Below are 121,896 nucleotides of genomic sequence, written 5' to 3' on the forward strand. Positions count from 1 at the left end.
CCATGCCCTGTGTTCTGTCATGTCCCTGTCACCCTTATCCTGGCCCTGTCACCCTTATCCTGGCCCTTTCACCCTTATTATGACCCTTTCACCCTTATCCTGGCCCTGTTACCCCTATCCTGGCCCTGTCACCCTTATCCTGGCCCTGTTACCCCTATCCTGGCCCTGTTACCCCTATCCTGGCCCTGTCACCCCTGTGCTTGTGTAATACCCCGGTATAACAAGTGTGTAAACTATGTGGAAGAAGTCAGGGATACCTTGATGGACTATTCCTCCTTCAGCAGCAGCTCTTCTCTATTCCTGGCAGAGAGGCAAGGTCGACCTGATATCTTCTCACGATCTGCTCCAAAATGAGGTAACGGCGCTCAGGGACAAACTCTCGGATATTGAGGACAGAGCAAGACGTAACAACATTAAGCTACGTGGTGTGCCGGAAGCTGTCGCTAATAGCGCCTTAAAAGACTTTGCAGTTGACCTCTTCAGCAAACTCCTTCCTTCGTTCCGCTCAGTGGACTTTCTACTTGACCGTATCCATAGGCTTCCTAAAGCCAGGAACGCTCCTGACGGTGTCCTCCGCGATGTCCTCATGAGGCTACACTATTTCCACGTGAAGGAGGCAATCTTGAAAGCTGCTAGACCCTCGGATACTGCATCGGAGGCTTTGGGCTCACTTCAGATTTTCGGAGACCTGTCCCCTGCTACTTTGGCGAAACGGCGCTCTCTTTACCCCATCACATCAGTGCTACGTAAAGAGAACATTCTGTACAGATGAACATTCTGTACAGATGGGGATATCCCACCAAGTTACTTATTTCTCGAGAAGGTTCTATTGTTGTCATAACGAATGTCGAGGAGGGTAAAAAGATCCTAGCATCATGGAACTCTGCAAGTTCTTCTACACACACCTCTCCCGAGCGGGGCCTTCAGCGGGACTGGGCCTCTTCAGTTGCAGAACTATAAGTATTGTTTGATTTACTACACTTGCATAGATTCCATGTTTTCTGATCAGTTTGTAATGTCATATTTCCTACGCTGCACCAGTTCCTTGGCAATTGTTCGATGAGGGTGTTTATGTGATAGCTGGGTGTTATTAGCATGTTTTTCAGTGACGCCTTCTCTCTGCCGCTTTGCTGTTTGCTGCCTGTCTCTGCTGCCCCGACTGCCTCCCGCATTTCTCTGTCGGCTGGGAACTCTACCCGAGCTTCCTTAGGTCCCAGAGGCTGTTGGGGGACCGGAGATGGAGGGCCGAGGAACTACATTTTGTATAATCTTGGTTCGGGTGCGGGCAGATTGACCACTACCCCCCATAGTTTAACTCTGAGTCGCCATGGTTAGGCGTCCACATGTGCCCCCGAGAGGGGTTATTGTTCTGTTTCTTCTTTCTGTTAACCTTCATTTCTATTGTCCTTTCTTTCCCTTTCCCTTTCTATTTGTTCGGAAACGTTACATACACTTTTCACTGGCCAGTTGGTTGTCGATAGCTATGCAATCCCCGACAGTTTTACAATATGGTTAACATTGTTTCTATAAATGCAAAGGGTCTTAATTCCCCACACAAGAGGAGATTAGCACTTAATTATTTCCATAAATTTAAAGCTCAAATCATAGCTGTCCAAGAGACTCACTTTATTAAATCAGCCCCCCCAAGGTTTACTAACAGGAGATTTCCCCATTGCTATCTAGCCAACGGGCCAGCAAAGAAGGCGGGGGTGGCAATCTTGATATCTCAGCACTGCGCTTTTTCCCTCACTTCGCAATACTGCGACCCTGAGGGGAGAATTATAATTTTGGTTGGCACTCTTGAAAATAAGGAGGTGACATTAGTTTCTTGCTACGCTCCCAACAACAAGCAACTAGCTTTTTGCAGGAAACTTTGCGCTAAGGTGCAACAATTGGCTAAAGGCGCTTTACTCCTAATGGGGGACTTTAACCTGACTCTGGACCCCTTAGTTGATAACTCTAGCAAGCGGCCCTCGCTCTCCAGTCAGCTCCATAGGAATGCAAAGGGCTTTAGCCAGCTACTGGCGGAATATGATCTCCTAGACCTCTGTCGCGTTAAACATCCAATGGACAGAGATTACACATTTTTCTCCCCGGTGAACGAATCCTATTCTAGAATAGATTTAGCATTAGCAGACAAGTGGACTCTACAGTCCATCCGTAAAATCTCCATTCTTCCCATGTCCTGGTCGGATCACTCCCCACTATACATCGAATGGGACATAAATAGTAGAAGGGTTGCCCCGGCCCCCTGGCGCTTAGGTAAACTCAGTCTTCTTCAGCCGGAGACCACGCAGGCGATCCAAACCACCTTGGATCACTATCTCTCTGAGAACTCTCCCCAAGAGACATCTATTTTCACATTCTGGTGTGCCCTCAAAGCAGTAACACGGGGGACGGCGATTCAAACTGCGGCTAAGCTTAAAAGGGCATATCGTAAGAAATTTGAACAAGCTGAGCTCACAGTCGCTTCCCTGGAGAGCGCCCACAAGGCGCATCCACACGATAAAGCCCTCCTCAAGTCATTGGAAGAAGCAAGGGAGGCGGTTAATGTTTTCTATCTAGCGGAGGTCCAACGCAACCTACATAGACTGAACCAAAAATGTTATGTTTATGGCAACAGAGCTGGTAGATTACTGGCGAGGAAGCTGAGGGGGAAGAGGGCGAAAGAAAAAATCCATATTGTCCATTCAGATAGGGGTAAGAGAGTCTACGATCCCGACAAAATTGCTAATGTCTTTGCATCCTATTACTCTAAATTATACAACCTAAGGGGGGATTCTTCTACTTTCCAACCTACAGACATAGATGTTCAGAATTTTCTGAGTAACTTTCCTCTCCCCTCGCTGTCGTTGGAGTCATGTAGCTCACTCAGTGCCCCTTGGACTTTAGACGAAGTTGAAAAGGCTATTGACTCCCTTCCAGCAGATAAGGCCCCGGGACCTGATGGTTACCCCTCTGGTTTCTATAAATCCTTTAAGGAGAACTTGGTCTCGGTCCTCTTGACAGTGTTTAATGAAGCCTCAGAGTCTGGCCACTTCCCCAAAGAGATGCTGGAAGCTCAAATCATCACCATTCCCAAACCGGGAAAAAGCCCTACCTCAGTCCAAAATTTTAGACCATTTTCTTTATTAAACACGGATCTAAAAATCTATGCCAAATTAATTGCTAACCGTATCAGTCCCCTTCTCCCATCCCTTATCAACCCTGATCAAGTGGGCTTCGTTTTAAACAGACAAGCCCCGGATAATACGCGTAGGGTGATTAATGTTATTGAGCACTCTGCCTGTAGTGGAGAACCCCTCCTGGTTTTGTCTCTGGACGCCGAAAAGGCGTTCGATAGATTGAACTGGGACTTTATGAGATTAACGCTAGACAAATTTGGCTTCTCGGGAAGGATCTTAGACTCTATTCTGGCTCTCTACTCCACACCCAGTGCGCGGGTCTTTGTTAACGGATGCCTTTCTTCGCCCTTCAATATTTCTAATGGCACGCGGCAGGGTTGTCCGCTATCCCCTCTTATTTTTGCATTGGCGATAGAACCCTTGGCTACCTGCATTAGATCCTGGGACTCGATTAGAGGGGACATTTCCCACAAAATTAGCTTGTTTGCGCACGATAGTCTGACCCCGAAGCTTCCTTGCCAGCTCTTCATGATGTCCTACAAAGTTATTTGGATGTTTCCTTTTATAAATTGAATACAAATAAGACTGAAGCCCTCCCACTCAATATAACTCCGACCGTGGTCTCTAGGTTGAAGGACTCGTACAAATATGCCTGGAAGTCCTATTCTTTGAGATATCTAGGAATTAATTTAACCAGAGAAGATAATTTCATTGAGTGCAATTACGCCCCGTTATTAAAAGCGTTTACGGAGCTGACTGGGGAGTGGATGCTACAGGAGGTGTCTTGGTTGGGTAGGATTGCTGCTGCCAAAATGGTCCTATTGCCGAAATTAATGTACCTGTTTCGCGCCATACCTAGGCCCCTTCCCAGACTCTTTTATAATAAATTTAACCAAGTACTGATCAGATATGTGTGGGGAGGCTCTAGACCAAAAATTGCAAACAAAACTCTAATTTTGCCCAAATTATCTAGAGGGGTAGCTTTTCCAGATATAGAAAAATACCATGCTGCATGCCTGATGAGTCAGTCTAGTGACTGGTTCGACACCACGAATCCAAAACCTTGGGTTATCCTGGAAGCTTCACGCTTAGACGCTGTTTCTCTTCCTGACCTGTTTTGGTTACCACTGTCTGCTGCTCGGAGTAGGGCCGGATCCTGCAAGTCTATTAAAACGACCCCAGATTCATGGCATAAACTAGTGCTCTCTTCGGAAGAGATTAATTTACCTGCCCCCTGCCTGTCGTTATCTGCTCTTATGTCATCGATTCCTAATGTCTCCCTAGAGGAGTGGATTCGTAGGGGGCTCTCCACTGTGGGCGATTTATTTATAGGCGACGTCTTGATGTCCTTTTCTCAACTGCAAGAGAGATTTGGGATTCGGACTCAAGATTTTTTCAAATACCTGCAGGTGAGAAGTTGGTTACACTCATTTACTCCCTCACATCTCCACAAACCTTCTCTTCCGGCTTATATTATAAGCCGATTGGAATCGTCCTCACATTAAAAATTTCAATTGACTAATGGCCCACAGACAAAATTAAAAGCTCAGACTTTATGGGAAAGAGATTTGAATAGGTCCTTGGTTGATGCAGATTGGGACAGTATCTTTAGATCTTGTTTTAAAGTCTCCAAATGTGTTAACCACTCTGAAATGTTCTACAAGCTTATACAGAGGGCCTACTTCACCCCTGCAAAACAACACAGGATCTGGCCTTCACAATCTAAATTATGTTGGAGAAAATGCGGCTCTACAGGGGATATCTATCACATCTTCTGGGCATGCCCTCATATACAACCACTTTGGAGAGAAGTTTTATACATGGCTAGCATAGTGTTAGGGCTCAACATCCCCATGGACCCAGCTCTGGCGCTATTCCATTTATACGTTGACCACCTCTCCGTAGGTGATCGCTACGTCTTGGGACATATCTTGATAGCCACTAAAGCCGCTATAGCACAATTGTGGAAGTCTGAGAATATTCCTACCCTAGCGTTTATTCAAAATAAAATCCACAAACATTTCATTTTCGAAACAGCAGAGGCTAAATACTCTTCCTCGGCTAACTCTATCCACCTGAAATAGGTAGGATGGTCCGACTATAGGAGTAGAGAGGGTAGACTGACAGTTTATAGCTCTCCAATTGATGTGTCTGTGCTTCACCCATCCTAGATTGACCTCTACAAGAAGGTTATACTAGCAGGTATTTTCTAAGTTTAATATATTTTAGTCCTTGTTTTTTCTCAATGCTTTCTCCTCCACGTGTATTTGAAAGCCTAATGTAGCCAATTGTATATTCATCCGACTGTGAACTGTTTATAATCTGTATATGGTAACCATTCTGGACTTCCCCTGTGTTTCCCCTACCTCTCTTTTTTCTGTTCCCCATTTTTGTGTGTAAACCCTTTAATAAAAATGTAATGTTTAAAAAAACAAAAACGGTAGTGTCCTGGTCATCAGTCATTCCAGTGACCAGGCAGTCACAGTGGTATACGCTGCTGTTATATGTCCACTGCTGACGTATAATAATAATAATAATAACAATAATAATAATAATAACAACAACCACAAGTCCCTTACAGTGTTGTTGTGTTGTGCTACATCAGACCAGTGGTAGTGTCCTGGCCATCAGCCATTCCTGTGCCGCATATTGTGTTATATGACTCCAGAAAAATAATGGAGAACAAAAATTTTGAGGATAAAATAGGGAAAGATCAAGAACCACTTCCTCCTAGTGCTGAAGCTGCTGCCACTAGCCATGACATATACGATGAAATGCCATTAATTTAACACCGTCTGCCAAGGCCGATGCCCAATGTGATAGTAATCCAAAAAGCCAAAGTTCAGTAAAAAGACCCCAAAAAAGAAATTTAAATGATCTGAGGAGAAACGTAAACTTGCTAATATGCCATTTACGACTCGGAGTGGCAAGGAACGGCTGAGGCCCTGGCCTATGTTCATGACTAGAGGTTCAGCTTCACATGACGATGGAAGCCCTCATAACTGAGGCCTTGACACTTATGTTGGTGTTAGACGTGCGTCCGGTATCCGCCATTAGTGCAGTGGGATTTAGACAATTGATGGAGGTATTGTATCCCCGGTACCAAATCCCATCTAGATTCTACTTCGCAAGGCAAGCGATAGCGAGATTTTGACATTTAATTCCAGTGATTTGGACGTATAATTACAGTGATCTTGCCAATTAATTCCAGTGATTTGGACGTATAATTACAGTGATTTGAACGTATAATTCCAGACGGAACTGTTTGTGTTGCTTGGCTTAGTCATACAGCTACCTCATTGCACTTCTTCGACATCTGTTTGGGGCCCAGCTGTTTGGGGCCTAGTTTTTGAAAAGTGCCATCCTGTGTGACACTGCCGTATGAGTCCAGGGGTACTGCTGTATAAATCCACCAATTGCAGATTTTTTTTTAAGTGAATGGAGTGTGCTGGAGATGCTGTCAGTGGACCGAACAATTGTGTCCCACTCTCGACATTCAGCCTTTGCGTGACACTACTAGATGGGCCAGGTGGTTGTGTCGCTTTGCTTAGTCATACAGCAACCTCAGTGCACCTTTTTATCTTTGCATCATGTGCTGTTTGGGGCCTTTTTTTATATCTGCCCTCCTGTCTGCCACTGCAGGGCCACGCCTAGATGGGCCAGGTGTTTGTGCCGCACACTTGTGTCGCTTAGCTTAGTCATCCAGCAACCTCGGTGCAACCTTTTGGCCTAAAAACAATATTGTGAGGTGTGAGGTGTTCAGAATAGACTAGAAATGAGTAGTAATGAATGCTATTGAGGTTAATAAAACCGTAGGAGCAAAATTACCCCAAATTCTGTGATTTTAGCTGTTTTTATGTTTTTTTCCAAAAATCATCCAGATCCAAAACTAAGCAAAACCAAAACATGAGAGTGGAATTAGAACCAAAACCAAAACACAAAACACGAGAGTGGAAGTAGAACCAAAACCAAAACATGAAAAGTGCCAGCCGCACACTTCTCTACTTGGTACACATATGACTTACAATCTTTAAAAGAATACTGTGGGGGGTAAGACACCCCTAGCACCCCTAGGGGTGGGGGTGGGAAGAGGGTGACATGTAAAAATCCATAGTTTTCAGGGTCACTGAGATGAATAGTGACACTCCTGATGCAGTTTAAGTCCAAGTTCAGCCCCCATCAGCCTGGGGTTGGGGGGTGAAAAATAAAATGTCCAAAATGACCGACATTCATGTCAAATCCATCGTTTTCGGGTCCCTAAGTAGATCGCATGTTGAATGTTCCTTAGACTGTCCGTTAACATATAGGCTATGGCTCTTCACGCCAATTCTTTAAGGGGTTGGGTAGTGAACTTGAAATTGAAGAAGGGCGCAATGAAAATAGCGTTAAGATTTCCATGCGCCCAATCTATATATATATATAAAAGCGGAAGCCCTAACTCACTCACTCACTCACTCACTCACTCACTCACTCACTCACTCACTCACTCCCCCATCCACTCACTCACTGACTCAGCACTAATTCTCTTACTTCCCGATATGTTAGGAAGATGAATATTCTGCAGGTGGGAAATAGGAAAACTACGTCATGAGAATTTTAATAAACCTCCCCTATGACGTCATTACCGATGCGTGGCTTGCGTTCAACATTTGGATTGCACCTCCAGTGTGTAGAATGTAATAAACTAGAAATATTGGCCCTCATTCCGAGTTGATCGCTCGCAATGCGAATGTAGCAGAGTTACACACGCTAAGCCTACGCCTACTGGGAGTGTATCTTAGCTTCTTAAAAGTGCGACCGATGTATTCGCAATATTGCGATCACAAACCTCGTAGCAGTTTTAGAGTAGCTTCAGACTTACTCTGCCTGTGCGATCAGTTCAGTGCTTGTCGTTCCTGGTTGACGTCACAAACACACCCAGCGTTCGCCCAGGCACTCCCACCGTTTCTCCGGCCACTCCTGCGTTTTTTCCGGAAACGGTAGCGTTTTCAGTCACACGCCCCTAAAACGCCGTGTTTCCGCCCAGTAACACCCATTTCCTGTCAATCACAATGCGATCGCCGGAGCGAAGAAAAAGCCGTGAGTAAAAATACTATCTTCATAGCCAAATTACTTGGCGCAGTCGCAGTGCGAACATTGCGCATGCGCACTAAGCGGAATTTCACTGCGATGCGATGAAAAACACCGAGCGAACAACTCGGAATGAGGGCCCTTGTCCTGTAACTTTTTACTGTATCTTCTACAGGTTCTCCTCAGGTAACACCATGAACCTTGGATTAAGATGTACTTACATGAAGACATCTCAAATTTACATCTCTATACAGTTACCAACCCGTGCAAATCAGAGACTGCGGTGCGAAGAACGGGTAAAACAGCTAGTTTTTATATAAAAGATTGTGTAACAAAACTGGTTCAGCAGTGCACAGCCACAGCGGACTCCCTGAGATTATTTTTGGACCTTATAGCTTGATTAAACATTGGTTTAATAACTGCTATGAAAATTATGCAAGACTTATAGTTATAAACTTCATGTGTGAAGACGAGGAAGGAGGTCATGCAATGAAACTGCAGCCGGCTGTAGGTACAGTCACATTGCATATTACATAACATTGTGTAGGGCAGAGGATCTCAAATGTGGTCCTCAAAGCACCTGATGTTGGGTGCATACCCGTTTTTGGTGTAGATGGCATGTTTGTCCAAACTTGGCGGTGACTCTTTCTGGTACAGCTGCCTAGGTGTCTCACACATACGTATTCTTACTGCTTCTGTTGCTATTGGCTATGTTTATTTTTGTGTTGTGGACAGTCTAATATTCTGATTGGCTTCAGGTTGGTCTAGTCTAGGCCTGGACATCCTGTGGCTGTGCAGTTGTTGTGAAACTACAAATCCCAGCATACCCTCCTACTGTTCAGAAGGTAAAGTCGCACTCCTGTTACGAGCCGCCGGCTCATTTACCCGGGCGCTCCAGTCATTGCTAAGCAATCGGAACGCCGGAGAACTTCCGCCTGGTGGCCTCCTGCTTTTGCTAGGCTGCTGGAGACGCCGGGCACACAATGTGGCGGGTGGATGTGCATCGCACCGGCTTCATGTAATTAGCCATTAACTGGGGGCAGAGTGTGGAGCATTCTGATTGGCTCCTGGTCACTTTATATTTCAGTCAGCCCTGCCAAGTCTCGCCGGTTATAGTTCTCAGTAGCAGCGGGAGCCCTTGTCACTCTGCTTGTAACTCTGAGTCTGCCTATATAACCTGCTCCTGGATATCCTTAGCTCCTGTCCTACCAAGAAGACCTTCAAACAGCATAACTCCTCCTCCTTTTTCGATCACAAAAGCAGAACCCATAGCAACCTAGACCAAGACATTCTGGAGCTTGGCCCAGATAGATAACGCCATCTTGCCTGTAGACTACAGTCTGTCAAAGACTCTAAGATCCCTCTCCGGCACTCTCCACACCTCCCGAAAGAGAAGTGAAGGGATCACATCGGGGGAACACCTCACTTCTAACACACTGCAGGGAGAGGAGAAGAGGAGAGTGTTAAAATTGATGGAATAAATTCCAACTACAGTTTATGACCAAGTACCAGGAACTGCCTTCTGCTTTATTGACCTCCAAAGAGAAAGAACTATTATCCTATGGTGATTACTTTGCCTTTTATTGAAGTGTCGTTCACCTTGGTACTAACTGTAGAGAGCGCTTTTGTATTTTATGCAATCATTTCTCCGTGTTGGCTTGCCTTTTGAGTGTTTTTGTGGATGTACTCTTTTCTTCTTTGCGTTCTGATCTATTAATTCTATTGCTGCAGTATACAGAGCCCAGTCAATTGTCCCAGTAATCCCAGACATTATGGCGGCAAGGTTACCGCACAGGTGACAGTAAAAGTGGAGCTCACCGGTTCCTGCATCTGATCTGTGATTTGATCTGATTTTATATTTGTGAGAAGATTATTATGTGGGAGGTCAAGGGCTGATCTTAAGCCGTCTCTAACTGCCAACCGATTGCTCGTAATCATACGCCATAACATATGACATCACTATTCGTGTAAGTGGTGACGCCGCCGGCAGTAAGTCTTGTCACCTTTTCACCATGAAGTCTCCACCATGCAGGAATTGGGAATCCTACATAACAAGTTTCTCAAAAGACGCACGTTTGCAGAAACCGGTGGAGAATATCGTTCTGTAAGACTTTTATCGCTAATGCAGGCGATATCTAATCGGTTTGATTACTGCAATAAGCGGCAATAAAAATAATCTGACTTGCAGGAGATCAACGTTAATTACAGGAACGTTCTCATACGCCTGTCAGCGACGCCTTGAAAAGACATTAAATTCTCACTTCCCAATGGCATGGAAATCTCAGGAATTCTTGTTGGGTGTTTCGAGGCTCAGTAACTCATTTCATAGGAACTGTCAAGTTTATAGGTTTGTTATTTTAGGTCTAGGATTTGTAATATGAGTTTCAGGAGCCTCCTCTGCGCCTATAAAACTTTCCCAACCATAACGTTAGTCACAGAGTCTCCGGTGAAAGTCGTGTAAATTGCAGAGATTAGTGGAGGCCAATGTGGCTGCTAGCTGGGTGAGTATTTCTACGTGTTGCAAAAAGGATCCTTTTGTGGAAAGTTGCAATTCACTCATAGGGGGACATTCCGAGTTGATCGCTAGCTGAAAATGTTTGCTGTGCGGTGATGATGCAAAAAAATTTCACTTCTGCGTATGCGGCGCAAGGCACACGCACAACTTACTTCACAACGGCCGATGTAGTTTCACACAGGGTCTAGCAAAGCTTTTCCGTTGCACTGCTGACCGCAGAGTGATTGACAGGAAGTGGGCGTTTCTGGGTGTCAACTGCCCGTTTTCAGGGAGTAACATACATAGTAACATAGTAACATAGTATCTAAGGTTGAAAAAAGACAATTGTCCATTGAGTTCAACCTATTTGCGGTCTCCTATGCACGATTATTTTGTATAAAATTTTGACTGAAGTTGATGACTGCCGCTACGTTTTACCCCTCTTTTTTATAATAACCATAGAGCGTGACTATGCCCCGTAACCCTGGATATCATTATCCATTAGGAATTTATCTAACCCATTCTTAAAGGTGTTGACAGATTCCGCCATTACAACTCCCTCGGGCAGGGAATTCCAAACATGTATCGTCCTTACCGTAAAAAAGCCTTTACGTCGTATTGTGCGGAATCTCCTCTCCTCTAACCTGAGCGAGTGTCCACGAGTTCTCTGCGTTGATCTAACCAAAAACAGGTCCTGCGCAAGATCTGTGTATTGTCCTTTTATATATCCCAGGGACGTGCAGTCAGGGAAGGCAGGGTAGGCAGTGCCTCCCCTGTCATTAATGATTAACATAATAGAAAGAAGATACTTATGACACATATTTTGTGTTATAAGTATCATCTTTGTATTATAGTAATAATTTTAGTACTCTAAATTGGTTTGGGAGGCACCAATAGCAGTGCCTCCCATTGCCAATTAGAACGGGATTAAGTGGGGGGCGGGCCCAAGCACTTGGGCTGGAAAAGCCCATTAAAAACTGTGGAGTAAGCGGCACTTCTATAAGTGCCTCGTTGACAGGGACATCAAGCCCATGTAGACGAGGCAGCTGTGATTGGACAGCGGATCCAGTGCTGGATCCGCTGTCCAATCACCCCTATATGCGGCGGGCAGAAGTGGCGGGACCCGGCAGTGCCTGGAGGGCGGAATCGGCGGGACCCGGCGGAGGCTGGCGGGTGGAAGTGGCAGAACCCGACGGTGACTGGTCCTGACGGCAGTGATGTGCGTGCAGCGGCGCGGAGGACAGCGCACTCCCCTCTCCCTCCCAGCCAGCAGCAGGTGAGACAGGGGCCGGTGGGCTGGGTATTACACTGATTATATATATATATATATATATATATATACAAATCCTCCAAACAGCCGGCACTCCCCTTGCTTACATGTCATCCGCTCCGGTGCTCTCCCTAGGAACGAATTCCAATTGTAGATAGGAGAATGGGCGGCACTCAGGAGACTGTTCAATCAACTTTCTTTATTGAAAAGACATCCTACAATTGTTTCGGGCGTCCGCCCGTCGTCAGGGATGTACAACATAGAACTAACCAACATTATATACCCTCACAGAGACTTCCCACATATATCATTAAAAATAACTCACCCCACCTGCGTTTCAACCCTCCGATCTGCACACCACGCTGACCGCTGCTCTCACACACTGTGCAGCGGCTTCCGTGCGGCGGGTGACGTCATCGGAAGGCGCCCGCAAGCAGGGACGAGCACACAAAACATGTTACCAAGGCAACCAAGAAACCAAACAAAAAACGACTTCATGCATGCGAGGCATCTCATCTATGATAAAGACAAAGCATAGAATTTACGATGCAACCAAATCGCATGAGCAAACATTAGCAATACAGATAAACAAATAAAACAAACAAAAATACAAAAATTAGAAAAAATACATAGATAATATATATTATATTATAAAATAAAAAACATATACACACAACGTGAGACACTACAGATAAACTGGGATCCACCCCTTCATAAAACACATACTGGCATCACTATATGTCCAGAACTTTCCCCTAGTAATTTTATTATAGCTATTTGCTTATATTTATTTATATGTATTACCATTAAAAGCAAACAGCATATGCCGAACACCCACTATTAATTAGACATTGATTTATGACGTTCTGAAAACGCCAGGCTGGACCTACAAAAAACTATGTAGTCCATGCTGTTCATTCAGCCCTTTCGGGGACAATGTGTCCAACCTAAAAATCCACTGACTTTCTAGCTGGAGCAATCTTCTACCTCTATTACCACCACGAATAGATGGTGGCACATGGTCTATTATCTTGCTTCTAATGCTAGCAATACTGTGTGATCGTTGGGCACAGTGGCGAGCCATGGGTTGGTCACTAGAACCTGACTCCAGAGCAGCTCTAATTGCAGATCTATGGTTTGCCATCCTTTCTTTAAATTGACATTCCGTCTTACCCTAGGGAGGTTTCCCTTAAAGGTAAAACTATTGTAGATGGTGACCAGCAAAGGATTCCTTGGGTCAATAGGTACACAGAGGCCAGTCAAAAAACTAATAAAGAAATCAAAAAAATCTGGCCTATTGTAAATACTGATAAGGATCTCCCAAGACTTCATAATGCTCGGATTATGCCAGCATACTCCAGGGGAAAAAATCTTAAAGATCTTTTAGTTAAGGTTGATGTAACGGAATTGACGAAAGTAAAATCTGTTCCGCACTTTCTATCACGCAAACCTGGATGCTTCAGGTGCATAGGATGTGTTACCTGTCGCTCTATGCTGGTGGGGGATTTTATTTGCCATCCGAGATCAGGTAAAAAATATTCTATTAATTTTCCACTCACATGTACCTCACGGTACGTTGTGTATGTTCTGTCTTGCCCATGTGGTCTTTTCTATGTGGGTAAGACGGAATGTCAATTTAAAGAAAGGATGGCAAACCATAGATCTGCAATTAGAGCTGCTCTGGAGTCAGGTTCTAGTGACCAACCCATGGCTCGCCACTGTGCCCAACGATCACACAGTATTGCTAGCATTAGAAGCAAGATAATAGACCATGTGCCACCATCTATTCGTGGTGGTAATAGAGGTAGAAGATTGCTCCAGCTAGAAAGTCAGTGGATTTTTAGGTTGGACACATTGTCCCCGAAAGGGCTGAATGAACAGCATGGACTACATAGTTTTTTGTAGGTCCAGCCTGGCGTTTTCAGAACGTCATAAATCAATGTCTAATTAATAGTGGGTGTTCGGCATATGCTGTTTGCTTTTAATGGTAATACATATAAATAAATATAAGCAAATAGCTATAATAAAATTACTAGGGGAAAGTTCTGGACATATAGTGATGCCAGTATGTGTTTTATGAAGGGGTGGATCCCAGTTTATCTGTAGTGTCTCACGTTGTGTGTATATGTTTTTTATTTTATAATATAATATATATTATCTATGTATTTTTTCTAATTTTTGTATTTTTGTTTGTTTTATTTGTTTATCTGTATTGCTAATGTTTGCTCATGCGATTTGGTTGCATCGTAAATTCTATGCTTTGTCTTTATCATAGATGAGATGCCTCGCATGCATGAAGTCGTTTTTTGTTTGGTTTCTTGGTTGCCTTGGTAACATGTTTTGTGTGCTCGTCCCTGCTTGCGGGCGCCTTCCGATGACGTCACCCGCCGCACGGAAGCCGCTGCACAGTGTGTGAGAGCAGCGGTCAGCGTGGGGTGCAGATCGGAGGGTTGAAACGCAGGTGGGGTGAGTTATTTTTAATGATATATGTGGGAAGTCTCTGTGAGGGTATATAATGTTGGTTAGTTCTATGTTGTACATCCCTGACGACGGGCGGACGCCCGAAACAATTGTAGGATGTCTTTTCAATAAAGAAAGTTGATTGAACAGTCTCCTGAGTGCCGCCCATTCTCCTATTTATATATATATACATATATATAAATATATATATATATATTCAGTGCCTCCCCAGCCTATAACCTCACCGCACGTCACTGATATATCCATACTCTTAATTAGTTTGGTCGCCCGACTCTGAACCTTTTCTAGCTCCAGGATATCCTTTTTGTAATATGGTGCCCAAAATTGAACACAGTATTCAAGATGCGGTCTCACAAGTGATTTATATAACGGGAGTATAATACTCCCGTCCCTTGCATCAATTCCCCATTTTATGCATGCTAATATCTTATCAGCCTTCTTTGCTGCAGTCCTACTTTGGGTCAGTGGCGTAACTAGAAATTTTTCTCCCCCAAGCCAATAAATCCTTCGGCGCTCCCTCCTCCCCCCCCCCCCCCCCCCCATACCCCTCGTAATTGGCACTAGCAAAGGTAGAAAAATGCGCGCGCCGGCAAAAAGGGTGTGTGGCTTTGTCGAAATGGGCGTGGCATTGCGTGGAGGGTGTGGCATTGCAGGAAAAGACTACCTTATACCCCAGTTTTGCAACCTGCACGCCCAGACGTTGGCCACCACAGGAAAGAAAAATAATCCTGATTCATGCCCCTTACATTATTTGTCATTTTTCCTCCTTCTAGTAATGCCCAGTATACATTATGCCACATACTGCAATGGCCCTTAGACATTATGCCACACACAATAATGCACATGACACAATATGCACACACCATAATGCCTGTGACACATTATGCCACACACCGTAATGCCTGTGACACATTATGACAGGAATCGCAATGCCCGTTATACATTATGCTACACACTGCAATGCCCCTGATACATTATAGCACATACAATGTCTGTGACACAGTATGACACACACCACAATGACCCTGAGACATTATACCACATACCACAATGCCCGTGATATAGTATACAATACACCGTAATGCCTGATACATTATGACACACACCGTAATGTCCGTGATACATTATGCCACACATCGTAATGCCCATTACACATTAAGTTCTACAGTAAGGCTTCCAATTACTTTTAAATTACCTGCTCGTTGCCAGGGGTTTCATGCTCTTGGTTCCATGCACGGTGCCAGGGGTTTTCATGCTCAGGGTGTCATGCTCGTTGCCAGGGGTTTCATGCACTGGGTGTCATGCTCGTTGCTAGGGGGTAGTGCTTGTTGCTAGGACCATGCTCCCAGTGCCACATATGCCCCCAGTGCCAGATATTCCCCTACAGTGCCAGGTATATGCCCCTAGTGCCAGATATTCCCCCACAGTGCCAGGTACATGCCCCCAGTGCCACATATACCCCCCCCCAGTGCCACATATGCCCCCTCAGTGCCTGCTCCCCCCAGTGCCAAATATTCCCCCACAGTGCCAGGTATATGCCCCCAGTGCCAGATATTCCCCCACAGTGCCAGGTATATGCCTCCAGTGCCAGATCTTCCCCCCACAGTGCCAGGTATATGCCCCCAGTGCCAGATTTGCCCCCCACAGTGCCAGGTATATGCCCCCAGTGCCAGATCTGCCCCCCACAGTGCCAGCTATATGCCCCCAGTGCCAGATCTGCCCCCACAGTGCCAGGTATATGCCTCCAGTGCCAGATCTTCCCCCCACAGTGTCAGGTATATGCCCCCAGTGCCAGACCCCCCCCCCCCCCACAGTGCCAGGTATATGCCCCCAGTGCCAGATCTTTCCCCCCCCCAGAGTGCCAGGTATATGCTCCCAGTGCCAGATCTGCCCCCACAGTGCCAGGTATATGCCCCAAGTGCCAGATCTTCCCCCCACAGTGCCAGGTATATGCCCCCAGTGCCAGATCTGCCCCCACAGTGCCAGGTATATGCCTCCAGTGCCGGATCTTCCCCCCACAGTGCCAGGTATATGCCCCCAGTGCCAGATCTCCCCCCCCCACAGTGCCAGGTATATGCCCCCAGTGCCAGATCCCCCCCCCCCCCCGCAAAGTGCCAGGTATATGCCCCCAGTGCCAGATCTTCCCCCAACAGTGCCAGGTATATGCCCCCAGTGCCAGATATTCCCCCACAGTGCCAGGTATATGCCTCCAGTGCCAGATCTTCCCCCCACAGTGCCAGGCATATGCCCCCAGTGCCAGATCTTTCCCCCCCCCACAGTGCCAGGTATATGCCCCCAGTGCCAGATCTCCCCCCCCCCCAGTGCCAGGTATCCAGTGCCAGGTATATGCCCCCAGTGCCAGATCTTCCCCCAACAGTGCCAGGTATATGCCCCCCAGTGCCAGATCTGCCCCCCACAGTGCCAGGTATATGCCCCAAGTGCCTGCTCCCCCCCCCATGTGTTGGAGGGACACGGAGCGCATCGTGCATCTCTCCTGTGTCCCTCCTGGCTCTCCCCCGGCTGGTCTAATAAAGGAAGTGCCGGTTCGTGAGCCAATCAGAGCTCACGAACGGCACTTCCTTAGACCGGCTGGGGGAGAGCCAGGAGGGACACAGGAGAGACGCGCGATGCGCTCCGTGTCCCTCCAACACAGCAGGGAGGGAGAGGAGACCGCAGATTGACATGCGGACGCTCGTCCGCATGTCAATCTGTTCTAAGTCAGTGGCGCGCCCGCAGTCCCTCGCCGCCAAGCCACCGCGAGGACTGCGGGGGCAGTAGTTACGCCACTGCTTTGGGTACTACTGCTTAGCTTGCTATCTATGAGGACACCTAAGTCCTTTTCCAATACAGAATCCCCTAATTTTACCCCATTTAGTAGGTAGGTGTAATTTTTGTTCTTGTTACCACAGTGCATTACCTTACACTTGTCTGTATTGAAGCGCATTCTCCATTTCGCTGCCCAAGCTTCTAATTTAACTAAGTCGTTCTGAAGAGACTCGGCATCCTCCTCTGTATTTATAGCCTTACACAATTTGGTATCATCTGCAAAAATTGACACCATGCTCTCTAGACCTTCTGTTAGGTCGTTAATGAAAATATTGAACAATAGTGGCCCTAATACTGAGCCTTGCGGCACACCACTTAGCACTTCAGTCCAAGTTGAAAAAGATCCATTAACCACAACGCGCTGCTTCCTAAAAATCTAACCAGTTTTTGACCAAAGTGCATATTGTGCTTCCTAGCCCTGATTCTTGTAGCTTGTAGATAAGTCTCATGTGTGGTACAGTATCGAACGCTTTGGCAAAGTCTAAAAAGATTACATCCACGTCTTGACCCTGATCTAGGTTTGCGCTTACTGTTTCATAAAAGCCAAGTAAGTTGGTTTGACAGGATATGTCCTTCATAAACCCATGTTGATTCCTTTTAATGACCTTACTGACTTCAAGGAACTTCTGAATACTATCTCTTAGAATACCTTCCAATACTTTCCCCACTATAGATGTAAGACTAACTAGTCTATAATTACCTGGTTCAGCTTTACTTCCCTTTTTGAATATAGGCACTACTTCTGCTATACGCTAGTCTTTCGGAACCATACCTGATATTATTGAATCCTTAAAGATCAAAAATAGCGGTTTTGCAAGTTCAGAGTGAAGCTCCATTAGAACCCTTGGGTGGATACCATCGGGACCTGGTGACTTATTAATCTTTAAATGTTTTAATTGGTCTCAGACTACTTCCTCGCTTAAATAAGTACCTATCAGTGGGATATTCTCATTATTGAGATTATGTGTTAGTCCCTGAATTGGGTCCTCTCTAGTAAATACTGTTGAAAAAAACTAATTTAGTGTGTCCGCTATGTCATTATCATTTTTGCTTAAGACTCGAGTGCTCGAAAAAACGCAGGTGTGCCAGGAAAAACGCAAGCATGGCTGGGGTGAACGCAGAGCGTGTTTGTGACGTCAAATCCGGAACTGAATGGTCAGAAGTGATCACAAGCACTGAGTAGGTCTGGAGCTACTCAGAAACTGCACAGTATTTTTTTGTAGCCGCTCTGCGATGCATTCGTTCGTACTTCTGCTAAGCTAAGATACACTTGCAGAGGGCGGCGGCTTAGCATTTGCACGGCTGCTAAAAACTGTTAGCGAGCGATCAACTCGGAATGACCCCGCATAATGCGTGACACGACGTCTCGAGGTAACATCGCACCTTACATCTATCCTGTGCCGTCTAGGCCCATCAGCCGACGTGGCATTTGCTAGAAGTGCTTGACGGCTAGTCCAGCCCAGCTTCCAGCAGTCCCAATTCAGGCAGAACAATCTCAATCTGTCCCTCTGACCCTTTAATGCTGTGCTTACCAGCGGGGTGTAAGTGCAGCATGTGAAATTTTCAGCCAGCATGGTGGTATGGCATTGATGGTATACAGTGGTGTAAGTTCATCCCAGTTGCCCGGAGGCAAGAAAACAATTGGTGCCCCCTCTATATTTAGATAAATATATGTATCTGTCTGTAGTGTTCTGAATTTTTTTTTATATACTATATACATATATATATATATATATATATATATATACATTTCATTGTCTTTTATTTTAAATCACTTAATTCTTAACAGTCACACCTAGGATTAGAACCCGTGGCCTGTTACACTGATAGCAGACAACTTACTTATAGCTATATTTGCTCCTGTACAGGGAGCATGAGAATTCAAACTATTTGAAGTTACGTGTAATTGTCAGAGAAGTAACTTCAAATAGTTAGAATTCTCGTACTTCCTATACAGGAGCAAATAGCTCCATCAGTAAGATGTCTGCTTCCAGTGTAATAGGTCATAGTTTCTAAACCTGGGTGTGACACTTGTAAAATGTGTATCTACAGTATAATAAGAAGGATGTGAATTCTAAGGTGCAGGGAGTAGTGAGGAAGTCGGACAAGAAAATATAGCGGCAGCTCTTAATTCAGTGGTGTCACAGATTGGGAGGAGAGGTGCCCCCCTTCAGAGCAGGAGCCCGGCGGCAGATGACTCCGTTGCCTCCCAGTTTTTTGGCAATATTTAAATTTCATACATTCTGATCAATTAAAGAGGGTTCCACTTTCAGATGACTTTCATTTAATGGCTTGTACACGCCGTAATGACACATTGCAATAAACGCATTGCTTTATGCTTCAGGCTCCCCTCTGTGTGTTTTAGCCATGTGTTTATAGCATCTGGCAAATCATTTTACTGGTATTGTACTGGGATATGACGCAGATTTGGGTCAGATGCAGCAGCCGCGAAGAGCAGCCCTGGAACCTTCTAGAACAAAATGATTTGTTCCCCTGGTATTATACTGTATGCAGCAAACAGGTCAATATTTAGGATGACAAACAGTATGTTGCTATGCAATTTAACGCAGGTGAGTCAGCGCATTTACCTGTCTGACTGCACTTTGTTTTTAAAAAGGCTTAATAGAACGTGAATGGGTTTCTGTTTTGTTGCAGATATTTTAGAATCAGATGTCAATAGGAAAATATATTTAATTATAGCCCTGGTAGGGATTACTGGTTTTATTCAGCAAATTTGCAAGACTACAAGATGCCAGTAGAGGGCGCTCAATCCTGACCCAGAGTTTACAGTGGTTGTTCATCTGCTATTATATTATTATTATTATTATTATTATTATACAGCGAAAGTCCTGTCTTTGGGGGAACATTTTTATTTTCTCAGGAGGATGGGATGCGCCCTGTCTATCGAGGAGTTACTGCCAAAAGTGTTTATACTGTTACTGCCATCTGATAACAGAGAAAAAAATTTACGATAAAGAATAACATTTTGTTATTTGAACAGCGCCTTTCTTTTTTAATCATAAAAGTTAAATATTAATCCGTTTTTGTACATATTTTACATTCTCTTAGTGGAACTGACAGTCTCAAGCCATCTAGCCAGGCGCTGCATGCTCCCTTCCCCTGAGACTGGCCCAGCGAGGGGGTAACTTAACCTAATGGTAAATATGCAACGATTTTCAAATTGATAAATAGGCCCAACAGTGATCCCGATACACCGCTGTAAATAGATGTGGTCGTGTACCTGTAACTAGCCTCCCAGCAACCGTGCAAGGGCATGTTTCTGATTAGCACGCAACACTGATATTTATGTAGCTGAGCGATCGTTGGAACACTGCGCATGTGGCACGATCGCACGCCTAGTGGTGTAGTAAGTCCATACATGTAATATTGCTGCTAGCGGGGCCTATTTATGTAATGTGGAGGCTGATGGAGGCTTTTAGTGAAGCAGCAGCTGTTGGTGGGGCAGTTTAATAATGTAATAATAAGATTTTACTTACCGATAAATCTATTTCTCGTAGTCCGTAGTGGATGCTGGGGACTCCGTCAGGACCATGGGGAATAGCGGCTCCGCAGGAGACAGGGCACAAAAGCAAGCTTTTAGGATCACATGGTGTGTACTGGCTCCTCCCCCTATGACCCTCCTCCAAGCCTCAGTTAGGTACTGTGCCCGGACGAGCGTACACAATAAGGAAGGATCTTGAATCCCGGGTAAGACTCATACCAGCCACACCAATCACACCGTACAACTTGTGATCTGAACCCAGTTAACAGTATGATAACAATGAAGTAGCCTCTAAAAAAGATGGCTCACAACAATAATAACCCGATTTTTGTAACAATAACTATGTACAAGTAATGCAGACAATCCGCACTTGGGATGGGCGCCCAGCATCCACTACGGACTACGAGAAATAGATTTATCGGTAAGTAAAATCTTATTTTCTCTAACGTCCTAGTGGATGCTGGGGACTCCGTCAGGACCATGGGGATTATACCAAAGCTCCCAAACGGGCGGGAGAGTGCGGATGACTCTGCAGCACCGAATGAGAGAACTCCAGGTCCTCCTCAGCCAGGGTATCAAATTTGTAGAATTTTACAAACGTGTTCCCCCCTGACCACGTAGCTGCTCGGCAAAATTTTAAAGCCGAGACCCCCTCGGGCATCCGCCCAAGATGAGCCCACCTTCCTTGTGGAATGGGCATTTACAGATTTTGGCTGTGGCAGGCCTGCCACAGAATGTGCAAGCTGAATTGTACTACAAATCCAACGAGCAATAGTCTGCTTAGAAGCAGGAGCACCCAGCTTTTTGGGTGCATACAATATAAACAGCAAGTCAGACTTTCTGACTCCAGCCGTCCTGGAAATATATATATATATATATATCTATATATTTTTAGGGCCCCGACAACGTCTAGCAACTTGGAGTCCTCCAAGTCCCTAGTAGCCGCAGGCACCACAATATGTTGTTTCAGGTGAAACGCTGACACCACCTTAGGAAGAAACTGGGGACGAGTCCGCAGTTCTGCCCTGTCCGAATGGAAAAACAAATATGGGCTTTTTTTAAGACAAAGCCCCCAATTCTGACAATCGCCTGGCCGAGGCCAGGGCCACAACATGGTCACTTTCCATGTGAGATATTTCAAATCCACAGATTTGAGCGGTTCAAACCAATATGATTTGAGGAATCCCAACACTACGTTGAGATCCCACGGTGCCACTGGAGGCACACAAGGGGCTGTATATGCAATACTCCCTTGACAAACGTCTGGACTTCAGAAATTGAAGCCAATTTTTTCTGGAAGAAAATCTACAGGGCCGAAACTTGAACCTTAATGGACCCCAATTTGAGGCTCATAGACACTCCTGTTTTCAGGAAGTGCAGAAATCGACCTAGTTGAAATTTTTTTTCGTGGGGCCTTCCTGGCCTCACCCACGCAACATATTTTCACCACATGTGGTGATAACGTTGTGCGGTCACCTCCTTCCTGGCTTTGACCAGGGTAGGTATGACCTCTTCCGGAATGCCTTTTCCCTTAGGATCCGGCGTTCAACCGCCATGCCGTCAAACGCAGTCGCGGTAATTCTTGGAACAGACAAGGTCCCTGCTGGAGCAGGTCCTTTCTTAGAAGCAGATGCCACGGTTCCTCTTGGAACAGACATGGTTCTTGCTGAAAGCAAATCCCATCTTAGCTCCCGAGGCCATTAGTCCTCTGTGAGCATCTCTTGAAGTTCCGGGTACCAAGTCCCTCTTGGCCAATCCGGAGCCACGAGTATAGTTCTTACTCCTCTACGTCTTATAATTCTCAATACCTTGGTTATGAGAAGCAGAGGAGGGAACACATACACCGACTGTTACACCCACGGTGTTACCAGGACGTCCACAGCTATCGCCTGAAGGTCTCGTGACCTGGCGCAATACCTGTCCCGTTTTTTGTTCGGGCGGGACGCCATCATGTCCACCTTTGGTCTTTCCCAACGGTTCACAATCATGCGGAAAACTTCCCGATGAAGTTCCCACTCTCCCGGGTGGAGGTCGTGCCTGCTGAGGAAGTCTGCTTCCCAGTCGTCCACTCCCGGAATGAACACTGCTGACAGTGCTATCACATGATTTTCCGCCTAGCGAAAAATCCTTGCAGTTTTGACCACTGCCCTCCTGCTTCTTGTGCCGCCCTTTCTGTTTACGTGGGCGACTGCCGTGATGTTATCCCACTGGATCAATACCGGCTGACCTTGAAGCAGAGGCCTTGCTAAGCTTAGAGCATTATAAATTTGCTCTTAGCTCCAGTATATTTATGTGGAGAGAATTCTCCAGACTTGATCACACTCCCTGGAAATTTTTTTTTCCCTGTGTGACTGCTCCCCAGCCTCTCAGGCTGGCCTCCGTGGTTACCAGCATCCAATCCTGAATGCCGAATCTGCGGCCCTCTAGAAGATGAGCACTCTGTAATCACCACAGGAGAGACACCCTTGTCCTTGGATATAGGGTTATCCGCTGATGCATCTGAAGATGCGATCCGGACCATTTGTCCAGCAGATCCCACTGAAGAGTTCTTGCGTGAAATCTGCCGAATGGAAGCGCTTCGTAATAAGCCACCATTTTTACCAGGACTCTTGTGCAATGATGCACTGACACTTTTCCTGGTTTTAGGAGGATCCCGATTAGCTCGGATAACTCCCTGGCTTTCTCCTCTGGGAGAAACACCTTTTCCTGGACTGTGTCCAGAATCATCCCTAGGACCAGCAGACGTGTCGTCGGAACAACTGCGGTTTTGGAATATTTAGAATCCACCCGTGCTGTCGTAGAACTACTTGAGATAGTGCTACTCCGACCTCCAACTGTTCTCTGGACCTTGTTCTTATCAGGAGGTCGTCCATTTTCTTTGAAGACGAATCCTCATTTCGGTCATTACCTTGGTAAGGACCCGGGGTGCCTTGGACAATCCAACGGCATCGTCTGAAACTGATAGTGACAGTTCTGTACCACGAACCTGAGGTACCCTTGGTGAGAAAAGCAAATTTGGGGACATGGAGGTAAGCATCCCTGATGTCCCGGGACACCATATAGTCCCCTTGTTCCCGGTTCGCTATCACTGCTCTGAGTGACTCCATCTGGATTTGAACCCTTGTAAGTGTTCAAATTTTTCAGATTTAGAATCGGTCTCACCTAGCCTTCTGGCTTCAGTACCACCATATAGTGTGGAACAATACCCCTTTCCTTGTTGTAGGAGGGGTAATTTTATTATCACCTGCTGGGAATACAGCTTGTGAATTGTTTTCAATACTGCCTCCCTGTCGGAGGGAGACATTGGTACAGCAGACTACAGGAACCTGCGAGGGGGGAAACGCCTCGACATTCCAATCTGTACCCCTTTGATACTACTTGTAGGATCCAGGGGTCCTGTACGGTCCCAGCGTCATGCTGAGAACTTAGTAGAAGCGGTGGAGGGCTTCTGTTCCTGGGAATGGGCTGCCTGCTGCAGTCTTCTTCCCTTTCCTCTATCCCTGGGCAGATATGACTCTTATAGGGACGAAAAGACTGAGGCTGAAAAGACGGTGTCTTTTTCTGCAGAGATGTGACTTAGGGTAAAAAACGGTGGATTTTCCAGCAGTTGCCGTGGCCACCAGGTCCCATGGACCGACCCCAAATAACTCCTCCCCTTTATACGGCAATACATCTTTGTGCCGTTTGGAATCTGCATCACCTGACCACTGTCGTGTCCATAAACATCTTCTTGCAGATATGGACATCACATTTACTCTTGATGCCAGAGTGCAAATATCCCTCTGCGCATCTCGCATATATAGAAATGCATCCTTTTAAATGCTCTATAGTCAATAAAATACTGTCCCTGTCAAGGGTATCAATATTTTTAGTCAGGGAATCCGACCAAGCCACCTCAGCTCTGCACATCCAGGCTGAGGCGATCGCTGGTCACAGTATAACACCAGCATGTGTGTGTATACTTTTTAGGATATTTTTCAGCCTCCTATCAGCTGGCTCCTTAAGTACGGCCCTATCTGTAGATGGTACCGCCACTTGTTCTGATAAGCGTGAGCGCCTTATCCACCCTGAGGGGTGTTTCCCAACGCGCCTTAACTTCTGGCGGGAAAGGGTATACCGCCAATAATTTTCTATCGGGGGAAACCCACGCATCATCACACACTTCATTTAATTTATCTGATTCAGGATAAACTACAGGTAGTTTTTTCACCTCACACATAATACCCTTTTTTGTGGTACTTGGAGTATCAGAAATATGTAACACCTCCTTCATTGCCCTTAACGTGTGGCCCTAAAGGAAAATACGTTTGTTTCTTCACCGTCGACACTGAAATCAGTGTCCGTGCCTGGGTCTGTGTCGACCGACTGAGGTAAATGGGCATTTTACAGCCCCTGACGGTGTTTGAGACGCCTGGACAGATACTAATTTGTTCGCCGGCCCTCTCATGTCGTCAACCGGCTTGCAGCGTGTTGACACTATCACGTAATTCCATAAATAAGCCATCCATTCCGGTGTCGACTCCCTAGAGAGTGACATCACCATTACAGGCAATTTGCTCCGCCTCCTCACCAACATTTTCCTCATACATGTCGACACACACGTACCGACATACAGCACACACATAGGGAATGCTCTGATAGAGGACAGGACCCACTAGCCCTTTGGGGAGACAGAGGGAGAGTTTGCCAGCACACACCAAAACGCTATAATTATCCAGGGACAACCTTTATATAAGTGTTCCTCCCTTATAGCATTTTAATATATGTACATATCGCCAAATCAGTGCCCCCCCTCTCTGTTTTAACCCTGTTTCTGTAGTGCAGTGCAGGGGAGAGCATGGGAGCCTTCCCAAGTTCCCACCAGCATTTCTGTGAGGGAAAATGGCGCTGTGTGCTGAGGAGAATAGGCCCCGCCCCCTTTTCGGCGGGCTTCTTCTCCGGAGTTTGTGATATCTGGCAGGGGTTAAATACATCCATATAGCCTCAAGGGCTATATGTGATGTATTTTTCGCCATACAGGTATTATACATTGCTGCCCAGGGCGCCCCCCCCGCGCCCTGCACCCTCCGTGACCGCTGTGAGAAGTGTGCTGACAACAATGGCGCACAGCTGCAGTGCTGTGCGCTACCTGATGAAGACTGAAAGTCTTCTGCCGCCTGGTTCCGGACCTCTTCAATCTTCAGCATCTGCAAGGGGGGTCGGCGGCGCGGCTCCGGGACGAACCCCAGGGCGAGCCCTGTGTTCCGACTCCCTCTGGAGCTATGTCCAGTAGCCTAAGAATCCAATCCATCCTGCACGCAGGTGAGTTGAAAATCTCTCCCCTAAGTCCCTCGATGTAGTGAGCCTGTTGCCAGCAGGACTCACTGAAAATAAAGAACCTAAAAACTTTTTCTAAGTAACTCTTTAAGAGAGCCACCTAGATTGCACCCTGCTCGGACGGGCACAAAAACCTAACTGAGGCTTGGAGGAGGGTCATAGGGGGAGGAGCCAGTACACACCATGTGATCCTAAAAGCTTGCTTTTGTGCCCTGTCTCCTGCGGAGCCGCTATTCCCCATGGTCCTGACGGAGTCCCCAGCATCCACTAGGACGTTAGAGAAATGGGGTTTGCCAAACCACCGTGGCTGGTTTTGGATTTGGATTTTTCCCCAAAAAATTTTACAAAAAAACAACTAAAATCACATAATTTGGCCCTTTTTTTTTGTTCCCGGAGTATTATTAACCTTAATAACATTAATTTCAAGTCATTTCTATTCAATTTTGACCACCTCACAGCTCACAATATTGTTTTCACCAATATTGGCCAAAGGTTGCAGCGAGCTGGCTGGTCACTAAGTGACAGAGCAGCGGCACAAACACACGGCAGTTTATAGCTATGAAATATTGCCACACACTGCGTGAATCACAGGGCTTATAGATGCACGTGAATAAAGCGCACTAGAGTGAAGTGCACCAGCCAGTCCAAACAATAGATACATATTATTATATTTTTAAAACTTGCAGCTCGGTTCAAACTGCATAGTCACAGCACAGCTAGTTGTGAGACCGGAGTCTCAGTACAGCCACTACAGCAGAGTACAGCGCAGCTTTCAGCAGCGTGAAGTGTGCCCCCTAGACACAGTCACAGCACAGCCACTTGTGAGACCGGAGTCTCAGTACAGCCACTACAGCAGAGTACAGTGCAGCTTTCAGCAGTGTGAAGTGTGCCCCCTATACACAGTCACAGCACAGCCACTTGTGAGACCGGAGTCTCAGTACAGCCACTACAGCAGAGTACAATGCAGCTTTCAGCAGCGTGAATTGTGCTCCCTATACACAGTCACAGCACAGCCATTTGTGAGACCGGAGTCTCAGTACAGCCACTACAGCAGAGTACAGTGCAGCTTTCAGCAGCGTGAAGTGTGCCCCCTATACACAGTCACAGCACAGCCACTTGTGAGACCAGAGTCTCAGTACAGCCACTACAGCAGACTACAGTGCAGCTTTCAGCAGCGTGAAGTGTGCCCCCTATACACAGTCACAGCACAGCCACTTGTGAGACCAGAGTCTAAGTACAGCCACTACAGCAGAGTACAGCGCAGCTTTCAGCAGCGTGAAGTGTGCCCCCTATACACAGTCACAGCACAGCCATTTGTGAGACCGGAGTCTCAGTACAGCCACTACAGCAGAGTACAGTGCAGCTTTCAGCAGCGTGAAGTGTGCCCCCTATACACAGTCACAGCACAGCCACTTGTGAGACCGGAGTCTAAGTACAGCCACTACAGCAGAGTACAGCGCAGCTTTCAGCAGCGTGAAGTGTGCCCCCTATACACAGTCACAGCACAGCCACTTGTGAGACCAGAGTCTCAGTACAGCCACTACAGCAGAGTACAGCGCAGCTTTCAGCAGCGTGAAGTGTGCCCCCTATACACAGTCACAGCACAGCCACTTGTGAGACCAGAGTCTCAGTACAGCCACTACAGCAGAGTACAGTGCAGCTTATAGCAGCGTGAAGTGTGCCCCCTATACACAGTCACAGCACAGCCACTTGTGAGACCGGAGTCTCAGTACAGCCACTACAGCAGAGTACAGTGCAGCTTTCAGCAGCGTGAAGTGTGCCCTCTATACACAGTCACAGCACAGCCACTTGTGAGACCGGAGTCTCAGTACAGCCACTACAGCAGAGTACAGTGCAGCTTTCAGCAGCGTGAAGTGTGCCCCCTATACACAGTCACAGCACAGCCACTTGTGAGACCGGAGTCTAAGTACAGCCACTACAGCAGAGTACAGCGCAGCTTTCAGCAGCGTGAAGTGTGCCCCCTATACACAGTCACAGCACAGCCACTTGTGAGACCGGAGTCTAAGTACAGCCACTACAGCAGAGTACAGCGCAGCTTTCAGCAGCGTGAAGTGTGCCCCCTATACACAGTCACAGCACAGCCACTTGTGAGACCGGAGTCTCAGTACAGCCACTACAGCAGAGTACAGTGCAGCTTTCAGCAGCGTGAAGTGTGCCCTCTATACACAGTCACAGCACAGCCACTTGTGAGACCGGAGTCTCAGTACAGCCACTACAGCAGAGTACAGTGCAGCTTTCAGCAGCGTGAAGTGTGCCCCCTATACACAGTCACAGCACAGCCACTTGTGAGACCGGAGTCTAAGTACAGCCACTACAGCAGAGTACAGCGCAGCTTTCAGCAGCGTGAAGTGTGCCCCCTATACACAGTCACAGCACAGCCACTTGTGAGACCGGAGTCTAAGTACAGCCACTACAGCAGAGTACAGCGCAGCTTTCAGCAGCGTGAAGTGTGCCCCCTATACACAGTCACAGCACAGCCACTTGTGAGACCGGAGTCTCAGTACAGCCACTACAGCAGAGTACAGCGCAGCTTTCAGCAGCGTGAAGTGTGCCCCCTATACACAGTCACAGCACAGCCACTTGTGAGACCGGAGTCTAAGTACAGCCACTACAGCAGAGTACAGCGCAGCTTTCAGCAGCGTGAAGTGTGCCTCCTATACACAGTCACAGCACAGCCACTTGTGAGACCAGAGTCTCAGTACAGCCACTACAGCAGAGTACAGCGCAGCTTTCAGCAGCGTGAAGTGTGCCCCCTATACACAGTCACAGCACAGCCACTTGTGAGACCGGAGTCTCAGTACAGCCACTACAGCAGAGTACAGCGCAGCTTTCAGCAGCGTGAAGTGTGCCCCCTATACACAGTCACAGCACAGCCACTTGTGAGACCGGAGTCTCAGTACAGCCACTACAGCAGAGTACAGTGCAGCTTTCAGCAGCGTGAAGTGTGCCCCCTATACACAGTCACAGCACAGCCACTTGTGAGACCGGAGTCTAAGTACAGCCACTACAGCAGAGTACAGCGCAGCTTTCAGCAGCGTGAAGTGTGCCCCCTATACACAGTCACAGCACAGCCACTTGTGAGACCGGAGTCTAAGTACAGCCACTACAGCAGAGTACAGCGCAGCTTTCAGCAGCGTGAAGTGTGCCCCCTATACACAGTCACAGCACAGCCACTTGTGAGACCGGAGTCTCAGTACAGCCACTACAGCAGAGTACAGTGCAGCTTTCAGCAGCGTGAAGTGTGCCCCCTATACACAGTCACAGCACAGCCACTTGTGAGACCGGAGTCTCAGTACAGCCACTACAGCAGAGTACAGCGCAGCTTTCAGCAGCGTGAAGTGTGCCCCCTATACACAGTCACAGCACAGCCACTTGTGAGACCGGAGTCTCAGTACAGCCACTACAGCACAGTACAGTGCAGCTTTTAGCAGCGTGAAGTGTGCCCCTATACACAGTCACAGCACAGCCACTTGTGAGACCGGAGTCTCAGTACAGCCACTACAGCAGAGTACAGTGCAGCTTTCAGCAGCGTGAAGTGTGCCCTCTATACACAGTCACAGCACAGCCACTTGTGAGACCGGAGTCTCAGTACAGCCACTACAGCAGAGTACAGTGCAGCTTTCAGCAGCGTGAAGTGTGCCCCCTATACACAGTCACAGCACAGCCACTTGTGAGACCGGAGTCTAAGTACAGCCACTACAGCAGAGTACAGCGCAGCTTTGAGCAGCGTGAAGTGTGCCCCCTATACACAGTCACAGCACAGCCACTTGTGAGACCGGAGTCTCAGTACAGCCACTACAGCAGAGTACAGCGCAGCTTTCAGTAGCGTGAAGTGTGCCCCCTATACACAGTCACAGCACAGCCACTTGTGAGACCGGAGTCTCAGTACAGCCACTACAGCAGAGTACAGTGCAGCTTTCAGCAGCGTGAAATGTGCGCCTATACACAGTCACAGCACAGCCACTTGTGAGACCGGAGTCTCAGTACAGCCACTACAGCAGAGTACAGTGCAGCTTTCAGCAGCGTGAAGTGTGCCCTCTATACACAGTCACAGCACAGCCACTTGTGAGACCGGAGTCTAAGTACAGCCACTACAGCAGAGTACAGTGCAGCTTTCAGCAGCGTGAAGTGTGCCCCCTATACACAGTCACAGCACAGCCACTTGTGAGACCGGAGTCTAAGTACAGCCACTACAGCAGAGTACAGCGCAGCTTTGAGCAGCGTGAAGTGTGCCCCCTATACACAGTCACAGCACAGCCACTTGTGAGACCGGAGTCTCAGTAGAGCCACTACAGCAGAGTACAGCACAGCTTTCAGCAGCGTGAAGTGTGCCCCCTATACACAGTCACAGCACAGCCACTTGTGAGACCGGAGTCTAAGTACAGCCACTACAGCAGAGTACAGCGCAGCTTTGAGCAGCGTGAAGTGTGCCCCCTATACACAGTCACAGCACAGCCACTTGTGAGACCAGAGTCTCAGTACAGCCACTACAGCAGAGTACAGCGCAGCTTTCAGCAGCGTGAAGTGTGCCCCCTATACACAGTCACAGCACAGCCACTTGTGAGACCGGAGTCTCAGTACAGCCACTACAGCAGAGTACAGTGCAGCTTTCAGCAGCGTGAAGTGTGCCCCCTATACACAGTCACAGCACAGCCACTTGTGAGACCGGAGTCTAAGTACAGCCACTACAGCAGAGTACAGCGCAGCGTTAAGTGTGCCCCCTATACACAGTCACAGCACAGCCACTTGTGAGACCGGAGTCTCAGTACAGCCACTACAGCAGAGTACAGTGCAGCTTTCAGCAGCGTGAAGTGTGCCCCCTATACACAGTCACAGCACAGCCACTTGTGAGACCGGAGTCTAAGTACAGCCACTACAGCAGAGTACAGCGCAGCTTTGAGCAGCGTTAAGTGTGCCCCCTATACACAGTCACAGCACAGCCACTTGTGAGACCGGAGTCTCAGTACAGCCACTACAGCAGAGTACAGCGCAGCTTTCAGTAGCGTGAAGTGTGCCCCCTATACACAGGCACAGCACAGCCACTTGTGAGACCGGAGTCTCAGTACAGCCACTACGGCAGAGTACAGTGCAGCTTTCAGCAGCGTGGTGTGCCCCCTATACACAGTCACAGCACAGCCACTTGTGAGACCAGAGTCTCAGTACAGCCACTACAGCAGAGTACAGCGCAGCTTTCAGTAGCGTGAAGTGTGCCCCCTATACACAGGCACAGCACAGCCACTTGTGAGACCAGAGTCTCAGTACAGCCACTACAGCAGAGTACAGCGCAGCTTTCAGTAGCATGCAATAGTTGGAAATGGCGCCGAGTCCTGCGAGCTGCGCCTTATATAGAGTCCAAGTCCCATGAGAATCTGACGACGGGAGGATAACAAAACTATGTAGAGTGCCTCTTCCTCAGAAATGGGTTGTAACCGTACCTCAGACAAGAGCTGTACATAATGTGGTATGAGGAAATGGCACAATCATGGGCGCTATACACTTAAAACATATGGCCTACTATTCCAGATACCTTGATGTGTATATCTTCACTGTAATTTATGTGAGTCATGGTACGTTATCAATTGTGAAAGTCTTCGGTGAAGGGTTTATCACCACATAAAAGAAACCTTTATAAGCACGGGGCCACACCCTTTATTGTGAGTGGGGTATGCTTTGTCCTCTAGTACATTGATAAATCTGCCGTAGTGTTATTTATTCACAAAGGCAAAATTACACATTTTTTTAAAATATTTTTTCACATGATATATGGACACTTGAAATGAGTTAAAAGAGCAACGTTAGAAGCACACAGTAAATGTAGATTGACATCAAAGGAGCCAGTGGCGGAACTACCGCCAGTGCAAGCGGTGCCTTGTCAAGGGGTCCAAAGCCAGCGGCATGTAATGAGTCAAACTGACTCATTACATGCCGCTGTGTGCTGCCGAGGAGAGGAGCGCAGCGGCCACGGGGGGAAGGAGGAGGAGGGAGCCGCAGCAGCGCTTTGTAATTGGTTGAGGCGCTGCTGCAGCTGTCTCTCTCCTTCACCATAGGCTGTCCTCCGCCACAGTGAATGTTGGGATCTGCCAGAAGCTGCTGCACCGAGGAGCCTGACTGCCAGCGGAGACAGTAAGTATAATCTATTCTTTCTTTCTTTCTTTCTTTCTTTCTTTCTTTCTTTCTTTCTTTCTTTCTTTCTTTCTTTCTTTCTTTCTTTCTTTCTTTCTTTCTTTCTTTCTTTTTCTTTCTTTCTTTCTTTCTTTCTTTCTTTCCTGTCTGCCTTAATGTGTAAAAAGGGGGACGCTGTCTGCCGCAATGTGTAAAAAGGGGGAATCTGCCTGCCGTAATGTGTAAAAAGGGGGATACTGTCTGCCGCAATGTGTAAAAAGGGGGATACCGTCTGCCGTAATGTGTAAAAAGGGGACGCTGTCTGCCGTAATGTGTAAAATGGGGACGCTGTCTGCCGTAATGTGTAAAAAGAGGACTCTGTCCGCCGTAAGGTGTAAAAGGGTCTCTACCAGGTGTAGTGGTGCTACTGTGCGGCGTAATTTGAATGATGGAGACTACTGTGCACCGTTATATGAATTGGTATTATTTTATGGCCACACCCTTTCCCCACAAAGCTACGCCCCTATATTTTTGGCGCGTGCCTTCGGCGCGCACTGCCCTTGTTTTCCATAGAGGGGGGGGGGGGCGCCGATGCCGTTTCTTGCACACAGTGCTAAAATGTCTAGTTACGGCACTGTTGCTAGGTATCCATTTCTCTGGCCCTGAGCAGGTCCCCCTCACCAGATCCTCTCCAGGGGGGAGGGGATGGACTTGGATGGGATGACGGGGGGGCAAAGCATTTTGTCGCACCTGGGACCACCGCTCGCTAGTTCCGCCACTAAAAGGAACGTATTTATTTATGCTTTTCACATATATATTTTGTATTTATTCACTTATAATACATATATTTTAAGTGTCTAGCGCCCATGATTGGCCTTTTCCTCATACCACATTTTGTACAGCCGGGAGGATGACGTTCGACCTCGTCGTGAGATCTGAGACTGACGGGAACACCTGAGCCGCGGCTCGGGTGGATTCGGATCCCCGCTGTTCGGAGCGGCGCGGATTCCAAGGAAGTCGGACCGCTTGTTGTCCTGCATTAGTCGGCTATATAAACATCGATTGTAGCTCCTTTTCATTGCGACCGTTTTCTTCCATTATATGTCAACATAGGGATCGCTAATCCCTCATGGTTTCCTTCCAGGCGGTTTTCACAAAAGGGAAGCAGACTGATCATGTGACCCACCCCCTAATTCCTCAACACAGTCCCAGTCTATTAAAGGAAAACACTTCTTGAAACTGATATTCTGGCTATTGAGTTATTGTGTGTTATTTATAGAAAGAGGAAGGATATTATATCCCGTGAGAATGGAAATCTAGTTGCCACATCACTATGCTAAAGCGGCCAATGAATATGGAACGTGGTGGGTGGGATGATTAAATAACATGCTATAGAGTGATGCAACCCATAACGACCAATCAGATATCAGCTTTCATCAGTACACTGTAGGCGGAGCAATGATTGGTCAGTACAGTTTACAGCATATACCGTATGCAGTACTTGCAGCATTTTAGGAAACGGGAGCCATTTTGAATTAAAGCGAGCTTATCTAGCAAGGACGGCGCAGATTCAGTAGCATTGGGTTTACGTACATCACTGAATCGGGCCCTCTGTAACTAAATGTTTCTCTAGAACCCGGCATCCTTGCAGCGCCTCGTCAGATGCTATGTTACAGTGTGTTTTATTGTCACTTTATTTGCCTATAAATAACATCGCTGGAATTTTTGTGAGGGATTCATGAGGAAAATCGTGTAGCGATATTTGTCAGTTTGTAACCACAAGGCGGATTAAAGAATGATATAGTGATGGGCCCTGACCCCCGCTTCCTCTCACTGCCCTCTAATATCAACTTTCTACGTCCAGCGGGCGGTGCTGCAGTTTGGTGAGTCACCAGATTCCTGCGCAGGATGTTTACAAAGCATTAACCAATAAGTGTGCAACCGCAGAGTATTCCGATGACCAACAGGCAGCATTTTCTCTCTACGAATGCCGAGCCACCGAGAAAAGGCCCCTTTTTATACATGACATTTAATTACTTGACTGCTGACGATTCGCTCACCCCTGTGCTGATTCCCCTTTTTAACGTTTGTGCTAGACACATTAAAATCAATATCATCGTCTTTTTTTTTTCTTTTACGCAGCACGTTACACCTTGTTTTGTGTACAGGAGGCTCTGCGTTATCTATATTATATTATTATATTATTTTTTTGCTCCATCTAAAATAATAATAAAGTGTAACCAAAATGGCCTTTTAAAATAATTAATATAATGATCTAAAAGCAAAAACAATTTTTTAAAGATTGTTGCAAATCAGCACTTGAAAATATCCCATTAGGTCAGGGATGGGGAACCTTCGGCTCTCCAGCTGCTGTTGAACTACACATCCCAGCATGCCCTGTTAGCATGACTGAATAGCAAAAATGTAGTAAGGCATGCTGGTATGTGTAGTTCAACAACAGCTGGAGGGCCGAAGGTTCCCCATCCCTGCATTAGGTGCACGGCAGTGGTGTCACAAGCCTGGTGCGAGGGGTGCGGCACCCACCCGAGTCTCACCCTCGGAAGGGGTAACACCAAAGCACCCGCTCTTCTGCAGTGACAGGAACTGGGTGTGGCAGTGTGACGTACTCCTACAGCACTCACCTCCTGTCACAGATGAAGATGCGTCACTGCACGCTGCCCAGTCTACGGGGGCAACCAGCAGATCCAGGGAGTGACAGAACAGAGATCCCCATGAGACCACCCCCTTTTATTAGGCCACTCCCCCTTTTCCGGCAGCCTTGCCTCTGGCACGGGGGAGTACTGACGAGTGTGCACCGGGTGTCACCACGTCCGGTGATGCTTCTGGTGCAAGGTTTTGCACGCAAAAAAAAAACTTGCAGACCTCATGCACAATTTTTGGAAGCACACATACCCGCAGTATCCAATTTAAAAAAAAATTGGTTGCTGGGTACTTACTGTGTGTTCCGACCATTCCTGTGGTCTCCCCTCTCAGCTTCCCTCCATTGTTCCACTGCGAAGGAGATTGCCGGGAAGGGAGGTGGCTGCTGGGAGATGTGGTTCTCCCTGCTGCTGCTGCCACCGGACATACACACACGGGGGGGTCACACACACCGGGGGTAATGCTTACACACACCGGCAGGGGGTCACAGGGAACTCACTCACACACACACACACACACACACACAATACTCACACTAGAGATGAGCGGGTTGGATTCCAAGGAACATGGACCGCTCCGCACATCGGGGGTCAAGTGGCTGTGCTGTATAGTGACTATGTATGGGGGCACGCTGCTGTGTGCTGCGCTGTTCTCTGCTGTATTGGCTGTGCTGTATAGTGACTGTATAGGGGGCACGCTGCTGTATGCTGTACTGTACTCTGCTGTATTGTCTGTGCTGTATAGTGACTATGTATGGGGGCACGCTGCTGTGTGCTGCGCTGTTCTCTGCTGTATTGGCTGTGCTGTATAGTGACTGTATAGGGGGCACGCTGCTGTATGCTGTGCTGTACTCTGCTGTATTGGCTGTGCTGTATAGTGACTATGTATGGGGGCACGCTGCTGTGTGCTGCGCTGTTCTCTGCTGTATTGGCTGTGCTGTATAGTGACTGTATAGGGGGCACGCTGCTGTATGCTGTGCTGTACTCTGCTGTATTGGCTGTGCTGTATAGTGACTGTATAGGGGGCACGCTGCTGTGCTGTACTCTGCTGTATTGGCTGTGCTGTATAGTGACTGTATAGGGGGCACGCTGCTGTATGCTGTGCTGTACTCTGCTGTATTGGCTGTGCTGTATAGTGACTATGTATGGGGGCACGCTGCTGTGTGCTGCGCTGTTCTCTGCTGTATTGGCTGTGCTGTATAGTGACTATGTATGGGGGCACGCTGCTGTGTGCTGCGCTGTTCTCTGCTGTATTGGCTGTGCTGTATAGTGACTGTATAGGGGGCACGCTGGTGTGTGCTGCGCTGTTCTCTGCTGTATGGACTGTGCTGTATAGTGACTGTATAGGGGGCACGCTGCTGTGTGCTGCACTGTTCTCTGCTGTATGGACTGTGCTGTATAGTGACTGTATAGGGGGCACGCTGCTGTGTGCTGCACTGTTCTCTGCTGTATTGGCTGTGCTGTATAGTGACTGTATAGGGGGCACGCTGCTGTATGCTGTGCTGTACTCTGCTGTATTGGCTGTGCTGTATAGTGACTGTATAGGGGGCACGCTGCTGTATGCTGTGCTGTACTCTGCTGTATTGGCTGTGCTGTATAGTGACTGTATAGGGGGCACACTGCTGTATTGGCTGTGCTGTATAGTGACTGTATAGGGGGCACACTGCACGCTGCTGTATGCTGCGCTGTACTCTGCTGTATTGGCTGTGCTGTGTCCAGACTCACTAGTGGCTGTGCTCTGTATAGTGACTGTATAGGGGGCACACTGATGTATGCTGCGCTGTACTTTGCTGTAAACTGTACTAATTTGTGTGCTTTACCCCAGTACGCATTGTTCATGTGCATCTATAAGCCCTGTGACTCCATGCTATTTGAACCGAGCTGCAAGTTTAAAAAAAAAAAAAACAGAAAAACAAAATATTTATTTCTAGCGTTTGTACGGTTTGGTGCACATTACCCTAGTGCGCCGTTTTCCCCTTGTGCAGTCTCCTTCTGGGCCCCCTTCTCCCTAGCAGGCAGCGATGTTGACTCCTGGCACTAGCGCTGTCGCAGAGTCTATTGCGCATGCGCAGGTCTCTGGGAAAATGGCGCGGCAGCCATGTTCCCAGTGATTTTTCTACTGCTCATTCACAAAACACCGGGAAAATGGCCGCCGCGCCATGTTCCCAGTGATTCTTGCAGCATTGCTGTTGCTGACACGGGACTCCGGAGGGTAAATATTGAAAAAAATTGGGAGCAGGGTGTGCGGTGTGGGCCCCTCTGGACCTCAGGGGCCCTTGTGCACCACACACACTGCACCCATAATAAATATGGCAGGGTATACAACATTGTAAACATATATTGTCTGAACAAACTGAAGTGGCTGCAGAGAGTCAATGGGGGGGATTTATCAAAGCCTGGAGAGAAAAAAAGAGTAGTGGGATAAAGAATCAACCAATCAACTCCTGTCATTTTTCAAACACAGCCTGTAATGATGTCAGTAAGAAACCGATTGGTTAGTACTTTATCTCTCCCCAAGCTTTGATACATCTCCCGCAAAGTATAATTTAGCACTCCTTATCTGTCTTGTCTTTAGAGTAAAACCTCTCATCGGGGTATATTTACTAAGATGGGAGTTCTATTTAAGGTGGGATGTTTCCCACAGCAACCGATCAGATTCCAGGTATTATATTCTAGAAGGTGCTAGATAAGTGAGAAGTAGAATCTGATTGATTGGTTGCTATGGGCAACATCCCATCTTAAAATAGAACTCCAATCTTAGTAAATTTACCCCATTATGTTTAGAATTAGGATGTGCAGTCTAGGCCCCTCCCCCAGAAAGGAATTGACATTAGAACTGCGCGTAATTTCATGCGTTGAGATGTAAGGGCGTCATCCAGCCATTAATTCATGCTGACACTGCCTGAAAAGATAAACATTGCATTTATTGCTGTGAATTATGTAAATCTTTAGCTGCCCGCACGCTGCGTTCCTTGTTGATACACGTTGAGAAGCTATAAACACCCACAGCACTACAGACAGGTGTGGGCATGTTACCTAGATGACTGGCAGAGCGCGGGCTGGGCGCAAGGGCTTACATTGCAGAAGCTACCAAATCCACGTTGTTAAATTACAGTGCCGATCTACGTTTTACGTTCCATCGATACGTCTGCCGCCATAATCCGGCTCTGCCCACATACTGAATTACTGGAAGACACAGGGCACTCCGCAGGGTAATCAGCTCCCTGCTGGTAACGTTTAGCTACTGACCTTGTCTTTGGTATCCCGTGCAAATGAGACGCAGGAGACAGATTCAGGAGGTTTAGAAGAGGTTTAAAAAGAACCGCGGAACCTCTCACTGCCGCTTTGAACAGATGATCATTAAACCAACGTTAATTGCAAAACAATGTAGATGTCATTTTCTAAAGTGCGAACAGTCTGCTGCGCAGTGGAAAACCGAGCTGGAATTGCGCACAAGTGCCTGGCTTTACGCAGAGGTGCGTGAGGCTACAGAGAGAGGCGGCGATGTTTGGAATTATGGCCCTCATTCCGAGTTGATCGCTCGCAAGGCGAATGTAGCAGAGTTACACACGCTAAGCCTACGCCTACTGGGAGTGTATCTTAGCTTCTTAAAAGTGCGACCGATGTATTCGCAATATTGCGATCACAAACCTCGTAGCAGTTTTAGAGTAGCTTCAGACTTACTCTGCCTGTGCGATCAGTTCTGTGCTTGTCGTTCCTGGTTGACGTCACAAACACACCCAGCGTTCGCCCAGACACTCCCACCGTTTCTCCAGCCACTCCTGCGTTTTTTCCGGAAACGGTAGCGTTTTCATCCACACGCCCCTAAAACGCCGTGTTTCCGCCCAGTAACACCCATTTCCTGTCAATCACACTACGATCGCCGGAGCGAAGAAAAAGCCGTGAGTAAAAAAACTTTCTTCATAGTAAAGTTACTTGGCGCAGTCGAAGTGCGAACTTTGCGCATGCGTACTAAGCGGATTTTCACTGCGATGCGATGAAAAACACTGAGCGAACAACTCGGAATGAGGGCCAATGTCTAATAAAAGTCCCCTCAGCGTGGTGTCAAAATGGCGTAGGTGCAGGGCCGGTTCTAGACCTTGTGGCGCCCAGGGTGAAAGTTTCCTGTGCCCCCCCCCCCTCTCCCTGCACGGTAAAATAGAGTTGGTGCGCACCGAAGGTGCGTGGTCAAAAATAGGGGCGTTGCTTATTCATAGGGAAGGGGCATGACCAAAGTTATCCCCCTGTAGCTGTGCCCCCAGTAGTTGTACCCCAGCAGCAGTGCCCCCAGTAGTTGTGCCCCCAGTAACTGTGCCCCCTGTAGTTGTGCCCCCTGTAGATTTGCCCTCAGTAGATTTGCCCCCAGTAGCTGTACCCCAGCAGCAGTGCCCCCTGTAGTTGTGCCCCTAGTAGTTGTGCCCCCAGTAGTTGTGCCCCCAGTAGCTGTGCCCCCTGTTGTTGTGCCCATAGTAGTTGTGCCCCCAGTAGCTGTGCCCCCTGTTGTTGTGCCCATAGTAGTTGTGCCCCTTGTAGCTGTGCCCCTTGTAGCTGTGCCCCCAGTAGCTGTGCCCCCTGTTGTTGTGCCCATAGTAGTTGTGCCCCTTGTAGCTGTACCCCCTGTAGCTGTGCCCCCAGTAGCTGTACCCCCTGTAGTAGTGCCCCAGTAGCTGTGCCCCCAGTATGTGCCCCCAGTAGCTGTGCCCCCAGTAGATTTGCCCCCAGTAGCTGTACCCCCTGTAGTAGTGCCCCAGTAGCTGTGCCCCCAGTATGTGCCCCCAGTAGCTGTGCCTCCAGTTGATTTGCCCCCAGTAGCTGTAGCCCCTGTAGTAGTGCCCCAGTAGCTGTGCCCCCTGTAGTTGTGCCCCCAGTAGTTGTGCCCCCAGTAGCTGTGCCCCCTGTAGCTGTGCCCCCAGTAGTTGTGCCCCCAGTAGCTGTGCCCCCTGTAGTTGTGCCCCCTGTAGCTGTGCCCCCTGTAGATTTGCTCTCAGTAGCTTTGCCCCCAGTAGCTGTACCCCCTGTAGTAGTGCCCCAGTAGCTGTGCCTCCAGTTATTTGCCCCCAGTAGCTGTTCCCCCTGTAGCAGTGCTCCCTGTAGAAGTGCCCCCAGTATGTGCCCCCTGTAGTTGTGCCCCTAGTAGTTGTACCCCCTGTAGCTGTGCCCCCAGTAGATGTGCCCCCTGTAGTAGTGCCCCCAGTAACCGTGCCCCCAGTTGATTTGCCCCCAGTAGCTGTTCCCCACATAGCAGTGCCCCCTGTAGTAGCGCCGCTTGCAAACAAGAGAAAAAAATAATAATACTGACCATCCCCGCTCCTGCTTCCGGACCGCCGCTGCTGCTGTCTTTGGCCGCTGCCGGCTCCTCTCTATGGGAGAGACATCATGACGACTCTCCCATAGCAGCGCCGCACTGACACTAGAGGTCAATACTGATCTCTAGTGTCTGTCCCTGGAGCTGGCTGCAGCGGACGCCCACACAGCCCACGGTGCCTGCTGCAGCTGGGGAGACGGGGGAATAGGAGTAGCGGCTCTTGCCACGGCAGCGGCGGGGACCTCGCGGTAGCGGCGCCCCGGGCATAAAATCCTGCTTGCCCGTGGCAAGAGCCACTACTGCGTAGGTGCCTGCGTTTGCAGAGCATTGCACAATGAGTTGTCATTTTGCGGAGCGAGAGTACTGAAACAAGATAAAGGGGAGGAGAAGGGTAACGTTTTAGCAGTGTTCCTCGCTGGGCAGAGGGGCGAACGGTCATGTCCCCTCTGTAAAAAAAAGTTGAATCATGCATACGTTCAGAGCTGGAAATCTTCGGGTGTCGTCCTATATTTCTAATGGGACTTGTTTTGTGGGGATGGTATCAGGATCCGGCACTTGGGACACTGGCACTCATAATACCGACAGTGGCATGTACTGTGTAAGCATGCCACCTGCAGTGTACATGGGGGTAATTCAGAGTTGATTGCAGCAGAAAATGTGTTAGCAGTTGGGCAAAACTACAGTATGTGCAGTGCAGGTGGGGCAGATGTAACATGTGCAGAGAGCGTTAGATTAGGGTGGGGTGTATTCAAACTGAAATCTAAATTGCAGTGTAAAAATAAAGCAGCCAGTATTTACCCTGCACAGAAACAAAATAACCCACCCAAATCTAACTCTCTCTCTGCACGTTACATCTGCCCCACCTGCAGTGCACATGGGCCCTCATTCCGAGTCGTTTGCTCTGTAAATTTCATCGCATCGCAGTGATTTTCCGCTTAGTGCGCATGCGCAATGTTCGCACTGCGACTGCGCCAAGTAATTTTGCAATGAAGGTAGTATTTTTACTCACGGCTTTTTCTTCGCTCCGGCGATCGTAGTGTGATTGACAGGAAATGAGTGTTTCTGGGCGGAAACAGGCCGTTTTATGGGCGTGTGGGAAAAAACGCTACAGTTTCCGGGAAAAACGCGGGAGTGGCTGGAGAAACGGAGGAGTGTCTGGGCGAACGCTGGGTGTGTTTGTGACGTCAAACCAGGAACGACAAGCACTGAACTGATCGCAGATGCCGAGTAAGTCTGAAGCTACTCAGAAACTGCTACGAGGTGTGTAATCGCAATATTGCGAATACGTCGTTCGCAATTTTATGATGCTAAGATTCACTCCCAGTAGGCGGCGGCTTAGCATGAGCAACTCTGCTAAAATCGCCTTGCGAGCGAACAACTCGGAATGACCTCCATGGTTTTGCCCATTAGCTAACAAATTTGCTGCTGCGATCAGATCTGAGTTAGGCTCTCTGACACAGCCCTTTAAAAAAGATTTTAAACCGGAGGAGGAGGAATTTTCAGTTCTCTTTCATGTACAGCCGTGACGGATGGAGGTAACCCAAATCTGGACTGTTTGTTGGCTGGATAAAATATGTTTATACAAAGGTTTTATAAAGCAGAATGAGCAATTACCCCTGCGCAGACAGCTGTTTATGTAACGCAAGGCGCGGCAGGGAGGTCCGGGAACCTAGCTGCAAAATACTCAGCTACGAGGCCCTCCTGTACTTTAAAATGTCTATCATAGACTGTTCTTCATTCATGCGCATACACCAACATCCATAAAGAAATAACTGACACCGACACCAGGATATGTTTGCCAATAAAATTGTCAGCTTTATTAACCAAATGGTATGGTGGCAAGGAGGGACGGCCTATTTAAAATGTCCCTATTTATTCTACCCTTTTAACTGTGGCTGATAACAACACAAGAGGAGGCAAGGGCCCAACTTCAGCCCGGCCTCCATCGCATAACAAATGGGGGGTATTAAGGGCCCAATTTCAGCCCAGCCCCCATACATCCCAAGGGGAGGCTCTTAAGGGGCCCAATTTCAGCCCAGCCCCCCACTCATCCAAAGGGGCCACCATGGGCCATTTGCCACCCCTTGTGTTCTTTCTCCTTATCGGGAATACCGTGGCCAACTCTCCACTCAAGGTATTCCCCAACTTCCACCCAAAGGTGCTCAGGTGTGTACAAACTCCACCGGAGACCGAAGCCCACCTGGTCCGATGGAACTCCGGCCCCGTAATGTATCAAACTCCACCACCTTCACATCTCCTGAGCACCTATAAAACTCTTTAAATTACAGCCACAATTTAAGGCCGTCCCAACCCGCCAAGCCGACACCAATAATAAACTCCTCAAGGGCGGGTGGGTGGGTCAATTTTCACTGAGGAAAAAGGAGGGAGAACCTAATCAGTCCACTCCTTATAAGGCCTAAGCCCCTCCCATCACCAGACTCCTCAGTCACCTCATAGGCCCATCGTTACCATGGATACTATCTCTTCTCTAGCTGCTTCATTCAGCCTGCTATTCAGAATTTTATGTCACTACAGCCATATAAAATGTCCTCCGTTCTCTTAAAATGTCTATCATAGACTGTTCTTCATTCATGCGCATACACCAACATCCATAAAGAAATAACTGACACCGACACCAGGATATGTTTGCCAATAAAATTGTCAGCTTTATTAACCAAATGGTATGGTGGCAAGGAGGGACGGCCTATTTAAAATGTCCCTATTTATTCTACCCTTTTAACTGTGGCTGATAACAACACAAGAGGAGGCAAGGGCCCCACTTCAGCCCGGCCTCCATCGCATAACAAATGGGGGGTATTAAGGGCCCAATTTCAGCCCAGCCCCCATACATCCCAAGGGGAGGCTCTTAAGGGGCCCAATTTCAGCCCAGCCCCCCACTCATCACAAGGGGCCACCATGGGCCATTTGCCACCCCTTGTGTTCTTTCTCCTTATCGGGAATACCGTGGCCAACTCTCCACTCAAGGTATTCCCCAACTTCCACCCAAAGGTGCTCAGGTGTGTACAAACTCCACCGGAGACCGAAGCCCACCTGGTCCGATGGAACTCCGGCCCCGTAATGTATCAAACTCCACCACCTTCACATCTCCTGAGCACCTATAAAACTCTTTAAATTACAGCCACAATTTAAGGCCGTCCCAACCCGCCACAGTTTCAACGAAACCCCGCCACCATACCTCTACCTTACAAACTAACCTTAACCACTCATAAAACCCTTCAAACTATCAATAAAACTCCTGAGAAAAAATTGCTAACCACAAATCACCCATAAAAATGTCAATATACCCCTCAAATTCAGATGGACACCATCGGCCATATAAAGATGAGGAGCAGAAACTGAAATTGAGGGATGTGGGACCACAAACCCCCAATTTTCGCTAACAGCTCTGCCAACCACAGAATTGATCCGGCGCCGGATCAACTCAATGGCAGCGGGTCTGTCTGCACCCGTCCACACTAAACGAGGGATTATCTCCGACCAACCTACACTCAAAAAGCACAACCTGTTCTGTAGACTAACTACATCCCTAACTATGGTTTTCCTAAGATCTAAACCAGACCTCCTGGTCAGATCATTTCCAGCAACATGGAACACCACCCTCAGGGGGTATCCCGACCTCTCCACTTGCTGCCAAAAAAGCGGGATGACTTGTTCCCACCGAAGTCCCCTCACTCCAATCCATCTGACCAGATTAGCTTCTGGGGACTGAAGGCACTCAACACCAGACCTTTCACCATAATAAATGTATGAGTGCCCCAAGATCCAAATCGGACACTCGTCCAAACGCAAATCTGAAAAATACAAAAGCATTCACAGAACTTTATGAACAACAAAAACCCCTAACACCAAAATCTTGCAACAACATTACCCCGAAAAAACATCCCTTTAAAATCTTGCTAAAATGGTTTCTTATTTCTTTATTAAATATTTTAATTTGGCCTCTAATGTGAGAATTTTTGAAGAGAATTACTCTTCTTTAACAAAGGGAGTTAAATAAGGGGGGGGAATCAGACTTGACGAGAGGCGAAAAACACACCTGACAGGCGGGTGTGAACCCCTAGGCTTAAGGCACCTGACAGGATAAAAAATTCCTCAAGACCCCCAAATATGGCGAGTGGCTGAAACCTCAAGTCTGATTTTTTTTTTTTTTTTTATTTAAAAACAGGTCAAAACCTGATATATTTCCGAAATACATCAGACTTCCACCTTCCCAAGGCTCTAATTTGCCCGCTCGAACAGCCTTCCGCAGCTGCTGCTGTCGCCGCATCTATCCGAAACGAATGGGTACCATATCTCGATACCGGCAAACCCATCGTGCAAATACAACGTTCCATCACCCATCTAAATTGAAATTGAGTCACCGGCGTACCATCCAAATGCTGCAACCATGGACCTGGCATATCAGACCTTGTTTTCACATAACTCCTTGCCAAGGACACAGGACAAATCTCTTTGTCATCCACACATCTCAAAACGACCCAACATCCTTTGCCCAATTGGTCCGTTTTGGAACGTTGTACTTTGCACCATAAGCCTCCCTCTTCCAATGACACGTGTTCACGAAGCATAGGTGACATTGCTGATTTCGAAGCCGCCACCAGTTCACTGACTCTAAAGGCCCCAAAAAAGGCCATCACGAAACACAATGTAAATAAAAGTGCTTCATAATAAGATGCACAGACATCCTGCAACACGACCGCCATGCGCCGCAATATTGAAATGGTTATTGGTCTACGTGCATCTTGAGCAGGGGGCATAACTCGAGCCCAACCCTTCAGAATCTTTGCTAGAAAGAAAGATTTAGTAAAATCATGCCGGCCATCAAGTCTCAAGAAATAAGAAAGAGCAGACAGTAAACGTGTTACGCACCCTCTTGATCTGCCTGCCCTAAAACATTCCCACACATAATCCAATAACATTGCGTAATCGGACTTACCTTGCTCCTGATGCAGACGCACATATCTTTCCCACTCTCCCATGGCATTTCTGTACCCTCGAAGAGTGGAGGGAGCCAGGGCTCGCAGAGCTAAGCCCTCCAATCCGGACGTATAACCTGCCAGGCATAAGACGGGCAAGGGTCACCAGATACATTCGCATCCGGAGCTAGCACCCTAAACCTGCGCCACTCGAAACGCGATAGCGCATCTGCCACGCCGTTTTCGATGCCCGGAACATGTTTAGCGCGAAAACTTATATTTGATTGGAGGCAGCGCAATACTATCTGACCCAGCAATCGCAGTGCTGGAAGGCCGGAGGCTCTCTGACTGTTGACCGACTGAACCACCCCCAAGTTATCGCACCAAAAAACTACTGACAAGTTGGCTAACAACTCATGCCATAACTCCAGAGCCACCATTATAGGAAATCATTCTAATAATAACAAGTTACTAGTGAGACCCTCTTCCACCCAAGATTTTGGCCATGGGGAAGAACACCACCTACCCTCCAAAAATGCTCCAAACCCCGTGGAACCTGCTGCATCTGTGAATAATTGCAACTCAACATTGGAAATAGGTATGGACTGCCAGATGAGAACACCATTAAAGGTGGCCAGGAACTCTTCCCAGATGTGTAGATCCCTGCGAATTTCATTAGATAATCTTATGAAATGTCTGGGTTTTTTAACACCCGCTGTGGCTCTCTCCAACTTCCTGCTAAAAACTTTACCCATGGGTATAACTCGACAAGCAAAATTGAGAGACCCCAATAATGATTGGGCCTGTTTGAGCGTCAACTTGCCGTTTGCCAAAACCACCATTATCTCTCCCCTTAATTTTTCTATTTTTTCCCTGGGTAAACGACAGCATCCTTCTATGGTATCAATCTCTATTCCCAAGAATGTCAACACCGCTGTGGGACCTACCGTCTTCTCCTCAGCCACTGGAACCCCAAATTCTTTCAATAATGTCAACGCATTTGATAAAATATTCCCACAACTGTCGGATCCAGCTGGACCCATGAACAAAAAATCATCTAAGTAATGAACAATTCCAAACTGACCTGTACTTTTTGAAATGCACCAATGCAGAAAATTGCTGAATTTTTCAAAATATGAACAAGATATGGAGCAACCCATTGGAAGACACCTATCCACATAAAAACCGTCATCAAGACGGAAACCTAAATAACGAAAAAATTCCGGATCAATGGGCAACAGCCGAAAGGCCGACTCTATATCAATTTTACTCATAAGAGCCCCTCTACCGAATGATCTCACCTTGACTAAAGCGTCCTCAAAGGACTGATACACTACCATGGACAAACTTTCAGGAATCGCATCATTCACTGAAGACCCTTTTGGAAATGATAAATGCTGAATTAACCTGAATTTTCCTGGAGTCTTTTTTGGAACAACCCCAACTGGGGACAAAATTAAATCAGGCAATGGAGGGCAACTAAAAGGACCTACCATCCTACCCAAAGCAACTTCCTTATCAACTTTTTCCTTTAACATAACTGGGAACTCCTGAGCCGAACGTAAATTGCAAACCCGACCACATTTAACTTGGCCTTTAATAGGCAACGGAAAACCTTTTGAGAAACCTAACCTTATAAACTCAGCATCGTCTTTATTTGGATAGTGATCCAACCAAAGCAAAATTTTGTTCAACTTAACTGGAGTAGGTGCCCTACTTAGACACCTTCGCAGCTGGGATTCGTTGCTGCTGTTTTTGCCAACTACCTCTCCCACTGGCTGTTTGCTGGCAGTTTTTAATGGGATGGGTTCCTTCACAGCGGATACAAACATGCCGAAAACGACACTTGAACCCCAGGGTACATTGACTATTATTGAAGGCATAGCATTTGCCTGCCCGATTCTTACCCACCAACCATCTATTACTGGAGTTACCTCGTTTATCCCCCAGACCCTCTATACCACTCTTAAGCGGCTGGGTAAGATCTACAAAGATCTCCACATCTTTTTTACCAAAATCCATAATATCTTTCCCATTTTGTTTTCTACGAAACTCCTCGTCATAGGCCCTCCAAGCTGTTCCGCGCCCGGATCTAGCCAACTCATGTAGCAAATACATATATTTAATAATGTTCATGTGCTCCTGAGGCCTGGATTCCAAATAACAGGCTGCAAAAATCAACATGCCCTTCTGCCAGTTAGAGTAAGACTTATAAGCCTCCTCACCCATACCTGATTTCTTTTTAGCGGCTTCTAATGCTTTTCTGCCTTTGCTAGTTAAAGCAAATATATTAACAAATTTCCCTTGTCTAATACGCTCCCTAATTCTAGGTCGTACACCTCTCAACACTGCAGTATTAGCGCATTGCAAAGAATCCTCAGGACCCTCCTCCGAGGACATGCTGGAGCTACTATGTCTGCGCCTTCTTTTATGTTTTGCACTGCAACCCCTGCATCTGCTATCACATGATCCTGTGGACTCAGAGGAAGAAGTAGATGAGTCCCTGTGATCTCTGCGCCTATGCTTACGCTTTTTTGACGCTTTTTTACTACATACTTTATCAGTAACTGCGCCCCTGTTATCTGTCTCCACCACTGTATCATTCTGGCGCGCTGCCGTATGCACAACCGACTCACCGTGAGGACCCCTCTCGTCCAGGGAAGACTCCACCACAGCCGCTGATTCCCCAGAATCATCCTGCACATTAGGGACTGCCAAGGACTCCTCTGTAGAAATGCAAGGAGAAACATCTACCAAAAACTCATTAACCCTCCTGTTACCCCTCTTACTTCCACCCGATCTATCCTGTAAAACAGCCGCCCCTGATTCACTAAAACAATCCCTCTGCAAAACAGCAGTATTCTCCTCCCTCAAAAAATTCCTTCCAATGTTACTGGCATTCAGCACCGGGACCAGTGCTGATATAACCGAGGTGCATATAGACGCTACCTCAGACGAGTTGAAACCCGCGCCATTACTTCCAAAACGTACCGCATCAGCATAAGACCTCCCCGGTACTGTGCCCCTCATAACACTTATCTCCGGTGCTCCTTTTTTACCCCTAATATTACACGTGGCGGGCCTACCTTGCTGTCTTCCAGCATTTCTAATACCCGATGTGCTCTCGCCCTGGCCCGCTACAACCGTGTCACCGCTATTATATAACGTACTAACCGGACCCGTTGAGATATCATTGTTAGGTGCCCCCTCTCCTTGCACCAATTCTTGTAACCGTGTACCTCTCCCATTGCGCTCACCTCTAGTAAGAACCGAACTGCGTCGTCCACCTCTGGCAGCCACGGCCCCCCGCGGGCCCACGGGGCGACCGCGGCGTACCTCAGGCACATGCACTCCTGAGGTAACTCCCCGAGATGTCACCATTCTCCTCAACCTCCCGTTCGGCGACTCCGCCATAGCCCCAACACTTCGCGACATGTTGTTCACTGAAACTGGTTCTTTAGAACAATTTCTGGAATAATTATTCACCACAGCAGCTCGAGTCACAGACGCGCTACTGACCCGGCCTCTGCGTGACGCCGCTTCACCCGCCAAAAGCCTCTCAGGCGGTCGAGCCCGACCCCTGGTGGCGGCGTTACCAACATTGTTCCTAGACTGAGTACTTGTCTGTAAAGACCGCTGTCGCCCCCTCCCTGTCACTAATACAGCAGCATCCCTTTCCCCGCTGTCAATAAAACGAACAGGGGGACGCACAGCACGACTGGGCCTAGGCATGTTAAGAGATAGCAAAGAATAGATAAGAGAAAGTCCAAGAATAAAAGGAGGATGAAAAGCTTAAAGATTAGTAAAGATAGAAAGGAAATGAGAAGAAAAACACCACAAAATCACAAATGATACACAATTCAGTATAACACAAATGCAGAGCACTTCACTGTTCAATTTTCACTGAGGAAAAAGGAGGGAGAACCTAATCAGTCCTCTCCTTATAAGGCCTAAGCCCCTCCCATCACCAGACTCCTCAGTCACCTCATAGGCCCATCGTTACCATGGATACTATCTCTTCTCTAGCTGCTTCATTCAGCCTGCTATTCAGAATTTTATGTCACTACAGCCATATAAAATGTCCTCCGTTCTCTTTATATTATTTATAATAAAACTCTTCCGAAATTCCTACATAGCGTAAAGAGACAATAAAAGCGTACAGTATAATAAAGCAATATGTAACGAACTGCGTAACCTTTCTAATCAGCATGAACTATAGGAAGACCTGGCGAATGCTTCCCCCCCCCCCCCCCCCCCCCCCCCCACTCCTAAATATTCAGCCCAGATTCCAGAGCTCAGGAGAAATAATCGTCTTCTCACTCCTTATAGAAAACTGCCATGAACGTTTGTATATTAATTGTATACAGGATGGGCCTGAATCAGAGTTGTAAGCAATCTCGATGATGAATGGACTGCATGTGCAGAACAGGTCCGTCGTCGTCGCATGCAGTGCCTATAAACCACATCCTGATTGTAAGGCTGCGGTTGTTTGGGAGTGGGGAGGGGATAGCGCTGGTCAGTGTTCCTGAACCAGGTATGTGTCCCCCCCCCCATTTTCTGGGAGTGCTAAGGCCAGGGTCTCTGTCTTCAAACACAGATTTTCCGGCCCCGGTAGAGGAGTTCTTTTGCCCATTCTCAGTAAGCTTATAGGCCCTACACACTGGCCGATATACTGAAAGATATGAACGATCTCGTTCATAAATGAACGAGAACTCGTTCATATCTTTCAGTGTGGAGACTCCAGCCATGAACGATGCGCGTCCCCGCGCTCGTTCATCGCTGGTCTCCCGTCGGCTGTGCATGCAGGCCAATATGGACGATCTCGTCCATATTAGCCTGCACTTCAATGCAGCCGGGTGACGGGGGGAGTGAAGAAACTTCACTCCCCCCGTCACTGCCCCCTCGCCGCCGGGTCGCTCGTCGGCCGTATCCGCCGTCGGGCAGCTCGGCGGCGGGTCGGCCAGTGAGTAGGGCCCCTTAGACTTACTAGATGGGCTATGACTGTGAGGATCAGCAGAAGGCATTAATATATTTTGTATCGCTGCAGTGTTCAAAGGGCCTAATTCAGAGTTGATCACAGCAGCAAATTTATTAGCAATTGGGCAAAACCATATGCACTGCAGGTGGGGCAGATGTAACATGTGAAGAGAAAGTTAGATTTGGGTGGGGTGTGTTCAAACTGAAATCCTAATTACAGTGTAAAAATAAAGCAGACAGTATTTACCCTGCACAGAAACAAAATAACCCACCCAAATCTACCTCTCTTTGCAAATGTTATATCTGCCTCCCCTGCAGTGCACATGGGGGGTCATTCCGAGTTCATCGCACATAGCAACTTTTTGCAGTCCGTGCGATCAACTAGACGCCGCCTGTGGGGGAGTGTATTTCTGCATAGCAGGGCTGCGAACGCTTGTGCAGCCATGCTATGCAAAAAAAGTTTAGTGTAAAAGAATACCAGGGTAAGAGTTACTTACCCTGTGCGATCGATCCAGCTTTGCAGGTTCCTGGAATTGATGTCAGACATCCGCCCCCCAAACGCCTGGACACGCCTGCATTGGACTAACCACTCCCCAAAAATGGTGAGTTGCTGCCCGGTTCCGCCTTCCTACTGACAATCTTCTTGCTTTCTTTGTTCGCGGCGTCGCTGCACGGCGGCATCCGGCACCAGCCAACAACGCACCTGCGCAATGCGGCCGCCGCGCATGCGCAGTTCCGACCCGATCTCACGGCTGCGGCAAAGTGCAGCGTGCAATCGGGTTGGAATGACCCCCATGGTTTTGCCAAACTGCTAACAAATTTGCTGCTGTGATCAACTCTGAATTACCACCAAAGACCCAACAGCGATGCAAATAACATCTACCTCTGCATAAGGCCCAATGTAACTTTTTTTTTATTGCCATTTCATGCAGCCCTGAATCAGGGCATTTGTGTTCTATTCCCATTTCATTAGAAGACTGCTTTGCATTTATATGTCTGTATGTTTATTTATTTAGAACCTGCCACTTTTTGTCATATTAAATTCCATTTAATGTTCTGTCTTTGTGTTATTTATGTATGTTGTCAAATTCATCACGTCTGTTAGATTTGAATATCTATGAATTGTTTTACTCCACGATTAAGTATTAATTAATGATACCTTATTGCATAATTCATGTTTGTATGCAATTGTACTTGCATTTGCAATTGTTTTAGGCTTCGGAACTGCTAATCTTCGCAAGTGAAGCTGTGACCCACAAAAGATGATAGACACCGACCGCAGCCATCGCAAGTTTATTCACAACTGTGTACACATTCTCAAACTGTATGCAAGAACGAGGAATTTAGGGACTAATTCAGACCTGATCGCAAAAGCAAAAACTTTCTCTAATGGGCAAAACCATGGAGGTCATTCCGAGTTGTTTGCTCGCAAGGCGATTTTAGCAGAGTTGCTCACGCTAAGCCGCCGCCTACTGGGAGTGAATCTTAGCCTCTTAAAATTGCGAACGATGTATTCGCAATATTGCGATTACAAACTTCTTAGCAGTTTCTGAGTAGCTTCAGACTTACTCGGCATCTGCGATCAGTTCAGAGCTTGTCGTTCCTGGTTTGACGTCACAAACACACCCAGCGTTCGCCCAGACACTCCCCCGTTTCTCCAGCCACTCCTGCGTTTTTTCCGGAAACGGTTGCGTTTTTTCCCACACGCCCATAAAACGGCCTGTTTCCGCCCAGTAACACCCATTTCCTGTCAATCACACTACGATCGCCTGAGCGATGAAAAAGCCGTGAGTAAAAATCCTAACTTCATAGCAAATTTACTTGGCGCAGTCGCAGTGCGGACATTGCGCATGCGCACTAAGCGGAAAATCGCTGCGATGCGATGAAATTTACCGAGCGAACAATTCGGAATGAGGGCCTATGTGCACTGCAGGTGTGGCGGATGTAACATGTGCAGAGAGAATTAGATGTGGGTGGGTTATATTGTTTCTGTGCAGGGTAAATACTGGCTGCTTTATTTTTACGCTGCAATTTAGATGTCAGTTTGAACACACCCCACCCACATCTAACTCTCTCTGCACATGTTACATCTGCCCCACCTGCAGTGCAGCATGGTTTTTCCCATTAGAGAAAAAAGACCATAGTTTCTAGGGTTGCCCTATGAACATGCAGACTGACGTTGTGACATAAGGCAGGAGGGATCTCTCTGCAGTTGGCCCTGATACAACATCTGGAATTTTCTAATCTTCTCTCCCACATGTTTCAGCTTTTTATGCAATCTGCAGAAAACCTGCCCTGTGCACTAGTGTGGCGACGGGGTGAGCGGGTTTGTGGATCTCAGTAAAACTGCAACCACTTTCACAGCTCAGCGGGTTCACCATCTGGTCAGGTCCCTCAGGAGATCAGCTTCCATGTTAGCTGGAGCTTCCTGCTCTATTATGCCATAAAGCAAACACCTCCATGTAACTAATAAAATGTGGGTTTGGGAGCTGAGAGCGAGGAGGGCCGGATTCTGAGCTGCCGGCTTGTGACGAGTATCCAACCTGTATCCAGAGCTGCACGCAACTCTGCGACCGCAAACACCCTAAGCCCTCCATTCGCTGGAGCACCCATCCTCCCTGTTATCGCCCCTTTCACCTGCAAGAGATACGCGGATACAGGCGTCCGCTCGCCATTCCCGCCACTCAGAAGACAATGTAACTGGCTAAATGCCCATTTGGTTTTTGAAGAAAAAAAAACGACCAAGATGGCGTCCAGCACAGAATGGCTCAGAGACTCGCAGTACCCTGGGAAATACTTTCCCAAATCATGGCATTGTATAGCGGTGGCGTGGCCACGATCATGGGATTCACTGCACCTGGACCTCCCCCTCCAGGCCTCCAGCAGGATGCACTGCAGCCATCAAGGCCAGCGGCACGCAATATGAAGCAGCCGCAGCTGCCTTTACCTCTTAACCTTAAGTAAGTCCGCTGTCGGCCTGTACTGAGAGTGAGCAGGGGCGTTTCTAGAGAGGATGAGGCCTGTGTGCAGGCTCCGTCTGGGCTCCTCCTCTCTAGCCGGCAGTGCTTAGCTCTGGGCACTAGGGTCCATAGGGGCATGCACAAAACACCGGGAAAATGGTGCTGTGCTGTTCTAGTGATTTCTGCAGTGCTGCTGCTGCACCGCAAGAGGGTAAGTAAGTATTCAAAATAATGGGGGCAATTTCTGTGATGTGGCCCCCCCTGCACCCCGGGGGCCCATGTGCACTGCACACACTGCACCCATTATAAATACGCCAGTGGTTCTGAGGGGTGCTGTGCTGGGTGATGGGTGCTGGGAGAGGGTGCTGTGCTGGGTGTGGGGTGCTGATAGATGCTGTGCTGTGACTTGTGCTGGGAGAGGGTGCAGTACTGGAAGAAGGGTGCTGGGTGTGGGGTGCTGTGCAAGGGTTGATGGGTGCTGTGCTGTGTGAGGGTTAGTGGGTGCTGTGCTAGGAGAGGGTGCTGTGCTTGGAGAGGGGTGCTGTGATGTGGTGGGAGAGGGTGCTGTGCTGGAAGAGGGGTGCTGGGTGTGGGGTGCTGTGATCTGTGCTGAGAGAGGGTGCAGTGCTGGAAGAGGGGTGTTGGGTGCTGTGCTGTGCGAGGGTTGATGGGTGCTGTGCTGGGAGAGGGGTGCTGGGTGTGGGGTGCTGTGCTGGGTGAGGGTTAGTGGGTGCTGTGCTGTGAGAGGGTGCTGTGCTGGGTGAGGGTTGATGGGTGCTCTGCTGAGAGGGGTGCTGGGTGTGGGGTGCTATGCTGGGTGAGGGTTAGTGGGTGCTGTGCTGTGAGAGGGTGCTGTGCTGGGTGAGGGTTGATGGGTGCTCTGCTGAGAGGGGTGCTGGGTGTGGGGTGCTGTGCTGGGTGAGGGTTAGTGGGTGCTGTGCTGTGAGAGGGTGCTGTGCTAGGTGAGGGTTGATGGGTGCTCTGCTGAGAGGGGTGCTGGGTGTGGAGTGCTGTGCTGGGTCAGGTGAAGGGTGATGGCTGCGTCACAAAGATTTTCCCACGCTACCATACTTCTCCTTACTTTTACCCTCAAGCATTAACCACGCAGCACGTGTAATTCCTGGACTGTATGTGCAGATATACCTGGCCGAACCGGTAACCTGATTCATATTCCGTGTCTACAAATGCAAAGTGCAAATAAAAATGACTGTACAAGTAAATCGTCTAGCTGTTTTATTAGGTTATTCTGAACGGATCTGTCATAAAAAGATAAAGCCTGAGTTCATATAAGTTCCAACAAACAAACGCGGGATGGGGAATGCAGATCTGGGAACACAATGGGTCTGTTGTGTCTGATATCTGTATTTTATGTGCAGAACCACGATGATATTTCTGCAGTAATTCCGACTTACGCCCGCAGGAAGCAGAATGTTGCAATCGAGTCAACCTGGATTGTTTGTTTTAGGTCGGATCTGTTTAATTATGATAATGAGACGCACAGACTCTCCCTTTATACAGTATATTCCCTCAGCCCACCAGCTGCAGGCACAGGAAGGGGGGACCTCTGCAGCTGCTGCTTTTAGGAAACCTTTGAAATGTTTTATTGTTTATTTTGCATTATCGGCAGGGGGTGCGATTCTGTATTTACCACTCTTATTTGAATGCAATCCTTGTCCACCGTCTCTACGTTCCAGTAGCAGTCCCGTGTTTTATACATTTAGCTCTGGAAATGTCCTGATTTTTCAATACTTATTACAGTCGGACCATCCAATAGGTAACCTAGGCATCTGCCTGCGGCCCAGTGGCCACTGAGGGGCTTACTGTAGATTGCCTTATCATGTTTTTAGGTTTGTTTGCAGGCGGAAACCTGTGAATGGGGCAGCACATTGCCTAGGGCCACATGGAGCCTTGATTCACCTCTGGTACTGATCACCTGCTGATGGCAGGGTTATGGTGATGCAGCATGACACAGTAGAGGGCGAGGCTATGAGTTGTGTCACCGAGGCCTCCACCACTTACCAAGGAGAAACACATTAGTGGAGAGTGAGTTAGTCTCCCGGTAGATCGAAGGACTTCCCAAAGCTCTGAAGTAAAACCGGCTATGAGAATAGGCCTTATAAGCGACTACCAAGGGTGCCATTAATCCAGGGGGTCACCCATCAGGCACAGCAGCCCACCTTCACGTTGCCCAGCACACACTGACAGGAGAAGACGCCAGAAGACGTAACCTGACTGTAGTGATGCGGCTGGAAGAGGTCAGATCTACTGGTGACTCCAACGTGCACCTCTCCAACATGTCAGCGACGGTGAGGCGGACAGAGGAGCCGCCATCGGAATCGGTCAGGGCCAGCTCTTCTCAGGAGCATAGGTAAGTGTGCCTTGAGGTGCAGGTGAGGATACTGAAGTGATAGTTATGTCTTTTTGTCTTGCCAGGTGGCTTATCTGCACATAGGTATACAATATGCATACACCCCAGCTGTCTCAGGACGCAATGTCCCATGGGTGGGGGCAGATCGAGGGACACTCTGTCTCGCCCAGTGCGCTGAGAGAAGCTGGGGACTGCACAGAAGCTGGCGGAAGTGCTGGGCAAGCCTCCAGCAAGACAATTACAGGGGCATGACGTGGCACAAAACGTCTTCCAAAAGAGGGGATGTCCCGCCTCTCAATCTGATAATTTTGAGGGAGTATGCTTATGCGTCGCCTCAGGGCTTGTCAGTACCCCGAAATGGGTTAAATAAATCACCTAGGCAAGTGGTGAGTAAAAGACTTATTATATAACACCACACAGCACAAAGTAATAGCAGAAACGATCGCTGCAAATGACGCACACTCCCGTCCATCAGCACCACCTGTGCAGCTGTTTTCGACGCACACTGGTGTTTCTAAGTTAGACGAGTATCTTTTCGCTGCGCCATTTTTCCGGTGTGGTAACATGTTTCTCTAGTGCAGTACATTGTGGTGTGCCGGCTACTGGAATTCATTTGGTTGGACCAACGCCGACCTACGCCCTGTGCCGGCCACGCCCCCTGAGCGCATCACGCCGTGATGTCAAGAACTGTAACATACGTGTGTACAACTTTTTCCATTTTTGTTCAGGAAACAGGTAATGGGGTACACACACACACACACACACACACACACACATATTTCATTTAAACTCAGAGAATGTTTGTTCCAAAATATTGCAATAACTTGTTAAGCCAGCCAATGCAACACATATATAGAGAGAGAGAGAAATGGCAATAGGGGCGGCACTGAGAGACTTGCAAGGTACGGTGAACAAAACGTGCCTTTTAATTCACTTTCAACACTGTGTAACTGTCTCCATGGACACTGTTTCCCCAGCTCCAGTGCGCCAGCCAGACGGACCAGAGCCACGTCATTTCCTGTGGGCAGAGTGACGTCAGGACCGGGAACTGGGCAGCGTGGCTGGAGGCGGCGGTGCTGACCTCTTTTCACTTAAGGTATTTATACACTGTATTTTGCACTGTTTGGTTATCCTGACGAAGGGGCTGCGTCCCCGAAACGTTGAAAGTGAATTAAAAGGCACGTTTTGTTCACCGTACCTTGCAAGTCTCTCAGTGCTGCCCCTATTGCCATAGGTATACATTGGATCCAGGTCCACGAGGAGAGGGCACGGGAGCAGATTTCCGATATGCTGGGGAGCGTGAGGAGTGCCGGGTCACACCGCATTGTATATATATATATATATATACCCCTGGACCCCCTCCCCCATCCGCATCTCCCTGCACCCGCCACTTCCCCAACCACAGCACCTACTAGGTGATTCATTCATCAGGCCCTGCGTGCGCTGTTCACGCCGTTGCAAGGGGCTACGACCCCTTAACCATTGCACGTCCTTTGTCCGTGCAATATTTAACCATTCACACAATTATGATTGGACGTAATACTCCATATAACAGAAATATTGCACGCCACAAGGGCGTGCAAGGGTTAGACCCTTACGACGGTGTGAAGAGCGCCCGTAGGGTGCGATGAATCACCTAGTATATATATATATATATATTCAGGAAATCCCCTGAAACTTCTACCCACACAAGTAAGTATCCGCCGCTTTTTCAGTCCCTGAGTTTCTCAGCCTCTGGAGGGCTTTGCATTCCTAAGGAGGCTGGGACTGACTGAGTACTCTCCCAGCCCAGCTGCTGCAGGAGTTCAGTGCGAGCCAGTGCAGGGGGAGGTGGATTTGGTTTGTTCTCTTGGTGTCAGTCTCCGGTGCGCAGCCCGTCACTGGCCCACCGCTGTCCCAGACATGGATTCCCGGGTTCTACACCCGCACCAGGCCATTTGGAACCTGTGAGATACCTTCCAGGTATGTACACTGTGACGCCTGAGTAGTGTATGGTAACACGGGAACACAGTACGACTTCCCTCAGGAGATAATGAGATCACAGTCTGCACTATACGTTTGGGCACGTCTTGTATTGTTGCTTCTAGCTGTATAGTTCCAGGTTATTTCTATAGCATACTCCAAGTATAGAACTCTATGGTATCATGTATAGAACTCTATGGTATCATGTATAGAACTCTATGGTATCATGGATGTAGTTTTGCAATTTTTGAGTTCCGCCTTTTGCTTTGCCGTTGCATCTGATGCTGTTTTGCTGCGTAATTGTATATCTATATTTTATTTATTGTCTATGAATGTAAATGGGATGATGACGCCATTCACTGTACTGTGTTGTGTGTTTGACATAAGGCTGGCAACACAAATTCTGCAAGCAAAAAGCGCAACGACTTGCGACCCGACGCGGAATTTGGTGAAAAGTCTGCGGAAATGTTGCTACATTGTAATGTTGCTAAGTGTTAGTCTGCATAGCAACCAATCTCTAGACTCCATATTTCCCTGTGTTACATAAGGGGCAAACACATTAGCTAGGACTTTAGGGGGGCATGTACTAAGCAGCGATAAAAGTGGTGAAGTGAGCCAGTGGAGAAGTTGCCTGCGGCAACCAATCAGCATTGACGTAACATTTATAACACTATAAAAGTATACAGAGCAGCTGATTGGTTGCCATGGGCAACTTCTCCATTGGCTCACTTCTCCACTTTTATCACTGCTGTCCCTGCAAGCTATGCTGGGTACACACGATAGATAGATAGATAGATAGATAGATAGATAGATAGATAGATAGATAGATAGATAGATAGATAGATAGATAGATAGATAGAGATTTATATAGATATATCGTCCGTCGGCTGTAAGAGCGATATATCGCTAAGTACATCAGCTCCCGATATGTATCTTTAAGTAGATCAGCTCCCGTCTGTGACAGCGTTATTCACAGACATATCTCGTCATCCTTGCAGAATGGCATATATACTGTAAATTAGTACATCTATCTGTGTGTATGGGCGACTGACCAGCCGACACGTTAGGCTGGCCGCAGGAACCCCTGACAGTGACATCACAACTAGGCAGGAAGGGCCTAATTCAGAGCTGATTGCTCCGCTGCGATTTTGCAGAGGTTTGCGATCGGATAGTCGCCGCCCAGACAGAGTGAAAATCCGCCCCGTGCAAGTCTGCGTACGCCGTGTGAAAAGTTTTGCAAACGCCGGTCAGCTGCAAATCTGTCTGCAACTCACTCACCATCTAATGATTTTCCAGTCTGTGCGCAGCCCAGGACTTACTCCTACAATGTGATACACACAGGCTGATCAGGGGCGGAGCTGACATCACACACCCTGAAAACGCTTGGGAACGCCTGCGTTTTTCCTGACACTCCCAGAAAACGGGCAGTTACCACCCACAAACGCCCGCTTCCTGTCACTCAGTCTGCGTTCGCCTAGCGATAAAAAAAAACACAGGAATTTTTTGCAGTTTGGCCTCGCGCTTTTTAAATTACCATCCGTGCACATTCGCAGCTGACCGATAATCATCCGCCTTGCGATTTCGCACAACAAATAAATATGGATTAAACAAATAAATCTGGATAAAGCTGGATTTTACATAATTTTTTGCAATATAATATTGTAAATATAAATACATAAACCATCCAGAAGAAGCCCAAACAATAGATATTTAACACACAGGGCTGAATTCATGTTTGTACGCAATCACCGAAATTCATGCAACTGAGCGACTTCGGCAGACTGCGCACGTGCCACGGCGCCCTGATCACGCACCAAAGTGCCTTTGTAATTGCGCTCGCACTGAGATTTGTAACGCTGAGGGATTGACAGGAAGGGAGAGGTAACTAGGAGTGGCGGCAAAAAAACGCCGGGCATGTCTGGCCGTAATCGGGGCGTGTATCTGCCGTCATGTAAGCAGAGAAACATGGCACCAGCGTCACTACTGCCGCGGTCAGTCTGCGAGGCTGTAGACTCACTCAGGCAGTTCATGTTCCCTGTTGTTGCTCTGGTGCTGTGTATGTGTATGCAGTACCTGAGGACTTTGCGATGGCTCCGCACAGTTCCTGACCCCATTTAATTACTTAAAGTGCATCTATCTCGTGCAGAAATGGAGGCCTTGTTTTTGTTAATTAAACAGAGGCCGGTGCCTCACGCCTCAGCAATTTCACTAGCTCCCTGTGATTTGATAAGCTGCATTCTCATGACTGTTAGACCCGCCCACAACATGGCTGCCTTCATGACAACAGGCAGGCTTTTACCTACACTTACTGCCTGCAGTCACCATTACAGGTATAGGATGTCTCGGGGCTGTTAGCTTTGGAGTGTAGTGGCAGAGAGTCAGTCACACACAAAGCAATTCATGGTCTATGTCATACTTGCCTACCCTCCCGGAATGGCCGGGAGGCTCCCGAAAAACGAGTGACCCTCCCGGCCCCCCGGAAGAGCAGGCAAGTCTCCCGATATCCGCGGGTCACCCCCTGCCCGCCGCCCACTTAACGAGTAAAGTGGGCGGTCCGGGCAGGCGATGACGCGATTCTTGTTGAATCGCGTCATCGTAACCACACCCCCTGCTGTATAATGCCAGTAATCGCGGCATTACACAACGGGGGGCGTGACTTAAATGGTGTGGTCCAGAAGCCACGCCCCATTCCGCCTCTGGCCCGCCTCTGTTCCGCCTCTGGCCCGCCCCCCCCCCTGTCACGTCACCTCACTGCCCGCCCCCCTGCTGAGCCGACGGGCTGCTTTCTCCCGGAGAGAGCAGCCCAGAAGTCGGTAACTATGGTCTATGTACAATACGACCCAGATGACCTCTGCATTCAGGCAATATGGCCGCTGCACTTCACTATAGAGAGATAAAGTGGGCGGAGATAAACTACCAACCAACCAGCTCCTAACTGTCATTTTTCAAACACGGCCTGTAACATGGCAGTTAGGAGCTCTCGCCGCCCATCTCAGGGATGTTGATGGCTATGTACTAACATATGCACTCAATATCCCAATGCGGTGACGGAGGCTCCCCCGCGATACTTGTGAGGTGGTGTGCGGGGGGGGGGGGGGGTCTCCGTCACCTCCATGGGCTCTTCACCTGCTCCCCTGCTGCAAAGTCCCATGCTTTAGTACCTAGGGGGTCATTCCGAGCTGATCGTAGCTGTGCTAAATTTAGCACAGCTACGATCAGGCACTCAGACATGCGGGGGGACGCCCATCACACGGGGCTAGTCCGCCCCGCATGTCAGTGCCGTCCCCCCTTCCCCACAGAAATGCGAAAGCATCGCACAGCGGTGATGCTTTTGCATTTCAGGAGTTACTCCCAGCCTGCGGCTGGCCGGGAGAACCTCCTCGCTGCCCCGGGTTGCAGTGGCTCCGTGTGACTTTGCGCAGCCGCCGCGGCCCGTCCCCCCCCCAACGGTCCGGCAACGCCTGCGTTGGCCAGACTGCACCCCCTAAACGACGGCTTAACGCCGCCGCCCGTCCCACCTCCCACCCAGCGGCTGCCTCTGCGGAGCGACGCATGTGCAGTCCCGACCTGAACGCTGCGCTGCGACAAACCACAGCGAGCGATCGGTCGGAATGACCCCCTTAGACCCCTATATCTGTGTGAGAAGGTTAATAATCCATGATTGGCACAATGCATTTCACTTTATACTGGTGTACAGTATCATTGAACGTATAGGTGTACTGGCCATTTATTTCATTGTGCAGTTCTCCTGCAACATATATCCCTGATTAATATGAATACTGAGAGAATTTGAGGCAGTGAGATAGAAAAAGTCTAATCCAGTTGAATCATCAGGCGACTGTCAGTGGCCACAAATGCATTTCCCGCCCTGTCTGACCCTCGTCTGCTCACTACATGACCTTTCATATAATGGGCCGCACTTTACAGAATATGGCTCAGTGTCTGACTAGCGTTAGTCTGTGGTGGTGCTATGGGGGAGGGGGGGGCTGCGTGCCATTGGGTTGATTCACCCATCAATTGGGGTTTCTTTTAATTTGTTAACTCCTTTCTGCCCTGCACCTTTTCCCACTTCTGCTTAATTGATTGAGCAACTTGACTGTTGTATAGAGTTGTTGGAGAAGGGAATTGTGGGTAGAAATGGCCATCGACGGTCAACATCCATCTATACTTTGCCACAAGTGGTCTTTGGGTTTACCATCGATGGCAAAGACTGATGGTTCCCCACCATCGACGTCTGAAAGGCAAAGGCAGGGTATTTTTTCATTCATGGCAAAGTGGACCCCGGCCGTGCTGCTAAGCCCCCCTGCGCCCCTCAGTGACTGGCCCGCCATTCCACACAGCAGGGATGTTCACCGATGGGTCTCTGCATCCATGGTTCTCCAAATGATGGTTTAATGTCATCGATGTTACCTGCTGATTGTATTATCGATGGTTAAACCGCCAATGACCATCCCTAGTTGTGGTAGGTCTGTATCTGTCCCTGGTGATATGTTGGTGGGTTTCACTCTCAGGGGTAAATGTAATAGCCTGCAAGATGCGGCGTCGTGAGTTTCCGGCGAGCCTGGGCCATGTTTTAAAGGGGCAATCATTTAAAAGACAAAACCAGCGATTGCCCCTTTAAAACATTGGCCAGACTAGCAGAAGCTAGTGGTTGGTGTCTTACAGGGGTGCCGAGAGGAGGGGGGGGGGCACCTTCCATGTTTTGCTGACCCTGGTGAAAGGTTGCGCTTTTTCATAAAGGTCACGTGCTGACCGAAACATTGATATCGTTCCGAAAAGTCTATGTAAGGATACATCCCTGGGGTCTATAATGAATTCCTGGTGAGGGCCCCTTTAATATCTGGGGTAAAGCGAGAAAAATCTTCGGTCCGCAATAGACCTCCCCCCATGTCTGTAGCTGGAATGTATCGGATATTAGACAGCCGGAGGGTGACAGGAAGAGTAGCTGGAAAATAGCAGAAATGAGAAGTCCGCTGATCACTATACAAAACAGATGACATCATAGGCAAATCAGTCATTACTATACGGGGTGAGGCAAAAACACCTCACAGATTTTGAAGGTTAACAAAAAAGGCCTGGAGAACGCCATTCCAAATGTTAGTACATAATGTAATAGTGCATGGAACACCATTTGTTTTCAATTGGTTTTGAATCATTTCTTGGAGTACAGCAGCCTTTAGGTCAGTGATGGTAAACCTCCTAATGCTAATGTGTGGACCTCCATTCTAACAGTAAAACATTCTATACCCTTAATACTAAGAAATAATGACACGGAGACTTGAATTTGGCAGAAAATTATTAGCTAGTATTTATTGTACCCTAACCACTAGAAAAACCTGTAAAGGAAATATTAAATTAGCATGTAATATCAACCGAAATATGGGTGCAGAAAAAAGAACGGCTACAACCCAGACAACATTAAAACTCAAACAATCCTAATCTACCACAAAAACCATACATAGGTAATAGGTGCCCAACTCAGACCTCCACGCTGACTACCCACCCCCATGGGTGATGACGCTGCCCCCTGTTGGGTGATCTAGCGGCCTTCAAAGTCAATGGAGGTGAGTGCACCTAAACCACACCAATACTGTAAAAACTGTGACTAACAAGTCAAACTAGAACCTGCCGTTCTTTTCCGCCAACAGCGAAAGACTCTTCCACAGAGTCTTCGCACCGCCACCATACCCTCAACCTAACTCTTGTAACATCTGAAACAGATCCTCCAGGAAAAATATCATCCCTTCCTTGGACAAATGCACACCATCAGGCCGAAAAAGGTGACTTTCACGGAACCGAATCCTAGGGTGGCGAACCACTTTTCCTCCGTGGGCCAATACCCACTTCGCCACCGCTGCGTTCACCTTTTGACTCAATAGGGCGACCGTCCGCCACTCCTCGCCAATGCAACCTTGGCACCATCATGGAGAACACCAAAACACAGCTAGGCCAAGCTGCGGCAACACTGGACAGATCTTCCATCATGGACCATCTCAGCTCTAAAGACGTCCTCTTCTCCAGATCGTTGCCACCCAAGTGGACAACCAGAACCCTAGGGACTCCATGCTCCCTGACTTGACTGACCAATCTACTCTTCAAATCTCGCCACATCATTCCACGCCAACCAAGCCAATGAACACCATGAGCCCGGAGGAAAAACTGCGCCCCTTCCAAGGACAAGAACCTGGCTGCCATGTAAACATAAGAGTGGCCAACTACCCATACTGACAATCCGTCTTCCACCCAACCTAAAGTGAAGGAAAGGAATAAAAATTAGGTTAGTAAATATCCTAACATGAGCGTATTTCATGAATTAACCATGAAGGATCTGCCAAAAGAAAAAGCTTTTCATTTCTTATTGAGTCACGGCCTAGCAGCTCTAAACAAGCTTCAAGCCAATCGAAGCATAACATAAAGGCACAAAGGGAAAGATCAAAATAAAAGAAAGCAAAATAAAAAGGGGTGAGGTGGGGGGGGATGGGGGGGGGGTTAAATGGGAAAACATATAAGAACTCAGCTGGAGGTGAAAGCATAAAACCTGCTGAGGGACTTTGTATTGGAACTAATCAGCCGAATTGTGTAAATTGAGATTCAGTCCGTCAGGTCAGGCAAAAAATTGCAAAAGAACTCCAGACCCCCGCTGCCAGCAGCGGCGAGTAGCTAATCCCTGAGTAGGATGAACAGGGGAGACAGACACAAACTGCACAATGACGTACTTAACCATCCAACAGTAACTTATTAACGTTTGTTAAAACAGAAAAACTCATGAAACCGGACGAATATAACGTTTGTAACTGGAAGACTTCCAGCGCCCCACCGCCTGAATCTCCGCAACGGAAAAACCCGCCGATGCAGCCGACGTCGCAGCCCCAATTCGGAAAGAATGCGTACCGAAAGCAGCGGGTGAAAGGCCCAAGCCGGCCAGACAGCGACTTAGCATCCAACGAAATTGATATTTCGTCAATGGTAAACCGTCATAGTGCAGCAGCCATGACCCCCTCACATCGGGCCGAACTGCTGTATATTTCAATGCCAATCTCACCGGGCACCAAAGTGACCCATCGTCCTCTACCTACTTGGTCCGTCTTAGAGCGACGCAGTCTGCACAGCAAAGACCTCTCACCCACCACCACGTCATCTTGAAGCATGCGCGAATCTGCCCATTTAGATGGCGCTACCAGCTCCAAAACCCGAAAGGCTCCGTGATAAGTCATGGAGAACGCCAACTGGAACAACAGCGACTCAAAAAGTGACGATGCGACACTGACTACAGCACCAATGACAGCTAGTAGCAAGGCCGTATCGATAGGGCACTGCCTATCTGGCGGCGTTGGTGCCCCACGCGCCCACCCTTTCATCGCCTTCACAAGAAGCCCGCTCTTTGTCATGTCAGGAAAACCCTTCATTTTATTAAAAAATGAAATCCCTGCTAGGTACCGGGACACCACCGCTCTGGACCTACCCATGACAAAAAGCTGCCAAATAAAAGAAAGTATCATCCGATGCCCGCTCTTACCTTCCTGACCCAGTCCTCGGACAAACTCTTCCCACTCGCTCCAAGCTTGACCGTGAGCCTTAGGCGTGTTCGGAGCTACTGATCGCATCGCTAGGCCCTCCAGTCCGTTCCGATCACCTGCCAGACATAAACGGGACATTGAAACCCCCGCTCATCGGCCTCAGGTGCCAACAGCCGAAATCTTTCCCACTGCCCGCGAGACAACGCGTCGGCAATTCCGTTCTCAATTCCCGGAACATGCTGCGCGTGGAACCATACATTCCGATGCAAGCATGTCAGCAAAAATTGCGCAAGCACCCTCAAAACCACCAGCGACTTTGCCTGTCAACCTTGGCCTGAGGAAGGCGACATGAGCCTGCCACCGTGTCAATTTCAATACCCAGAAACGACAAACAGGAGACTGGCCCCTCCGTCTTATCCTCAGAAACAGGAACGCCAAAGTGATAAAACAGGGCTCGGATGCTGAACAACAAATCGCTGCAGCGCGGTGAATTCGCCGGTCCCACTTACAGGAAATCAACAAGGCAATGCGCTACCCCGTGACCTCCCATTGAAGACTCCACGCACCAATGCAAAAACGTGCGAAACCTTTCGAAGATGAACAGGAAACGGAACACCCCTTCGGCAAACATTTGTGAAAGAAATATTCCGTTCCGATCCGAAAACCCATAAAACGGAATGAGTCCGGATGTAAAGGGAGCAACCTAAATGCGGATTCAACATCAATCCTAGCCATCAGAGCTCCTGGGCCATAAGTCCGAACAATCCCCAGTGCCTCGTCAAACGACTGGTACACCACCGAACATTGTTCCGGCGGTATTGCGTCATTGACCGACGACCCTGACGGGTAAGAGAGAAGCTGAATGAGCCTAAAGGCGTCCGGAGTCTTCTTGGGGACCACCCCCACTGGAGAAATAACCAAATCATCCAATGGTGGAAGGGGAAATGGGCCATCCATTCTACCCAATCGCACGTCTTTCCCCACCATGTCGCGCAAAACTGACGGGAAAGTGCGAGCGGATTGCAGATTCTTGAAAGCCGCAACCCTAACCTCGCCCGCAACCGGCAGGCGGAAACCAACCTTGAAACCAAAATTTAGCGACCTGCCTATTTGGATACCAGCCAAGCCACTTGGACCTGGCATCCAACTTAATTGGCGTTGGAGCCCTGCGGAGCGTTCCCACTCCCGGATGGTTTACCATAGCCTTGTTTCCCTCCTCTTGCGCCCTGCCTATTCCCCTTAAAACAGTTGGAGGCCGGGTGAATGCCACTGCATTGCAAGCATGAGTGTCGAAAACGACACTGCCTGCCGAAGGAACAAGTCGCATTATGAAATGCGAAACATTTACCCTTCGCTGGCGCCTGCCCACCCCCGCGATTATCAGCTCTTCCTTTCCTGCCCGACCCTGCCTCTGCGCTATTCCCCTGGGCGGATGGCCCAGCACTCTGGCCATCCGCCCCCCGGGTTCCGGGGCTCCTTCGCAGCTTGCGAAGTTCGCGTGACCTGAAGCCACACCTCCACGTCCTTGCACTCGAAATCGATTATCTGCAAGCAATCTTGCTTCTCTCAAAATTTTTTCTCATACGTGCGCCATTCTAACCCTGCTGACGCTCGCTGCATGTCGTGAATCAGGTGCAAATACCGGATGACGTTCATGTGCTCATCTGGCCTTTCCTCCAAATAACACGCCGCAAAGAAGCAGAATCCAGCCAGCCAGTTGTCAAATGACCGGAACGAACTCGCCTCTATTGATTTTTCTCCTGCAGCTATCCCGCACCCCCGCAAAACTGCCGTATAGTCGCAGTGAACTACACCCAGCAAATTACGGCGCTTCTTGGCCCTTCGAGCACTCTCACTAAGCTGCTTGCGTCTCTTCCGCTTCTCCCTCTGCCCTGCCGCCTTTTTTGCGTACTTGGCAGCCCTCTTTGCTCTGGTCGTGCTGCTAACCGCGGACACATGCGACGATAAAGATGAAGAAGAGGAGGAACTAACTGAACTGGTGCGCGCGGAGGAACCTGATGACGAATCCTCCATCTCACCTGATGTTGACTACCGCTCAGACTCAGACGCCACCGCTGTGTGAATCACGAAATCCTCGTCACCGTCATCCTCCATCTCGCCAAGCCCTCCTGGAAGAGAAAACAAGGCACGGGACCCGGAACCCCCCCCCCCCCCCCCCCGCCGGGACCGGCTGTCTAATCCGAGGTGCTCCCGCCTGTTCATCACGCAAGTGCTTCGCCCCCATTGGGGTGGCGAGTTGCCCAACTGCGCCGCGGCCTCCTCCAACTCGCGGCAAGTGCATGCTATCCGCCACACCGCCGCTTCCGACGGCGCTGAAGAAGCCCCCGAAACCCGCCGCGCGCCCGCATGTCTGACCGAACCCGGGGAGGCAGCTGCCACCAGTGGGGCCGACGCCACTGACGTCAGCGCTGACGCCAGGTCCTGCTGGCGAGACTTCCGGGACATCCAGTGCCCCACTCCGTCTCCTGCCCTGGCCTCTATAGGGGGCCGAGGAGGGCCCTGCTTCTGGGTGGACAGGTTGCCTGGGTGACCAGCCGGTCCCACCTCTGACCTCCTGTCCTGCCCTCTGCCCTGCACCTCTTTTGCCCCTTCTGTCCTCCAATGCCTGGCCAGCTATGCCAGCCCTGCCCTGCGCTATTCTGCCTGTTCCCAGCCGGGAGGCCCCAGGTTCTTGAAATCTGGAGCTCCCACCAGCCCTAGGGAAGGTAGCCCTATCTGCCAAATCATTTTCACGCTGGCTCTGGGCAGTTGGTGATTACAGGCACTGTGCTAGTTCCTGGCTCTGGGCAATGGGTGATTACAGGCTCTGTGCTAGTTCCTGGCTCTGGGCAGTGGGTGATTACAGGCTCTGTGCTAGTTCCTGGCTCTGGGCAGTGGGTGATTACAGGCACTGTGCTAGTTCCTGGCTCTGAGCAGTTGGTGATTACAGGCTCTGTGCTAGTTCCTGGCTCTGGGCAGTGGGTGATTACAGGCACTGTGCTAGTTCCTGGCTCTGGGCAGTTGGTAGATACAGGCACTGTGCTAGTTCCTGGCTCTGAGCAGTTGGTGATTACAGGCACTGTGCTAGTTCCTGGCTCTGGGCAGTGGGTGATTACAGGCACTGTGCTAGTTCCTGGCTCTGGGCAGTGGGTGATTACAGGCTCTGTGCTAGTTCCTGGCTCTGGGCCGTGGATGATTACAGGCATTGTGCTAGTTCCTGGCTCTGGGCAGTGGGTGATTACAGGCACTGTCCTAGTTCCTGGCTCTGGACAGTTGGTGATTACAGGCACTGTGCTAGTTCCTGGCTCTGAGCATTTGGTGATTACAGGCACTGTGCTAGTTCCTGGCTCTGGGCAGTGGGTGATTACAGGCTCTGTGCTAGTTCCTGGCTCTGGACAGTTGGTGATTACAGGCACTGTGCTAGTTCCTGGCTCTGAGCATTTGGTGATTACATGCACTGTGCTAGTTCCTGGCTCTGGGCAGTGGGTGATTACAGGCACTATGCTGCTTCCTGGCTCTGGGCAGTGGGTGATTACAGGCTCTGTGCTAGTTCCTGGCTCTGGGCAGTGGGTGATTACAGGCCTGTGCTAGATCCTGGCTCTGGGCAGTGGATGATTACAGGCTCTGCGCTAGTTCCTGGCTCTGGGCAGTTGGTGATTACAGGTGCTGTGCTAGTTCCTGGCTCTGAGCATTTGGTGATTACAGGCACTGCGCTAGTTCCTGGCTCTGGACAGTTGGTGATTACAGGCACTGTGCTAGTTCCTGGCTCTGAGCATTTGGTGATTACAGACACTGTGCTAGTTCCTGGCTCTGAGCAGTTGGTGATTACAGGCACTGTGCTAGTTCCTGGCTCTGAGCAGTTGGTGATTACAGGCACTGTGCTAGTTACTGGCTCTGGACAGTTACTGATTACAGGCGCTGTGCTAGTCCCTGGCTCTGGGCAGTGGGTGATTACAAGCACTGTGCTAGTTCCTGACTCTGGGCAGTGGGTGATTACATGCTCTGTGCTAGTTCCTGTCTCTGGCAATTGGTGATTACAGGCACTGTGCTAGTTCCTGGCTCTGGGCAGTGGGTGATTACAGGCACTATGCTGCTTCTGGCTCTGGGCAGTTGGTAGATACAGGCACTGTGCTAGTTCCTGGCTCTGGGCAGTAGGTGATTACAGGCACTGTGCTAGTTCCTGGCTCTGGGCAGTGGGTGATTACAGGCACTGTGCTAGTTCCTGGCTCTGGACAGTTGGTAATTACAGGCACTGTGCTAGTTCCTGGCTCTGGGCAGTTGGTGATTACAGGCACTGTGCTAGTTCCTGACTCTGGGCAGTGGGTGATTACAGGCATGGTGCTAGTTCCTGGCTCTGGGCAGTTGGTAGATACAGGCACTGTGCTAGTTCCTGGCTCTGGGCAGTGGGTGATTACAGGCTCTGTGCTAGTTCCTGGCTCTGGGCAGTGGGTGATTACAGGCACTGTGCTAGTTCCTGGCTCTGGGCAATGGGTGATTACAGGCATGGTGCTAGTTCCTGGCTCTGAGCAGTTGGTGATTACAGGCACTGTGCTAGTTCCTGGCTCTGGGTAGTGGGTGATTACAGGCACTGTGCTAGTTCCTGGCTCTGGGCTGTGGGTGATTACAGGCTCTGTGCTAGTTCCTGGCTCTGGGCAGTGGGTGATTACAGGCACTGTGCTAGTTCCTGGCTCTGGGCAGTGGGTGATTACAGGCTCTGTGCTAGTTCCTGGCTCTGGGCAGTGGGTGATTACAGGCTCTGTGCTAGTTCCTGGCTCTGGGCAGTGGGTGATTACAGGCACTGTGCTAGTTCCTGGCTCTGGGCAGTAGGTGATTACAGGCACTGCGCTAGTTCCTGGCTCTGGACAGTTGGTGATTACAGGCACTGTGCTAGTTCCTGGCTCTGAGCATTTGGTGATTACATGCACTGTGCTAGTTCCTGGCTCTGGGCAGTGGGTGATTACAGGCACTATGCTGCTTCCTGGCTCTGTGCAGTGGGTGATTACAGGCACTGTGCTAGTTCCTGGCTCTGGGCAGTGGGTGATTACAGGCCTGTGCTTGATCCTGGCTCTGGGCAGTGGATGATTACAGGCTCTGCGCTAGTTCCTGGCTCTGGCCAGTTGGTGATTACAGGTGCTGTGCTAGTTCCTGGCTCTGAGCATTTGGTGATTACAGGCACTGCGCTAGGTCCTGGCTCTGGACAGTTGGTGATTACAGGCACTGTGCTAGTTCCTGGCTCTGAGCATTTGGTGATTACAGACACTGTGCTAGTTCCTGGCTCTGAGCAGTTGGTGATTACAGGCACTGTGCTAGTTACTGGCTCTGGACAGTTACTGATTACAGGCGCTGTGCTAGTCCCTGGCTCTGGGCAGTGGGTGATTACAGGCACTGTGCTAGTTCCTGACTCTGGGCAGTGGGTGATTACAGGCTCTGTGCTAGTTCCTGTCTCTGGCAATTGGTGATTACAGGCACTGTGCTAGTTCCTGGCTCTGGGCAGTAGGTGATTACAGGCACTGCGCTAGTTCCTGGCTCTGGGCAGTTGGTGATTACAGGCACTGTGCTAGTTCCTGGCTCTGAGCAGTTGGTGATTACAGGCACTATGCTGCTTCCTGGCTCTGGACAGTTGGTAATTACAGGCACTGTGCTAGTTTGTGGCTCTGAGCAGTTGGTGATTACAGGCACTGTGCTAGTTCCTGGCTCTGGGCAGTTGGTGATTACAGGCACTGTTCTAGTTCCTGGCTCTGGGCAGTGGGTGATTACAGGCACTGTGCTAGTTCCTGGCTCTGGGCAGTGGGTGATTACAGTCACTGTGCTAGTTCCTGGCTCTGGACAGTTGGTAATTACAGGCACTGTGCTAGTTCCTGGCTCTGGGCAGTTGGTGATTACAGGCACTGTGCTAGTTCCTGACTCTGGGCAGTGGGTGATTACAGGCATGGTGCTAGTTCCTGGCTCAGGGCAGTTGGTGATTACAGGCACTGTGCTAGTTCCTGGCTCTGAGCAGTTGGTGATTACAGGCACTGTGCTAGTTCCTGACTCTGGGCAGTTGGTGATTACAGGCTCTGTGCTAGTTCCTGTCTCTGGGCAATTGGTGATTACAGGCTCTGTGCTAGTTCCTGTCTCTGGGCAATTGGTGATTACAGGCACTGTGCTAGTTCCTGGCTCTGGGCAGTGGGTGATTACAGGCACGGTGCTAGTTCCTGGCTCTGGGCAGTTGGTAGATACAGGCACTGTGCTAGTTCCTGGCTCTGGGCAGTTGGTAGATACAGGCACTGTGCTAGTTCCTGACTCTGAGCAGTTGGTGATTACATGCACTGTGCTAGTTCCTGGCTCTGGGCAGTTGGTAGATACAGGCACTGTGCTAGTTCCTGACTCTGGGCAGTGGGTGATTACAGGCACTGTGCTAGATCCTGGCTCTGGGCAGTGGGTGATTACAGGCACTGTGCTAGTTCCTGGCTCTGGGCAGTGGGTGATTACAGGCACTGTGCTAGTTCCTGGCTCTGGGCAGTGGGTGATTACAGGCTCTGTGCTAGTTCCTGTCTCTGGGCAATTGGTGATTACATGCACTGTGCTAGTTCCTGGCTCTGGGCAGTTGGTAGATACAGGCACTGTGCTAGTTCCTGACTCTGGGCAGTTGGTGATTACAGGCTCTGTGCTAGTTCCTGTCTCTGGGCAATTGGTGATTACAGGCACTGTGCTAGTTCCTGGCTCTGGGCAGTTGGTGATTACAGGCACTATGCTGCTTCCTGGCTCTGGGCAGTGGGTAATTACAGGCACTGTGCTAGTTCCTGGCTCTGGACAGTTGGTGATTACAGGCACTGTGCTAGTTCCTGGCTCTGAGCAGTTGGTGATTACAGGCACTGTGCTAGTTCCTGGCTCTGGACAGTTGGTAATTACAGGCACTGTGCTAGTTCCTGGCTCTGAGCAGTTGGTGATTACAGGCACTGTGCTAGTTCCTGGCTCTGGGCAGTTGGTGATTACAGGCACTGTGCTAGTTCCTGGCTCTGTGCAGTGGGTGATTACAGGCGCTGTGCTAGTTCCTGGCTCTGGGCAGTGGGTGATTATAGGCACTGTGCTGGTTCCTGGCTCTGGGCAGTTGGTGATTATAGGCACTGTGCTAGTTCCTGACTCTGGGCAGTGGGTGATTACAGGCTCTGTGCTAGTTCCTGTCTCTGGCAATTGGTGATTACAGGCACTGTGCTAGTTCCTGGCTCTGGGCAGTGGGTGATTACAGGCACTGTGCCAGTTCCTGGCTCTGGGCAGTTGGTAGATACAGGCACTGTGCTACTTCCTGGCTCTGGGCAGTTGGTAGATACAGGCACTGTGCTACTTCCTGGCTCTGGGCAGTTGGTAGATACAGGCACTGTGCTATTTCCTGGCTCTGGGCAGTTGGTAGATACAGGCACTGTGCTACTTCCTGGCTCTGGGCAGTTGGTAGATACAGGAACTGTGCTACTTCCTGGCTCTGGGCAGTTGGTAGATACAGGCACTGTGCTACTTCCTGGCTCTGGGCAGTTGGTAGATACAGGCACTGTGCTACTTCCTGGCTCTGGGCAGTTGGTAGATACAGGCACTATGCTACTTCCTGGCTCTGGGCAGTTGGTAGATACAGGCACTGTGCTACTTCCTGGCTCTGGGCAGTTGGTAGATACAGGCACTGTGCTACTTCCTGGCTCTGGGCAGTTGGTAGATACAGGCACTGTGCTACTTCCTGGCTCTGGGCAGTTGGTAGATACAGGCACTATGCTAGTTCTTCACTAAAGGTAATTGGTGATACTTTGATACTTGTGCTATTCCTGGCTATTGTGAAGTAGTGATTTGTTTGAGAATTACAGCACTTCTCCAAATCTGTATAGAAGATGATCTAGAATTGTTTCCTCTGCAAATGAGACTTCCTCTATACAGTATAATGAAGGGAAATTAAGTCTCTCTGGACCAGATCTGGTAATAAAGAGCAGTTCATTTTACTTAGTTACACAGTAAGTGCATTTTCTTGAGGATTTTTTAGGGGTAAAATGTGTAACACAATGACAGCTAGAGAGCATTCTAGTGACCCCCGTACAATACACAGAGAACATTCTAGTGATTCATTGTCCATACAGAAAGTATTCTAGTGACCCCTGTACAATACAGAAAGCATTCTAGTGACCCCTGTACGATACAGAAAGTATTCTAGTGACCCCTGTACGATACAGTAAGCATGTACAATACAGAACGCATTCTAGTGACCCCTGTACAATACAGAAAGCATTCTAATGACCCCTGTACAATACAGTGAGCATTCTAGTGACCCCTGTACAATACAGTAAGCATTCTAGTGATCCCTGTACAATACAGTAAGCATTCTAGTGACCCCTGTACAATACAGAAAGCATTCTAGTGACCCCTGTACAATACAGAAAGCATTCTAGTGACCCCTGTACAATACAGAAAGCATTCTAGTGACCCCTGTACAATACAGTAAGCATTCTAGTGACCCCCGTACAATACAGTAAGCATTCTAGTGATTCATTGTCCATACAGAAAGCATTCGGGATGTAGTTATGTGAATGGCGGTCAGACGCAGCAATAGCATCCTCGCTAATACTAATAGGAGGCGTCTATCTCTTACAGACGTCCCCTGCTGCATTAGAATTGTAGAGTGGAGAAGTGAGCCAGTGGAGCCATGGCAACCAATCAGCTGCTCTGTATAATTGTATAGTATGCAAATTATAAATGTTACTTCAATGCTGATTGGTTGCCATGGGCAACTCCTCCACTGGCTCACTTCTCCACTCTTTGCACTGCTTAGTACATTCCCCCCCTTAGTGGTCTATTCATGAAGCAGTGAAAAGTGTGGAGAAGTGAGCCTGTGGAGAAGTTGCCCATGGCAACCAATCAGCTGCTACATAGAATTTTATAGAATGCACTTTATAAATGTTACCTCAACACTGATTGGTTGCCATGGGCAATTTCTCCACTGGATCACTTCTCAGCACTTCACTGCTTCATGAATAGACCCCTTATTAAACTGTTGAAAGAGATCAATTTGAAATCAGACAGATCTCTGTGTACCATTACCCAGTACAGTTGCCTACACACCCATAATATGCCCTCAGATCATAGGGCCTAATTCAGACCTGGTCGCTGGGCTGCGTTTTCTTACAGCCTGTGATCAGGTCTGAACTGCGCATGTGTATGCACCGCAATGAGCAGGTGCGTTGGTCCGCAGCGACGGGATGGTGCGAGAAAAGCGATCGCACGGGTGATCGCTTGGTGACTGACAGGAAGAGGCCGTTTGTGGGTGGCAACTGACCGTTTTTAAGGAGTGTCCGGAGAAACACAGGAGGGACCAGGCGTTTGAACGCGTTTGGCTTTTGGTTTCTGACGTCAGCTCCAGCCCCGATCATCACACTGAAGGGGTAAGTCCTGAGCTGTGCAGAGACTGCACAAACTTCTGCTGCACAGCAATTTCCCCTCTCCCGGTAGGCGGCGACTACCTGATTGCAGGGATGCAAAAAACGCACCCTAGCGATCAGGGCTGAATTAGGCCCACTAGTAAGTGCCGCCTGACCACCCAGAAACACCCATTCTACCGTAATAACCTGAGCCGCCTGAAACAAAAAAAGCAAACAGTTATGCGCAATTCTGACTCCCCGACAGGGAGTTCAGAAACGACACAGAATCATTTGTTATATTCTGGAGACCTGTTATATCAGCGCACGGGGGGAAGACTTATCAAATCTTGGACAGAGACAGAATACCAACCAATCAGCTTCCGTCGTTTTTCAGGCTGTGCTAGAAAAAAGAGAAGCTGATTGGTTGGGACTTAAGTGAAAGCCTTTACTTGCAGGGGCACACTCTGCACATGCCCAGATGCACAGTGTGGAGTGTGCAGAGGGAGCATGCAGCGGCTGTCTGCAGAAAGAAGCTGAATGTTAATTATAGAATATAAATAGAAATAAATTACCTGCACCCAAGGATCTCGGATGGTGAGCTGCTCCTGTAACCCGATCAGCTGAGCTGTGCGGTCAGTGGAGGTGTATGGCAGGATTTTCACAGCAGCTCAGCTGATCGCACAGCTCAGCTGATCTGGTTCCTACAGCAGCCCACCGATCAGAGATCCCGGTGTGCAGGTAAGTTTTATTTTATTTTGTTTCTATTATAACCATTTCTTTTTTTTCTGCATGCAGCCTGTGTCCTAGCATACACTGGTGGATTACAGACGGTTCCGGTATGAATGGTCGACCATGTTATGGTCGACAGTCATTAGGTCGACCACTATTGGTCGACATTGACATGGTCAACATGGACACATGGTCGACACATGAAAATGGTCGACACATGAAAGGTCGACATATGAAAAGGTCGACATGAGTTTTTAACTTTTTTTTTGTTGTTGTCGTTTTTTGCGTAAAGTGACTGGGAACCCCAATTAGTGCACCGCGTCCCCTCGCATGGCTCGCTTCGCTCGCCATGCTTCGGGCATGGTGCCTTCGCTCCGCTACCGCTTCGCTCGGCACACTTTACCGTTCCAATCGTAGTCCATGTGGATCGTAAAGTATGGAAAAGTTCCCCAAAAGAAAAAAAAGTTAAAAAATGCATGTCGACCTTTTCATGTGTCGACCTTTCATGTGTCGACCATTTTCATGTGTCGACCATGTGTCCATGCCGACCATGTCAATGTCGACCAATAGTGGTCGACCTAATGACTGTCGACCATAACATGGTCGACCATGTGAACGGATACCATTACAGACGCCGTCTCCAGGCTCTGCTCTGCCTGTCAGAGAAGGACTACGGGATATGGACCAAAGCCTCTTACAATGCCATCTGAAGATGGCATTATTTAAAAAATGCTTGGTCCTAAAAGATTTAACAATTGAAAAACTGTGATAAAATTATGTGAAACTACAATCATGTGAATAGGGTGTGAAAATATCCATGTTAACATTATTTTAGTAGAAAAAGATTGATTAATAAGCCCCTAGGGGAGTGAATAGTTATATTTTCATACATTCAGCACTAATGTATGATTAAACACTAATTGCAACTGTAAAAAAAACACTAAAATTGCTAAAACTGAGTTAGTTTTCTTACATAAGTTCAGAAACCTTTGCAAAGTTGTCTTAGGTTTATACCAAGTCTCTGGCCATCAAACATATACTTGTCAGTACATCCAAGAGCTAACGCATTTCACAGAGTCCTCCCAGACTCCCAAGAGGAGATATCCTAATTCTCTTTCTTGGGAAGGGGGCAGGGCCTTAACGACACCATTTGATGCATATCATGTCATAAGGGGTCCACCCCCCCCCCCCCTCCAAGAAGATACAAATCAAGTATTTGAATTACTGGTGCGGGGTCCCTTGCCCCTTCCTCAAACTTGTACCCAACTTTGTTGCTACGTCCTAATATTAACAGCTAAAGCCTGAAATACTACAATTAAAATTCTCCCCTCCATTCTCTTCATTATAACATAACCCCTTCCACACATAGGCCCAGATTTATCAAGCCTTTGAGAGTGATACATTGCATGGTGATAACCTACCAACCAATCAGCTCTTAACTGTCATTTTTCAAACTCAGGGGCAGATGTATGAAGCCTGGAGACAGCATAAGGAAGTGATAAACCAGTGATATGTGCAAGGTGATAAACGCACTAGCCAATCAGCTCCTAACTGTTAATTTACATATTGGAACTGATTGGCTGGTGCGTTTATCACCTTGCACATATCACTGGTTTATCACTTCCTTATGCCTTCTCCAGGTTAATACATCTGCCCCACAGCCTGTAACATGGCAGTTAGGAGATGATTGGTTGGTACTCTATCACCGTGCAATGTATCACTCTCCAAGACTTGATAAATCTGGACCATAATATATTCTCATTATCCAGCAATCCTGTGCTTTAATCTAATCCACCCTTAATCTATGCGGTTCCTCGTTAATGTATCTCTATGAACCTATATTTAGGAATTCCAGAAAACCTGTGACGCTGAAGGAAAACTGAGGTAAGTGTGAGATTGCTTGTACAGAACAATTAGCTAACTAGTACTACCCCTTGTTACTATAAGAACAATGGGGGTAATTCAGATCTGATCGCAGCAGCAACATTTTTAGCAGTTGGGCAAAACCATGTGCACTGCAGGGGGGGGGGGGGCAGATGTAACAAGTGCAGAGACAGTTAGATTTGGGTGGGTTATATGTGCAGGGTAAATACTGGCTGCTTTATTTTTACGCTGCAATTTAGATTTCAGTTTGAACACACTCCACCCAAATCTAACTCTCTCTGCACGTGTTACATCTGCCCCCCCCCCCCCCCCCCCCCCCCCCCCCCGCATGCACATAGGGGGTAATTCCGAGTTGATCCCAGCATCAAATTGTTAGTAGTTGGGTAAAGCCATGTGCACACTGCAGGGGAGGGGGGCAGATGTAACATGTGCAGAGAGAGTTAGATTTGGGTGGGGTGTGTTCAAACTGAAATCTAAATTGCAGTGTAAAAATAAAGCAGCCAGTATTTGTATTTACCCTGCACAGAAACAAAATAACCCACCCAAATCTAACTCTCTCTGCACATGTTATATCTGACCCCCCGGCAGTGCACATGGTTTTACCCAACTGCTAACAAATTTGATGCTGCGATCAACTCTGAATTAGGCCTAATGTGTATTTGCCCCGGGACATACACTAATGCTATCCAATAATAACCAGGATTACAGAGGAGGCACACAGGCCGTCTGCTGGCAAATGCTGGTTTGTACAAGATACAGAAATTATAAATGATTTTCTAGTATATGGAAAAGTCCATTTTAACTTTTTGTTAAGACGTAACCTCTTCACTCGCTTTAATTGTCCTCCCATAGCCCCTGTAGAGTGTAAGCTTTTGACAGCAGGGCCCTTTCTCCCTCCGAGGTCTCTACGTAATTATGCAACCTGCAGATATTCGGGAACCCCTGTGGTACCATATCAATAAATAATGTTGCAGGCAGGTTGGCTGATTCAGATTGTTTGGCGTAAACTGGAACGTAGATCAGCGGAGTGGATATGAAGAAGCCGTTAAAAGATCTGACGCTTTGCCAAAAATCTCTCAGAGTTTTTTTGTTGATAAGGCTAATCTGCTTTATATGAAGTGAGCGGTGTGGTCATAGTGCGTGTATAGACAGCTGTGGAAAATATTCTCATGCTTGTTATCTCCATGTGCCTACAGATGTACTTTCCCTGCCGCAGGGTAACTGGAAGGTGCAAGGTCTGTTCCACTATAAGTAGAGCGGGCCATAGCACCCAGCTGCAAGGTTTTCCTAATTGGGGCTGTGATAAGCGTGTGTGCCCATGCTACTTGTGGCCATGGTCATAGGCAAACGCAAGGGGGGTTTCTGGTTCCCCCCTCTCCTCTTGGCAAGTGGCGCAAATGATAACAACAATTGCAATGGTATATAATCAGATTATTAGAGCTGCCGCAACGTCATGCAGTTTAAGGTGTGTGTGTTTCTTAAGGGGCCTACACACTGGCCGACATGACTGCACGATATGAACGATCTCGTTCATTAATGAACGAGATACCGTTCATATCGTGCAGTGTGGAGGCTCCAGCGATGAACAATCCGCGGCCCCGCGCTCGTTCATCGCTGGTCCCCCGTCGGCTGTACATGCAGGCCAATATGGACAATCTCATCCATATTTGCCTGCACTTCAATGCAGCCGGGTGACGGGGGGAGTGAAGAAACTTCACTCCCCCCGTCACTGCCCCTCCGCCACCGGTCGGCCGTCGGGCAGCTCGGCGGCGGATCGGCCAGTGTGTAGGGCCTATAAGTCCTCCATCAGTGCACTGGAACAGAGAGTAGCTACCAAGAAGAAGAGACAGGAGCCTTACCATGAGGTGGGAGAATGTTTGCATAGAAAGCAATGTATTTATAGAAAGCAAAATATGTATTTATTTATTATAGTATGTTTAACCTTTTCCTGATTACTTTTCTTATTTATATTATGTAAATATGTTTACTGCAGCCTACACTATAGACCATATATTGTGTTAAATATTAATACTGTATTCCATGTTCCGACAAGTGGGAGATTGTGGATTGCATCTGGAAACCCCCCCTCTAGAAATCCTGCATTTGCCACTGATGGTAAAGTCATATCAGAGTTAGCCCTAGCCAACAAACCTGAAGGGCTAGGGTTAGGGTAGGGTTGGTGAGAGGGGTATAATAATTACCCCCGTCTGGTGTCGGGATTCTCGCTGTCACTGGCATAGTGCTCTCTCTGTATCGCGCCCTTTGTAAGCTTGTGAGTTTCAGCATCATTTTTGCTTGGAACTGATCATAGCGGTGGAAATACAAGATGGCCGGGAGAATTCGTGTTCTGCCTTAATTATACTATCTCACGTCCCGGTTTAATGAGTTCTTTGGTATATTAACCCTCCACGTTCCTATCACTTCTACCTGTCTGACAAATTGAACTGCGTAACACTGTTTCTCCTTCATGAACATGTATCTCTCAGAGCTACACGCTGAGCAGCTGGTGGCACATTAATCAATACAGGAGACTTTGTTGTGACAACATTCAGCTCCCGGACAAAGGAGATTGTTACTTGAATGTATTCATGCAAATGAGAACTGCAAATTGCTGGGATATTTGCTTGGCACGTGTGTCTCAGGTGTAGTCAGGTGCCCGTACATGTCTGTACATCCTCTACCATGACCTCCTGGTGCCCTTCTAATACCAGCCAGGGGAGCACAAATATTGGGGGTGCTCGAGCACCCGCGCAGAGCTGGGTCCAATGACACCAGCCTTGCTCTAACCCCGGGGACATCACTGAAGTACAATCACTAAGGAGCCGATTCATTAGTATCTATACGCCTATTATGGTAAGATGAACACAGGGCCGGATCTAGACCTTGCGGCGCCCCGGGCGAAAAAATAGGGGCGTGGCTTCATGGAAAAGAGGCGTGGTCAGTTATGCCCCCTGTAGCTGTGCCCACAGTAGTATTGCCCCCAGTACTGCGCCCCCTGTCGAGTTGTGCCCCCAGTACTGTGCCCCCTGTAGAGTTGTGCCCCCTAGTTGCGCTGCTTAAAAAAAAATAAAAAAAAATTAATACTTACAATCCCCGTTCCTGTTTTCTGACCGCTGCTGCCCTCCGTCTCCGGCCGCCGGCGCCGCTCCTCAGATCTATGGGAGAGACGTCATGACGTCTCTCCCATAGCACCGCATAGACACTAGAGGTCAATTATGACCTCTAGCATCTATGTGCCGCTCCCACAATGCAGTGTGGTGCTCAATGACTTCATCGTACACTGCACAGCACCGGGCATCTAAACAGCACCGGGCGGCACCAGTAGCGGATCTTGCCACGGCGGCGGCGCCCTCTGGACAGCGGCAGTGCCCTGGGCAAAAATCCTGCTTGCCCATAGCAAGATCCGCTACTGGCTGAACATCACCGCCTTGGTGCTTGGGACACCTTATTGGGTGATTGTATGACGTCGATCTGGATTGACAAGTCTCTTTAATCAGGTGTCCTGATGACCAAAAAAAGAAACCTGCAACCTCTACAGATAAACCTTGGATGGAGATAAAGTGCCAACCAATCAGCTCCTAACTGCCACGTTACAGGCTGTGTTTTGTAAAATGACAGTTAGGAGCTGATTGGTTGGCACTTTATGTTCGTCTACTTTATCTCCATCCAAGGCTTCGTAAATATACCCCAATGTCCTACACCAGTCAGGGGGGTACCTGGCATTCCAGGAAGGGCAGTGATCACAGATGTGAAACTTTATTGAATTCTGCTCATCAAAAGTAACATTAAAAAAGGTAATTCCTCTTTAAAATTTGTCATCAGTCATTTAGAACAGTGGTTCTCAAACTCGGTCCTCAGGATGCATGTTTTGCAGGTAACCCAGCAGGTGCACAGGTGTATTAATTAATCACTGACACATTTTAAAAGGTCCACAGGTGGAGTTAATTATGTCACTTGTGATTCTGTGAGGAGACCTGCAAAACATGCACTGTGTGGGGTCCTGAGGACCGAGTTTGAGAACCTGTGATTTAGAAAATTGTGACATTGCAAGTCCACGGCACAAATTTCCCTTTATTTACCTAGTGACTGCGTATTATGTTACGTTGTGCAATAGGGAAGAAAATAATAAAACTAAACTGGGTATTAATAGACAGAAAGGTCAGAGGGCCCTGCTCGCATGCTTACACTCTATAGCAGGCTTTCCCAACCACGGTCCTCAAGGCACACCAACAGTGCATGTTTTAGTGATATCCAGGCTTCAGCACAGGTGACTTAATTAGTAGCTCAGTTATTTTGATTTAACCATCTGTGCTGCAGCCTGGATATCACTAAAACCTGTACTGTTGGTGTGCCTTGAGGACCGTGGTTGGGAAAGCCTGCTCTATAGGATAATAGGAGTTTGATACATGAGGTGAAGTGCTGCGTACAGTAATATTGGACTGCATGGGTAATTAGTGCTTGGTGGCTATATGATCCAGCAATACAGCAGTGCTGGTCTGGAGTCAGGTACTTGTGTTAGTATAGAAAGAGAACACATGTAAGTTTTATGTGAGCTGTGTAGAGGGGTGGTCATTGGGTACAATAGCTTGGGCAAGGTAAGTGGGTGGTTTCTGCAATTGGACAAGGTTTTCTGAAGAAGGGAGTATTCAGGGAACGTTTGACGGTTTGGAGGCTGGGAGAAAGTCCTGCTGTGCGAGTGAGGGCATTGTGAAGAGTGGGTGCACCCCCTGGGAAAGTCTTGTGAACTGGAACGGTAATGAGCGCAGATTAGAGTGACAGATCTTGTGCCGAGCAGGGGGGGTCAAGTTGGGAGATGTTTTGATAAGATCCTTTGTCAGGCCAGGTCCTGTTGCACATATACACCAGTAATTACAAGTAACTTGCACCATGCAGGTGGGTGGGGGTGCGGCTTTCTGACCACACCTTCGTTAACCCTTATGCAAAAACTACATTTAAAGAAGATTTAGGGGTGGAGAATTTGTCATTATGGGAGGGTTGCCGTCTTCGTTGGATGCCCAACCATTTTCTCTGCACAAAGGATACTACGGGGAAATGGGAGGTACTAAAATTCCTGCTAGCTAAAAATACACTCAAATTTATTCCTATGAGCAGCAAAAAAAGGAATAAAAATCATAAACCGATGTGGCTTAACAAAAAGATTAAGGAACTTATGGGCAAGAAAAGGCGAGCATTTAAAAAATACAAATCTGACGGGGAAGCAGAGTCATTTCAGCACTATAAGGAATGTAACAAAATTTGCAAAAAGGAAATAAGAGCCGCTAAAGTAGAAACTGAAAAACTAGTAGCAAAGGAAAGCAAAGCGAATCCCAAAAAATTATTTAAATACATTAATAGCAAGAGATTAAAGAAGGAGAGTATAGGCCCTTTAAAAGACAAGTTGGGAGTCTTAAGCAAAAATGATAATGACATAGCGGACACACTAAATGAGTTTTTTTCAACAGTATTCACTAGAGAGGACCCAATTCAGGGACTGACACACAATCTCAATAATGAGAATATCCCACTGATAGGTACTTATTTAAGCGAGGAAGTAGTCTGTGACCGATTAAAACATTTAAAGATTAATAAATCACCAGGGCCCGATGGTATTCACCCATGGGATCTAATGGAGCTTCACTCTGAACTGGCAAAACCGCTATCTTTGATCTTTAAGGATTCAGTTATATCAGGTATGGTTCCCAAAGACTGGCGTATAGCGGAAGTAGTGCCTATATTCAAAAAGGGAAGTAAAGCTGAACCAGGTAATTATAGACCAGTTAGTCTTACATCTATAGTGGGGAAAGTATTGGAAGGTATTCTAAGAGATAGTATTCAGAAGTTCCTTGAAGTCAATAAGGTCATTAAAAGGAATCAACATGGGTTTATGAAGGACAGATCCTGTCAAACCAACTTACTTGGCTTTTATGAAACAGTAAGCGCAAACCTAGATCAGGGTAAAGACGTGGATGTAATCTTTTTAGACTTTGCCAAAGCGTTCGATAAAGTACCACACATGAGACTTATCTACAAGCTACAAGAATAAGGGCTAGGAAGCACAATATGCACTTGGGTCAAAAACTGGTTAGATAATAGGGAGCAGCGCGTTGTGGTTAATGGATCTTTTTCAACTTGGACTGAAGTGCTAAGTGGTGTGCCGCAAGGCTCAGTATTAGGACCGCTATTGTTCAATATTTTCATTAACGACCTAACAGAAGGTCTAGAGAGCATGGTGTCAATTTTTGCAGATGATACCAAATTGTGTAAGGCTATAAATACAGAGGAGGATGCCGAGTCTCTTCAGAACGACTTAGTTAAATTAGAAGCATGGGCAGCCAAATGGAGAATGCGCTTCAACACAGACAAGTGTAAGGTAATGCACTGTGGTAACAAGAACAAAAATTACACCTACCTACTAAATGGGGTAAAATTAGGGGATTCTGTACTGGAAAAGGACTTAGGTGTCCTCATAGATAGCAAGCTAAGCAGTAGTACCCAAAGTAGGACTGCAGCAAAGAAGGCTAATAAGATATTAGCATGCATAAAACGGGGTATTGATGCTAGGGACGAGAGTATTATACTCCCGTTATATAAATCACTAGTGAGGCCACACCTTGAATACTGTGTACAATTCTGGGCACCGTACTACAAAAAGGATATCCTCGAGCTAGAAAAGGTACAGAGGAGGGCGACCAAACTAATTAAGGGCATGGAGACGATGGAATACAAGGAAAGGCTTGAAAGACTAGGCATGTTTACATTGGAAAAGCGGAGACTAAGAGGGGATATGATCAACATCTACAAATATATAAGGGGACAATACACAGAGCTTGCGCGGGACCTGTTTTTGGTTAGATCAACACAGAGGACTCGTGGACACTCGCTCAGGTTAGAGGCGAGGAGATTCCGCACAATACGTTGTAAAGGCTTTTTCACGGTAAGGACAATACGTGTTTGGAATTCCCTGCCCGAGGGAGTTGTAATGGCGGAATCTGTCAACACCTTTAAGAATGGGTTAGATAAATTCCTAATGGATAAGGATATCCAGGGGTATGGTGCATAGTCATGCATTATAGTTACTATAAATAGGGATAAAATGCAACGGCTGACAGCAGTCAGAAATTTTAGTCAAATCATCATGCATAGGAGACCACAAATAGGTTGAACTCGATGGACAATTGTCTTTTTTCAACCTCAGATACTATGTTACCATGTAATTTAGCCAGGGGCGGATTAAGCGGTATATTCAATTGATGTTGAATTACGGCGTGGATTCGTCAGTTTTTGGATTCGACACTCTTCGACAGCCGAAACCATCCACCCGGGACCCTGAATTCGACATATTCAATTAAAAACGGATTCGACACGCCCTCTGTCGAAAACGGACCAATCGTCGAATAGTGGGCGGCCTGGATTCGACTTCCCGCCGTTTGGAATCCTATATAGGGCTTGTTTGCTGCGTGCTCAGCAGCCATTTTGTGAACCTGCAGAGCGGAGTGAGGAGCTGCAGAGTGATCAATTTGGTTTTGGAGTGAGGAGAGAGGAGTGGCTTTGGAGAAGTGTATCCTGGGTAAAACTGTGGAATCATGGGTACATTTCCCTCAGCCGAGTACAGGAAAAATATTCTTTAAAAAAAATCGAATATAAAATACTGTGGGTCATAAATAGAAAAACCAAGTAGATAATCACTTCAAATATAAATAGATATGCTATTAGAAATCAAAAAAGCACCAAAAAATAAAAGTATTTAAGATTTCTTATCAGCTAACGCCAGAAAAAGTAGGCGCAATGAAATTGACGAAATGACTGTCGAAAAACACTGATGTGGAATCGACATTCTTCAATTGAATATACTTTTGTCGAAATGCCGCATTTTTAACATTACAGACATGAAATTGTCGAATAATCAAAAGTCGAAACAGAAACTACAGTTTTTTTTGTCGACAAAGTGCCGTATTGAATTGTCGAATCCGATTCAACATGGTTGTTTGGTCGAAAAAGCCCCGTTTTTTCGACAAATTAAGTAATTAAACATCAATTGAGTATACCCCCAAGAGAGAAGGGGCCCCACGTGCAGGTCTGTGGTGGCCCTCATCTTTCTGGCACCGCCCGCAGCGCTGTAGACTTTGGCTTTGTGCGTCATTTGCATATGTCCGCACATCAGCTGAGTACAGGATCGCAGCTGTGAATGCTCACAACTCTGAACCAAGCGCACAGACCATAACGCTGCACCAGTGCCGTTTCTAGCGGCGAGCGAGCCGTGCAACCGCACGGGGCGCCCGCCGCGGCACTTTGTTACTCCTTCTCGCCTCTCCCGAGCGCTCCTGCTCGGGGGGCGGAGTTTCGCGGAATGACGCGTTGCGTTGTGACGCCACGACGCAAACGCGTCATTCCGCAGAACTCCACCCCCCCGAGCAGGAGCGCTCGGGAGAGGCGAGAAGGAGATACGCATGAAGGAGGAGGCGGCCGGCGCGAGGGACGTGAGGCGGCGGGACCGAAGAGCGGGAAGACGTAAGTATTCTCTCTCTCTCTCTCTCTCTCTCTCTCTCCCCCTTCCTTTCCCTCAACTTGAAACCTGCCTGCCGCTGCCGCACTGTGTAAAATGGGGACACCTGCCTATGGGGATACCTGCCTGCCGCACTGTGTAAAATGGGGGCACCTGCCTGCGTACTGTGTAAAATGGGGGCACCTGCCTGCATACTGTGTAAAATGGGGGCACATGCCTGCGTACTGTGTAATATGGGGGTATCTGCCTGCGTACTGTGTAATATGGGGGCATCTGCCTGCGTACTGTGTAATATGGGGGCATCTGCCTGCGTACTGTGTAATATGGGGGCATCTGCCTGCGTACTGTGTAATATGGGGGCACCTGCCTGCGTACTGTGTAATATGGGGGCATCTGCCTGCGTACTGTGTAATATGGGGGCACCTGCCTGCGTACTGTGTAATATGGGGGCACCTGCCTGCGTACTGTGTAATATGGGGGCACCTGCCTGCGTACTGTGTAATATGGGGGCATCTGCCTGCGTACTGTGTAATATGGGGGCATCTGCCTGCGTACTGTGTAATATGGGGGCATCTGCCTGCGTACTGTGTAATATGGGGGCATCTGCCTGCGTACTGTGTAATATGGGGGCACCTGCCTGCGTACTGTGTAATATGGGGGCATCTGCCTGCGTACTGTGTAATATGGGGGCACCTGCCTGCGTACTGTGTAATATGGGGGCACCTGCCTGCGTACTGTGTAATATGGGGGCACCTGCCTGCGTACTGTGTAATATGGGGGCACCTGCCTGCGTACTGTGTAATATGGGGGCATCTGCCTGCGTACTGTGTAATATGGGGGCACCTGCCTGCGTACTGTGTAATATGGGGGCATCTGCCTGCGTACTGTGTAATATGGGGGCATCTGCCTGCGTACTGTGTAAAATGGGGATATCTGCCTGCCGCGCTGTGTAAAATGGGGATACCTGCCTGCCGCACTGTGTAAACTAGGGATACCTGCCTGCCGCACTGTGTAAACTAGGGATACCTGCCTGCGTACTGTGTAATATGGGGGCACCTGCCTGCGTACTGTGTAATATGGGGGCATCTGCCTGCGTACTGTGTAAAATGGGGATATCTGCCTGCCGTGCTGTGTAAAATGGGGGCACCTGCCTGCCGCACTGTGTAATATGGGGGCACCTGCCTGCGTACTGTGTAAAATGGGGATATCTGCCTGCCGTGCTGTGTAAAATGGGGATATCTGCCTGCCGTGCTGTGTAAAATGGGGATATCTGCCTGCCGTGCTGTGTAAAATGAGGATACCTGCCTGCCGCACTGTGTAAAATGGGGATACCTGCCTGCCGCACTGTGTAAAATGGGGATACCTGCCTGCTGCACTTTGTAAAATGGGGGAACCTGCCTGCGTACTGTGTAAAATGGGGATACCTGCCTACCGTACTGTGTAAAATGGGGATACCTGCCTTCCGTACTGTGTAAAATGGGGACACCTGCCTGCCGCGCTGTGTAAAATGGGGACACCTGCCTGCCGCGTTGTGTAAAATGGGGACACCTGCCTGCCGCGCTGTGTAATATGGGGACACTTGCCTGCTGTAATGTGTAAAAAGGGGACTTTTTTATTTTTATATCAGATGAGGCCATGCCCACTTTAATGAGACCACGCCCATTTTAATCAGGCCACACACCCTTGTCCAGAGCGCGCGCACCTACGGCGCGCGCATGCTTTTTCTTTTTATGGCTATATGGGGGGGGGGCACACATTTTTTTTTAGAGCAATGGGGGGGGGGGGCGCATTTTGAAATCTCGCACTGGGAGCCAAATTGTCTAGAAACGGCCCTGCGCTGCACCCTGAGCACCCTGCACTCATTGGAAGGAGAACATTTTTTAAAATGTTTATTATTTTTCTTGCTGTTTTTTAGTCTTGGACAAACTCCCTCCAAAAAACTCTAGTATTGCTTTGCTGGGATTATCTTTCCTTCTCCAGAGAATTTATAAATACATGCATGTATACGGATCATAGGTGGTCATTCCGAGTTGTTCGCTCGCAAGCTGTTTTTAGCAGATTTACTCACGCTAAGCCGCCGCCTACTGGGAGTGAATCTTAGCATCTTAAAATTGCGAACGAAAGATTCGCAATATTGCGATAAGACATCTCTGTGCAGTTTCTGAGTAGCTCGAGACTTACTCTGCCAGTGCGATCAGTTCAGTGCTTGTCGTTCCTGGTTTGACGTCACAAACACACCCAGCGTTCGCCCAGACACTCCTCCATTTCTCCAGCCACTCCCGCGTTTTTCCCAGAAACGGTAGCGTTTTTTCCCACACGCCCCTAAAATGGCCTGTTTCCGCCCAGAAACACCCACTTCCTGTCAATCACATTACGATCAACAGAACGATGAAAAAACCGTGAGTAATATTCCTAACTGCATAGCAAATTTACTTGGCGCAGTCGCAGTGCGAACATTGCGCGTGCGTATTAAGCGGAAAATCGCTGCGATGCGAAGAAAATTACCGAGCGAACAACTCGGAATGACCACCATAGTGCGCAGACGCGAGGACAAACTGTGAAAAAATCATGCAGCTTATTATTTGCTCGCTAGGCGAACGCAGGCTGATTGACAGATAGCCGACGTTTGTGGGTGGTAACTGCCCGTTTTCTGGGAGTGTTAGGAGAGACGCAGGCGTTCCCAAGCGTTGCCAGGGCGGGTGTGTGACGTCAGCTCCGGCCCCGAACAGTCTGTGTCTATCACACTGTAGGAGTAAGTCCTGGGCTGCGCACAGACTGGAAACATCATTCAATGGTGAGTGAGTTGCGAACGGATTTGCAAAGCTTTTTGCGCGGCGTACACAGGCTTGCATGGGGCGGATTTTCACTCTGTCTGGGTACTATCTGATCGCAATCCTCTGCAAATTCACAGAGGAGCGATCAGGTCTGAATTAGGCCCCATGGGGGTCATTCCGAGTTGATCGCTCGCTAGCTAGTTTTAGCAGCCGTGCAAACGCTATGCCGCCGCCCACTGGGGAGTGTATTTTAGCTTAGCAGAAGTGTGAACGCCTGTGCAGCCGAGCTCTGCAAAAACAGTTTGTGCAGTTTCGGAGTAGCTCTGAACCTACTCGGCGCTTGCGATCACTTCAGCCTATTCATGTCCGGATTTGACGTCATACACCCGCCCAGCGAACGCCCAGCCACGTCTGGGTTTTTTCAGACACGCCTGCATTTTCCCCGGCACCCGTGCGTTTTTGCAAACCCTCCCTGAAACGGTCAGTTGACACCCAGTAACGCCCCCTTCCTGTCAATCTTCTTGCGATCGTCAGTGCGACTGAAAACTGCTACAACCTGTGCACAACCACAACGGCTTTGTACCCGTACAACACGCTTGCGCATTGCGGCCCATACGCATGCGCAGAAATGCAGTTTTTTCACCTGATCGCTGCACTGCGAAAATCGGCAGCGAGCGGTCAACTCGGAATGACCCCCATGTACTAAGCCTTGGACAGAGATAAAGTAAAAGCCAATCTGCTCCTAACTGTCATTTTTCAAACACGGCCTGTAACATGACAGTTAGGAGCTGATTGGCTGGTACTTTATCTCTCCCCACTTTATATCTCGCCAAGGCTTAGTACGTAGATCCCATAGTTGTAAGCTACCCCAAGGGGATAACGTCAGGGTCCCGTCAGCCAGGATACCGTCAGTCAGAAGAGCGACAGTAAGTACTGGGGTTAGGGTCAGACACTTTACTTGGCCCAAAGGAGGGTTGCTGATTATAGCGGCATGATAATTTGGGGTCTCCTAGGGTGAGGCTGGAACGGACTGTGCTGCAGCAGGGTGTGACTATATTGTGCCTCTGATAACAGGGTGTGACTATATTGTGCCTGTGATAACAGAGGGTCTGACTGTATTTTCCACTAGCTCAAAAAACACGGGGAAATGCATGGGGGCGCACATTTACCCGTGTTTTTTGTTAGTGGAAAAGGGGCCCCCGCAAAAACTCGGATCAAGTGACCCGTGAATCCTACCCGGGTAAATACCTGGGTAGGACACGGGAATGATCCGTGTAGGGTTGTAGTGTAAACGGAAGCTGCGTCGATGCGACACGGCTCCCGTTTACACTGTATGGAAGGGCGGCACTGGGAGATCACATGATCTCCCAGTGCCGCCCCTGCCGCGTCACTAGCAGCGTCATCAACCCGGCAATATGCCGGGTTGGTGAGCGCAGTGGGAAAGGGGGCTGAGCACGGGCCGCAGCCGGGTAGCACCCGTGTCAGGCTCCCGGCTGCGACCCGCGCTCACATGTGGGAAAGGGGTAGAAGTGACTGAGGCGGCTCTCCCAGACAGACAGTGTATAATGTACAGAGCCGGCCCTAACCAATATGATGCCCTAGGCAAGATTTTGGCTGTTGCCCCCTAGCACCGCCGCTAGTTCTGCAGGAGATGCCTGGCATGAGTCAGCTGGCAGCTCTGCTAACGTTGGGGCGCCTTTTGTTTATGAAAATGCATCTTATTTACATTAATACAGTATGTGGCTAGGATGCACAAGCAGCTTCTGCTGATTAAAATGATATGCAGCATGCTTATATTCTGTGTGCGACTGTGGCTGTATCTGCATACAAAATGCTACATTACAGTGATTTCCAGGAATACACTGCAACGTAGCATTTCGTATGCAGATACAGCCGCAGTCACACACAGAATATAGGCATGCCGCATATCATTTTAATCAGCAGAAGCTGCTGGTGCCCCTAAGCATACCAAATGCCCTAGGCATTTGCCTAGTTTGCCTATGCCTAAGGCCGGCTCTGATAATGTATGGCCAGCATACGCTGCATGTCACATAGAGGTGCAGAAGTAGCCAGTAACCCACCCCCCCTGCATGCACACATATATGTGCCCCCCTGGCATTGCAGCCTGGTGTGTTCCTGACACAAAGCTACAGCCCCTTCTGCCTTGCCCCATAGTTACTCAGCCAGCATCAGCCCCTGTGAGTGCAGCGGTGCCGAGCGGGGGTACTAGGCGGGGGTGCCAGGGTTACCCCCTCATCACTTTAATTCTGCACACGTATTAATTACACAGGTTCTGGGGCTGATTACAACCAGGTGAAATGGAGCCTTGAAGTCAGCCAGCCACAGAACCTGTGTAATTAATATGTGTACCGAATTAAAGAGAGGAGATGGTAACCTTGGGGAAGGGGGGGGGGGTGCAGCTGTGTGGTGCTCAGGTATTGTCTGACTGTGGGAAATACAGGAGTTTCTGGAATAACAGAAGAGTACAGAGAAAGTTGCATTGTCCCCGCCCAGCGCCCATTTCCCCTCCAGCAGCAGCAGATACAGCAGTGAGAGCAGTAGGAGTCTGGAGCAGAGGTGACTGAGTTGCTGCAGCTGGATCTGCTGGGAGGAAGGTAATCTCTCCTACTATTATATTATGTGTAACGGCACAGTAACGGGCCTGGGCTGCTGCTGACTTACAGGGCATGGGGCATACTCTGCACCTCCAGCTGTACCCCTGCCTGCCCCTCTCCTTCACCCACCTTCCAGAGCTCCTGTACTCAGGGTATGGTCTGGGGGCAGGAGCTGGCAAGGTCTGGGATGGCTGGTAAGAGCTCCTGCAATGCACGCTGTCTGCTGAATGCATTTGTGTATCCACAGGGCTGTGTGTCTGTACTTGGCTGAATCTTCTCCCGGTATTTGTGTAGACCTGCTATGCCCATTTAGCGTGGCGAAGCAGGTCCATACATCAGCAGCATGTACTACTGGCAGCTTTGCCGGAGAGGGGGCGGATGTACTAAGGGAAAAATGCGGTAAAACCCCCGTTTTACCACATTTTTAAATGTACTAAGACCCGGTCGCCGTTTTTTTGCCGCCCAGGGTATCGCCATCTCTGGATTGCGATACCCTGTAGAAGCCTATGGGATACTTATCGCCGGCCACCGCAACCAGCGGCCACCGCCGCAGACGCCGACCCGCCTCCCCCCTGACATACCTTCCTCCAAGCAGCCCTGGTCCCGGAAAGTAAACTCCACCTACCCCTAGCAACGCAGGGGGGGAGGAGGAGGCGCCGGGTACAGCCTGCCGCCTTGTTCCCGGCAGCTGAGGAGAGGGAGAGCCCATGGAGGTGACGGAGACCCCCCGCACACCATCCTACAGGTATCGCGGGGGGCCTCCGTCACTGCATTGCGATGTTGATCGCATATGTTAGTACATATGTGATCAACATCGCTGCAATGGGTGGCGATGTATGTTAATACATCCCGCACAGGGAGAGTGCTAACTGACCTCTTTTCCGAAGTGCGCTCTCCTTCCCGGCTCCTCTGACCGTCGCTCGCCTAGATTGTGCGCATGCGCCGGGCAGAAATCACCCAGCGTCCGTATTTCTCTATCGTCCTAGTGGATGCTGGGGTTCCTGAAAGGACCATGGGGAATAGCGGCTCCGCAGGAGACAGGGCACAAAAAGTAAAGCTTTAGGATCAGGTGGTGTGCACTGGCTCCTCCCCCTATGACCCTCCTCCAAGCCAGTTAGATTTTTGTGCCCGGCCGAGAAGGGTGCAATCTAGGTGGCTCTCCTAAAGAGCTGCTTAGGAAAGTTTAGCTTAGGTTTTTTATTTTACAGTGAGTCCTGCTGGCAACAGGATCACTGCAACGAGGGACTTAGGGGAGAAGAAGTGAACTCACCTGCGTGCAGGATGGATTGGCTTCTTTGGCTACTGGACATTAGCTCCAGAGGGACGATCACAGGTACAGCCTGGATGGTCACCGGAGCCTCGCCGCCGGCCCCCTTGCAGATGCTGAAACGAGAAGAAGGTCCAGAATCGGCGGCAGAAGACTCCTCAGTCTTCTTAAGGTAGCGCACAGCACTGCAGCTGTGCGCCATTTCCTCTCAGCACACTTCACACGGCAGTCACTGAGGGTGCAGGGCGCTGGGAGGGGGGCGCCCTGGGAGGCAAATGTAAACCTATTTTTGGCAAAAAATACCTCACATATAGCCTCCGGGGGCTATATGGAGATATTTAACCCCTGCCATAATCCGTTAAAGAGCGGGAGACGAGGCCGCCGAAAAAGGGGCGGGGCCTATCTCCTCAGCACACAGCGCCATTTTCCCTCACAGAAAGGCTGGAGGGAAGGCTCCCAGGCTCTCCCCTGCACTGCACTACAGAAACAGGGTTAAAACAGAGAGGGGGGGCACTAATTTGGCGTAAGAAATATATAAAAAAGATGCTATAAGGGAAAACACTTATATAAGGTTGTCCCTATATAATTATAGCGTTTTTGGTGTGTGCTGGCAAACTCTCCCTCTGTCTCTCCAAAGGGCTAGTGGGTCCTGTCCTCTATCAGAGCATTCCCTGTGTGTGTGCTGTGTGTCGGTACGTGTGTGTCGACATGTATGAGGACGATGTTGGTGAGGAGGCGGAGCAATTGCCTGTAATGGTGATGTCACTCTCTAGGGAGTCGACACCGGAATGGATGGCTTATTTAGGGAATTACGTGATAATGTCAACACGCTGCAAGGTCGGTTGACGACATGAGACGACCGACAAACAATTAGTACCGGTCCAGACGTCTCAAAAACACCGTCAGGGGTTTTAAAACGCCCGTTTACTTTAGTCGGTCGACACAGACACAGACACGGACACTGAATCCAGTGTCGACGGTGAATAAACAAACGTATTCCTTATTAGGGCCACACGTTAAGGGCAATGAAGGAGGTGTTACATATTTCTGATACTACAAGTACCACAAAAGAGGGTATTATGTGGGATGTGAAAAAACTACCGTAGTTTTTCCTGAATCAGATAAATTAAATGAAGTGTGTGATGATGCGTGGGTTCCCCCCGATAGAAAATTATTGGCGGTATACCCTTTCCCGCCAGATGTTAGGGCGCGTTGGGAAACACCCCTTAGGGTGGATAAGGCGCTCACACGCTTATCAAAACAAGTGGCGGTACCGTCTATAGATAGGGCCGTCCTCAAGGAGCCAGCTGACAGGAGGCTGGAAAATATCATAAAAAGTATATACACACATACTGGTGTTATACTGCGACCAGCGATCGCCTCAGCCTGGATGTGCAGAGCTGGGGTGGCTTGGTCGGATTCCCTGACTAAAAATATTGATACCCTTGACAGGGACAGTATTTGATTGACTATAGAGCATTTAAAGGATGCATTTCTATATATGCGAGATGCACAGAGGATATTTGCACTCTGGCATCAAGAGTAAGTGCGATGTCCATATCTGCCAGAAGATGTTTATGGACACGACAGTGGTCAGGTGATGCAGATTCCAAACGGCACAAAGGTGTATTGCCGTATAAAGGAAGAGGAGTTATTTGGGGTCGGTCCATCGGACCTGGTGGCCAAGGCAACTGCTGGAAAATCCACCGTTTTTACCCTAAGTCACATCTCTGCAGAAAAAGACACCGTCTTTTCAGCCTCAGTCCTTTCGTCCCTATAAGAGTCATATCTGCCCAGGGATAGAGGAAAGGGAAGAAGACTGCAGCAGGCAGCCCATTCCCAGGAACAGAAGCGTTCCACCGCTTCTGACAAGCTCTCAGCATGACGCTGAGACCGTACAGGACCCCTGGATCCTACAAGTAGTATCCCAGGGGTACAGATTGGAATGTCGAGACGTTTCCCCTTCGCAGGCTCCTGAAGTCTGCTTTACCAAGGTCTCCCTCCGACAAGGAGGCAGTATGGGAAACAATTCACAAGCTGTATTCCCAGCAGGTGATAATTAAATTACCCCTCCTACAACAAGAAAAGGGGTATTATTCCACACTATATTGTGGTACTGAAGCCAGAAGGCTAGGTGAGACCTATTCTAAATCTAAAAAAATTTGAACACTTACAAAGGTTCAAATCAAGATGGAGTCACTCAGAGCAGTGATAACGAACCAGGAAGAAGGGGACTATATGGTGTCCCGAGACATCAGGGATGCTTACCTCCATGTCCCAAAATTGCCCTTATTACTAAGGGTACCTCAGGTTCGTGGTACAGAACTGTCACTATCAGTTTCAGACGCTGCCGTTTGGATTGTCCACGGCACCCCGGGTCTTTACCAAGGTAATGGCCGAAATGATGATTCTTCTTCGAAGAAAAGGCGTCTTAATTATCCCTTACTTGGACGATCTCCTGATAAGGGCAAAGTCCAGGGAAGGTGGAGGTCGGAGTAGCACTATCTCGGATACTGCTACAACAGCACGGGTGGATTCTAAATATTCCAAAATCGCAGCTGATCCCGACGACAAGTCTCCTGTGCTTAGGGATGATTCTGGACACAGTCCAGAAAAAGGTGTTTCTCTCGGAAGAGAAAGCCAGGGAGTTATCCGAGCTAGTCAGGAACCTCCTAAAATCAGTGCATCATTGCACAAGGGCCATGGTAAAAATGGTGACTTCCTACGAAGCAATTCCATTCGGCAGATTTCACGCAAGAACTTTTCAGTGGGATCTGCTGGAAAAATGGTCCGGATCGCATCTTCAGATGCATCAGCGGATAACCCTATATCCAAGGACAAGGGTGTCTCTCCTGTGGTGGTTACAGAGTGCTCATCTTCTAGAGGGCCGCAGATTCGGCATTCAGGATTGGATGCTGGTGACCACAGAGGCCAGCCCGAGAGGCTGGGGAGCAGTCACACAAAGAAAAAAAATTTCCAGGGAGTGTGATCAAGTCTGGAGACTTTTCTCCACATAAATATACTGGAGCTAAGGCTAAATTTATAATGCTCTAAGCTTAGCAAGACCTCTGCTTCAAGGTCAGCCGGTATTGATCTAGTGGGAAAAACATCACGGCAATCGCCCACGTAAATAGACAGGGCGGCACAAGAAGCAGGAGGGCAATGGCAAAAACTGCAAGGACTTTTCGCTGGGCGGAAAATCATGTGATAGCACTGTCAGCAGTGTTTCATTCCGGGAATGGAAACTGGGAAGCAGACTTCCTCAGCAGGCACGACCTCCACCCGGCAGAGTGGAAACTTCATCGGGAAGTTTTCCACATGATTGTAAACCGTTGGGAAATACCAAAGGTGGACATGATGGCGTCCCGTCTGAACAAAAAACGGGACAGGTATTGCGCCAGGTTAAGAGACCCTCAGGCAATAGCTGTGGACGTTCTGGTAACACCGTGGGTGTACCAGTCGTTGTATGTGGTCCATCCTCTGCTTATCATACCTAAGGTACTGAGAATTATAAGACGTAGAGGAGTAAGAACTATACTCATGGCTCCGGATTGGCCAAGAAGGACTTGGTACCCGGAACTTCAAGAGATGCTCACAGAGGACTTATGGCCTCTGCCGCTAAGACGGGACTTGTTTCAGCAAGTACCATGTCTGTTCCAAGACTTACCGCAGCTGCGTTTGACGGCATGGCGGTGGAACGCCGGATCCTAAGGGAAAAAGGCATTCCGGAAGAGGTCATTCCTACCCTGGTCAAAGCCAGAAAGGAGGTGACCGCACAACATTATCACCACATGTGGAAAAAAATATGTTGCGTGGTGCGAGACCAGAAAGGCCCCACGAAGAAATTTCAACTCGGTCGATTCCTACATTTCCTGCAAACAGGAGTGTCTATGGGCCTCAAATTGGGGTCCATTAAGGTTCAAATTTCGGCCCTGTCGATTTTCTTCCAGAAAGAATTGGCTTCAGTTCCTGAAGTCCAGAAGTTTGTCAAGGGAGTATTGCATATACAACCCCTTTTGTGCCTCCAGTGGCACTGTGGGATCTCAACGTAGTTCTGGGATTCCTCAAATCACATTGGTTTAAAACCAGTCAAATCTGTGGTTTTGAAGCATCTCACATGAAAAGTGACCATGCTCTTGGCCCTGGCCTGGACCAGGCGAGTGTCAAATTGGTGGTTTTTTTCTCAAAAAAGCCCATATCTGTTTGTCCATTTGGACAGGGCAGAGCTGCGGACTCGTCCCCAGTTCTCTCCCTAAGGTGGTGTCAGTGTTTCACCTGAACCAGCTTATTGTGGTGCCTTGCACCTACTAGGGACTTGGAGGACTCCAAGTTGCTAGATGTTGTCAGGGCCCTGAAAATATAGGTTCCAGGACGGCTGGAGTCAGGAAAACTGACTTGCTGTTATCCTGTATGCACCCAACAATCTGGGTGCTCTTGCTTCTAAGCAGACTATTGCTAGTTGAATGTGTAATACAATTCAGCTTGCACATTCTGTGGCAGGCCTGCCACAGCCAAAATATGTAAATGCCCATTCCACAAGGAAGGTGGGCTCATCTTGGGCGGCTGCCCGAGGGGTCTCGGCTTTACAACTTTGCCGAGCGGCTATTTAGTCAGGGGCAAACACGTTTGTAAAATCCTACAAATTTGATACCCTGGCTAAGGAGGACCTGGAGTTCTCTCATTCGGTGCTGCAGAGTCATCCGCACTCTCCCGCCCGTTTGGGAGCTTTGGTATAATCCCCATGGTCCTTTCAGGAACCCCAGCATCCACTAGGACGATAGAGAAAATAAGAATTTACTTACCGATAATTCTATTTCTCGGAGTCCGTAGTGGATGCTGGGCGCCCATCCCAAGTGCGGATTATCTGCAATACTTGTACATAGTTACAAAAATCGGGTTATTATTGTTGTGAGCCATCATTTCAGAGGCTCCGCTGTTATCATACTGTTAACTGGGTTCAGATCACAGGTTGTACAGTGTGATTGGTGTGGCTGGTAGGAGTCTTACCCGGGATTCAAAATCCTTCCTTATTGTGTACGCTCGTCCGGGCACAGTATCCTAACTGAGGCTTGGAGGAGGGTCATAGGGGGAGGAGCCAGTGCACACCACCTGATCCTAAAGCTTTACTTTTTGTGCCCTGTCTCCTGCGGAGCCGCTATTCCCCATGGTCCTTTCAGGAACCCCAGCATCCACTACGGACTCCGAGAAATAGAATTATCGGTAAGTAAATTCTTATTTTAAGACACACAAAACATAAAAACTTTTATTGTTTTTGTAAGCACAATCTCTGACTGTCAGAGCCGACAGGCAGGGACAGCGCTGTGCGCCGGGCAACGACAGCTGCAGCTGTCGAAATCGATATTAGCTGTGTCCTCAATACGCACGTCTCTCTCATGAAGCGGCGCATGTGACAAAAAATCCGTAATAGCATGTTACATTGTAGTGGTCTGCGCTCTACACTCCTTACTACAGCGCTTCTCAAGTCCGGTCCTCGGGACACACTAGCAGAGCATGTTTTCCAGGTCTCCTGACAGAAATCACAAAGCAAATAATTATAAGCATCTGTGGATCTTAACGTGTCAGTCAGTACGGAATACACCTGCGCTCCTGCGTGTGGTTCTCCAGGCATCAGTTTATCCCAATTCGCATACATTATATAGTTCTTTGTATATAAACCTAAAGGGGACATTTACTAAGCAGTGATAAGAGCAGAGAAGTGAGCCAGTGGAGAAGTTGCCCATGGCAACCAATCAGCACTGAAGTAACATCTATAATTTGCATACTATGAAATGATACAGAGCTGCTGATTGGTTGATGGGACAACTTCTCCACTGGCTCACTTCTACGCTCTTTTCACTGCTTAGTAAATGTCCCCCTAAATTGGCAACCACATTTCCCTAATCCTGACATAGACAGAAATATGCTTTGGTCTTTGATACATACTGGGTTTGGGCCTTGTCACCGAATAGCTAAACTTATTACCTGTCTCCTGAGGGGTAAATTTACTAAGATGGGAGTTCTATTTAAGATGGAATGTTGCCCATAGCAACCAATCAGATTCTACCATTTATCTAGCACCTTCTAGAAGATAATACTTGGGCTCTGATTGGTTGATATGGGCAACATCCCATCTTAAACAGAACTCCCATCTTAGTAAATCTACCCCTAAGTGTGAAGGCAGGCTTATCAGGAACACACAGAGCTAGATAACATCTACATGTCACATGGAGAGGGACCTTTAAGATCCGACTCAGGCACGCTCCTCTCACGCATTCGCCGGAGTGGAATTCTACAGCATGGGAAGTTCTAATTATCACGTTGAAAACCTAATAATTGGTGAATGGAGTTGGACCCCTTAGTGTTAACTGACCAAACCTTTGTTTAGATTTAGTGTTCTCTGGCATATTTATCAAAATTATTTATACTAAAATAATGTGAAAAAGGTTATTTTCACGCCCCTTTTCATACTATTTTAGTATCACCTGAATGTACTAAAGGGCAATTGGAGGAGAATTTTCAAAAAAATTTCCGCCATGCCCTTAAATTCGCATTTTTTTAGTAACCACGGCGCATTTCCCATATTTGTAATGGGAAATGCGATCTGCTCGAATTTCCGAAAGAAAAATTGTGTACAAATGCCAGAGGGAGCCCTGTGATAATAACGCTATTGTGAGGTAGCATTATCGGGGCTTCCCTCTGGTTCCACTATCTCTGCACAGTCTTCTCTGCCTGCTGGCAGTGTACGCTGTGCTCGGATCTGTCTCCTATGATAAGCCATGTGTGTTTGTCGGACACACAAGCTGATCACTGTGTAAAGAAATAAATAAAATAATAATACTTACCTGCACGCAGGGACTGGTGGTCGGTAATCCGGTGAGGGCAGCCGGTCATCAGATCGCTGTGCTCCTGCTGTGCAGTAAAGTGATGCTGTGAAGTCGGCATCTCACTTTACAGCACCGGATGTAACAGCAGAGCAGAGGATTAGGTGACCAGCTGCCATCGAAGATCACCGATCCTGGCTGCAGGCAGAGGCGTCACTAACTTTGTTTGCACCCAGTGCGGCGCCGGTTTAAACAAGTGGGTGTGGCTTCTGGAAAGTGGTCGTGGCTTAACGGGAGGGCGGGGCTTTGCGTTCCGACCTCCGTTTTTTGTCACTTGCGGTGTTCGGGAGGTGCGGGCTGCCTCCCGCGGAGTGTTCTTTCTGCAGTGCAGGCGCCTGCTCAGTGACAGGAGGCAAGTGCTGCACAAAATGTAACAGTGCAGCACTCGGCTCCTGTCACTGAGCAGAAGCCGGCATTTTGGTGTCACCCCTCGGCGGGTGACACCCCGTTGCGGGCCACACCCCCCGCACCCCCCTTGTGACGCCACTGGCTGCAGGTAAGTGTAAGCGGAGGGGAGGTGGGGGGCCGTACCCATCAGCAGCGCAATGTCAGGGTATTTTTCACAAAAAATCCCCTGACAATTGCTGTAAGTGGATTCGCAGGGACAGAGCTTTCTCACAAGCTCAGTCTCTGCATGCGATATTTGATTCCTTCTTGTGATGTATTCAATTATCGCAATGTGATTTTGGTGGAATTTATCACAACCCATCCACATCTGAGAAGCGGATTGTGATAAACAGATCTGTTGATATTTTGTGTGATGTGTGGTATATCTGTCATGGAGGAATGCAGCTGACCAGTTCCTGACAAATGTAAGCTCTGTTTCATTTTGGTTAGTTTCCTGCTTTGTGTACTAGTGGCCCATATATCAATAAATAGTTGCGGCTTATTCCTGAAAACACCCGTTTTCAGCGGTAACTACAAATATTTAGTATCCCCCGAATGCATGACAGAGGGACTGCAGCAGATTTCTCCAATATCTGCTGCAGTCCCTCCAATCCCGCTGGCAGCCGCAACCCCCACAGGTTTCTATGAGAAATGCAATGCTGCCGGATTTACTATCTTCTGGAATGTAACCGGTGTAGGGTTCCCCCCCGCACTGGTATTAGCACGATTACAGCCTGCTGTTTTGTGTCTCCTTACTATATGTGAGGCTGTGCATAACCAGAGAGGATTGTACTTCTATGACAACTTGTATGCTGCGATTGTCCCAAGCACCTTCTGCAAGGACTTGTCTTTCTAACGACATTTGAGCAATAAACAACTTGCCTTTAAGACATTTGCTTGTTCTCTCGGTGTTCTGGATTGAGTCCAGCGTATCCAAACTCAAACCCACTGCCCTCTACCCAGGGCAGACTGGTCCGTAGTGAGGGACCAGTAAGAATTATTCAACACCAATCAGGAAGTGTTGCAGCAGTGCGTCCACACATGTCCGGAAGTAGGCAGTTCCAGGTACTGATAGTAGGAGTCTAGGTGGAACAGGTGCCGGCGTAGTAGCCTGTTGGTGGCAGCGAGTTACCTGCCCACAGTGCAGTGGTCATTAACAGGTGGTTACTGACGGAGACAGGGAATCCCAAGTAGCATTGAAGGAAGCCTGCCCAGGTTACTCGGGGACAAGTAACCACCTTTATCTGTATACAAACACAAATCTATGATCAATAATGAGTGTGATGTATTTGAAACTTAATATTTCTAGATCCATTTAGAAAATTAAAGCAAAATGTTTGGTGGACGGCCATTGCTGCAAACTTAGCTGCACCAGGGGGCGTAGACACTTGAAGAGCACCAGGGGGTTTAGACACTTAAGGTGCATCAGGGAGCATAGACACTTGAGGTGCCCAGGGGGCATAGACACTTAAGGTGCATCAGGGAGCATAGACACTTGAGGTGCCAAGGGGGCATAGACACTTAAGGTGCAAAAGGGAGTGTAGACACTTGAGGTGCACCAGGGGGCGTAGACACTTGAGGTGCACCAGGGGGCGTAGACACTTGAGGTGTACCTGGGGACGTAGACACTTGAGGTGTACAGGGGGCGTAGACATTTGAGGTGTACCAGGGGTTGTAGACACTTTAGTTGCACTTGAGGTGCACCAGGGGGCGTAGACACTTGAGGTGTACCAGGGGGCGTAGACACTTGAGGTGTACCAGGGGGCGTAGACACTTGAGGTGTACCAGGTTGAGGTGCTCCAGGGGGCGTAGACACTTGAGGTGCACCAGGGGGCGTAGACACTTGAGGTGCACCAGGGGGCGTAGACACTTGAGGTGTACCAGGGGACGTAGACACTTGAGGTGTACCAGGGGGCGTAGACACTTGAGGTGTACCAGGGGGTGTAGACACTTTAGTTGCACTTGAGGTGCACCAGGGGGCTAGACACTTGAGGTGCACCAGGGGGCGTAGACACTTGAGGTGTACCAGGGGGTGTAGACACTTGAGGTGCACCAGGGGGCGTAGACACTTGAGGTGCACCAGGGGGCGTAGACACTTGAGGTGTACCAGGGGGCGTAGACACTTGAGGTGCACCAGGGGGCGTAGACAAGTGAGGTGCACCAGGGGGCGTAGACACTTGAGGTGTACCAGGGGGCGTAGACACTTGAGGTGCACCAGGGGGCGTAGACAAGTGAGGTGCACCAGGGGGCGTAGACACTTGAGGTGCACTAGGAAAACGTAGACACTTGAGGGTCCTATCGCAAAGCTTTGTATGTGCTGGGTAATTGTGAACATAACATGAGAGGGACCACTGACATGGACAGCGGGCCCACAGCCAAGACACCACCTACTACTGTCAGGCCTATGACCTGTACATATCCCCGTACGCTGTGACAGGTGCGATGGCTGCAGGAAATGGTGGCCTTTGGAAACCCTCGCAGTATAAAGCTCTGCTCTACAAAGGCCTCACATTTTCCTGCAGTGTCCTCCTTGCCGGGAAGGGAGTTTGCACATATCCCTTGGCAATAACACGCTGTGTAACAAGTATACAGCTGTACACAAATATTTAGTACTGGGGGATGGTTACACGGAAGGCTAAACATGACACACAGATATAGACTGGGGACAGAAAGTGAGTCACACTGATGTCTGTTACCGAGAGGCAACCTCTGGCTGCTATGTGTAAAGCGTCCTCTGGTGAGTGTCCTCGTGTGAGCCTGTAATAACATATTACGACTCTTTCCTTGCAGATATGAGGTGCCGGTGGCAGTAGTAACCGCTCTGCAGCTCCAGGACGGACCCTCCGGCCGGGAGATATTCGCAGCTGCAGGTAAATCGAGCTTAAAACGACTAATTATCACCACCTCTGTCCTTGTGTAGTTAAACTATATATAATGGATAATTATATTTTTCTCTCCAAATTTGACCCCTTTGGGATGAAATTGTGGAGAACTAACGTTTTTTATTTCTTTTGTTAGTACAGGAAACATCTAAAACCTGTTTTTCAGGCTATTTATATATAGATAAAATGTTATTTTTAAAAGCACTGATATGTATTAAACCGTGGAGAGAGATAAAGTACCACCTAATCGGCTCCTAACTGCCATGTTACATGGATGCCTTAGGAGCTGATGGCTTTATCTCTCTATCTCCAAGGTTTGATGCATCTCGCCCACGGGGCCTAATTCAGACCTGAGCGCAGCAGCAAATTTTTTTTAGCTAATGGGCAAAACCATGGGGGGTCATTCAGACCTGATCTCCAGGCTGCGTTTTCATAAAGCGGGCGATCAGGTCTAAATTGCGCATGTGTATGCACCGGTCGCCGCTCAGCAATGGGTTTGTGTGAAGGATCCATTTGCGCGGGTGTTCGCAAGGAGATTGACAGGAAGAAGGCGTTTGTGGGTGGCAACTGACCGTTTTCTGGGAGTGGTTGGGAAAACGCAGGAGTGTCCAGGCGTTTGCAGGGCGGGTGTCTGACGTCAATTCCGGTCCAGGACAGGCTGAAGTGATCGCAGGGCTGAGTAAGTCCTGAACTGCGCAGAGACTGCACAAAATCTGTTTATACAGCTCTGCTACACATGCGATCGCACACTTGCACAGCTAAAATACACCCCCCTGTGGGCCGCAACTATCTAATCGCAGCAGTACAAAAATCGCCTGCTAGCGAACAGGTCTGAATTACCCCCCATGTGCACTGCAGGTTGGGCAGATGTAACATGTGCAGAGAGAGTTATATTTGGGTGGGGTGTGTTCAAACTGAAATCTAAATTGCAGTGTAAAAATAAAGCAGCCAGTATTTACCCTGCACAGAAACAATATAACCCACCCAAATCTAACTCTCTCTGCACATGTTACATCTGCCCCACCTGCAGTGCACATGGGGGGTAATTCAGACCTGATCGCTAGGCTGCGTTTTTCGCACAGCGGGCGATCAGGTCTAAACTGCGCATGCGTATGCACCGCAATGCGCAGGGGCGACGCACGGGTACAAAGCGGATTGCCGCTCAGCGGTGGGTCTGTGCAACGAATCCGTTTGCACAGGCGTTCGCAAGGAGATTGACAGGAAGAAGGCGTTTGTGGGTGGTAACTGACCGTTTTCTGGGAGCGGTTGGAAAAACACAGGCGTGTCCGAGCATTTGCAGGGCGTCTGTGTCTGACGTCACTTCCGGTCCTGAACAGGCTGAAGTGATCGCAGCGGCTGAGTAAGTCCTGGGCTGTGAGAGACTGCACAAAGGGCCTAATTCAGATCTGTTCGCTCGCTAGCGTTTTTCACTGTGCAGCGATCAGGTCACTACTGCGCATGCATATGCACCGCAATGCGCAGGCACGTCGTACTTGTACATACCGCATCGTTGCTGTGCACTGGTTCTAGCGAAGAATCCATTCGCACAGCCGAACCAAGGTGATTGACAGGAAGAAGGCGTTTGTGGGTGACAACTGACCGTTTTCTGGGAGTGTTTGGAAAAACACATGCGTGTCGAGGCGTTTGCAGGGCGGGTGTCTGACGTCCGGGACCGGACAGGCTGAAGTGATCGCAGCGGCTGAGTAAGGTCAGACCTATTTAGGAACTGCACAAACTGTTTTTGGACCGCTCGGCTGCACATGCGATCGCACACTTGCAAAGCGAAAATACACTTTCTCTGTAGGCGGCAACTATCTGATCGCAGCAGTGCAAAAATTGCTGCCCAGCGATCAAGTCTGAATTACCCCCATGGTTTTGCCCAACTGCTAACAAATTTGCTGCTGCGATCAGATCTGAATTACCCCACAATCCGCTAAATTACGGGGTCACACCTGTATGTTGTTTTCATTTCTTATAGCTGTGAAGCACTTTATCCTGTGCCCTAAGGTCACACCTGTATGTTGTTTTCATTTCTTATAGCTGTGAAGCACTTTATCCTGTGCCCTAAGGTCACACCTGTATGTTGTTTTCATTTCTTATAGCTGTGAAGCATTTTATCCTGCGCCTTAAGGTCACACTGCCCATACTGTATGTCTATATGTTATGTGCATCTTTCTGATGTAAATGAGACAGTAATATAATGATGATCATGTTGCATGATGTCCACCTTCAACGAATAATATAAAATGCACAAAAATGACATATTTATATATTGTATAAATTTAGTATAACGCTACCCCTTCTCCATCCGCCATCAGTAGGTGCAAAACTCAGCGTGAAGTTTAGTCGCAGTTAATAAGCAGCTTCCTGCATAAACCAACACATAGAAAAACTGTGAGACTTGATCTGGACACAAGCATAAAATACATAACCCTGGACGTGAAGCGTCAGACTCTGGCCGCAATGTAATAAAGAAGGACGACCGTAAATGCATTGGCGGAAAGGGAGAATATTTAAAAATGCTGTGTGTTTACCTACAGATGTTTAGTCAACTTTATTATCAGCCCTGCGCAGGGTCCCTTACTGGCGTTATCACTTATGTAGCATCACATGCAAGCAGCTTGCCCTGCCAAGTGATACATTTGGTTTCTGGTTAACAGTAAACCCCCCCCCCCACCCCCCCCAAGTGCACATCTGGCGTGGACGCAAATCCCAGCATTGAAAACTATGCAGTCAGCGTTAATCCTGAACGAACAGCGCCAACTAGTGGCCAAATTATAATGAAACACAAGACCTTTCCAAGCAATATCCTTTCAATACATTACTTGTCAGACACAGAACAAGAAAATAGCGTGACCAAGGAAGCTATGATCCCACCGTCCGCTCCCCAAATTGTTTCTGGCCACCAGGCCCCAAAACGTATAATACCAGTAAACAGAAAGCAAAACTGGTAAAGCACACTAAAATTTATAATGGTCTTAATGAAACCGATGGGTGACACGGTTGGAGAGATCCTACTGTTCTGTGCTTTACCCAAACAGCAGGATCACATACTGTAGGGGCATATTTGCAGATTCAAGCACATAGGAGTGGTTTCTGGTCAACAGTAAACCCCTCCAAGTGCGCACCTGGGGTGGATGCAAATCCCAGCACTGCACTGAAAACTATGGTGGTCATTCCGAGTTGTTCGCTCGTTATTTTTTTTTCGCAACGGAGCGATTAGTCGCTAATGCGCATGCGCAATGTCCGCAGTGCGACTGCGCCAAGTAAATTTGCTATGCAGTTAGGTTTTTTACTCATGGCATTACAAGGTTTTTTCTTCGTTCTGGTGATCGTAATGTGATTGACAGGAAGTGGGTGTTTCTGGGCGGAAACTGGCCGTTTTATGGGAGTGTGTGAAAAAACGCTGCTGTTTCTGTGAAAAATGCGGGAGTGGCCGGAGAAACGGAGGAGTGTCTGGGCGAACGCTGGGTGTGTTTGTGACGTCAAACCAGGAACGACAAGCACTGAACTGATCGCAGTTGCAGAGTAAGTCTGGAGCTACTCAGAAACTGCACAGAGAAGTCTTTTCGCAATATTGCGAATCTTTCGTTCGCAATTTTGATAAGCTAAGATTCACTCCCAGTAGGCGGCGGCTTAGCGTGTGCAAAGCTGCTAAAAGCAGCTTGCGAGCGAACAACTCGGAATGAGGGCCTATGCCCTGTCGGGTGCGGAAGAGGGTGCAGCAGGCAGTGTAAAAGGAGTGCCTGTGCGCATGCAATTTTGCACCAGGAATCAGACAATTGGCTCAATATCGTAACCTGGTAATAACCCGTCCAAAATTGACTGAGTTGTCATCAGTCACATATATTCTGTAGGGTGCAGGGGGAAGTTGAGAAGATTCTGGCTGTGAGGGTTTGATGACAGTACACTTGAAGCGGCGGCGTTCTGCTTATTGCTTGTGCCCCGTCCGTCTCTCTATCTCTCTCTAACCTTCCTAGCCAGAGGCATAAAATAGGAACTGTGGTTGGTAATTGTGAAAGCACAAGCCAGAGAATATGTCCTCACTTCTCTTTCTGAACGCTAACTGCTGCTATTGCAAGATAAAGTCTCTCTTCACCGCTCTATAATCTCCATCTGCCATGAATGGGAGCGTGCCTTCCTGTTTCTGGAGAATTGTGCTGTGACATGCAGTGCAGCCAGTAAATTGAGCTGACAATGGGCCTAATTCAGAGTTGATCGCAGCAGCAAATTTGTTAGCAGTTGGGCAAAACCATGTGCACTGCAGGTGGGGCAGATGTAACATGTGCAGAGAGAGTTAGATTTGGGTGGGGTGTGTTCAAACTGAAATCTAAATTGCAGTGTAAAAATAAAGCAGGCGGTATTTACCCTGAACAGAAACAATATAACCCACCCAAATCTAACTCTCTCTGCACATGTTACATCTGCCCCACCTGCAGTGCACATGGTTTTGCCCAACTGCTAACAAATTTGCTGCTGCGATCAACTCTGAATTACCCCCCATGGCCCTCATTCCGAGTTGATCGCTTGCTAGCTACTTTTTGCAGCCGTGCAAACGCATAGTCACCGCCCATAGGGGAGTGTATTTTCGCTTTGCAAGTGTGCAATCGCATGTGCAGCCGAGCAGTACAAAAACATTTTGTGCAAAACAAGACCAGCCCTGAAGTTACTTATCCTGTGTGATGATTCTAGCGACGGAGGTCCCGGAATTGACGTCAGGCACCCGCCCTGCAAACGCCTGGTCACGCCTGTGTTTTTCCTACCACTCCCAACAGTTAGTTGACACCCATAAACGCCATCTTCCTGTCAATCTCCTTGCGATCGGCTGTGCGAATGGAATCGTAGCTAGAAACATTGCACAGCAACGATGCTGTTTGTACCCATACGACACACGTGCGCAGTTTTGCAGTTTTTTTTCCTGAGCGATCAACTCGGAATGACCCCCCATGTTCCCTTGTGTTGAATTAACTCTCTCCGCAGTGCATTATACACAGCAATATACAGGGACAGGCCTGGGGGGGTGGGCTGGATTACAGCAGTGAACAGTCCACCTTGAATAGGATTCTCAGACCTCTTTGCTTTAAACCATCATTACTGGAGCCGCAACATAATTTAACTGGAATAACAACATGCAAATAACCGCAACAAAGACGTAGTGGACAATTTATGTCCATGTCAGCTGTAGATTTAATGATGGGATGCAAATATTATACAGACATTGCTATGGTCCAAAAAAGCTTGGCACCTGGCCTTACTCCCATCTACACCTCAGGTCTTGATACTCCTAACAAACACAGACACGTGCTCTCAACTTACAAGTCACACTAGTAAAAGTGAACCAAGGTTGGTACTCTCATGGCTTACAGTTAGTATCATCCTATTAGTGGAATCACCATGAAGGGTTATATTTTGGGGCCTTGTTGCCGGTGCCTAACACCACGGCTGCCATCTTGTAATACATGAGTTGAGTAATAAAACTTTTTGTTATTGTGTTTGGTTATTGATTGTCTCTTTCTTTCCCTGTTACAGAACAACTTGGACACTGATTATTTGGGGGGAATTATTTTGCCGAACCTGGAAACCATTGTAAAAGTTACAAAATGGATCAGATGGAGCCCATCCCGGAGACTTCATCCCCAAGACACAAGATGTCGTTGGTCACTCCACTTCGCGCAGCTATCCGAATACGGAGGAAGATCCGAACGATGAAGCTGGACCTTTCTAGTAGGAGAACGCTGGACAACTCCAAAACATGTTTACTTCGCAGACAGCTGTCCACTGAGAGATCGCTGTATAGGTCCTCAAGCTTTGAGACTCCTAAATTTTTTAATTTTGATACTCCAACGTTGGAGAAGATTGCCTTTAGTAATCTGAAGCGCAAGAAAAAGCGCAGGAAGTCCAGACCGGTGTTGTATCCGGGAAACGGTAAAAAATATCTGCCGATAGAACAGAAGAGCAAAGCCAAGAGGTGCCTCATACTGTTTATCGGGATAGTTTGTTTTCAGATCCTGAACGCTATTGAGAATCTGGATGACAATGTCCAAAAATATGAACTGGATGGACTGGAGAAGACCATGCACAGGGAAGTATTTGGGCAAAAGATTGCCATTGATAAAATTATGGACCTCTTGAAGGACTACTTGGCAACTCACTGCCACAATAAGCCTTTGGTCATCTCGTTAAATGGACCTAGTGGAGTTGGCAAGAGCCACATGGGCCGGATATTGGCCAAACACTTTCGTTCCGTCATGGACAACGATTTTGTTATGCAATATTACGTGATGCACAACTGCCCAAAAGACAGTGACATCGCAAACTGCAAGATGGAACTCGCCGACCTGATAACAGACATGGTCACTCGGGCGGAGATGGAGGAGAAGATCCCTGTCTTAATATATGATGAGATGGAGCTTATGCCCCCATCCCTTCTGGACATGTTGAAAGGTTACTTTGAATTAAATCAAAGCAATGAGTATCTCAATGCCATCCACCTCTTAATCAGCAACATAGGAGGCAACGAAGTCACCAGATTTATTCTGAAGAATGCCTCCAGCGATGTTCTAGATGTTCCACAGGAGCTCCACCGCATCGTACAGTCTTCCCTGAGACAGCACCATACCATCTTTGATGTTGCTGAAATCGTTCCCTTCACCTTGCTGGAAAAAAGCCACATTGCAAATTGCTTCTTGGACGAGCTACTCAGGGAAGGGTTCTACCCAGACAATAACAACATCGAGAACTTGGCAGGACAGTTAAAATATTACACTATAGAAGACAAACAATATTCCATCACGGGATGCAAGCAGGTGGTAACGAAAGTTAACCTTCTACATCCATACACATGACAGCCGAAATCAAGTTTATCGGCATTGTGGTCATTGAAGGGTGTTAGATGCCAAGCATTGTCTCGAGCCAATGTATCGTGCTATGATGCCATGGAATGACCATCCCTTGACTAGAACAAAGGATGTATTAATGAGGAGCATTACAGACTTTGGCATTCTCTAACCAGTGAGACAAACATTCCAAGAACATGGGGGAAAAACCAGACCAAAAAAAAAGCAAAAACAATTATAATAGATACGCTAAGTAAAAAATAAAAAAAAATGCAGATGATCGTTTTGGCCATTAGAGAGGCTGTACCGGTCACAAAAAATGTTCTGCTCTGTATTTTCGAGAACCAACTTGATATTTATGGAGATGTCATATAAAAGTGGAGGACTGAGATTGATTGATATAGATTGATGTAATACGTATGGATTGTTTTTTTTTTTTTGTTTTTTTTTACAGATTCAGCAATTCCTATAAAAATAACTATATAAAAACATCTAAGAACAGAGCAAAAACTTTTTCAGACTGAGTAACGCGTTTCGCTGATTTTGTTTTCCTTTGTGGACGCATCTTGCGACTCCGTTTGCTTCCTACTTTGCATAAAGCCCGTTGTGCACTAAATAGAGTCTGCTCAAGACATTTTTAAGAACTTTTTCAGCTTCTCCCACTTGTGTAGAATATATTCCTGAAAGATAAAATAGATGCTAGACCGGAGCTCTCTCTTAAGGAGGTATCTGCACATTTTTGACATTCTCTAGCTCCCTTGTCTTTCCCTCCCGGCCAACTTAGATGTGTCCGCGTGTCGAGTGAGGCCTGAATAAACAGTACGGCTGCAGAGCCTGTAACTTGCAGAAGTGATTCTTAACAAAGCTGTGGAGTTTGAAGTTGAATTGTGTTTTTATTTGAAATATTGTTTTATAAAAAAAAAAATTCAAATTACGCTGAATTTTGCTTGTTTTTGTGTGATTTCTGCACCTATCTGGGGAGACAACGGTGACATTTCCGAGCCTGATTCTGAGTTGCTCATAAAGCGAATGCAATGCAACTGCGGACAGCCGCTGCGAACGGAGTGCCTATGCAGCTATGTACCTGTATTCTGAGCCGCGTGCACCGTTGCAATCACTCAGTCTGAATCATGCAACCATCCGCGAAGGTGCGCATTCGTCAAACTGCTAGATGCGTCCGCATGCAAAGTTCCGTGCAATTCAGAATCTATGCCACGATCCTGTGGATTGTAGAGACCCCTCCCGGCTGTACACACCCAAAATGTCCATTTGCAAAAGTCATATTGGGCAGCACGGATGGTGTAATGGTTAGCACTACTGCCTCATAGCACTGAGGTCATGGGTTCCATTCCCACCATGGCCCTGACTGTGTGGAATTTGTATATTTTCCCTATGCTTAAGTGGGTTTCCTAAGGGTACTCCAGTTTCCTCCCACAATCCAAAGATATACTGGTAGGTTAATTGGTTAAAAAAAAAACCTTGTTTAGTTCCCCTCCTTACATGGGTATAAGGTATTCTTATGCACAAATTGTTAGTTTGGGAGGAGGAGTGGGGGGTGTTAAGGTTGGCATTGAGAAAACAAATATTTGGGGCTTGATACAACTTGGGTTGTTTTGGGGCACCCCTTTCTCTATGTGACGTTCACGCACTTTTGCGGCTCCCTCACTGCGTACAGCGGAGGATAGAAAGGGAAGAAGCGTTTTCTACATATTTTTTTTTTTAAACTTTATATTGCATTTTTGCTTTTTACCAGCCTTTGAAAAATGTTTTGTTTTATGTATTTTTAACATTTTCGTTTAATGGAAGTTTACAGGAAATCTGTCACTAGTTCCAGAATACTGACCGGGAATCGGGACTCTCCCTACACTGCACACAGGGAATTCCTGGTGGAGGCAATGACCGCTTCCAGGTCATGGCCTCGGCAATGCTTCATTCTGATCAGGTCATGCCCTTTTGAGGATGTTGTGTTGTCATAGCAACACGAGATATATAGCCTTGAAACCCCCATAGACTTAATCTGAGTACACTCCAATTCAATCCATAGCCCTATCACCGGATATCGGGTGAACGGGCAGACGTCTGTATAGGTGTGTATGCAGGCCCGTTGCAGGAGTGTCAGCCGATAAACATCTTATAACGCTCCTGCAGCGGTCGGGATAGGAAGTCGCATCTTATGTGCTGTTTAATATTTGTTGGCCCAACCTCCCGATCCCATAGAAGCCAATACAGCTATTTCTAGCACAGTGTGTACGGGGTTGCAAGGGGACACAGCACTCGGCTGATCATGAGCGTTTACTCGATCAGTTAAGTGATCGCAGTGAGTACCCAGCAATGTGCAAACTGACAGCGTAATTTGAACGAGTGTGGTATATCTTGTTCACATTCAGCATGTCTACAAATTATTAATTTCTCTATCGTCCTAGTGGATGCTGGGGTTCCTGAAAGGACCATGGGGAATAGCGGCTCCGCAGGAGACAGGGCACAAAAAGTAAAGCTTTCCGATCAGGTGGTGTGCACTGGCTCGTCCCCCTATGACCCTCCTCCAAGCCTCAGTTAGATTTTTGTGCCCGGCCGAGAAGGGTGCAATCTAGGTGGCTCTCCTAAAGAGCTGCTTAGAAAAGTTTAGCTTAGGTTTTTTATTTTACAGTGAGTCCTGCTGGCAACAGGATCACTGCAACGAGGGACTTAGGGGAGAAGAAGTGAACTCACCTGCGTGCAGGATGGATTGGCTTCTTGGCTACTGGACATCAGCTCCAGAGGGACGATCACAGGTACAGCCTGGATGGTCACCGGAGCCTCGCCGCCGGCCCCCTTGCAGATGCTGAAACAAGAAGAGGTCCAGAATCGGCGGCAGAAGACTCCTCAGTCTTCTAAAGGTAGCGCACAGCACTGCAGCTGTGCGCCATTTTCCTCTCAGCACACTTCACACGGCAGTCACTGAGGGTGCAGGGCGCTGGGAGGGGAGCGCCCTGGGAGGCAAATGAAAACCTATTTGGCTAAAAAATACCTCACATATAGCCTCCGGGGGCTATATGGAGATATTTAACCCCTGCCAGAATCCACTAAAGAGCGGGAGACGAGCCCGCCGAAAAAGGGGCGGGGCCTATCTCCTCAGCACACAGCGCCATTTTCCTTACACAGCTCCACTGGTCAGGACGGCTCCCAGGTCTCTCCCCTGCACTGCACTACAGAAACAGGGTAAAACAAGAGAGGGGGGGCAAAATAGTGGCAAAAATTATATTATAAAAGCAGCTATACAGGGAGCACTTATTATAAGGCTATCCCTGTCATATATAGCGCTTTGGTGTGTGCTGGCAAACTCTCCCTCTGTCTCCCCAAAGGGCTAGTGGGGTCCTGTCTTCGTTAAGAGCATTCCCTGTGTGTCTGCTGTGTGTCGGTACGTGTGTGTCGACATGTATGAGGACGATATTGGTGTGGAGGCGGAGCAATTGCCAAATATGGGGATGTCACCTCCTAGGGGGTCGACACCAGAATGGATGCCTTTATTTTTGGAATTACGGGATAGTGTCAACACGCTAAAGCAGTCGTTTGACGACATGAGACGGCCGGACAATCAATTAGTGCCTGTCCAGGCGCCTCAAACACCGTCAGGGGCTGTAAAACGCCCTTTGCCTCAGTCGGTCGACACAGACCCAGACACAGGCACTGATTCCAGTGACGACGGTGACGAATCAACCGTATTTTCCAGTAGGGCCACACGTTATATGATTTTGGCAATGAAGGAGGCGTTACATTTAGCTGATACTACAGGTACCACTAAACAGGGTATTATGTGGGGTGTGAAAAAACTACCTATAGTTTTTCCTGAATCAGAAGAACTAAGTGAGGTGTGTGATGAAGCGTGGGTTGCCCCCGATAAAAAGATGCTAATTTCAAAGAAGTTATTGGCTTTATACCCTTTCCCGCCAGAGGTTAGGGCGCGCTGGGAAACACCTCCTAGGGTGGACAAGGCGCTCACACGCTTATCTAAACAAGTGGCGTTACCCTCTCCTGAGACGGCCGCACTTAAAGATCCAGCAGATAGGAGGATGGAAAATATCCAAAAAAGTATATACACACATACAGGTGTTATACTACGACCAGCTATAGCGACAGCCTGGATGTGCAGTGCTGGGGTAGCTTGGTCAGAGTCCCTGATTGAAAATATTGATACCCTGGATAGGGACAATGTTTTACTGTCTTTAGAGCAAATAAAGGATGCATTTCTTTATATGCGTGATGCACAGAGGGATATCTGCACACTGGCATCACGGGTAAGTGCTATGTCCATTTCGGCCAGAAGAAGTTTATGGACGCGACAGTGGTCAGGCGATGCGGACTCAAAACGGCATATGGAAGTTTTGCCGTATAAAGGGGAGGAGTTATTTGGAGTCGGTCTATCAGATTTGGTGGCCACGGCTACAGCCGGGAAATCCACCTTTTTACCTCAAGTTACTCCCCAACAGAAAAAGACACCGACTTTTCAACCGCAGCCCTTTCGTTCCTTTAAAAACAACAGAGCAAAGGGATATTCATATCTGCCACGAGGCAGAGGAAGGGGGAAGAGACAGCAACAGGCAGCTCCTTCCCAGGAACAGAAGCCCTCCCCCGCTTCTACAAAAGCCTCAGCATGACGCTGGGGCTTCTCAAGCGGACTCGGGGGCGGTGGGCGGTCGTCTCAAGAATTTCAGCGCGCAGTGGGCTCACTCGCAGGTAGATCCCTGGATCCTGCAGATAATATCTCAGGGATACAGGTTGGAACTAGAGACAGATCCACCTCGCCGTTTCCTGAAGTCTGCTTTACCAACGTCCCCCTCCGAAAGGGAGACGGTCTTGGAAGCCATTCACAAGCTGTACTCTCAGCAGGTGATAGTCAAGGTACCTCTTCTACAACAAGGAAAGGGGTATTATTCCACTCTATTTGTGGTACCGAAGCCGGATGGCTCGGTAAGACCTATTCTAAATCTGAAGTCCTTGAACCTGTACATAAAGAAGTTCAAGTTCAAGATGGAGTCACTCAGAGCAGTGATAGCGAACCTGGAAGAAGGGGACTTTATGGTATCCTTGGACATCAAGGATGCGTACCTCCACGTTCCAATTTACCCCTCACACCAGGGGTACCTCAGGTTCGTCGTACAAAACTGTCACTATCAGTTTCAGACGCTGCCGTTCGGATTGTCCACGGCACCTCGGGTCTTTACAAAGGTAATGGCCGAGATGATGATTCTTCTTCGAAGAAAAGGCGTATTAATTATCCCATACTTGGACGATCTCCTGATAAGGGCAAGGTCCAGAGAACAGCTAGAGATGGGATTAGCACTGTCTCAAGAAGTGCTAAAACAGCACGGGTGGATTCTGAATATTCCAAAATCCCAGTTAATGCCAACAACTCGTCTGCTGTTCCTAGGGATGATTCTGGACACGGTTCAGAAAAAGGTTTTTCTCCCGGAGGAAAAAGCCAAGGAGTTATCCGAGCTTGTCAGGAACCTCCTAAAACCAGGAAAGGTGTCTGTACATCAATGCACAAGAGTCCTGGGAAAAATGGTGGCTTCTTACGAAGCAATTCCATTCGGCAGATTCCACGCAAGAATTTTCCAGAGGGATCTGTTGGACAAATGGTCAGGGTCGCATCTTCAGATGCACCAGCGGATAACCCTGTCTCCAAGGACAAGGGTATCTCTTCTGTGGTGGTTGCAGAGTGCTCATCTATTGGAGGGCCGCAGATTCGGCATACAGGATTGGATCCTGGTGACCACGGACGCCAGCCTGAGAGGCTGGGGAGCAGTCACACAAGGAAGAAACTTCCAGGGAGTGTGGACGAGCCTGGAAACGTCTCTTCACATAAACATTCTGGAACTAAGAGCAATCTACAATGCTCTAAGCCAGGCAGAACCTCTGCTTCAGGGAAAACCGGTGTTGATCCAGTCGGACAACATCACGGCAGTCGCCCATGTGAACAGACAGGGCGGCACAAGAAGCAGGAGTGCAATGGCAGAAGCTGCAAGGATTCTTCGCTGGGCAGAGAATCATGTGATAGCACTGTCAGCAGTGTTCATCCCGGGAGTGGACAACTGGGAAGCAGACTTCCTCAGCAGACACGACCTTCACCCGGGAGAGTGGGGACTTCATCCAGAAGTCTTCCACATGCTGGTAACCCGTTGGGAAAGACCAATGGTGGACATGATGGCGTCTCGCCTCAACAAAAAACTGGACAGGTATTGCGCCAGGTCAAGAGATCCGCAGGCAATAGCTGTGGACGCGCTGGTAACGCCTTGGGTGTACCAGTCGGTGTATGTTTCCTCCTCTGCCTCTCATACCAAAAGTATTGAGAATTATACGGCAAAGAGGCGTAAGAACGATACTAGTGGTTCCGGATTGGCCAAGAAGGACTTGGTACCCGGAACTTCAAGAGATGATCACGGAAGATCCGTGGCCTCTACCTCTAAGGAGGGACTTGCTTCAGCAGGGTCCCTGTCTGTTTCAAGACTTACCGCGGCTGCGTTTGACGGCATGGCGGTTGAACGCCGGATCCTAAAGGAAAAAGGCATGCCGGAAGAAGTCATTCCTACTTTGATTAAAGCAAGGAAGGAAGTAACCGTGCAACATTATCACCGCATTTGGCGAAAATATGTTGCGTGGTGCGAGGATCGGAGTGCTCCGACGGAGGAATTTCAACTGGGTCGATTCCTACATTTCCTGCAATCAGGATTGTCTATGGGTCTCAAATTGGGATCTATTAAGGTTCAAATTTCGGCCCTGTCGATTTTCTTCCAGAAAGAATTGGCTTCAGTCCCTGAAGTCCAGACTTTTGTTAAGGGAGTGCTGCATATACAGCCTCCTGTGGTGCCTCCAGTGGCACCGTGGGATCTCAATGTGGTTTTGGACTTTCTAAAATCTCATTGGTTTGAACCACTAAAAAATGTGGATTTGAAATACCTCACATGGAAAGTGACCATGCTACTAGCCCTGGCTTCGGCCAGGAGAGTGTCAGAACTGGCAGCTTTATCTTACAAAAGCCCATATCTGATTTTCCATTCGGACAGGGCGGAACTGCGGACTCGTCCGCATTTTCTCCCTAAGGTGGTGTCAGCATTTCATCTGAACCAGCCTATTGTAGTGCCTGCGGCTACAAGTGACTTGGAGGACTCCAAGTTACTGGACGTTGTCAGAGCATTGAAAATATATATTGCAAGGACAGCTGGAGTCAGAAAATCTGACTCGTTGTTTATATTGTATGCACCCAACAAGATGGGTGCTCCTGCGTCTAAGCAGACGATTGCTCGTTGGATCTGTAGCACAATCCAACTTGCACATTCTGTGGCAGGCCTGCCACAGCCTAAATCTGTAAAGGCCCACTCCACAAGGAAGGTGGGCTCATCTTGGGCGGCTGCCCGAGGGGTCTCGGCATTACAACTTTGCCGAGCAGCTACGTGGTCAGGGGAGAACACGTTTGTAAAATTTTACAAATTTGATACTCTGGCTAAGGAGGACCTGGAGTTCTCTCATTCGGAGCTGCAGAGTCATCCGCACTCTCCCGCCCGTTTGGGAGCTTTGGTATAATCCCCATGGTCCTTTCAGGAACCCCAGCATCCACTAGGACGATAGAGAAAATAAGAATTTACTTACCGATAATTCTATTTCTCGGAGTCCGTAGTGGATGCTGGGCGCCCATCCCAAGTGCGGATTATCTGCAATAATTGTACATAGTTATTGTTAACTAATTCGGGTTATTGTTGTAGGGAGCCATCTTTCAGAGGCTCCTCTGTTATCATACTGTTAACTGGGTTTAGATCACAAGTTGTACGGTGTGATTGGTGTGGCTGGTATGAGTCTTACCCGGGATTCAAAATTCCTCCCTTATTGTGTACGCTCGTCCGGGCACAGTACCTAACTGAGGCTTGGAGGAGGGTCATAGGGGGAGGAGCCAGTGCACACCACCTGATCGGAAAGCTTTACTTTTTGTGCCCTGTCTCCTGCGGAGCCGCTATTCCCCATGGTCCTTTCAGGAACCCCAGCATCCACTACGGACTCCGAGAAATAGAATTATCGGTAAGTAAATTCTTATTTTAACAATATATCCCTGGTGGTCTAGGGGCGACTTACCTGCTATGGTGGATCCGGAGGCTCCAGCGATACCGAACAGGTTCAAGGGATGAATTCTGGCAGTGAGTAAACCTAATCCCTAACCCTCCCCTCCTGCAGCCTAATCCCTAACCCTCCCCTCCTGCAGCCTAATCCCTAACCCTCCCCTCCTGCAGCCTAATCCCTAACCCTCCCCTCCTGCAGCCTAATCACTAACCCTCCTTTCCTGCAGCCTAATCCCTAACCCTCCCCTCATGCAGCCTAATCCCTAGCCCTCCCCTCCTGCAGCCTAATCCCTAACCCTCCCCTCCTGCAGCCTAATCCCTAACCCTCCCCTCCTGCAGCCTAATCCCTAACCCTCCCCTCCTGCAGCCTAATCACTAACCCTCCTTTCCTGCAGCCTAATCACTAACCCTCCTTTCCTGCAGCCTAATCACTAACCCTCCTTTCCTGCAGCCTAATCACTAACCCTCCTTTCCTGCAGCCTAATCCCTAACCCTCCCCTCATGCAGCCTAATCCCTAGCCCTCCCCACCTGCAGCCTAATCCCTAGCCCTCCCCTCCTGCAGCCTAATCCCTAACCCTCCCCTCCTGCAGCCTAATCCCTAACCCTCCCCTCCTGCAGCCTAATCACTAACCCTCCTTTCCTGCAGCCTAATCCCTAACCCTCCCCTCCTGAAGCCTAATCACTAACCCTCCTTTCCTGCAGCCTAATCCCTAGCCCTCCCCTCCTGCAGCCTAATCCCTAACCCTCCCCTCCTGCAGCCTAATCACTAACCCTCCTTTCCTGCAGCCTAATCCCTAACCCTCCCCTCATGCAGCCTAATCCCTAGCCCTCCCCTCCTGCAGCCTAATCCCTAGCCCTCCCCTCCTGCAGCCTAATCACTAACCCTCCTTTCCTGCAGCCTAATCCCTAACCCTCCCCTCATGCAGCCTAATCCCTAGCCCTCCCCTCCTGCAGCCTAATCCCTAACCCTCCCCTCCTGCAGCCTAATCCCTAACCCTCCCCTCCTGCAGCCTAATCCCTAACCCTCCCCTCCTGCAGCCTAATCACTAACCCTCCTTTCCTGCAGCCTAATCCCTAACCCTCCTTTCCTGCAGCCTAATCCCTAACCCTCCCCTCCTGCAGCCTAATCCCTAACCCTCCCCTCCTGCAGCCTAATCACTAACCCTCCTTTCCTGCAGCCTAATCACTAACCCTCCTTTCCTGCAGCCTAATCCCTAACCCTCCCCTCCTGCAGCCTAATCACTAACCCTCCTTTCCTGCAGCCTAATCCCTAACCCTCCCCTCATGCAGCCTAATCCCTAGCCCTCCCCTCCTGCAGCCTAATCCCTAACCCTCCCCTCCTGCAGCCTAATCCCTAACCCTCCCCTCCTGCAGCCTAATCCCTAACCCTCCCCTCCTGCAGCCTAATCACTAACCCTCCCCTCCTGCAGCCTAATCACTAACCCTCCTTTCCTGCAGCCTAATCCCTAACCCTCCCCTCATGCAGCCTAATCCCTAGCCCTCCCCTCCTGCAGCCTAATCCCTAGCCCTCCCCTCCTGCAGCCTAATCCCTAACCCTCCTTTCCTGCAGCCTAATCACTAACCCTCCTTTCCTGCAGCCTAATCCCTAACCCTCCCCTCATGCAGCCTAATCCCTAGCCCTCCCCTCCTGCAGCCTAATCCCTAACCCTCCCCTCCTGCAGCCTAATCCATAGCCCTCCCCTCCTGCAGCCTAATCCCTAACCCTCCCCTCCTGCAGCCTAATCCCTAACCCTCCCCTCCTGCAGCCTAATCCCTAACCCTCCTTTCCTGCAGCCTAATCACTAACCCTCCTTTCCTGCAGCCTAATCCCTAACCCTCCCCTCCTGCAGCCTAATCACTAACCCTCCTTTCCTGCAGCCTAATCCCTAACCCTCCCCTCATGCAGCCTAATCCCTAGCCCTCCCCTCCTGCAGCCTAATCCCTAACCCTCCCCTCCTGCAGCCTAATCCCTAACCCTCCCCTCCTGCAGCCTAATCCCTAACCCTCCCCTCCTGCAGCCTAATCACTAACCCTCCCCTCCTGCAGCCTAATCACTAACCCTCCTTTCCTGCAGCCTAATCCCTAACCCTCCCCTCATGCAGCCTAATCCCTAACCCTCCCCTCCTGCAGCCTAATCCCTAACCCTCCCCTCCTGCAGCCTAATCCCTAACCCTCCCCTCCTGCAGCCTAATCCCTAACCCTCCCCTCCTGCAGCCTAATCCCTAACCCTCCCCTCCTGCAGCCTAATCACTAACCCTCCTTTCCTGCAGCCTAATCCCTAACCCTCCCCTCCTGCAGCCTAATCCCTAGCCCTCCCCACCTGCAGCCTAATCCCTAACCCTCCCCTCCTGCAGCCTAATCCCTAACCCTCCCCTCCTGCAGCCTAATCCCTAACCCTCCCCTCCTGCAGCCTAATCACTAACCCTCCTTTCCTGCAGCCTAATCACTAACCCTCCTTTCCTGCAGCCTAATCCCTAACCCTCCCCTCCTGAAGCCTAATCACTAACCCTCCTTTCCTGCAGCCTAATCCCTAGCCCTCCCCTCCTGCAGCCTAATCCCTAACCCTCCCCTCCTGCAGCCTAATCACTAACCCTCCTTTCCTGCAGCCTAATCCCTAACCCTCCCCTCATGCAGCCTAATCCCTAGCCCTCCCCTCCTGCAGCCTAATCCCTAGCCCTCCCCTCCTGCAGCCTAATCACTAACCCTCCTTTCCTGCAGCCTAATCCCTAACCCTCCCCTCATGCAGCCTAATCCCTAGCCCTCCCCTCCTGCAGCCTAATCCCTAACCCTCCCCTCCTGCAGCCTAATCCCTAACCCTCCCCTCCTGCAGCCTAATCCCTAACCCTCCCCTCCTGCAGCCTAATCACTAACCCTCCTTTCCTGCAGCCTAATCCCTAACCCTCCCCTCCTGCAGCCTAATCCCTAACCCTCCCCTCCTGCAGCCTAATCACTAACCCTCCTTTCCTGCAGCCTAATCCCTAACCCTCCCCTCCTGCAGCCTAATCACTAACCCTCCTTTCCTGCAGCCTAATCCCTAACCCTCCCCTCATGCAGCCTAATCCCTAACCCTCCCCTCCTGCAGCCTAATCCCTAACCCTCCCCTCCTGCAGCCTAATCCCTAACCCTCCCCTCCTGCAGCCTAATCCCTAACCCTCCCCTCCTGCAGCCTAATCACTAACCCTCCCCTCCTGCAGCCTAATCACTAACCCTCCTTTCCTGCAGCCTAATCCCTAGCCCTCCCCTCCTGCAGCCTAATCCCTAGCCCTCCCCTCCTGCAGCCTAATCCCTAACCCTCCTTTCCTGCAGCCTAATCACTAACCCTCCTTTCCTGCAGCCTAATCCCTAACCCTCCCCTCATGCAGCCTAATCCCTAGCCCTCCCCTCCTGCAGCCTAATCCCTAACCCTCCCCTCCTGCAGCCTAATCCATAGCCCTCCCCTCCTGCAGCCTAATCCCTAACCCTCCCCTCCTGCAGCCTAATCCCTAACCCTCCCCTCCTGCAGCCTAATCCCTAACCCTCCCCTCCTGCAGCCTAATCACTAACCCTCCTTTCCTGCAGCCTAATCCCTAACCCTCCTTTCCTGCAGCCTAATCCCTAACCCTCCCCTCCTGCAGCCTAATCCCTAACCCTCCCCTCCTGCAGCCTAATCACTAACCCTCCTTTCCTGCAGCCTAATCACTAACCCTCCTTTCCTGCAGCCTAATCCCTAACCCTCCCCTCCTGCAGCCTAATCACTAACCCTCCTTTCCTGCAGCCTAATCCCTAACCATCCCCTCATGCAGCCTAATCCCTAGCCCTCCCCTCCTGCAGCCTAATCCCTAACCCTCCCCTCCTGCAGCCTAATCCCTAACCCTCCCCTCCTGCAGCCTAATCCCTAACCCTCCCTCCTGCAGCCTAATCACTAACCCTCCCCTCCTGCAGCCTAATCACTAACCCTCCTTTCCTGCAGCCTAATCCCTAACCCTCCCCTCATGCAGCCTAATCCCTAGCCCTCCCCTCATGCAGCCTAATCCATAGCCCTCCCCTCCTGCAGCCTAATCCCTAACCCTCCCCTCATGCAGCCTAATCCCTAGCCCTCCCCTCCTGCAGCCTAATCACTAACCCTCCTTTCCTGCAGCCTAATCCCTAACCCTCCCCTCATGCAGCCTAATCCCTAGCCCTCCCCTCCTGCAGCCTAATCCCTAACCCTCCCCTCCTGCAGCCTAATCCCTAACCCTCCCCTCCTGCAGCCTAATCACTAACCCTCCTTTCCTGCAGCCTAATCCCTAACCCTCCCCTCATGCAGCCTAATCCCTAGCCTCCCCTCCTGCAGCCTAATCCCTAACCCTCCCCTCCTGCAGCCTAATCCCTAACCCTCCCCTCCTGCAGCCTAATCCCTAACCCTCCCCTCCTGCAGCCTAATCACTAACCCTCCTTTCCTGCAGCCTAATCCCTAACCCTCCCCTCCTGCAGCCTAATCACTACCCCTCCTTTCCTGCAGCCTAATCCCTAACCCTCCCCTCCTGCAGCCTAATCCCTAACCCTCCCCTCCTGCAGCCTAATCCCGAGCCCTCCTTTCCTGCAGCCTAACCCTCCCCTCCTGCAGCCTAATCCCTAACCCTCCCCTCCTGCAGCCTAATCCCGAACCCTCCTTTCCTGCAGCCTAACCCTCCCCTCCTGCAGCCTAATCCCTAACCCTCCCCTCCTGCAGCCTAATCACTAACCCTCCTTTCCTGCAGCCTAACCCTCCCCTCCTGCAGCCTAATCCCTAACTAGCGGCGGCTCCTACCGTCTTGGAGGAGGAGGG

The 121,896-nt window shown here is 48.7% G+C and overlaps 1 protein-coding gene across 4 annotated transcripts; it reads left to right on the forward strand.

Annotated features, from left to right (window-relative positions):
• The first annotated feature begins 57,209 nt into the window (after positions 1 to 57,209).
• On the forward strand, positions 57,210 to 109,956 carry TOR4A (torsin family 4 member A). 4 transcript variants are annotated; one of them, XM_063936056.1, is made up of 3 exons: positions 57,210 to 57,376; positions 102,095 to 102,174; positions 107,716 to 109,956. In XM_063936056.1, the coding sequence occupies exon 3, from the start codon at positions 107,787 to 107,789 to the stop codon at positions 109,029 to 109,031; it is 1,245 nt and encodes a 414-aa protein (XP_063792126.1). In that variant the 5' UTR covers positions 57,210 to 57,376; positions 102,095 to 102,174; positions 107,716 to 107,786; the 3' UTR covers positions 109,032 to 109,956. The 4 variants fall into 4 exon arrangements, with proteins under 4 accessions (XP_063792126.1, XP_063792127.1, XP_063792128.1 ...); XM_063936057.1 differs by lacking the exon at positions 57,210 to 57,376 and adding an exon at positions 72,565 to 72,650; XM_063936058.1 differs by lacking the exon at positions 57,210 to 57,376 and adding an exon at positions 76,811 to 76,877.
• Positions 109,957 to 121,896: the final 11,940 nt, after the last annotated feature.

The sequence above is a fragment of the Pseudophryne corroboree genome, chromosome 8 (genome assembly GCF_028390025.1).
Source record: "Pseudophryne corroboree isolate aPseCor3 chromosome 8, aPseCor3.hap2, whole genome shotgun sequence".
NCBI classification, from domain to species: Eukaryota; Metazoa; Chordata; class Amphibia; order Anura; family Myobatrachidae; genus Pseudophryne; species Pseudophryne corroboree.

Coding starts and splice junctions, on each gene's coding strand:
- TOR4A (XM_063936056.1), top strand. CDS start 107,787: ATGGATCAGATGGAGCCCATCCCGGAGACTTCATCCCCAAGACACAAG.